Genomic DNA, 144,179 nt, shown 5'->3' with positions numbered 1-144,179 from the left:
AGTTCCCAGAGCCTGCTGCGGGCTCAGCTTCTCCCTCCGCAGCCCATCTGAGAGCAGCTGCACCCACCACCGTGCTCCTGCTGCTCGTCTCACTCCACTTCAGCAGGCTGGAGAGACGGTGCCATGGGGGAGGAGGCTTTTATTTACATTCATTTCAGTTTAAGAAGAGGAAGCAAAACGGGGATTTAGGCCAGCCTAGGGTTGTCCTCTGAGTGCCTGCTTAGCCACGGGATGGTACTTTCTCATCTGGGGTTGCCTTTTATGAAAGTCACTGTGAGTCTCCCCTGTGAAATGCCCTCTCCTTCCTCAGGAGCCAGGGAGCCTTAGACAGGCTATGGTAGGCCCACATGTGTCCATTTGGTGACCTTCTCCATCCTTCCACAATGATCGTCTGCAGCTGGAAAAACTGCATCTGGCTACATAAGCCAGCTTTAGGTGAACTTCAGCGTGCCAGAGCAGCTCTGATACCGCCAGTGGAGCTGGAATTTGCTGTGTAGCACTTGGCTGGCAATTGCAACAAACCTTTGAGTGGACAAAAAAAAAAAAAAAAAAAAAAAAATGTGGGTTGCAACCCATGTGAAGACTGTTTTCTTCTCTTTGCAGTTTCTCCCCTAGATTTGATGATTTCTCCTTGATGGCAGGACTCTGCTCTTTTCCTCTGTAACTGAAGAAGCTTATTGCTAGTTTGTGGGTTTCTGAAGAAGTGTCACCCTTTATTGCTCATGTGTAGCAATAATATTAAAAATAAACCAGCCAGTTGTCATAGATCAGAAACATGCATATGAATTAGAAACAGACAGTAAGCAATATCTGGGAAAATCCATATCATCAAAAGCTTAGAGGGATGTAGTTTAGTTCGGTTAGGTCACAGGTGAAGCTTTTTGAAAATAGGATCAATAAATAGGTTTGTATGAACTGTGAGTGTATTTTTAGTGAAACAAATTTTAACTTGGATTTAACAATTTTCCTGTAGAATCTGCAGCCCAAGCCCCGCCATGCTGAGTTACTGTGGGAAAGGCAGGAGAGGAAATTGAGCAGAAATGAGCTATACGCAGAAATGAAACTAACTCGATTATTCTAAATCCTGAGCCTGAGCATAAAATGAGTGCCATTAAAATATGGAAATTTTACACCATGGTCATTTATCTTTCTCTTGGCAAAGTCTGAGGAATTAAAAATATTCCCTCTCACAGAAAGTTCAAAAGTACTGATGCTGACAGTGAATATTCAGCATTGAATGCCATCTTCTATAGAGGCTGCGATACCTCCATGATGACAATACAGGATATTTATATATGTATAAAGCAACGTGGTAACTCTTCTGAGAGCTCAGCTCTGTGCAGAAGGATCCTGGTGCTGAAAGCTTTTCTTCAACTGGGAATGTGATTTGAGGGCTGTGGGAGAGGTTTGGAGGGGTCGGATCAGGATCTTATCTGATGACAATGCGTCTTAATGGCTTATCTGCTCAAATAAGTTGTGCACCCATGAAGTGAAGGTTTATTTTCCTCATTCATATGACAACCAAGGGAAGTTATCTACTGATATAATAAATGCCTAGAATAAGGGCCACTTGGAGACCAGACTGTGATTCTGTGAGTAAACTACGTGTTGCTCCATATTCTGGGTTAGTGGCAAAGTTAGTCTCTGCCATGGAAAAACTCAGCATATGAGACAGTGCTGCCAACACTGATTTTAACACAAGTCTCATCATATTTCTTTTTTCTTAGAGCTGCAGAGAAATGTAATTGAGTGAGAATCTTAGGCTTTATTTAAAAAAGGAAGGACAGTAGAGGAAAAACTCAGAACATCATGCACATGCGTCCTAATGCCTCAGAAGACAGAGAAGAAAAAAACAGTGAAGGGATTGATTGATCTGTTAAAAATCTCCTACTTAAAGTAATTTCATGATTTCTATTTTGTCGGCATATTTCCTGAGTGTTTGACAGCTTTGGGCAATTCAGAAGCTGCGGCAAGAAACCAAATGGAAAGCAACAGGGGAACCTGAGTTAGTGAACTACGTTGTCATGGGCATTCCTACCAACCCAGGTAAAAGAGCAGTTTGGCTGTGTTTGCACACTGTTTTTAAGATAGCATCTGTGTTTATGGACACTTGGGGAGCAGCTCCACGCCAGCTGGATGCAGGCCAGGGTGCGACCGCTTCAGCTGTGGCCCTGGCTGGAGCCAAACCCAGGCAAACCCAGCTCCTCCTTGCACTGGCCCTGGTGCACAACTGGTGTGCCGGGGGCTCACCTAAGACCTCAGGGCTTGAGAAGAGTGGGAAGGGGGACAGGCTGGGGTTACAGAGTCTCTTGGACCTCTCCTTGCGCGTAAAAGGCTGGAGACTCCTTGCAAGCTTGCCTGACTCTGTGGAGATGTTCCTGCAGGATCAGTTTGGGCAGAGGGCACCAGCCATCTGGTGGCGGGCCATCAGTGGCATGTCTAGCCTCTGAGAAACATGAGCTGCTTGACCCTAGTGGCTTTACGGGGTCTCCCGGTGAACACTGGTGGTGGTCCTGCCTGCCTCTCACGCACACTGCTATACTTCTAGTGCCCATCTCCGTGGCCCCTGGACTGCAGAGTCCTGCTTGGGCCAGAGAGGATGCTCACCTGTGACAAGGGGAAAGTGGGGCTGCTGGGTGAGTGTTCCCCTTTCCACAGGAGGCACGGAGACACTGGCTGTGGGATCCCTCTTCAGGCACGAAATGTGGTGAGGGAAAGGGATGGCTACAAACAGGCCTCAGCCAGTTAGGGTAAGGAAGTGAACTCATGGCCAGTAATAATATCAAAAGGACAGTAGAAAAATTACAGCTGCGTGCCTGGAATACAACACAAACACAAAATAAACCTTAAAAGCCCCCAGAGAGAACTGCAGAGGTGCCTCCACCCTTTTAGGTTGTCAGCAAACATCTCAATGGCAAAACGAGTGGAAGGCATTGAAATGCACTCAAAACTCTGCATCCCTCCAGGCTCATAATGTATGCACCTCGTAACTCAAGAAATGCAGGCATCAGCTCAACGGGCGGACAGCATTTTTTTAACCTCTTTCTATATCATCTTTTTTTTTTTTTTTAATAGGAGAAAAGAGGCTTAGATCGGACTAATGTATTACTAGGGTTCATTAATTTGTCTCCTCAAATGGCAAGATGAATCACAAATTCATACTCAGTTGTTTTCCAAGTCAAAGAATAGATTTAAAATTTTCCTTTCACAAACAGAATTCACAGGGCCAAAATTTGACGGCTGCTGCTGGCAAGTCTCTTCCAATGAAAATAGGTGTCCTTCACATGCCGAGACCCTGTGCAGAGCCAGAGCCTGAAAGCAGAGTGCCTTGCACTGCTAAGTTTTTCTGAGCAGGGGCTGCGATCACGAAATCTGTAACATAAGGACCGTGTTCTGAATTACAGCACAGTGAATAATTGGCAGTCACTGACTTGCCTAGTGAATGTTACTGGCCTTCCAAGTAGACTTGCCCCAACGTTCCTAAATGCGTTCAATGTGAGCTGCTCATGTACAGATGTCTGTGCATTGCTCTGGCTTTGCTAGTTCGGTTGGAAGCAATTAATGATGTTAGCGTTTGATGCTCAAAATTCAGGCTGCAGAAGTCTCAGGAGTTTCTGTCCTCCCTCAGAGTGAACGATTTGTGTTGTTTCGGAGCCCCAGTTAAAGGAAGCTTTCAAACATGTGCTGATCGATGGACGGGGCGGAGAGCAGGCTCCCAGGGTAGATATGTGAAAAGCTCTTTGTTTTTTCCTGTAATGTTTGCTGACGCTGCCCCATTCTGGCTCGCAAGCCTGCAAGTACACTCATCGGCCAAATTCAGTGCTCCAGGCAACTTCCTTACCAAATTTGCCAAAGATTCATGTTCCAAAAAAATCTCATCTTTCAGTTCTGAAAAAAGGATGTTTATAGTCCTCATTACTGTGGAATAATGTGAAAAATGTATAAAACATGTCAGTGCTGTCTTTAAGTCTTGTTTTTGACAAGTGGAGCTCATTTGAGACTCTAAATGCTCAGAAGGCCGTGGATAGATTCCTGACTCCCAGCTCAAACAAGCTTCGAATCAAGATCTGCGTGTCTTGGACTACATCTCTACGTCTTGTAACAGCAGTCTCAGGACCCCCATCAAGAGGGGCAGCACCAGCCCCTCTTACTCCTACCCTCTTTGGCGTGATTGGAGGTACAGCCCGCACACATGCTCCAGGGGATGTTGGCATGCATGTCCAAACAGAGCTGCGTGATGACTCGCCAACAGGCAGTCTTGCAGAAGCGACCGGCCTGTGGTCACTATGGCAGCCAACTGACCCAGAGATGCACAGGCTGCTGACTCCATCATCCTTCAGAGCTATGTAGACATAGGCTATGAGATTAAATGCCAAAATCACAGGGAAGACAGATGAGGCTTTGAGCCCACAGTCTACTGAAAATGTAGCAAAGCACTTAAGCAAAGCAGCAGTCCAGCAAAGCACTTAGCATGCACTTAACTTTAAGCCTGTAAGCAATTCATTTTTGAGTATTCATAACTATAAGGAATCAAAAGAAGAAAAGCTGTCCTATATTACACTGGTGAGCAGATTCATAAGCCTGCAGTATAAGGTTCTGAGGATGGCCATATATTTTCCTTCCTTATTGAGTGAAATAAGACCATCCAAAGCTTTAAAAATGTCCTGTTCATAATTATTGGATTGATTAGTAGTTATTGAGAAGGAAAGTAAAATGATTATTGGATCTTTATTCCTCAAACCACGCCCGGTAAACAGCGACTTTCCTTCCCCAGTGCTCTTACCAACAGTCCCTTGTAATACTGCATACCACGAGACTGTGAACATATAATACTGAAAGAAACTCCAGCACTGTGCAGTGTACGATCCATCCTTGTATATTTAAGCCGTATGAGTCACAGTGCATTTAGAGATCTCCTTCCATGTAAGTGTTATCTATTTACAAGCATGCGTAGGTTTTCAGAGTTTCACAATAGCTGGCAGAAGAGCATCATTTATCTGAAACCTCTCATCTTGTTCTGGCCTATTTGCTAGTCATGCGAGTATAGCTATTTTTTTGGAAAATACAGTCTCTGACTCAAAATTCAAAGTAAAATTTGAATCCTGCTCTATCTGAAGTGCTTCGTTTGCAAGAAACTTTCTCCTGACAGGCCTTTGACTTTCAACAATTGGTGTTTTAATAACAAATGTGAATTTCATCCTTGTGTTTCTTGTAGAATCAAGCATCTCTACATACTGTGCATATTTCAGAAGTCGAGGACATTCAGGCAAATAAAAGCCACTGGATTGTGCCTAACACAAAGCTGGTACGGAATATAACTTTTACGAGCCTCACAAGATTAATTCAGACTCAGAAATCTTTATTATCCTCATTCCTTTGTTGAAAGTAATAACTGAAACCACAAACTATCATCAGAAGAACCACCCAAGCAGCGAGTTGGTCACTGGCAGATCTTCTATATTAGACCACTGGGGCTAAATTCCATTTGTGTCTCTGTGCCTGATGTTCCTATTGACTAGCTCCAGGCAGCTGCCTGCTTACTGCCTTATTTAGGTCCTATGAATCACTCTCTAAGGCTCGCCCACTGCCATAAGGAGATAGGTGAAATTTAGGCTACAGGTTTTTCTACACCTACTCAAAGATAAGGCGGATTTCAGTGCAGCTGTGCACGATGTGGGGCTAGGTCCACACAGCTGCTGGCTCCCTCTTCACTGACCTGGTTGCACCTACCTGTTCTTGCAGGTTCTCCGTCTGTGTGTCATACCAGTGATGTTCTCTTGGATAACAGCAGCAGGCAAAGGCCTCCCTCTTCACCTGTTCCTCTTGAATTGTACCAGATTATGTAAAGCAATGAGGTAAATTAGGCATACGGAAATTCCAGGGGCATATGGAAATAAAAGGGATTTGTGTTGCTTTGTGAAACGTTTTGAGATGTATTGTTGGAGCATGCTATATACAAGCCAGGTGCTATTATCACCAATAACTGGCAGATGAGCCCAGAAAATAAATTCCACAAATGTAGCACTGTGCAGAAAAGTGGAGCTCTCACTTTTGACGGCTTTGCAGCTCACATTTACGTTCACAAGAGGTGCCCCTCGAATATAGGTGCTCCATAGATTGAGACTAACGTTAAGTAAAGAATAACAAAATAAGAACTGCAATGGAGCATCACTAGTCATCTCTATGTTCAGTAGCGGACAGGCTGAATGGTACGACTCAGGTACAGTCACTGATTAGTCACACCAGGTACCCAATTGGACACAGTGCGTTCTGCCTAGACCCCATTTCTGGATGTATTCCTGGGGTGTAGAAGCATACAGTAATCATTTGTAGGCAGCTCTTGCCTAAGTACAGAAGGGCAATGCAGCTTGGGTGTGTACCTGGACCAAGGTCCTTAAAGGCACTCACAAGTCCAGGAGTTCACACACAACCTGTGTAATTTTTTTATCAAAAGAAGCAATTTCTGCAATGGGGTGCTCACACCTCACCCTTTGGAGTTTGCTCCTGTGTATCTGACAGGAGAATTTAAAAGCAGCACAAATTTACCAAATGAAAAACCATGAAGAATTCCTCTCCTGGGGCAGCAATCTCAAAATCCCATGAAAGGGCTCTGTGAAAGCCTCCTGCAGCCAACTTTGTAGATAGTCCCTCTCTGGCTTCAGGCAAGTAAGAGCTGTGCAGTTCTCACCCTGTTGAAGTAAATAATAGCAAACACCTCAGTGACTAAGTGCAGCCAAGATTTCACGCAGGAGTTTAAGTGCTGCAGTGCTATAGCTTCCTTTCCTGACAATTGGGAGAGGTGGACAACAGCTTGTTTGGGCATATTTAAAAACAAACCATTGAAAGGAAATATAAGAGTGTTGCTAAGACCCTTCAGGCATGTTCCTTATTTGTGCTATAAAACCTGACACAGAAAAGCAGGAGGATTTGTTTCTGAAGGTTAATGCTCTTTCCTTCCTACCCACCAATAGCACCATGCTGTACTGCTTGGAATAGCCACTCCAGGGAGTACCTCAGTCATATGTTGCCAGGAATGGGAAGGCCGATTTCCCTGCTGTGGTTGGATTTGCTCCCTCCCTGCATGCTGTTGAATCATTTGTGCTGATGAGGACATATTTTGGGGGGTGCCTCCACTTGTACAGAGATCTTTTGCTTTTTGGGAAGGATGACCTGTGCCACATGACAGGTATTTACAACTGGAGGTAAAGTGACTCTGATCCTCAATTCAGGTTCTTCCTGCAACCCCCATTTCTAGCTGACCTGCTTGACTTTGTCAGGAATTAGGAAAGGATTTTCTGGGACTGCCTTGGTCAGCTGAGAGTCTTGTCACTGGGACCACTCCATGGCTCCAAGGCTAAGGTATTGGGGTGACTGCAGCAAGACCGTCACATTCAAATGATGCTGAACAGAGGGAATACAGCAGGGCTATGGAGTCCTGGCTCACATTTATGTACTGCCCTCAGTCTTGGGGATATGCAATCACACATCTGATTTCTCTAGAGAAATGTACCCAGGCCAAACCTCCTCAGGCCCCAGCTAGGTGAGTACACTGCAAAACTTGATAATTTACCTTAAAACTTTTCCTTTGCCACACCACCTTTAAAATAGATCTCACCAGGTAGATACGTGCAGACACATTTTTTGCTACTGAGGAGCATTAAACATTGGAGCAATTTATTTAGGAATGTGTTTCAGTTGGTCAAGTCTGTCTATGGACTTGTTCAACAATGTTTGAGATATGATGCAGAGATCAGCCCCTAAGATTTTCTGCATGACTCAAGATCCAGCTGCATGATTTTCAAGTGTCTTTGCATCCCTAGACTGCACATCTATGTCTTCCTTGCCCCAGAGAGAAAAAAGGCTTGAACATGTGAAAAAAATTGGCACGTACATACCATGGATCAAATGCATTGGGGCCTGACAGAGACAGAACCCTTTTTATTTCTGTGTCTGACTTGATTTTTTATGGATTTTCCTTGTATGTTATATAATTCTCTTTTTCCTCTCCTATGCTCTCATTACACACCAAAAAGTGTTTTTCCTTCATTTCCTTGATTTTGAGAATTTTTGTATGGACATGAAAATTTTGCAAAATTTTAGCGAGATTTGGGTCATTCTTGCAAAAATGTAGATCTAGTCCAAATCTATTAATTTCCATTCAGACAGCTGAGCACGTAATTCATGTGAGTAAGATTCAAATGCAGTTCATACTAAGACTGCATGTATGCCAGGGAAGGGGATGGTCTCCTTTAGGTGGCCTCTTTAGTTTGGACTAGATTCCTCATTTTAGTACTGCGAGTCATTTTAACATGTGAGTTTTGTTGTGTCACTAGAGTTGGTCCAAAACAAGAGAGTGTGATCTGAGAAAGATTTGTAAGATATTGGCTTGGGCCAAATTGGCCTGAAAACTTTTTTCCTGTCTTTCCTACTTACGTTCAGGAGCTGCAGCAGTCCCACCCTCCTATCTTGCCCTGCAGACAGAAATGCTGGGGCTTGTCTCAGTCCTCCCAGGACTTGGCTGTGCAGCTGGGAATCAAGCAGCTCCACCTGAGGCTCTATGGGATGCCAGCATCCCTGCCCTGACCCAGGGAGCCAAGACCCTGTCAGAGCCAGAGCTTACAAGCTTCTCACTTTTTGGAGTCATTGGGTCTCCAGACTCAGGGCGTGCTGCCTGGCATCGCTCTCCCAGCCCTGCAGACCGGGGCTGTTTGCCAGAGGCCCTCACGCCGGGGCTACCCTGCCTATGAGCAGAAGTCCCAACTGCCAAGAGCCTACAGCAGACCCGGCCAGCTGGGCTGGCCTGGTGTCGCGGACCCAGAGAGAGGGGCCCTGGTTTTGTGTATCCTGCCCAGAATCCAGGCAGGCTTGTGCTTATTTAAGTTGGAGAAAGCCTGAATGAACAAGAGATTTTTCAAACAAAAACATTGCAGGCGTAGAAACAAAAGATTTCCCCATGAAGTGTATTTGCGTCAGGAAAACTCCTTGCCGTGTTTCCTATGACTACAGGTAGCCTCTAGAACTAGCAAGATGCTTCTTTTCAAAGAATGCACATAGAGTCTAAGGTACGAAGCAATGAGCCCTCCTCACTGGTGTTTCCTATTAGCCACTACTACAGCAATCTGTATTACCTTTCTCACCTCCCGCAGATTTCTGAAAGATAAACTAATCCCATCACGATGGAGCCTGACCAGTCCAGACCAGATGCCCTTATGAGAAAGGAGTGCTCTAAGGATTCCTTCTGATTCTGAAAGGTTTGTAATGGAAACCTTTTGTAATTGTGCTAATCTTCAAAGAAGCGATGTGAAAATTCATGATGAGGACGACAATCCACAAGAGTCAATATTTTTAAAAAATATACCATTTGCCAGGACTGCCAGCTGCTGGCCAGACACTGAATTAGCTGCCTTCCTCAAACAGAGATGTCCCCCATCTGCTGAATAAACACTCCTTTTGTGCACATTTTCACAGCTGAGGTTTGAACCAAGAGCCTTGTGGTCTGCAGACAGCAGCTCCACAAAGACAGCCAAAAAGTTTCTTGCTCTGGACTAGACAGGCAGGAAGCTAAAGCCTTTCTCAGCTGGAAGCATTCTTTGTCTATCTCACAACATCCCTTCCAATCATATAAAAATCTTTGAAGGAGAACATCTCCCTGCAATCCTTCACAGAGCGAATCCACTCAGGCAAGGCATATTTTTGGGAAGGAGCCAGCTTTGCTTGGTGGTCCTGGCTTTTGGCATCTACCACGACTCAGTAGGGAAGAGAGAATAAATAAAATACTATTAAGAGGTACAACAATGTTACCAAATGGGATTGTGCCTTTCCCAATTAGAGTTGTTTTTCCTATCTCCATATGTTGCATATTACAGAGCCCTTTTGTTGGTAAACATATCCATGGCTCCCTGCAGGGGTGCCAGGGCCACTCACCAGCAACTTGGAGACTGAAATTGTGCATGAAGTCTGATATGCCATGTAAAGACGGTCTTGTTTCCATGTGTACTCTACTATAACACAGAGAAGCTCTGAGAAGCTGCTGGCAGTTGGCACAACGATTCCTCCACAGGTACCTCTTCCTAAGAAAAAGGAGGAAGGTTGGGAATAGTCTTAGGGATTTTCATTTCCTTGTACGGTGTATCCACAGTAATAATAAAGCAACTACAACAATTCCATTGCTCTTTTCCGCCCAAGAATCTCTGAGACCTTATCAAGGATGATGGTAACGGTACACTTGTCATTCAGGCAATGTTATCGCAGTTTGTAGTTGAGAGATGAAGAAACAAAGTGATTTTTCCCAGCACTTAGACACAGGAGCTGGTAACAGGGGCTTAACAACTCATTCTGCATCAGCCGAGATGTGTGTGTTTCTGCTCTCAGCCCATGGCAGATCCAACTTAACTGTCTTTCTCTGTGGACCAAGTTAAGTTGTTACCTAGCCTTTAGTGGCAGACTTAGAGGTTGTAAACACATGTACAGACAGTTACTGGGGCTTAGTCGTTGTGTGATTATCTGCATATGATGGTAGCTCGCTTTTGTGCCTAAGCTTTGAAATCACCTGGCATGTTGTTGGCAGAACAGGCAATAAAACTCCCAAATCCTGGCCCTTGGAGCTGTGCTTTAAGCACTGGCCTGTCAGTTCATTTAATGCTGCAGCAAACCAGGCACAACTTTGTAACAAAGCTTGAGCATGAACCACAGGAGACTGAATTTTCTAGTGTAGGTACAGTATGGGCTTTGAAATAGGATCTGTTTCTGACTGCAGCTGTTATTTCGTTAGCCTTTCCTGGCTAACAGAGTAAAAGCTGATGGGCACCGGAAAATTTCTTTGTCATTTATTTCTCCATTAATTGCTCCGAATGTGTGTGATTCAACAGCGATGTAAATCATCATTGCCACCTCACTCTATTTATCTGTTTCTTCAGCAGGCTCTCATGGTAACCAGCAACTACTGTATTTAAAGAATGCACTGTACCACACCTACTCGGTACAGCACTTTGCTATGGAAGAGTGCGAGAAAAGAGAAAGGCAGGAAAAGAGAAAGACAAAAACAGTGAGAAAGAGATGGAGGTGAAAAAAAAAAGAAGATGGAACCTCATGTTATTTATCAGAAGAAGGGAAAGATTAGATTTATTTCTGGAGTGACTATGAATACCAGATCAGCTAACTGCAGTTTAGGAGGTCTTTCTATACAGTCTACCCAGTCCCAGTTATTTTAATTCTGTGTTGCCAGCTGGCCTCTGCAGAAATCTATTCAGGGTTCAATTCTAAACAGTAATGTTTGGGAAAAGTACAATCTAAAACAGACAGATCTGTATGTGTTTAGGTTTTGCTTTCTTTCCACTTTTAAATATTAAAAATTGACTCCAGCTGTGGGGTAAAGTAACGCCCAACCTATAAAGACACTGACAAATAAATCACAATGCAATTTGCTGTGCATTTTCTGAGGTCTAAACACCAGCTCTTGAAAGGAATTTTCCATGATTACATCTTGGGAAGATATCTTCACTACCAACAACTCGTTTGACTTTTATACTTTTTAAAAGTCATCGCATTCCAGCAGGGCCAGACCCTGCCATTACTTCTCTGGCACATATCTCGGCCGTTAACTGAGCTATCTGATGCTACTCAGGATGTATGCAAAGCTTCACTATCCCTATCTAGCATGTTGTTAACCAGAGTAGCTACTTTGTGTTTTTATAATCCACCTTCTAGAATGGTAAATCGCTGATGGACTGTTCAGCCCCCTCAGCTGATCAATTCTGCTTGAGTCCACTTCTTTGCTGTGTCAAGTTTAGGCAGCCCTGCCTGAAGTTAAAGCTTGTATTACTGTTCATCTCAAAATCACAGAATAGCAGAAGGTTTCCCACTTCATCAGGGTGCAGCCCAGAGAAGTCGGGTTTAGCTCCTGAATTCTGATTGAGCTCACCCTGGCTCATTTTGTGGCCCACAGAAAACACTCCTGCCTGTCCTACATTTCCTCCTCAAAAAAGGATAAATATTTAGTGTTCAAGAAAGGAAGAAGACGACAGAAATTCCATCCTAAAGGCACCGCACTTCTTTTTTTCAAGGAGCAGCCATTAATCCACAGAGTCCCCTTTATCTGCACAGCCTGGGTAAAAATCTAGAAATAGCTCTGATGTTGATATCATATTTTTAAAATTATAAATTAACTTACAATTGAAAAAAGCTGGCTTTGAACCAAAACCCCTTGAACTATCCTATTTCAATTATTTACAAAACATTAAAAAAAGAAAGTTTCTGGCTATTGCCCTGTTTCTGCCAAAAGTTTCAATGTAAACTTTTTTGTGGGGAAAAATAATTAAAGCAAAAATTCCTGACCAGTTCTGCTCTGCATGGCATTTCACTGGCGCTTACTTCAGATCTGCAAGTTGGTCTCCCCTTGAGAGTCGGCCTGCGGAAAGCCTGTCCCCACCAGGGAGGGGATTTAAGAGGTTCCTGCTGTTCCCTGCCTCCAGCTATGCTACCGCTGCCTCTGTGGCACTGACTCAGTGTTTTGTGTACTTTTGTTCTGAACCAGATCAGTGAAAAATAAAAAGAAAAGGCTCTGCTAAAATATGCTTTTGTTTCTATCAGATCAGTTCCCTGATCCAGCCAAAGTTTTGCATTTTCCTAGTGAGCGGAATGGGGAAAAAAATGCTGGTGGAGACTCTTGGAGCCTCCTGCACATCTGCCTGGTCACTTGAGGAGCCCTAAAGTACAACTTCACTTTTAAAAGACTTCACAGACAAGTTGTTCTTGTTGCAACACCTTTGCCCTTCCTGTTTAAACACCCGCACGTAGGTTCACTTGTGGGCAGTGTCAGACCATTCTTCAGAGCATCACCCTCCCCAGGTTCAGCTGAATCTTTTTGTTGGGGTTGCTGGATGTTCTTACCCTCAGAAGTGCACTGAAGAGCTCCTCTTCATCTGGAAATCCGAAAAGGAGAAACAAGGCCATGTTCTTAAGATGAGTAGAAACTACAACATAAGAATGAGGTAACTATGAGGAAAACTTAAAGGCCCCAAAGCTGCTGCCAACAGCAAGAGTTGCGAAAAAATCCAAGCAAACCAAAAAGGTTTCAGTGAATGCATCTGATGTAGAAGGTGAAGAAATCCTGCCAAAAAGGCTGGAAAATACAAATTTTTAAACAGATGTACTATGTAATTAATAGTAACAAGGGGACAGTGTGTTAGGACAAAGCAGGGGAGATATATATGAAGTTTATTGTGGTGGGTTAGACGTTTCATGCAGGAGAGCCAAAGAATTATCAAAAGCAATCTCTAATCAGAAGCAATTGACTTGGAATTGTGGCAATATCACAGAGTTAAGAAAGAGAAAAATACCTGTCTTTAAAAGGGGTGAGGGTTGGAGAAAGGGTCTGGAAATTTATAAATTAGACAGCTTTGCAATGATCTAAAATTATTCAGATAAATGCATTTATTTAGGAGCACATAGGTGGAAAAAATATGATAAGAAACAGGAACATGGATTTGTCAAGAACAGATCATGTCAAAATGAACTACTTTCCCTCTTTGAAAAGAAGTGGGCATCATGGAAAAGGGGAAGTAGGTGTGACCTATCTCGACTTTAGTAAGATTTTTGACATTTTTCTGTATGATGTTCTCATGCAGAAACTCGGCAGCCTGGTCTAGCTAGCTGAAACTGCTATGGGGAGGATGCACAAATACTTGGAAAAAGTAATTTAAAAGGTACTTAAAAAGTAGTTCTCGAGAATTTGCTGACAAACAGGAATAGTTGCATGCATGAGGTTTCATAGAAATCTGTCCTGGGCTTGGTACCATTCCGTATTTTCATGAATGACTTGAATGACGGAAGAGAAAAACATGCTTGTGAAATTCACACAAGACACCACGCTGGCAGGCTCTTTGGAGGCCAGGAGAAGAATTTAAAATGATCTTGATAAATTTAAGAAACGGTCTGAAAGCTATTAGGTGAAATTCAATAAAGACAAGTACAAAGTCCTAGACTCGGGAAGGGAAAAATCTATCACACAAAGACAAAATAAATGCAGGAATGTCTCTTTCTAAAAATAAGGCAATTTTTGAAGCAGAAAGGACTCAAAATTGCAGTCCAATTTTTGTGAATCTTGAGGGCAATGAGAGTGTCAGGTAATGAATGGGTACTCCTCTAGGGCTTTAGCCTTAACTTTTCACCTATATGAAAGATCACAGGAGTTCTCACATTTCCATTTCCTAAAAGACGGGGAAGGGGCAATACGCTGGCTTCGTTGTCCCCTGATGCTGGGACTCTTCCTTACTGCGCTACAGCTATAAGTTAAGGTGTATTTGGAAACGCTAGAAGGAAAGAATGAGGAAAAATATATACCTTTTGTTTTCTTCATCAATATCAGTACATCAATATCAAGAGCCTCTCTATTTTCCTGGCTGATAATATCCTGCCTGGCCACATGGAGTTAAATCAAAGCAGGCTGTTAGTGAGAAGCTAGCAGGAAATGAAACAATGTAAAGCCATAAGTAAGTATAAATGTAAAAGGTCCCTCCCATCATGGAGAATACCAAGAGTCCCTGAGAAAGCGACGGCAATCGATCGATGAGAAAATCGCCCTTTCTGTGGCTCCGAGCGCACGCGAAGTTCGTTACCGGAGGGAGACTTTATTTCCTGGTGGGGAGGCACGACGGCCGCCGCAAGAAATCTTCGTCCGTCGACAGCTCTGTGGCGGGTTATTCTGCCTCGATCCCAGCATGGGGTCAAAGAAGAGCAACGGGCCAGGAGGACGCTGGTGTGGAAGGCGATGTGGGCAGGAGCATCTGGAAGGAGCTGCCGCAGGGCAGGCGCCCACCCGGGGAGGTACGGGGCTGCTGCCCGCCGCCTGCGCAGCCCCGAGGCAGGAGCTGGTGCTCCCGCTCGCCTTTGCTGCTCTGCAGCCCTGCCAGGACGAAGAGACGAAGCTTCGCTTTACTGCAGTTGACGGTCTCGACTTCCCCAGGCCTGTTTACAGCCACAGCGTTCTACACGTCCTCACTTACGCAGAGCAAGGCCAACTCGGCTTTGGAGCGGTTGTGGCTAACGGGGCTCCTCTGGTCAGCAGGGTGGGTTGGTTCTCCGGGAGGTGACACGGGGAGGCTTTCCCTGCAGACCAGGATGCGCTGCCCGCTCCTTCCTCCGCTCCCCAGGGAGTGGGTGACCTCTGCCTCCCCTACGTTGTGTGGTGGGGCTCTGCGTCTGCTGCAGTTTTTTAAAAAAGCATTCTAGTGGATATAAAGGGCGTAGGCATTTCAGAGACCTTGGGAGTTAAGTGGGTGTAGGAGAGAGCGTGTATGTCCTACACAAACCGGCTGAAGACTATGCAGAAAGCGAGAAAGGGAGAGTCGGCGCGGTGCTGGAAAAACTGAGCAAGTGACAAATGTTCTCCCTCTTAGTAAATGAGTAAGCAATAAAAGAAAATAAATACAAATTCACTGTTTTAACTCAGAGCCAGCTCTTGCTGTCTTCAGCATGCGGGCCGCTCCTGGGCACCGCAGCCTCTAGCATCATGCAGTTTTAATGATGCCTCTGCAGGCGCACAGACAAGGTTTGCGGAGATCAGTGGTTCTATACAGGAGGACACGTGGATTGCTACTGTCTCCTTTGTGACCTTTAAGAAATTGGTGGCAATTTTGCAAACAAGCTAAAGATCTCAGTATTAATACACCACTTAGAGCCACTCGGCATGTAACGCCTGCTTTTCCAAGGGTGGCAATTGATTAAAATAAAAGCTTCCATCAAAAGTCCAAACAATCTCACTATTAAATCCGACTGCTCTGCAACAAATGGCACTTTTTTCTCCTTGTCATTATGCTGTAATGGCAAAATAGAGACAATATTTTTACCTTTTATTAATTTCTCTGGGTTTGATTACATTATCAGTCCTGTAAAGGCTATCAACTGCCACCCAGAGAGAACCAGGTTCACGACAGCATGACGGGCTGACGTAAATGAATTGTGGCTGTGCGGTGAGAAGTGTTAAAGCAGTTTTTGCTGTCTGAAGAGAGATGCTATTTGCAGAGGAAACGTATTCCTGTGCAGAGGTGTTTAAATGTAATTCAAGCACTTAGGATTTTGCAGATGGGTGATTTTCACTCTGTGTGTATTTACCTTCTCCCCTGCCAATACCAGCTGAAGAAGGAGATGATTGCTGTCAGCTCTGAAGTATCAAAGTGCCTTTGGAGAGGGGAGCATCACCTGTGGCTCCCGTGCTGGCTGTCAGCCTCCCACAGCCCGGCACAGCAGCGTGGCAGGTAACAGGGATGCCTGCACCTACGGCTGGGCTTACCTCACTGCCAGCAGACATTGCAGGGGTGGAGCTGAGGGCGTCGAGCAAGGATCACAAGGTTGTAGCGGTGCTTGTAGCCTGGCAAAGAGACACTGTGGATTCATATGACGTATAAAGGGAATACATTTTACTCGCAGTTGTGGGTAGGACAGACAGCACTGCAAAGCAAACACTAGCCTTTCTTCTTATAGCATCCTTTTCTATGTCCAGGTTTTCTGGATTTCCACCATAAACACAAATATATTGCCCCTCCTAGCTGAAAAATGTGAGAAATCCAAGTGTAGGAGTCAGGTGGAGCCTATCAAATGCTATGGGATTTAGGTTTCCTAAATTCTCCAGCTGAGATCACGGTTGTATTCAGGACCATGCTGTCCCTGGAGACACAGCACTTCAGGCTGTTGTGCATTTGCTTGCCAACTCTAAAAGAAAAAGAAGGATAAATTAATCTCTTATGTGCTGAGCATGTGTTCAGCGATCCACCTAGCTTGGAAGGAGCTTACGAAAAGGCTCAGTTCTACAAATGTTTATTGCTACACTACTGTGACATTGTTCTGACAGAAAATTTTGGCTTCCCATTAATTAGCTAGGAAAGAGAAAAACATCCTAAACCAGGCTCTTAACTCTAGATTCTCCTCTGTCTTTTGAGAAGCAAGTAATTACAGAGCTTCTGCTTTTATTTACTCAGGTGTAAATCAGTTGCAGTCAATAGAATTTTATGTAAGGAAAAATGTCACGAGTGATACCAAACAGATCAGATAATCCCTTGGTCTCCCTGCTGACAGGGTGAGGTCAGTGCTTGCTTTAGCCCTTGCACCACACCAACTGCAAAGTATTATTATTATTCTTATTATTAATTATTGCCACAATCTTTTTTTCCTCCTGCAAAGTAAGTGCATCCACATGGCAAGATGGTGAATACATAGAAGTAATTTTCCGTGTTCCTTTCCTTCTGTGCTCTCTTGTCTCTGCTTGTCTGTTCCTCACCACACTGTCCTGAGAGGACTTTGTGTCAAGTGTAAATGTCAAATTGCATATGAAGCTGAGACTTTGTGATTTTGAAGTATCCGCTTTTGCCTGCAGGAAATCATGAAGTACCACTGGTTGGCTGGAAAGCCAGGGGGAATGTCAGTATTTGTTGGTGTATACCTCATAAATCATAAAGTAACTCAGAGCTGTGAGACTGTGTGCCTACGCTGCATAGGTGAATGTTGCTGCTGAGATCCCTGCTCTCCCTTGCTCTGCTCGCCCCTGGAGGTACCTCATGCAACTTTCCACTCCTCAGTGCGGACAGATGTCCTATTCAGGATCCAGCTGTGTTGATGGAAAAGATGCCCCTGGCAGGTGTCCATGTTCTTCATCCCCGCAGCTTGCTTGTGGGGACGCAGGTGGAAGTGCTTTGTAGCCTAACCTCAGCATTGGCTCAGGCCAGCAATTTTAACTGTTTTAAGTCACCCAGAATGATTTGGACATGTCTGCTTGGAGGGATGGGGATGCTCACATCCCCTTTGGTGCTAACAGAGGGGAGGACAGCAATCACAGCTGCACCCAGAAAGGCAGGCTGCAACCTTGAATCCGAACAAATGCACTGGCTTAATGGAATCCATTTAAAGCTGCCATAATTAAGCTGATGCATCTCTGTACATGCAGAATAGGTGTGAAGTCTCATCTGGGCTTGTTACGGTTGCATTCAGTTGGATTTCAAGCACGTGAGAAAAGAGCTTGCACCTTCCTCACACTGGCATCTTTGGACGCTTTTGCAATACTAGCAACTGAGCCCGACACGAATGTTGTTTGTTGGCCTTGCAACTGGAAAGAGACACCAGTGGGATGGTTTACACTGAGAAATTACATCATGTTCGAACATGTTGCTCGAGACTCCTGGTGGCTACCACAGTGTAATTTCCCGTCATAAACAAGGCCTGTGCGACAGCTGTTGGGAGGCTGAGCATCAGCGGACTGGGCTGGTCCTGCTCCCGTTTGAGCTCCTCAGGCGGCGGGTGACTCAGCCACATGCTGCAGGGGCTGCAGCCGGGGCAGGGCTGAGCCCCAGCCCTCAGCATCATTCCAATGGCATGGTGCAGGCATGCTATCTAGTTTTGCTTGCTGGCTATAAGTGCCAACAAACTTTTTTTTTTTTTTAACAGCCTTCAGAGAACTAGATCACACTTTTTTTTTTAGAGTCTCAAAACAAGCAAAATCTCCCTTCTTCTCCTAATAACTTTGGCAGGCTGTGACCAAGGTCAAAACAGGAAAGTGTCAATTAACAGGCTGTGTATATTCAGTTCTGTGACTGAATGGACGGTCAGTGCATTTAGGCAAGGATAAATACGGCCAAACATTGTGCAGGCTTTGAGGCTCCACTATTTAAAATTCAGTTGCTCCAAAAAGCAAGGGTTCATTGGCTCCCTGCTCTTAGGCAGCTATGAAGAAAGAAAAGACCTACAAGAACTGTTTATTTAAAATTCAAATGGGAGCCTATGGTTTAATTATATATAAGGAAAGGTTAAATACCAAAAGATAGTTGGTTGTATTTCAGATTAGGTTAATTATTCCCAGGTCATGCCAAAGTATTCAGTTATCTGCTCGTATCTCTTCAGTCACTCTGTGCACATGCTGCATTACTTTACACAGGCCCTTGGTGAGGGGTGGTGGTCGTGGAACTTCTCATACTGGATTCTTAAGCAAACTTGAAGTAACATGTTATTTTTGCATACTGTACTGTGTGCATATTTTATAGGGTGAAGTAGGAGATTTTTACATCAAGATAAGGGTAACTGTAAGCAGGAAAACTATAAAACTAACCCAGAAAAAAAAGGGGGTGGAAACAAAGTCTTCAGCCAGATCGGCTTGTGTCTCTGATTTTCCACAGGGGCTACAGGATTGCAAGAGCTGAAGTGAGAGGACGGGAGGAGTGTACAACCACGGCTGGGGAAAGAGGGATCTGGAGAAAAGGAAAATCTCTTCCAGTAGCAGTCCCCATTAGACTCCTGTAAGTCATCTGTGAAATCTCAGGACCAGTTACATCTTTTAGGATCAACTTTTTTCCCAGGATGAAGTTTGGAGAACTGAGAGATGAGCAGAGGAAGTCTGGATTACCTTTGGAATTGAGAAATTTCAAACATTGAAAGGTGGTAAATCGGGGACAGTCCTTAACATCTGAGGTGGCAGGAAGACCACTTCGGACAGAGGGCTCTCTGCTGGTGCAGCATAATCCTTCTGCTTGCTTCATACACATAGAATCATAGAATAGCTTGTGGTGGAAGGGACCTTTAAAGGTCATCTACTCCACCCCCCCACTGCAATGAGCAGGGACATCTTCAAGTAAATCAGGTTGCTCAGAGTCCCGTCAAACCTGACCTTGAATGTTTCCAGGGATGGGGAATCTACCACCTCTCTGGGAAATCTGACCCAGTGTTTCACCACCCTCATCGTAAAAGATTTATTCCTTATATCTAGTGTAAATCTACCCTCTTTTACTGTAAAACTACTACCCCTTGTCCTATCACAAGAGGCCCTACTAAAAAGTCTGTCTCCATCTTTCTTATAAGCCCCTTTAAGTACTGAAAGGCTGCAATAAGGTCTCCCTGCAGCCTTCTCTTCTCCAGGCTGAACAACCCCAGCTCTCTCATCCTTTCCTTGTAGGAGAGATGTTCCATCCCTCTGATCATTTCGTGGCCCTCCTCTGGATCCACTCCCACAGGTCCATGTCTCTCCTGTGCTGAGGACTCCAGAGCTGGATGCAGGACTCCAGGTGGGGTCTCACCAGAATGGAGCAGAGGGGAACAATCACCTGCCTTGACCCGCTGGCGACGCTTCTTTTGATGCAGCCCAGGTTATAATTGGCTTTCTGGGCTGTGAGCGAACATGGCCGGCTCGTGTCCAGCTTTTTATCCACCAGTACTCACAAGTCTGCTCTCAATCCCTTCATCCCCCAGCCTCTATTGATACCAGGGGTTGCCCTGACTCAGGTGCAGGACCTCCGTCTTGGCCTTGTTGAACCTCATGAGGTTTACATGGCCCCACTTCCCAAGCCTTTCCAGGTCCCTCTGGATGGCATCCTGTCTCTCAGGCGTGTCAACCACATCACTCAGCTTGGTGTCGTCTGCAAACTTGCTGAGGGTGCACTCGCTCCCACTATGTCATTGATGAAGATATTAAACAGTACTGGTCCCAATACGGACCCCCTGAGGGACACCACCTGTCATGGATGTCCATCTGGACATTGAGTTGTTGACCACTACCATCTGGATGTGACCATCCAACCAGTTCCTCATCCACTGAACAGTCCATCCATTAAATCCATATCTCTCAATTTAGAGAGAAGGACATTGTGGGAGACTGTGTCAAAGGCCTTACAGAAGTCCAGATAGATGACATCTGTAGCTCTTCCCTTGTCCACTGATGTAGTCACTCCATCGTAGAAGGCCACTACATTGGTCAGCCAAGACTTGTCCTCGGTGAAGCCATGCTGGCTGGGCTGTCTTGAATGACCTCCCTGTCCTCCATGTGCCTTAGTATAGCTTCTAGGAGGATCTGTTTCATGATCTTCCCAGGCACAGAGGTGAGGCTGACATGTTGGTAGTTCCCAGGTAGTCCTTCTTTTGGCCCTTTTTAAAAATGGGTGCAATGTTTCCCTTTTTCCAGTCACCAGGGACTTCACCTGACTGCCGTGACTTCTTGAATATCATGGAGAGTGGCTTGGTAACTACATCAGCCAATTCCCTCAATAACATCTCAGTTATTTAACTCTACATTACAGCCCTAAAGGTTCTGTGGGAAGCAGAAAGTGATTTCAGAGCCTTTGGTGTCTGTATGGAGTGCCTCAAAGCAGTAAGATTTTCAATATGAGATGTACAAAGCTCCTACAAAGCCAGGTCCCCATATAGCATTGCTATATGAACTACCCAAAATGAAAGCCTGTGAAACTTCTAGTTACTTGAAAAATCTTTGTCTATCATTATTTTCCACTGGATAAATAGGAAGCATAAACTGTGGGTAAGAGTTTAGGCCTTGTAGGGATTCAATTCTTGAGCCATCCCTAGAGGAGCTTTCTCTTAATTTAAAAACACTTCCCATTCAATTCCTGTGTATTTTTTCCCTTGTGGTTGGTATCACACACAATTTTACTGAGAAGCAGCTCACAATGAACCACTTCAAAGATAACACTACATTTGTAAAGGAAGGAATTTCTCTCTGACAGTTCAGCAGCACCAGCATGTGCTGGAAAACAAGCATGCACCACCAGACAGTGTGCTACACATGGGGAATCCTAAACAAACAAACTGCTTATAATGTGACTGCACACAGAGATCTAACATGGTTTCAAAGTAACTGCTTTCAGTACCTTGGAGCATTGAATCAAACTGCACAGAGCAAAGAGCAGTTGCTGTTGGTGTCCATGTGAAAATCATTATTAGGAGAAAGTATTATCATTTTGTCATGTTTGTACAGTGGAGCCTTGGTCTCTGCTGGGGAACTGGTGGGTGCTACCAGAATGCAAATTTTTAACAATAACAGACACCAAATACACCCTTCTTTGATGAAAATATGGGGATTAGAGGAATCTGTATTCACATCTTCAGACAATATAAAATTGGGCTGCTGGTACTGAACTACTTTATTACAAAACTTTGATACTTGCAACATGCTATTTAAACCCACTGATGTATCTACACAGGGAACACTTGCAAGGCATACCTGAGGCTGCTGGGTGACCTACAAAAGCTAAAATGCCTGGCAAAGATGTTTTCCACCGAAATTTTTCAAATGAAAAATTTGCTTTTCTTCATTCTTTTTTGTCTTTTCTGTGGCAAGACATTCTTTCCTGGACAATTTTCAAATGTTCATTTGGAAACCTGAGACTGACTTGTGCTTTTTGTTAGGTTTAGTTAAAAAAAAAAAAAGCAACATTGCAAGAAAATAAATATCCATTTTCCAAGCAGCTTTATCAGTGCTATGACTGCTAATGGTAGGAAATTCACACTCAGTGATATGTAAGGCAAAAATAGCTAAAGGTTATTTTAGACGGCTTTGACCTGAATGTCTGTGCGGTGCTACAAAACCCATTAGAGTCCCACCCAGCAGCCTGCCTCCTGGATCCCCATCCCCTGCACCACACAGCTCTGCAGCATGCCAGGCAGCCTCCCCAGCAGACTGTAGCAGAAGCTGCCGTGCAGCAATCGCAGCTGAAAGACAGCACGTCCCAGATCCCTTTTTCTCCTGCCACCAGGGATGGGCACGCATATCTGGACTGGGAAGGGCTGTGACATTGGCGTGGTGCCTGCCTGTCCATTGGGATTTCTCATCTCCCAAGCTAACCCTGCAATACTTTCAGCAAGCAATTAGAATATTTTGTTTCTTCTTCTTTTTAGTAGTCTTTGTCTACATTTGGATTTTTAAAAAGTAGCAAACTCAGGAACTGTACAGGTTAAATAAATGCAATCTCAGAAGTCCACCAGAGGCTTAATGGCATAATACCTACTTTGCCACCCTCACATCCCAGGACACAGGGGAAAGGGGAGGATGTACACATATGAAAGATTCATCCTGAAGGATAACACAAAAATAGAAAAGACTTTACAGAAATGGCAAACACAGCTTGTATCCAATGTGAAAATTTAAGGGAAACCTGTTATATCCTTCAAACTCCAAAGTACCATTTCTCACAGAAAATCTGTATCAGCTGCTAGGAAAAAGGGAAAAAATAAAACCTCCTCAAAATGTCAAAGACCTAAAATCCCCCCTGGCTTACAGTTTCTATCTGTATCTCAGCTATTTATAAAGCCAATCTCCACCACTTCCGTCATACATTTCAGTTACACATGTCCTGAGCTAGCAAACTAGTGGATACAAACCTGATCTATATAACCATGGCAATAAGTGAAGGTATCTGTACACACTCTAAACTGTGCTTATTTAAATAACAGGAATTGCTGCATTTGATTTATAAAGACATGAGTAGGTTTCTGCATGAAACTCTGCTAATAGTTGAAAAAACCTGTTCTGCTATGGACTGAAAATGGGCTCTCCCCACCCACACATGCATCTGGGATTTGATCACCGACCTTTAGGAGAAACCCACAAAACCTATTCCGCTTAGGAGAGTATATTACAGGGCAAAGGAAAACCTTGCAGGCTTGAGATTTGGGTGGAATCTATTTGTTCCACATGTGCAAAGACTGGATGAGGAATTGGAGGATCCGCAACAACCAAACTGAAAGCTCTCCATGTGTTACACACATAAGCCACTCTTGATTGAAATCCTGTAAATCTTTTCCTTATATAATACGTTTCCTTGTCTGGTATAGCTTGATTTCAATTTATACTGCTCTTTTTTTCTTTCCATCATGTTCAAAACTATCATAAACAGTCTGTAAACTCTGTATTGCAAATGGCTTTCTAATAATAAAAAAGGTATTTTCAGAAGAAAGATCAGTTCCTCATGTCTAACTTGAAAAAGAGACACTGTCACGCAGTCCAAGGTAGAAAAAAAAAGATCTATTAATCTTAAAATCATTATAATATGGTAAAAAATATAATAAATATGGGAAGGAATGTTCTACAGACTCTAAGTAAGGAACCAAATTTCTGGCAAGAAAAGAAATACTTTCTCCAAAGGAAGTTAAAACTCATGGAGCATCCCTGATGGAGGTATTTTCTATATGAATTGTTTTTAAGAACTTGAATAAATATTCTGAAAAAACTGTCTATGTCTAGAAAAAACCCAAATCACAGGCAAAATATGTATTTTCTCTGCTAATGAAGTTAGCTGCTTCTTCAGTGAAGTACTTGAAATCTATCATTTGTCTGAAGGAAATGTAATACCCCCCCAACAGATACCCCTGCAAAATCCTGTTTACTTTTACCACGATAATATTCCTCACCAAAGCAAACATCTGCACATCTACAGCAAATGCTTCAGGGATCTCTACTTGCCCTTTCAGGAAACATCTGTGTCAATACACCTCAGTGAAGATGTTCTCTGCAAAAGAAATCTATCACCATGTTCTTGATTTATTATTATTTACTGTTGTGCTGTCCAAAGGATCCCAAAATTTTATCCCCGTTTCTGTTGATCTGTATAGCTTTTGTTTGCTTGGATGGTTTTACAAGGATGAAAGCAGCATTTCCAAAACACTATAGTGAGTATCGCTGTAGTTAAAGCAAAAAATATTGGACTTTGATCTTTGGCATTTATAAAAGCTAGTTTATAATCAGGGTATCTTATCTGTTCTTAGAAGGCAAAATGGTACATTTATGAAAACAGAACTTCTAAGGAAATAAACCTATTGAATGTTAATTTAAAACACAAAAGCATAAAAAGATTTTGTCTTTGTAATGTGAAGAAAGCTTGTTTCCAATTCTCCAAATATTTTAACAAGCAATATTTTGTATATGCAAGCTTTGCGATATCAACTCTCTGGTTATTAAACATATTTGAGCTCTTCCCCTGCTCTCAGCACACTCACACACACACAGACATGTGTGATATTCATGTTAACAATTTATTTCTTGGAGGGAAGAAACCAGTGTGCTCTCAGTCCAGTTATCCTGAAGGTTGCCTCAGGTTATTTTAGTTTTTATGTTTAATATTGCAGGGATTTTATGGATTTACCAAAATACCATAATTTTTATTTTTAAATCACTTTTTTTTTTTTTTTCCCAAACAGATCCAATCCAGATCGGACCTTATCATACTCTGTTTCAGTTCACTGCCACCATATGTAAGTGCTGTCAAGGCTGTAATAGATAAAGTATCTGGCTCCAGGGCTGGTTTCACTGTGGTTTTGGAATACAGATTTCATAATATGCAGTTTCCTTCCTCTGAAGTCAATGGGCTATTCAGTAGAATAAGGTTTCTGAGGCACAGGTCAGATCTTCAAAGGCACATAGGCACCAAAACCCTGTTTAAGGATATTCTACTGATTTGAAGTGAGGTGCCTGCCTTATGCCCTTCAAAGGTGGGGTGGCAGGGAATTCCCCAAACCACAGCTAGAGCCAGGTTAAACAGGCAGTTCCCAGACAATCTCATGTCTCCTTGTCCCCTAGCCTCACTGCTAGGCCACTAACATAAGACATAGGCAGGACGTGCCCTTCTTTAGGTGAGACTCAATTGATGCAAACAGAGCCATCCTCAGATTGTTCCAATTCATGCCGTGGATGAGATTGAAAGACCTGATGGATTTTTTGCCCTTGGATTGCTTGAGTTTCTGGGTTGTTACTGCATATACACGTGCAGTGAGCTTGCTGCACAGATGGTCTGCATACATGTGCCTCTGGTATGGACATCTGATGCTTCTGGGCTGCACCAGACTGGCTGAGCAGGAGCAAAGAGGCTGAATAGCACATAAGCAATAGCGTTGATAGTGTCCAGAAGCACTGTGCTTTCTGTGTCTTCTGAAGCTGCTCCAAAGCTGCCCCAAAGCATCAGATTTGCTGTGTTGGTGTGTGGTGACAACAGCACATGCCTCCAGCAGAATTCATCTGCAGCAGCACAGTAGCCACGGCTGCAAAGTCTGGAGGGGTGCCAGTGCACTTGGAGCTATTGTACTGGACCTTCAACCAAAGCTGCTGTACACCCAGAAAGTCAGCCAAATGCAGCAAAATCCTCAAAACTAAATTAAATCACCAAGAGAGAAAAAGAGGACATGTGCTGGAAAATTCAGCTGCATGGCATTTTGACTCCCAGCTCCAAAGGAATGCTACCTGTTACCTTACTTGGCTGTCCCTTGGGCTCTGGCTATCTTATTTGAACTTGTGCTTTCTGATAGAGCAATGTTCTCTGACTTCTTGGGATGTGTGTGGACAATGGCAGATTTAGGTCAAAATTTTCAGTGGCAGAATAACAATTGCAGCTGTGTATATGTTCATTAAGAAAAAACAGTTTTGAAAGGGCCCTTCAGGCCAGAGCTGCACTACAAAGTCTTGTTGCTTTAGGTGTTTTAAAAGGTGCATATGACTGGAGGAAGACGCAAATGTACAATGTGCATACATGTGTACAAAATCTAAATTGTCAAGCCAACAGGATGTAGACTGGGCATGTTTGATTGTGTTACAGGTCCTGCCATAAAAGAGGTAGTAAGAGGCAGGGAAGAAGCCTGGCTGAAGGTTCCCAAAGGTTTGCCCTTACCCTGAAAAGCTGCGTCATTGATTTCAGAGGGAGAAAATATAACCCTCATGTATGTAGATTATAGTCTGAAACTTGTTTTGAGCAGGTATTAAACTGGTTGATCCAAAGGGGCATCTTTGGCTTTCTGGTGTTGGCCAAAGTGGGAAAGAGTACGTCGGGGAAAAAAACCTCACACCACGATTCTCCTGCTACTCAGATTTTTTTCCCCTAAGTCATCACCAGCCACTCTTTGTGCCCACCTCCTTGGTGAGTTCTCATGTTCCTACAGAGCCAGAGCAGTGTATACAACCATGCTGCAGTATTTGGCGTCAAAGTGTATCTTCCCTAACTACGTATATGAAAAGCAGGTCTCCGGATCCCCAGCAAGTTCCCCGCCCCTTACCCTGGATCTGAGGAAGATGCAGGTCTTTGGACCCATGCTGGGAAACCCCAGGGAGGTGTAGGGCAGATCCAGGCCTCTCATAGGCCTGTGGATGGGGAGAAGGGGTGAAGGGAAGGCAGATGGGCACCCCCCAAGGATGGAAGAATTGAGCAGATATTCGAGCAAAACCTTACAGGCAATTGCTTCCAGCTAATCCCTGCCATAATTTTTCCCACAGCAAAGCTGATCCGGTACATCATTTCCATGAGACAGAAGGCAGTTTTATCACTGCTCACTTCTCAGAGGTCTTAGACACTTGCTTTTAATCATATAGTGTATGCTGACATCTGGTGGCATTCAGTAACCAAATCGTCATTAAACAAATAAGTTTCATTTTTAAGGAGTCTGCATTCTTATTTTCCCTTAGTTAGGTCCAGGAACAGGAATCCTCCCAGACCACTTCAGACTGGGGATTAGTCTAATGCACACGTATGGGATTGGCATGGTCCTGGATCTCTTGCGAGACACTTACGTGGGCACTGGCCTCCAGGTAAGGAAGGGACCATCAGCCAAGGGACCTGACTGTGTTCAAACACAGTCGTTCCAGCACAAAGTGGAGCAAACGGAATCTTACCATTCCCCATTCTGAACGCAGAGAATCACTGCACTAAAAAGGGGTGATGCAAAACTACCATGAGCTTTAGCAGGAACAGAGCCACTGTAAAGTCTTAGGTGGTAACACTTCTCCTGTAATATATTTTATTTTTATTTCAAACTGGAGAAAAAGAAGCAAACCGGCCTGTATGAATAGCAAGTAAGATGTACCAAAACCTTGTTTCATGGCAAGCGAGAATAAGTAGCATGGAGTCAGCTGTCATGGTTTAAAAGATATCCGTGATGTAGTTGTTCCATTAAAATTTGGATTAAAATCATGTTTAAATTTCATTTCCTCCAGTCCTTACCCTGCTTTTGATTAGTTTTAAGAGCAGTTGATGGTCTTGTGATTTGAAGATTTTGCATTTTAAATTTTGTGTACATGGTCTGGAATTTTATGTGAAATTGTGGGTTTGATCTTTGACCTCTGTTTACTACAGTCCTGATTTGCCACTAATTTGATAGCAAGCCATAAGGGCCTACTGTAAACAAGCTGCTCACTTTACATAGCTATGTTTGGCTCCTAAATGAAGAAGTATGTATGGAATATACTTTGGGTACTGTAGCCTCCTAAAGAAATAATAAAAACCACATCACTGCTTAGCTCTCCAGGTAACGTTTACATTTGGAGAAAATAAGTTGCATGCCTAATAGAGAGAGAAAATGCAATTCTTATCCATCTTAGGTTTGTTTGTTTAAAATTGTTCTTTAAAGTATTTGAGAGCTCAGGCCGCCTCTTTTGAAGTCAGTGGGAACTTTGCCATTGATTTTAAAAGGATCAGGATTAAGCCTAAATTGGTAGGGTCTAAAAGGCAAAAATGAAAATGTCCCAAGTCTACAAATCTCTCACTGATCCACCATCCAGAAAGGAAGGACAAAAGCCTTCTCCAAGGTCTGTAATGTACATCTTGATTCCAGGACTCCTGTTTTTTGTACATTTGTAGACTTCAAGATGGAAAGCAACTTCCAGTCAGGACTGTAATTGATAGCATATGAAGTAGTACATACTTGCACCATGGACTTGTAAAGCTGCTGGGGGAAGGGAGGTGAAAGCTGCTTGTAAAAATCAACAGACTGTCTGTAGACATCTTCCACAAGTTATCCTGTGCTAACACTACACAGTATACCCTGCCTGCAACCCACTCCAGGCAGATTCCCCTGCTCATTGATTCAGGCCTTCAGGTTTGGCCTTACACACAGGAACTGACCCAGCAAAAGTCTGCTTGTAGACACTTAATTCAGAAACACGTCTGATCATCCTGCACAAGCTTAGGACTTTTTGCACTAATGTGTCACTAGCAGCCATGTCCTCTGAGCAGCAGGTAAAAACAAGGTCTTCAACTTTCTCCTGTATCACCCAGCTGGGACCATCCATCCCAGCAGTGAACTTCCCATCACCTGAGCTCTATCCTCACAGTGGAGAGAAGATGGTGGTAGGAACACCTGGGTACCCTGAAGGAAGGGCAGTTTTCCTATTTGGCAGAGGAGGAAACCATAACCTCTTTCATTTTCTGGCTTAGGGAGTCTTGATAACTGTGACTAGAGCCCAGTAGTCAAGGATGTGGACTCTTCTCAGTTAAGAATGCGGGTCATCTACACTGACGAAGTGTAAGCTCAGAGGAGTGATGGGACATGGGCAAGCAAACACAAAAGGCCCTCTTGTTTCCTCTTCAGACACCCAAGTGCATTGAGTATCTGAAATGAAGTGACCCTGGTGCCAGGTCAAGCTATCCATGGATGACTTCAGGAGGCTAAAGGAACCAGAGGTAGGAATCTGCATAATAACTCTGTTGGTTTATGTGGCGCCGATATCAGACAAGCCAGAGTTCGGGAAGATACATGGATCAAGCACGGTCCCAGATCATCTGAACCTGAGGCTGACAAAGCACCATTGCAGTCTCCAAAGCCTTGTGACCCAACAGAGGAACATCATCTTCTGTTAACAGAGACCCATGCTTGGCCAAAGAATATCAGATAGAAATATAGCATCAAAGTAAGGGAATCCATGCAATTACAACCCACAATACTCTCTTGTGTCTGCATTGCTCAGAAGTAACCCAAGCTGTTAAGAGCCTGATGGGAATGACTAGAGAAGGTGGATGCCATTTCTCAGGCTGGGTAGCCCCTTCTTTTCTACCCCAAAATGACTGGCAATAGAATAGGAGGAGTCAAAGATTGCCACCTTGCAGATTACTCAGTTTAATCAGCCTTGAGATTTTCTAGCAAACCAACTCAAGCAGCATCTCCTCCATCTTCACAGGTGCTACCTCCTGCTGTGTGGTACTCAGAGGGAGCAAGATGCTACTCACAGGGAGAATCACTCCTGTCCCAATTTGGATGTGAGTCAGGCACCACAGCCAGACACAAACTTGTATTTCTGTTGCCTTTGCCCAGATGTAAAGACAGACAGAGCCAGCAATAGCAAGTCAGGTCATCTTTCTGAAGATACTTTCCCTGAGGTATTTTTTGAGCTACCCCAGATTCCCCACAGTACAAGGACAACAACCAAAACTACACACACAGGGAATTATACATAGTGCATTCTGAACGTGTCCCGAGCGATGTGATCCTGACTCTGGTGCCAGATCTCTGCTGTGCTGTTTTGCTAATGTATTGTGGTGCCCACTGAAAACACCTTATACTTCCATGGTTTTGAAGTGGCTCTAGTCTATTCTAATGGCCTACCTGGCAGAGGTGCTTTGAAGGACCCTCAAACAGAACTTAACTTTGGGCAGAAGCTTGCAGCACAGCTGAGTGCCACTGAAAACTGGAAATAATGTTCTCAGTCAAAACATCCTGCAGATCCCATCTTCTGCTTCCGCTTCATGGGACACTTCCTCAGAATATTTTAAGCATCAGTCTCAAGGGCTTTAATACCTTTATGTCAATCACCTCAGCATCACTTTCAGCCTGAAAACAGCAATGTGCAAATATAGGGACATTTGCACATACTGAGTTGTTTTTTTCTAACGGAGGGTGGTGACTGAGCAGAAATAGTTTCTAAAATGCTGTTTACTTTCTTAATAGGGCTGGCTTACAACGTAAAGAAAGGTCAAATTCATCTGAATAACTTTGGGGTTTTATACATGCAAGACAATTAGAGATTTTTAATAAATAAAGGATGCCATAAGGGCCCCTGGCATGTTTAGACAGAGTGGGCATGTCTGGACCCAGTGTGGAAAAGCGATCCATCACTGCTAGATCGACTTCAAAAGCAATTCAACAAGGGCTCCACATACACAACATTACAGAAACCTGTTCCAATAGCTTTCTTATGCAAGAGAAAACCACAGTCACATTTGTATTTTAGGCAGTGAACCAACAAGAATGAAGCAAAACAACAGCAACTGTCCTCAAGAGATATTTTGGGCTGCTCCTCTCCTCCCACTCCCCTTACACTCCTTTTCAATCTCTTACCAGTTTGTGCATTTTTGGCAACAGAGAACCATACTGCAGAGGTCACTGGCAGGCTGGTGGGGACCAGTGCAGCTTTTGGCTACCAAAGACAACTTCCCCAGCCTGGGGAAGCATTGACCTCTTTGCTCCCCATTTTGAGCTGGGGCAGAGGTGACTGTGGGTGAAGGAGGCAGAGGAACAAGAGAATTTTCCTCAGCCCAGCAAACCTTGACTACCAGTTGCTGCTTTTCCTCCTCGCCCCAGGATCTGCTATCCAACAAGTGTAAATTGAAGATGACAAATAAGAACATTAGCCTGGTGTTTCTGCTAAAATGATCCGCCTTGAAGTAGCTGATGTTGACACTTAAATTGTCAGCAGACTTCCAGTTTAGCGCTCCAGTTAGAAGAATGGGTCCATTCACACTTCCCTCTGAGCTATTGTTTCAACTCTCTCTAGACCGGGCAAGTATCACTGCAGCAGTTTACACTCCAGTTCCACTTTAAAGGGTATTTTTGCAACCATAACCCAAATTGCCTAGAAACCTTTTTTTTTTTTTTTTTTAAAATGTAAGCTTAGACTCTAGAGACTAATTACGCAACGCTGTAAAAATAGTCTGCAGCAATTTACATAGCTGTGAAATATTGGAGCTGTTTTTTTTCCAGTGTACCTGTGTATACATGGCTGCAGCTATCTCTGGTATTTACAGAGGACTCACTGGAGCTGCGATCACAGAAACTGGTATTTCAAGTTAGGCCACACACATGAACAAAACATTTATTGTTATAAGGCAAGGTTTTGTATTTTGGGGTGTTACACCATCATCTAACTGAAGCACTACCTTGCCACTTCTGGCTGGATTCAAATAACATCCTTGTGGCTAATGCAGGCACTGGTTATGTGGTCAAGTAAGAGAGTATTAATTTAACTTCAGTTTCTTTCCTGTATTGTGTGTTCCTTCCATTTGGAACAAGTTAATCATACTGAGGGGCTGTATCCTCATTTCTCTCTCTGCAGTCAACTTTGCTGCTGCTCACTTCTATTAGGTATATATCCTTGCCTGCTGGAAGCTCAGTCCCCAGCCTGCTCTCCTGCATGCTGACTTGTTCTCTCTTGATGCATCTCGCTTATGGTAGGACCACCAGTCCCACTGGAACGAAGCAATCAATCCCACTTCTTCTAAGGGTAGGTGAAAACTCTGCTGTAGCAGGTGGTAGAATAACTGCCCACTGACCCTTTTCCACCCTTTTCTGCTATGCTGTTTGTCAGGACTTTGGACATTTTCAAGCCCCGCTGACCAACGGGATAAACTAATACAACCCAATCTTTCCAAAGTACAGTATGAGCTCTCTGGATTGCAAGCAATTATCTTGTGCAGACCCTGAAGATGCAGTGGCTTAATTCTTCCTTTCTGTGCTTCTCTAGAAGCCTATTTCTGTCTCCCATGTAATTCTACCAGGCTCCTACCCTGCTAGCTCCTACTCTCCGATTTAAGGACCTAAGTTGTTGTTTTCCCCAGGAGAGCTTAAGTGATCAAATCAAAACTAACAGAATGAATGGATAAAGCCACAGCCTTGGGAACAAACCTATTGCCTGAAATCTCGGCAAAGAACCTATTCAGTAAACACTTACAAACAAAGAATACATGACAGAAGTAAGAATTTATGCAAGTGACTATATGTATATGGGAACAAAAACTTCCAAGTCTTGCAGTCTAGCAGTGAAGAATTAATAACTGACCATTAGATTTAGGCATTGATTTGAAGGAGTTAAATTCCCAGGCTGCCTTTTCAGAGCAGGGTGGGGCATTGGGGAAGTCAGAAAGAGAAAAAAAAAAAAAAAAAAAAGGGCACCTGAATGCCCTGGGAAGGAGCGGCAAAACCTTCTGTCAAGCTCGCCTTCCTCTCCTATGCTACAGGTACTCCCCAGCTGAGGGTCTCCCAGTGCCCACCGGCAGTCGCAGCCCTCGGCTGCCCACACCTGCGTGTGGAGTGACCCACGGGAGCAGCCTTTCCCACACCAGGAAGCAAGTGACGGACAGTCCCGCTCGCCTCTCCTCGCAGCCACTGGTCCCCACTGGTGTGACAGCACATGGCATGGCCAGTGGCCGGGGCCTGAGGGCAGGGACATGGGCATCCTCCCCTTTTCGGAGTGGGCATCCTGGAACACATCGTTTGGGGGGCCGGGCACCGGGAGCGGGCCCCTCTCTGGCCCCTGGTACGGCACACACAAGGTAAGTCCCTGACGTGCAGCACCATGCTGGGGCCCAGGAGCAAGTGTGCTCAGGGAGAGCGGGATAATCATTTCAGCCTCTCCCCACCGTCCTCCGAAGAGCCCCCTTCCAGAGCCTGTTTGCTGCTGACACCTGCTCCCTCTTCACCCCGTTGTCCAGCCCGCACCGCCCTGGCTTCCCCCTCCAAGCAGTCCTTTCTGAGTAGGAACAGGCAGAGACCCGTGCTGTTCTGCGCTAGAGCATCGCTGGTTTTTGTCATTGGTGTTTCTGCCGCTGTCAGTGCTGACAATGCATTTGCGCAACTGCAAAAGAGAGACTGAAGTGGCCCCCGAGAACTAGCAAGTTGAAGCATCTGCTAACAATAAAAATGAATTGGAGGTTGATTAAACCCTTTACCTTTTCCCTGCTTTTTGCTTCACAAACTAGGAGGCATGGGAGGATAGTCAACATTCTTGTTTTTCGCTGCATAAGAGGCAAACCATTTTTTTTACGATGCAAAGTATTGGTATAAATTGTGCATAAAATGGCTTGCAACTAACTGCTCTCCTTTCTCTGCAAGCAGCACAGTAGCAGGTCGTAGCCTGGGGAAGGTCCCAAAGACTTTCCCCTCTGGATTCTGCATTTGCTACTGGGTGGATATCCAGATGGCAGGAGGCATTTCTCAGCCCCATGTTCTCAGAGGGAAGGAAACCTGTGAATTCCTGTGCTCGGGCCCCCAGAGCAGAAGGCCTCCTTGCTGATGGCTGGTGGCCGTGCTTCCCGGGACCAGAGCTGGAATCTCATATGGGAGACAAGAGTGTAAAGCCAAGGGTTACTGTGGGTTTGGGAGCTAGGGTCCCAGGGCTGTGGTGCTTGCAGAGTTGCTGGAGGAAGGCAGCAACAGAGAACGCCCTTGGCATGGGGACACCCACCCGCACGTCACGGTGGGGTTATTGGTTTGCTTGCAAAACGTGCCAGCCCTGCTTCTATACTCCTTGGGGTGGTTGTGTGAGGATTGCTGTGTTTTAAGCCTGAGAAGACCTCAATCATTTTTTAGTGTTGCTTGGGCATCGTGGGCGAGACCGATTTTCTGTGCTTCTACTGGAGTTGAGGCTTTGGACCAGGTAACGGGCAACTAAGGGTCATGTGTTACCACCAGCCTTCATTTTCCCAACAGTTAAATTCTTCTGTGCACCTCCATTTTCACATTTTACATTTCTGAAATATCAGAAACAATTTCCTCCCTCCATTCCTGGCCATGATTCAGTGGATCAGCCCAGTTTCAGGTCTTCACACAGGGGCTCTTTCCCTTCCCCTTTTCCTGAGCCATTTTATCCCCTTGGTTTGGTTTGAAGAGGAGCTCTTTGCTTTCTGCCTCTACGAGAGACCATAACCACACCAGCTCTCATCTGCCTTGAAACATCCCAGGAAAGCTGAGGCGAATTGCTTTTGGGGCAGTATTTTTCAGCCCATTCAGCCCCATGAACCATCAGGAGGTGAAAGAGTGATATTCCTTTTCGAGAGCCCCTAGACATGAGGGGTTCAGCATGGCTGCCGGTCACAGCTACCTAGTGCCATGTGGGCAGCAGAGACACCACATGGGATCACCAGATCTGACACGTGCATTAGGGAAATCCATGGCACTGGAGCAAGCCTTAAACAACATCTGAACACACACAGCTCCCTGGAAGAAGTTAAAGTGCCTGTGTCCACGTGGCTGTGTAGTGTAATGCCTCCTTGTGCTGGCATTACATTTCTTTGGTTTGATTTTTTTTTTTAATTTGGGTTATTCTCCTGCCAGGTCCCTGATCAGACTAATTGGTGCTAGCTGTCAGCATGAGGGTAGAAGGAGGAATGCGTGGCCATAGGGAAAAAAAGGGTGGAGGCAGGCCTTCTCCTTGGCATCAGCGTGGATGTAGCTTGGTTGATGCTGCTCAAGGAACTGCACCTCTGAAATCAGCAACACAGGATCCCGTGCTCCCACAGCCTTCCCTGTCTCAGCACTGCGTTACATGTCACGCGACATGGGCGTGTTTAATGATGCAGTAAAATCTGATGAAATATGTACTTAGTTACTTGAAGTATTTCCTGACAAAATAATATTATTGTAATATTTTTGAGTCTGCTGGAGTAATGAATGTAAGGAACCACCATACGTGGACTTTTTCTGCTTAATAGAAAGTGTATGTAATTGCCTCAGTTTAATCCTTTTATATTTCCCTCAGTGCTTCTTAAAGGTTGTTTATTTATTTCCAATGTTGTTTACGGACAAAAACATTTTGCAAGGTTAGTTGAGATTATTATCTACAAGATTGATCTTCATTTGACTTTGTATCAGAGAAGGAGAAAACAGCTGGGTGAGAATATTCAATGGAAGTTCGGATGTAATACTTCTTCCGTAACTCAGTATTTCACATGGCTGTTGTGTGTAGTCACTGTGTGTAGTTGTTCAAGTGCAGAAGCCGAGTTGAAGATGGAAATTCATTTCACTTCTGCTTCTCTTTCCTCCTTTGCCGGTCTCTTAATAAACTCAGAGTTATTACTGGCTGCCCAGACTCTCACCTCGAGAGAATGTTTTATTTCATGGGTTGTGGTAATAAATCATTTCGGCTCTATATTTGAGGTTTAAAATGTTGACAGCTCCTTCAGATGGATCTGTGGCCTCTTGTCCCGTGACAATATATCACAGCCTGTCACAGGCCATACGCGCAGGTGGCGATTACGTGCAGCCAGGAAACCTGATCCTTTGTGTGGTCTAATCAGCGGGCGGTGGTGGCTGCTATCAGGTGTGATGAGAAATCCCACAGATTAACCACATCGCTGTGAGGTCTTTCTAGGCTGCCTTCTATAGTACACATGAAATCTAGATCTCCTGTGAAGTACCACAGTTAAGGTTTTTAGCTTGTTCTGTTCAAGGAGAAAGTCTTCAAGTGCTTCAACACACCCCACCTTCCTAAGGGCTTGATGTCCAGTGCCACTGAGCCTCAGCAAGGTGAAGGCGTGGTCTGGTCCCAGTTTCTTCCAGTGGCAGCACAGTCTCTGCTGGTAATTCTGCTGCTGTGGGGGCTGCTGCCCCTGTCCTGTGAGGGACCCAGTGCAGGACGGCAGGGAGCTGCCACCATGGAGAGGAAGATTATTTCTCTATTTCCCTTGGCTGAGGAAGCACCCCAGAAACAGTGAGGGCCTCTTCAGCTGGCACTGCCACCAGAGAAAAGGGTTGTCATGGCACATTCTATGAATATTCACCAGGATATTTTAAGCACTTAAACAATGAAATTTCCAACTACAGTTTTCAATCAGGGAAAGCTCTAGAGCGAGCCAAGGTGTCCACAGAAGTGCGGGTGGGAGCCAAAAGGGCAGCATGGCCACAGCACACGTGGGTTTCAACCAGGGCAGCTTTCCTCCGCAAGAAGCAACCACCAGATATTATCAGGCTCGTAAAGGTGAAGGCAAACCCTCCTGTTTTTTTCCATGTCACGTGTTTTGTAGATTTATTTTAATGCCATTTTCTCAGTCTCTGTAGGGTACCTCATGCTGCAGTCTGCTCCCTGATGGACTGCAGATGTTAACTGTTACAGGTTAATCAGTAAACCAGTCCCTGAGCATGGGGAGACAAACATGTCCTCACCCATCTCTCTGCTGCTGTACTCATCTGTGAAGACTATGGTGAAAAGTTTTTCCTTTTCTCCCCCCAGCTCCTTATTCTAAAACTATTCACTGCAAGTAAACAAGGGTATCAAAACACTAACTCTATTTCATCGTGTTGTTCTTTACCTGTCAGACTTCAGAGTTCACACGGTTTCAGTTTCCTTTACCTTATGGGAGAATGTGTATGGGAAAAAATGCATACTATCTTCTTAGGTGGAAAATGTGTGTTATTTTCAGCCCTTATAAATCAAAAGTTAGGAAGAGAACTTTGTGCAGCCTTTCAGATACACCTTTTTTTAATTGGTCATAGGGAATCCAAAAGTCAAAGCTTATAATGAAGAAACATTGCAAACAGTTGCTACCAGTGCCGATGCACACTCCTCTGGTGTTGTTCCGCTGCTGGGAATCCAGCAGCATTTACATGGCTTAGTCCCCAATTAATTAGTGTCTGCTAGAAAAGGATGTGTGGCTTTGGGTCATAAATGCAGGACTGTCAGCTGGGCCAGCTTTGCACCCAAGCTTTCAGGCTCTGCCAGAGCTGTAGGTCTGATCTGCTGGGGGTTGTGCTCTGAACAGCTTTAGTGTGAGCGAGAAGCTGACATAAGAAAGAAAAATAGAGCACTGGTTAGAAAGGGTCACCTATAACTTTCTTACAACCTCATACATCCATTCTGCCTTGCCAAACATCAGCTGTCCCTGCAGATGTAAAGATCACAACATGTCTGGTGTGAAATAAGCACACAGCTCATAAGCTGCAGCCTCCAGGTTAAAGAAAGATCAGTTGCGGCATGGGAACTTACTCAAGGTAAGGGTTATAAGTACAGTAGAGCCTTACCCCTTGCTTGTCCCCTTGCACAGTACCATAGGCGTGTTTGTACCATTGCGACTCTCAAATTCCTTAGGGGAAAGTAGCTTGTTTCCTTCAATCACTGCAAGCAGAGAGGGAGTAAGCTGTGGAGCTGTTTATACCTCTGAATATAGAGGAGGCAGGGAATGGGACAGCAGGTCTGAAATAGATGTCCTAGGTGGGAAAGTAGCCCAAAGGCTGGGGGTAGTATGCAGCTTTTCCAGCCAGCCTGAGGAGTGACCTGCTTATCTGGTTTCCACCCGGCACTACTCTGGGTCCCAGAACAGCCTGATTTCCTAGTGCTGTGTTATTGGCAGGCCTCTATCACTCAGCTTGGTTATCTCCTATCAAGGCTGGAAGAAGTCAGGTGCCTGTGGCAGTTTCCCCCCAAAGCCCAGCAAGGTACTGGGCAGCAGATACAGCAAACCAACTCAGGTCTGTGTTTTGAGCTTGGGGCACAGACCCGAAGCAAATGCTATTGAGGGGACAGCTCATCCTCCATCTGTTCTGGACACTTTCATCTCTTCAGCATTGCTGGCAGAGCTACTTGAATGAGTGCTTCCTAGCCTGACAGCCAACAGAAGCTAGTGAGCAAAGCTCTTTTATTTAGGCTGACAACTTACAGTTCATTTTAACTAAAGCAGCCTTGGTGGCTCCGACTGGAAACCTCAGTCAGGACATTGGAAACAACTGCCCTTGCAGGGCTGAGGCTGTGCTGAGCACCAGCTATAGCTCTGCCGAGTGCCTGTTGCCTGATTCTCACTGGGCTATTTTTCCCAAACCTCAGACTGTTTTTAATGCTTCCCCTCCCAACGGCTGCCGTGGTAAAATGAGTTTTCAGTTTTTCTGAGGACATTAATGAGCATGCGCATTTGATTTTTTTTTTATTTTTAATCATGAAGGTGACAGTGAGTTAAACAGGATCTTCATAATTACGTTAATCTCTTTTAAGAGGTTTGAGAATATTAATTTGGAAATTTCTAGGCAATAAGGAACATTAAAATTCTTGCCATTTGTCAGAAAGTGGGGTGAAGAAGACAAATGCAAGGAAACTTGAGTAACAAGTTATACATATCCTACCTAGTGCAGAAATTAGTTTTGCTTTGGACTGCTTCAAAATGGTATTTGACAGAAAGACTTGGGGCATTATACCAGACTGTCTGGTATCCAGCTCAGCCACTGACTACAGGGCTTAAAACACTGCCACTGCTCTTCAGCACAGTGATCCGGAGCAGCAGAATCAGATTTAGTCTGGAGCCAGTAGAGCAGGGTGAGTGCTCCTCTTCCCTTAGTCAGCACTGAGTAGGAAAGACTTTATCCCTACACTGCTTTGGAGGTGTCTGGCTCAGTGCAGCTCTTTGCCCTCCCTGCTCCCAACTTCTAGACTACTCTGCAAATAAAATTGGCAGTGGCTACTGTGTTGATTTTGGTGTCTCACAGCCTTGCCTGGGAGTTGCAAGGTGTTGTAGGGTGAAGGTCTGGCTGCTTAGGCAAACACCTGTCTGCTCCTGAGATTTCATGAGGTTGCTGTGTGGATCTAGGACATGGCTGCCACCCAAAGACATGGTGTTTCTCCCATCTTGAATCTATGCTTCTGCTGCTTCATTTGCCCCAGCGCTCATTTGGGTCCTTCATGAGGCAGTTTGTCTGGCTAAATCAACAGGAAAATACTCATTGATACAATTTTTTAAATAAAAGTTGCCCTTCTCATAAAATCTAACCTGTGGCACTGTGGCCCCTTACAATTTTGTGACCCAAAGAAGACTGCATTGCTTCTTTGAAGCTGAAGTATGATCTTCCTCTTCCTACAGCCTTGAAGTCTGCTTTGGGCATCAAAAACAAGATATCTGAATCTTACCCTTTCATGTCTCCAACAGTCTGCTGGATCTGATTAACTTCTGTTTGAAGGAATCAAAAGGATCCAAATGACTTGAGTAGAAATTTGACCAAACTCAAACCCCAAGGTTTTAGAAAGATGAACAAACCGCAGACTGTGCACTTTGTGAGGACCTTTGGCTAACCTAGTAACTGGAGGTTGTGATTATTCCATTTGGTGTTTTGGTGACATGTATAAACTGTTATGCTCATGTTTATAATGTCACCACAGATTGTCCCAGAAGAATGACATTTGTTAATGTGAACAGTTGGGAGATCTGCTTTCCATTCTGTGACTAATCTGGACTTTGAAACGTACTGCCAGCAGCTTCAAAAGACAGCCAGTTGGTGTGCGAATCAACGGCAGGCCTGGAGCAGAGATCTTAAGAAATATGGCAGTGGTATTTGCAGAGTGTGCTGAAAGTAAATAGTCAATATCAAACTAAACAGATGTGTACTGCTTAAATTGAGGTTATACCGGTATAACTCCATTATCCTCCATGATGTCCATGATTGATTTACATCATCTAGGCTAGAAGCTTTGGCCTTGTTTGGTGATATGAACTGTTTTGCCCATAATGGGGGAATGAAGAGAGATTATGGAACTGTGGTAGAGACAAATCACGGGATCGTTGGAGTTTAACTCTTGGATGAGTCATGCAGTGACTCTCTGGCTATATTCCTCTTGGTATCCTGCTGTGTTCTGCAGAAAGAACCCTGTGATGCAGAGGCCTATGGTGAATGCAGGGTCTGGACCATGATGAGTGCAAGGTTTGGAGGAAACCCCTCCACATGTGGAAGCAATGACTTACAGCAAAGCAAATGCTGGCTCCTTGGACATGGCTTCTTCATGCTGGTTGAAGTGAAGTAGTAACATAGAAGTACATATCCTCTTGTGGACAAGCCTAGCTCTTGCTGAAATTTAATCCCCTAGAACCAAATCAGCTTCATGGGAGCTAAAAACTCCATCAGAGTCTTAGCTAACATGTCTGATGATTTAACTGTCATCCTGCTCAAAACAAAGTCATCTTGCCAGCTGATACGGATTGCACTTCAAGCCTTTTTCTTCAGCAGTCAAGGATATCTCCACTGGAGAGAAGTTCCCGTGAAAAACAAACAGAATGTGAGTTTAGTGTACATAACAGACTTGTACCCAGATAGTTAACTTCCAATTAAAATCTAATTTAATTTCTGGGGGCTTCAGCTTGGGAGTAAATAGATTGTGACTCCATTTACCTGGCTTTATGACTCTAACCCACTATTTATGTTTCTCTTCTGGTTTTGTGGTTTGGTTTTTTTTGTTTGTTTGTTTGTGGGTTTTTTCCTGCTTTGGAATTGTCACAAGGTTCTTGTATTTATCGACTTCTGATGACATTAATCTCTTTCCTTTGCTTCTCTTTCTTTCAGTGACAATCTTTTGCTCCCTGCAGTGACTAAAGCACCATGAACATTATCATTCAGTGTCTGTGTTATCATGCAGTAATGACTCAGTCATCATGTCAAGATGATGGAGAGCAAAGCTTGTAGTGTCTGCAGAAGCTTCAGTCAAACAAATAATAGCAGCTTTCATCTGATCAAGACTCTAGCTCCATCTCTTAACTATTGTACTGGTTTTGGCCAGAGTTAATTTTCTTCGTAGTAACTTGTATGGGGCTATGGTTTGGATTTGTGACAAAAAAAGTGTTGATAATGTGGGGATGTTTCAGTTATTGCTGAACAGTGCTTGCACAGCATCAAGGCAGTTGCTGTTTCTCACACTGCACCGCCACCGAGTAGGCTGGGGTGCACGAGAAACTGGGAGGGGACACAGCTGGGACAGCTGCCCCCAGCTGAACACAGGGATATGCCATAACATACGACATCTTGCTCAGTAATAAAAGCTGGGGGAAGAAGGAGGAAGGAGGGACTTTTGGCATTATGGCGTTTGTCTTCCCAAGTAACTGTTATGCGTGATGGAGCCCTGCTTTTCTAGAAATGGCTGAACACCTGCCTGCTGATGGGAAGTAGTGAATGAATTCCTGATTTTGCTTGCTTTGTGCATGCAGCTTTTGCTTTACCTGTTAAACTGTCTTTATCTCAACCCATAAGTGTTTGCACCTTTGCCCTTCTGATTCTCTTCCCCATCTTGCTGGGGGGGAGTGAGCAAGTGGCTCTGTGGGGCTGAGCTGCTGGCCTGAGTTAAACTGCAACATCTATAGATCAGAGGCTGCCAGGACAAATTAAAGAGCAGTGCATGGTTTACAAAACCATAGAGATGATGGCATCTGACTCATGAAAAGGGTGCTCAGTTTTCCTTCTTTTTTTTAATTCTGAAAGGGAGTAGACTGAATTTATCTTCATGGCCCCATCTCTATAGTAATCCCTGTCAAGAAGAAACTTTCTAACCATTCTATCCTATAGTAATGCTAAAATACCAGAAAAAAAGTTCTATATAGGAGAATCCACATAAAGTACAGTTGCTGAAGGATCAATAATACTCAAAACTGGGGAAAAAACTCACCACCTTGTTATGTCTTTAAGTGCAACAGAGAACATAAAAATGTGATAAAGGTACCTAGAAGGGATCATACAGCTAAACTGTATTCTGTTTTCTGCAGCAGAAGGAAACTATGTAGTAGATGTTTTGGATTCTTGTGTACTAGACACTCCTTACTTCAGCACCCACCATGAACTACAAAATGGTAACCAATGCTTTAAATCAGGTTACAGTTTCTAGTAAAAGGTACAACTATAATGTGTCACGGGGAGACAGCTGGGAAAACATGAGCCCATTGCCTATATCTCAGGCCCCTGCAAGAAATTCACATATGAGATCATTTCTTTAAAGAGTTTATTTGTTATCCCCAGATTTGCATCTTACAGTTTTGACCAGAAGTATCTGCAAATTAAAAGCATCCAGTTATATGTTTGTGTGTGTACGTACCCATATACATAAGTGTGAATATTTTAGAGAGTGCAAGACCTTTTGTTTTTAAATCATCACTGATAATCTAGCAGTTGTTTATATATAAATGAATAATGTTGCTAACCAGAAGGTTCTGCCTTCTGGAGTCCAGTCATTTCTTTTGCATTAGGAATTATCTGTAAATGATTAACACGCTTTGTGGAAATGAAACTAGTGCGTGAGGTGCAGGAAGGAAAGCAGGGAACTAATGTACAGCACCCCTCCTCTGCAGGAACAGCAGACTGGAAGGGGCTTTGGGCTGCCCATTCCCCTACCATAAAATCAAGTAATTCTTTTAACATATGGCTCAAACTTCATTCTAAATGCAGTCAGTTCTTTTCTTTTTCCCCTCCCCTGTTGTTACTCCTGTTAGAAGCCTAACACAATGAGTGTCCTCATTTCCAGCCTACGTTTACCCCTGGCCCACACATATGACATCAGGGTTCAACAACTGACTGTGTTCACTCAGGTTGTGATGTGGAAAAGCGCTTTCTGTGCACATCAAAGGAAGGGTTAGTTATAGCTAACAGAGGATTAATTGAGACAGGATGGGAGACAAACCTGCCTTTGTTGGAAAATGATGCTGGAGAGGTGCGTGCTCGAAGAGGCATGTCATTCCTCTTGTGAGCCCCTCTTAGCTGGTAAAGGGAGATTTTTATGTAAAAGTTCTTTTAGGTTTTGGTAAATAATGTATTAAGCTGGCTACATTTCTGTCAGGGTTTTGTGTATCTGATTTAAATGGACTCAGAAATAGCTCATTTGTACTCCAGCAAGACTTGCACTACAATAACAAGAGGGAACGAGCTAGCTATGCTTGGTTTGGAGGCATGTTTGTGTGCAAATGCGGAGCGAGCCATCTCTCCAACAGTACTCTCTGTGCCTTGTCCTGCGACCTGATGTCACTCGTAACAGCACTATTTACTCAGTTGTTCAGATAGCTCCCTTTTGAGCTTGCCTATCTTTCTGAGCACAGGCAGAGCTAGCTCCATCTCACAGGGCATGAACTGGTACACTCCAGCTCCCTGTGGGCCTTGGCTCTCGATTTAGGGGTCCAGGAAGCCACATGAAGCAGGGAGAAGAGCAGCACAGCCTCTCAATGTGAGCCAGGCTGTAGCTTCTGGGAATTAATTACCTAGGCTTTGAGTGGTCTGGCTTGAACCCTATCTTGTACACCAGGATTTAGATGGGGTCAAACAGGAATATCCAGATAGCCTGCTCCTGGGCACCAATAGAGGAGTATCCCTGAGCCAACTAGCCGTTTTGTGGGAGAAGCTGGTCAGGCAATCCTGGCTCGTCTCCTTGTTTCTCCTGAGGGACCTGCAAACTGGCAAAAGTTTATAACCCTATTCTTGCTTTTTCTGGTATGTAATTTCTGTAGTTGCCATGGAGATGTTATGTGATGGTCCTTAAGAAAATCTTTCTATTAAGATGTTATCAACTGTAATTGAAATTTTTAGACCCTCTGTTATACAGTCATTGGAGAGGTTTTTATCTGCAATCTAACAGGCGGTATTAAAACCATGAAATGGTCTTTGATTATGCAGCAAACTATCCCAGGCTATTCACCTAAGGAACAGTGTAAAAATCCATTCTGCCCCTTCCCCATTCTCCCATTTATTTCTAATTTTGAGATTTGTTTCCTGAGAATAAGTTGAAATTTAAGAGTTGGGAGGTTTGGCTGTAGCTCTCCAAAAAGGAAAAAAAAAATTACTACTCATAATGCTTGTTAACATTAAGTGAGCATATTGGAAGTTACTTTAGTGTATTTCACAATTCATGTTCTTCGTCTCAGTTTGTTATCTATTATGAACATTAATTGAAGTAATCAGACTGATGAATATAAATAAGATTGCATGAAAATGATTAAAGCATGGAGGTGAACAGAAGGGTCCCAGTTCTGTAGTTGCTTTATCTTTTCAAGTTCCCACACCTTTTCATAACTTACCAGGGTCTCCTTCCAGCCTTTATAGTATGTCTTTTTTCTGGAAGAAGATATATTTTAGATTTGTGAGGTAACAAAAGGTAAAACCTAGTAAAGGCAAAGATGCTGTAATATTAATGAGATAGGAACTTTATCTACTGTGGTCTGGAATCCAGCCTGGTGACCTGTGTAAAATCTACAAACTATCTTGTCTTCACTCACATTTATCCTGACTTATTTACCAAGCCTCCTCTCTCCTTCTGTTCCTAACAAAGATGGCGCCAAATGTTTTAATTCTCTCCTTGTATATTGAACAATGTCTTTTCTCTTTTATGTCACAATGAACAAATCAAAAGTATTTTCATTACATGTTCCAACACTGGTAATTGCCTTTTTACTCTTACTTCAGCTGTCCTTCAGTACTTCATATGGGCCTGAACCCGCATATGAGTATATGAATTGCACTGTGAAAACCATTGAAACAAGGACCTTGTTTTCTTTATACATCTGTAAAGCACTGACTACAGCCAGAGCTCTGTGAATAATAATAGCTGGATGATAAGCCTTTCCTAATTCCACATGGTGGCTCTTTGAAAAATATGGTTTTTGTTGAGGACTCTGAATTCCCCTTGCTTCAGAGTTAACTCAGAATTGGAACTTTAGAAGGCATTCCCCCCCCCCCCCCTTTTTTTTTTTTTAGAAGATCCATTGAGATCTGACAAAATCCTAATTACTGGAAACAATGTGTAGGTTTTGAAGCAGTATATGTCATTACATTTGTTGGGAACACCTTTCGATCACAAATAAATGCAGAAATAAAATTAGGAGGAACAGTTTAACTAGCCTCGATGAGTGAGCCGACAACACACTTTTGAAGTGTTTATTTTCTGCTCATCTGTTCAATTTATAGGCATAGCGAATTTCCATAAATAATGGTCATTTATCTTTTAGTCAGTGTCAATTAAGTTAAACTTTCTAAGTTTTTATTTCACAGGCCTGGCAACTACAGTTCCTAATGCCAGTGCACTAAGAAAACATACATTAATATGGATAAATTGCATCTCACTGTATAACTGAGTCTTCAGTGCAGATTTTAGTCTGCAAGGGATAAATTTATTAGAATTAGTGCCAAAGATTTAGATTTCAGCCTGGCTTTCATTTGCTGTAAACCGCTTACTTTACTTTGACAATAAAAAGAGAGCTTGCGAGTAAAATGCCCTTTTAAAACACTGCCAGAATGATGTGAAAAGGTGCTAGCATAAATAAGCATAAGGTCCTTCACGAATGCTTGAAGTGCTTGAAGCAGCAATATGCCATACTACTGCTCATCTATTTTGAATAGCAGTATGTTGCCACTTCACTTGACAAATGGATGCCAACTGACCGATCGTTCAAACCTCCCTTTCCCATGCTTGGGCTTGTGCAAAAGCCTCATGTGACTGGGATGGGGGATGCCAGGTGAGAGATGAGGGTGCCTTGCTCGAGACAAATTTGCCACTTCTTGAACTCATTCCCCCCAGCAGCCTCCTGTACAGGCAGGCCACTGTCACCCCTGGCAAATCATGCAGGGTCACCATTTTAAAACCCTTGCTGTGGCTTGTGAATTTTGATCAGCCTTTCGTGTTAAACGTTGGCAGGTGGCTTATAAAGAACATAATGCTAATGGGGTATATTTTAGGAGGGTTATTTCAAACCTGGAACAGTGCCTTGCCAGCCTCACAAATAGTTGTTTTAACGCAAATGAGGCAGTGAGGGAAAGGGGGGGCAGAGGAAGGCATTCCTCAAGCCGGCTTTGCCACCAAGGAAAATGTTGGCAGATCCACAGCATCAGTCCATGGTCTGTGTGCTTGGGGACTATCTAGAAAGGACTGCAAAGCCAGCAAGTGACTTTCATGGTTTGTTCCAAAGCATATTAAGGTGAAAGAAATCAAGTTTCTGTGGTGATTTTCTACTTTCTGGAAAATTTAAGGGCAGGATATTTCTGTGAGAAGCCTCATGCATTTGGAAGCAGTGGAAGAATGCGTCAACAGTTTGAAATCCGGGGTCCAGCAAAGTGGCCTGTATGTTCAAACAGATGTTTTGGTGATGAAGGGACTTGCATTTTATGCCAACAGTTTTGAATATTTAAGGCTTTTTCCTGTAGAAGTCCTTAGTTGACTGAAGTAGCACCATGGCTCTGAAGTTGTGTCTGCAACTGAATTCCCTCACGGAGGTTTGTCTCAAGACTTATGTGTGGGAAGCTCTGCAGTGCTGTGGATGATATCACAACTGGATATCACAACTGGAAACTCCGTGTTCAGATAATGTCATGTTTATTACTTATAAAACTGGCTGTTCCACCAGTCCTCTAGCCTCTAAAGGATGTTGAATGGCAGACGCAGCAAAAATAATGAAGCCTTTTACATGACAAGATGGGAGCAGAAGTGTTGCGGTGGCCTTCAGTGCAATACAGCAACTGTTTTGGTTTGGTAGGGTGATCTATCTTCTGTCACAGGTCATCTTTCATTCATGCATGGTTTTACTAGCCTGAGATACGGTATCCTATTTTTTTCTCTCCTGCTTTGAGCGCTGCTGTATGTGATAGCTCTTGTGCATTAGAAATTGCCTGCTGATTTAAGATGCAGTCTGATTTGTGAAGTTTGCAATCTAATTTTCCTCTTTACTTCATTTTTGTCCCCTGTTGTTTTCTTTAATATTGGCATGTCTGAGTATGAACCTGTACAAGACAGTTTTGAATGCTATAGCTGCATGGCGTTACTGTACTTTCATCTCATCTCCCTGAATGGATCCATGTGATATTTGACCTCTGTAGGGCATCGTACTCTGCTTTTAATCTTTACGGGTCTGTCCAGCCCTGGGTTTGGAAGTATGGTGCTATCACCATGTTAACCAGAGCTCATTAACACATGTCAGCCTGGAGCAGGCAGCGCAGTATATATGCCAACAGCAACGCTCAGGTGAAACATGTGGTCATTACAATAAACTGACCTGAGCAATGAGGGTAAGTTTTGAGCCCAGACTGCCACTACGAATTTGCCTTGATCGTACACATGCACTGTTTTTCCTTATGAGCAGACAGAGGAGGTTGCTTCAGTTAGGCACAAGCGAGTGTCACCTCGACAGCTTTCCATGTGTTTGTCAGGGCCCTAAAGGCACCCACAGCCCTACCCGTCCCTGCCCACCCTGGGGTCTCCCTCCCTGCCCAAGGCCCGGGACCCCTTTTCAGCCTCCTGGGGCCGTCAGCCTCTGCTCCAGCGATGCCACAGCAGGGCCCGTCTCCAGCTCCCCACAGCCCTGCCCTGGGTCCTGCTGAGCCCGGCCCACCCACAGGCCCATGTCCCAGCCCAGCCTTAGCTGAGGCAAATACCGATCTCGGTATTTCACAGGGAAGATTTGAGACAATGGTCACACATGTCTCAGTATTTCCCAGCAAATGAGGAGAAGACGACCAAAGTTTTTGACCTGTTTTCTGTTCCTGGCAGTTCCTGGAATCTGTAAGAAGAGGATTGACTTTAGGGTGATGGTTCCTGTTCAGACACCAGGTGGTCATCATGTTAGAGATATTGTGTGTCCCACAAGGATATCTGAGCCAAGCTCACAGGTGCCTGACAAAGCAACCACTGCGGTTCAAAAGCAGTCGCTATTCTGGAGGGGATGCCAGTGATGCAGGGCATAGGAAAACTTCCTTCTGGAGTCCCTGTCCATGCAGTGTGTAAAGCCATCAAAGGGTTATCCAGAGATGCAGCCGTAAGGGTAGGATCGGCCACTGAAATGAAAAGAGCCGCAGAGAGACTGGATTCTCTGCTGGGAGTAGTGTGGATGTATTACAATTACTGATGTGAAAGCAATAAAATGATGGGGTAAATGAGGTGGCAGTTTCTGTTTTCTATTCCTTACTGTCTCCTTTTTCTTAAATGCTTCATGATGAAGCCACTTCTCCACCCCCTCACAAGGGAGCATGTTGTCATTTGAAAAGAACAAATCTTTGGGACCAAGAAAACAATTCTGATTTAACTGCTGTTTTATTGAAGCTGCTGGGTGTGCAGGATGATGAGGGGCCTGAAATAACCCACCTGTGAAGTGGTCAAACTTTGCACAACATCAATGCTCAGAATTTAATGCTACAGCATCAAAGCCTCAGGAAGGAAAACCTATCCCCTCTACTTCTGTGGGATCCTGGGTGGAGACCATATGACAGCATTTCCCCAGCGTGGAAGGAGGCTGCAAAGGCTGCTTGCGTCCCTGTAACGGTTAGCACCTGATCTCAGCAGAGACGTCTGTGCTGAGGTGTGTTGAGACGTCTTGTCACACACACTCCCCACTGCTCCCAGAGAGGGGTGTTCCCAGAGCATGGAAAATGCACTGTGCGTGAGAGCCCAGGACACGCTGATAGAGCATCCACTGGAGGATACTAGGGTGCAAGGAGGGGATGCAAGATGGAAAGGACCTCCAGTGGCCAGACACTAGAGGGTATGGGCAAAACTCTTGAGTAATTCTTCTCATCGAACGACTCTTGTACACAGGCTGTGGCACTGGTGCTGCAATACTTAGCATAGAGGGTGTGTGAGCAAAGGGAGCTCTCTCACCTCCTGCATTCCCCTCTCTGCATCCCCTTGTACCTGTCAGTCATGTCTTGGTGACACCTGGCAGCCAGCCAAGCATTTCACCCAGAGCAATTCTGTTGTCTGCTTCTCCTTCTGAGTCTAAGCCACTACAGAAATGCATGGGCTGGAGGCAGTTGCATTCAGCTGTGGCGCTTAAATAAGAATATTATCATCCATTTGTAATAAGGCTGTTGTTTCTTCACACTTTTGGGGATGCTCTTTCCTAGTCTGGGAGTTACCTAACTACAACAATAACCCTCCCCTCCAAGAGCTTGCTGGAACACATATTGTCCTTTATAAATGTTGAAGGGCAACAGTCTCTGTGGCTGGTAGGCACTGCCTGTTCACAGGTGCTCAGGGACCTTCTTGGAGGAGTCATGAAAGCTGAGGAGGCTGTGAGCACTGAGGTGGATGCAGCTTTACAGCTTGCAAGCAATAGTTATGCTGGGTTATGTTACCAAGACCTTGTTTATAAAAGCCACTGATAGTATGTTTGTCTTCTCTACAAGCTAATGGGGCTCCTCACAGCACCACACCAGTGACCTTGAAAGGGTCTTGAATACACTTACAACAATATACAAAGTGTTACAACATTTTGAAAGTAGACAGGGAGCTCTACCATGTACCTGTTATTTGAGATTGCTGAAATTGCATCTTTAAATGGCTGCTTTCCAAAATAATGAATCCTGCTTGAATGTTTTTAATTTCTCAGCTTCATAGAAAGTTTGCAAATCTTACTGAAAATTAGACAGGCTGATTAGAAAAGAATTTGATGAAACAACACAATACATTAAAGAAACTGTCAGGAGACCTACGTTCCCTGCTGCCCTGTCAAACAGCAGATATGTTAACACGTAAGATAATTGTGTTCCAATATGAACAGTTTGATTGCTGTTGATTTTCCTTCTGGATTATGTAACAAAACAGGTCCTTTTTTTGGAAAAGAAGAATACCTATGTGTAGTGTTCAAGTAAGACCTCTCTAGTTTTTTCTTTCATGAGATTTAAGAAGGTGTTCTACTGAAGGACAGCAAAACCACCTCCTGCACTGGGATGCCCTCTCCATTCCCAGCTGTTTACTACTTAAGCCCTAGTCAACTGTGCAGAGCTATTTTTTATCAGTGCAGCCTGAACTCAGTGACTGAAAAGTGCAATAAGTTGTTTTTGATTGGGTTATAATGTGCTATCAGAAAACCACCATTGTATTGTTCTTCTTAAACTAAAAAGAAGTATTTTTGTATTTCTTTGTTTTGTGATCTTGCAGACTCAACTCTTGGGAGTTATACTTGCTGCTGCTTCAAATTTTCTGATTAGTGTCTCTTTGAATATACAGGTATGAAATTATTTCTCTTTATTCAGAGTTGTTTATGTTTAGCAAGTAATTTATGTTACAATTGGTTTTTATGGTGAAGTTCAAAATACAAATTTAGTTGCATTTAATAAACATTCCCTCTCTTAACTGTAGTTTAACAGTGCCCTGCTGTAGTTGTTTGCAGTATGATAGCTCTCAACCTGTTCTGTGCTGTGATTCTCATATGGGAACAGAATAAAAATTCATAACTCCTCCTCCTCCTTGTAATGTGCCATAAGGCAATACCAGCTGTGACCTGCTTGTGGTCCCACTGGACATCACATGAACCTGTCTCAGGTCAAAATCTAAAATAGACTTGACCACAAGGTCTTATGCACTGCTTAATGAAGTGATTAATGTAATCAAATGCATAGAAACATAAAGTTTTTTGTAATATTTGGCCCCAAAACAACTTTGACCAACTTACTTTTCCTTCTGCAATCAGGATGAAATAATCTGAGTAAATATTATTTTACATCATAAAAGCAATGGGATGTGCTGACCTTACAACTATGGCAAAGGGTTGTAAGATGAGATTTATAAAATCCTTTCTGTATTAATAATTAGAATACATACTCAGTAGAAAGTTAAATAATTGATTGTAATCCATATCTCATAGACTTCATGGTATTTTTAGGTCTTTTAACAAAAGTTTTTAAAGTGCAGAAGATGTTGTGTAAGTTGTCCAGAAAAAGTATTTTTGCTAGCTTGTATTTTGAGTTGTATATGTCTCATATAATGCTATTTCTTGTTTTTTTTTCTGTGAAGGATAAAACAAGAGAGCTATGGAATATGAAATCTTCTATTCATAATAACCCATTATATTAATGCTGGGAAGTTCTTTGATGATTCCCTTCTATTTTAAGTATCTCTAGTTGGAGAATCCCATAGAAAGAAATCTGTTTAGCCAGAGATGGCAGGCAGGTTGAGATGATTGATGCTTCTCCAATATGAGTTCCAGCTTGCTGGTGGTGACAGTACTAGGACAAGCTCTGTTTCAACAGAAAAATTCTTGTTGGTGAAGTGGAAATTCAGTCCAGCCCATAATAATGAGGTTGTTCAGACTTCATATCTTTTGTCTGCTGAGGGCACTGAGTGCCTAAGTGGATGCTTTGCTAGGGGATATACTGAAGCATGCAGACAGACTTCTATTGACTTGTAATCATTAACAGCATTTACTGGATTTGAACAATCTTCCAGCTTTTTAAATGCTGTTTGGGAAAACCCAATAGCTCTGCATTGCCACTTGACAGACAGTTTCAACCGAAATTTTTATTTATGCTTTAAAATAGGTTCTTCTCCATTTAGTAACAGTAACTTACAAATATGAATAATGATGTTCCCTACATCTCAACATTTATTTTCACACTCATATTAAATGGACAGGCCAAATTTTATTGTTCTCTCTCCCTCTCCCACCATGCAGTCAGTTATCCTGCCTCTCTTCCCTCTAGCTGGTTGTCAGCTAAAGAACAGCCCACCATTTACAATGTATTTCAGCTGGATTATAAACAGCCTCCACCAAAATACCATCCACACACATTACTATGCAAAAAAGGCAGACATCTGGGAGCAAGAAGGCTGCAGGGGAGCCGCTGAGCTCACCCTCCTGTGTTCCCTGCATGTTTTCCATCACACTGTGCCCCCAAGAGTTATTCCTACAAGAACCTAGGGAGAAACCAGAGTTCAGGTTTCAGTTAAGAACTCGTCCTATTTGGTTTTCAGCAGAGATTTGGATTCTTGATTTGAATATTAATTAATATTCATTTCAATTGGATCTTTATTGGGCTTTTTTTGGTTTTGTTTATAAAAATGGAACATGAAAAATCCTGGATGTTACTGTGAACTGCTGGTCTGTAGCTCAGGGAATTTTGATTTCCTTATGCTCCTTTTCTCCTTGGAGGGCTAAACTTCCTAGAATTTCATCCCCCGAACATGTTCCACACCATGAAGCTTCACTAATGTGCTGCATCCTCTCAAAAAGAGGAACGACTGAGACTATGGTGTATCACAGACCTTACTGTTTGGCCCATACTCTGTAGTGTAGCCTACAGAGTAGAATGGGAGTATGTTTACAACTTCCCTGGGGCTCTGCAGGGAGACTTCCAAAATCAAATATCAACTGATGGAGAGAAAAATGTAATTTACCACCATTGATACTACAATAACCGTATCATTTGGTTTCCAACTTTTTGACCCATGTGCAAAGAGGCTGGTGAGGTATCTGAGAAAGGACACTATTCTGCAGAACTAATGTGGTAGACATTGCATCCTTCCTAATCATGACACCTTCCTGATGGAGACTGCCTGGACTCTGTTTCAGAAGACCAGTGTGATCAAAGTCAAATTATCCTGTTATATACAGGTTCTTGCTGTACAGCCAGAGAGACAACAATTACATGTGTTAATGATACCTTCTCCAACAAGAAATGTTGATGAAGTATTACTTGAGTATATATTATACCTGTTGATACAGGTATAGCTGGTTTTCCTTCTGAAAATAATGCTTTACCTGAGATCTTCTTCCTAAGGTCAAACAGAAGATTGTAGCCAAATCCTAAATTCTACCTAATTAATGTAGAGTCCTCTCTACAGCAGATGTGATTAAGTAAGTGCTGCCTTTTTCCTTTTGAAATTGTGTTTCTGGCAAGGATATGTATCGTGGAGCAGAAGCACCAAGTTGCCTGGTCCCCTTCTCGTGGTTTGTTGCCACAGTCTGATTCTGCCCCATCTCCTGCCCTTGAGTGTTTCTGGATTCAGAGCACAGCTGCTGAGCTTTGCTTTGAGAGAAGAACAGAGTTGTGCAGTGATAGCTAGGAAGCACTAGCTAGTATTCAATTCATATTTTCAGGTTTATTTAGAGGTCTAATTTTTCAGTAATTTCCACCATGGTTAAGAAAGCACGCATCTGAAGCGGCACCGAGTTAACAACAAGCTGAAAGTCATGTTTAAAAAGAAAACCTTGACACACCTGGAATTTGAAGTTGACAGCCCCTTTAATTATTCCACTTTTGTCAGACGTAGGAACACAATGGAAGCCTTTCTTTTCATGCCTGTTCCTAATAATTAATTTTCTAGAAATGCACTCATCTCCGACTGGCTTGTGAAACAGAGCCGAAGCCCTACTACACAAGCAAACTCTGGTGGTGTGGGATTACCCTCCTGGGGCTTGGAGAGGTGGGCAATGTCACAGCCTACGGATTTGCCCCCGTTGCCCTTGTTGCTCCACTGGGATGCGTATCTGTCATAGGTGAGATGGTTTGCCATTTCTTGCTTGGGTACATACTTTAATCAAACGCTTGTTTGTGACTAGAGGAATAATACCACAGGAGCTGCAGCAGGAACACAAGGGGAAAATGTTAGTTTTGTGGTTTGAAAAGAAATTATTCATATAATTACATGAGCTGACAGTTGAACACAAACCCTTAACTTAAGAGACTCTTCTAATATCTTTCTTTTTCTATAGTTTTGTTGTTTGTGTCACTCTGTGCTCTGCTAGTTCCTGCCAGTTGGTCACCCAGTGCTGTACCAGTGTTACCGGCTCTGTAAGCCCTCAAAGTGGGAGGCTGGCATCCTGCTGACTGCATAGAGCTGTGGTCTGATCCTGAGTACCTACAACATGTTTCCTTTGTTATCGTCACACCAAGCAGTTTCTGCTCCCTGTCCCCTGTCCATCACCATGATTCATGCTGACATGGGCAAACTTGCTTGACTTTCTGCAGTGTGTGACAAAAAGGGCCTAGAGATTTCCTGAAATGTTTAGCTCATTTATGGACATTATCAAAGTTGTTCAGTTGTTCCTTCATGTGCAGCTTAATTGGACTTTAGCAGAATTCTTATCCTTAGGACCCATTTGATATGAACTTACTTTCTACTTCATGTGGTTTCTTTGTAATAAAGGCACTGACAGGTGTGAGATGTTACAGGTGTTTTAAAATATGTTATCATACTGTGTTAAAGCAAAGCAGAGTGGACAGGGCAATATTGTACAGAGGCTGTGAAAGCAGGAATACAGAGTGCAGCTGTATCCCTTAATCAAGTTGCTCCATATCCACAGCCGAAACATCTAGGGCTGAGGTATCACAACAGCTCTGCATACGCTGGAGCCCATTTGCTTGCTATTGACAAGTGATAACATTTCATGGTCTGTCTCTAGCTACTAGTTTCATGCTTGGAAGTGACATTGCAGTGAGTGATTCTCCATGGGAAGGTAGAAAAGATGAATTATCTTCCTGGTGGACTGCCTGGCTGAAGTGGAAGGAGGCAGCCAACAATATATGGGTGCAATTTAGCAAAGAGATATTGGGGGAAGGAAACTGCAGGCAATTTACTGTAACCTTTAATGTTAAACTATTGCAGAATTTTGGAGAATGAGATATAAAGCCACAGTAGTTCACCATTATAGGAAAGATTTCTCAAAGAAAGGAATGAGATATTACCTGAGATGAAAATGTAAATTAATGTGACAAATCCTGGTGTGATTTTCGTGGCAGTAGTTATATCTTTAACAATAGTAGACATTTCCAGATGTCTCTGAATATAAAGGAACATTGACCAATCGAATTTGTTGCCCAAACTGAATAAAATGCAAATATAGAAAACTAGAAAGAAGAAGTGAGAAGAAGTGGGAAAGGAAAAAACTCCATGGGTTATTAAACTGTTGCAAAGAAGAGGTCACATTTAGGGCTGATATTTATCTGGGCAAATTCCTTCTTTACCTTTGCAATATGCAAAGAAATGTTGCTTGTTTCCTCCGTTCTCCATTTCCCCTTACTTATAACAAATACCAAGAAACCATTCTCCTAACTGTTATATCTTATAAAAATTCTCATCCACTTTTTTTTTTTCTTTTTTTAACTGACCCAAATTGCTTATTCTGGAAGACCCCAGAAAGTACTTTAATATTTCATATTCCATTCCCATATATCAGCTGACAGTATCCATTTCGTAGCCCAAACAATAGAGATATCTTAAATTTTATTTAGTCTAGCAAACATTCCCTTAAGGAAGGGAAAGTAAAAATGATGTAGGCAGCCAATTACAACAATAACTTCCCAGTAACACTTCCTACCACTAGATACTTTCCTGTCTTCTGAAATTAAAGCCAGAGAGAGAGATCATCCTTTTAATTTTAGAAGAGCTCTTCATTTAGGGCAATGACAAACTGACCAAGACACATGTGCATCATCTGCTAACAATGGGGCAAAGGATAGTTTAGGCAGCAGGTCTTCCAATTTAAAAGATCAGGAAATATTTTTCTCATTAAGTTGTGGCCTGGTTTAGGTAGTGGAGGGTGGACTTTGTACAGTCTCGTTGGCAGTTGATTTGAGGTATTGTTGAATGTGTGTCTTTCATAAGTTAATTTTTTTAAATGAAGAAATCAAGCACTTGATAACAAACTCAAAATCTGTATCTGAACCCTAAGTCCACCCTTCTGATAAGCATTTTTTTCCAGATTTGGTGTCAGGACATCCCTGTCAGCTGACTCTCACTGACATTGGGTACCCAGTACCTATGGTGTACTGAGGGGAAGGCTGCTTTGCAGTATGCCCAGTCATCTAGGGGATTCTCTAAAGATCTCCATCACTCTGGGTCTGCATGGAAAGTTTCCTTTGCCTGGAAACCAGGGGTTTGGAGGAGGATAAGGCAGACTGGAGTCTCTGCCCAGAACAGATTTGGGCTGTACCCATCATATGTCTCCAGACCTCTGAGACGGGAAGCATCCTGCATCTTAAAATAGATGGAGCCAACATCTATTATGCTCTGCTACCACATTTAACAGCATCCAACTGAATTTTGCATTTAACCCGGTACCAATTAAATAGTGAAAAGTTTGTGCCTCATTCTATTGAGCTGGGTGCTTCTGATGGCTGATTTTAGAAAGAATCCAGCACCACAGACCATGAATTGGCATGACACCAGTAGATTTTAATTTTTTTTCTTAGAATTAAGCTACAAAGACTATATTTTTCTTCTTACACAGTGGAAGTATTTCTGTGTGTGGTTGCAATGATGCAAGCTCTACATCTGTTCAGGGTTTTAAATAGTTTGAGAAGACAGCAGTTGTTTTCTTCAAGAGGAGAAATTGGTAAATTTTTAATTTAAAAGTGGAGGAGTAATACATGTTTAATGTGATCATTAAAAAGCTTTTTATACTTAAAAATTAAAAATCATGTTTTACATGTAGCTCGGATAATTTTAGGCTGCTGTGGTTTTTAGCTCATTGTCTTGCTTTTGTCTGCAGAAATAACTTGGGGGTGGAGGTGGGGATGAGGAGAGGCCAGTGGTATCAGAGATCATTTCTTCTGCAGTTTTCATCATTCTGTAGGGAGTTGGTTTACACTTACACTCGCTTAGACTGACGTTGAGATCCCTTTGCATTTTTATATGCTCCTTCTAAATAGCTGTGGGGCAAGAAATTGCTTTAGGCTTTGAAAACTGATATCCCTGATGGTGCTTTAGGAAAAGGATTCTCAGATATTCTTGTAGAAATGGATTTCTCGCATTCACTGTAATGTAACATCTTTGTGGCCCAAGAGCTTGGGATTTTGAGAACTCTGTTACTAATGAGAACAAGGAAATATTCACCAGACTATTCTTTAAAATACTTCATTTGTACTTGTCTAGAAGATGCAACAAAAGGATTTTCAGGGTTCTTCCTTCTCCCTGCAGTGTGCATGACCTATAATCCATTTTCCAGAATTAAGCTCACCTTAATGGTGTCTCTTTTGAGCAATTCCTCTGATATTTGGCTTGCTTTTTTTTATTAGGATATTGGCATTAAGCATGGGGGAAAAATGTTTCATGTTTTGTCCACCACTTTTCCAGTACTAATATTTAATCATGTTAGAAATGTTACATGTTCAATGTGCAGGATAGCTATCAAGAGGTCAAGCACCAACTGACTAAATTCTGTAATATCTTTCTTTGTATTCAGTGCACCATTAATATCTACCATATAAACTAAGAATAGGTTTGAGTAGTCAATTAGCTGTGATGAATTTTTTCCCAGATGTCTTGGGCAGAGCTAGCTCTCTGTTCAACTCTGGCTATGCATACAGGTATTATTTAAGTTTCTCCAAATTTGTATTAATCCCCCCCTGACACAGAGCTCTGGCCCTGAAGGAGATCCAGGTCCCATCAGGTCTAAATGCACCCATCCTTCTCACACATGGACCCTCTCCCCTGTCTACCCCAAAATGACCCACTGTAGGTCAGCAGACTGGTTTTCCTTGAGCTCCTACCCTTCCCTTAAGCAAGACAGTGTATCTGAGATGTAGGCAGGAAAAGATGAAGGAGGTTTGAAGCCAACAGTCTCAGGGGACGTTGCTTCTCAGGCATGAATTGTCTATATGTAGACTTCACTGTGGAGATGGTGCTATGGACACTCAAAACCAGCTGTGATTTATCTGTCAGTGCCTGCAGAGTGCACGTGGACTTGCCTGTCCTCGAGCTTTGTGCATGGGCATTAGGGATCATCTGTGCTCCCTGTCCTTCTGTCCTCCCCAGTAGCCCTTCGCATGGGAGAGAGGTATTTCAGTCTGCTCCAAGGCTGTGAGCGCAGCTCCTTTCTCCAAACCAGTTCCTTTCCTTCTGAATATACTTAATAAAAATGCTTGGGCACTTCTTTAAATAATTTTTTCACACTACCCTTCAGCTAAACCACATTCCTCTCATGACCAGCAATCTCATCAGTTCAGCCTTTTTTCTTGTCCCCTTCTTAGTGTGCAGCCTCTGGATCCCCTGAGGAAAAACTGGTACTTGCCCAGCGAGGCCTGATCCCCATTCTCTGCTCCCTTAACCTCCTGCACATTTGAGCTGCAGTGATCAAATGAACTACCTGAACTACCACCTCTCCAGATCTTCCTGATTGTGTGGCAGACTAAAATAGCTTGAGTTTGAGGACGGATTAAAACATCTCCAAGTGCTTCTGTACTGTGATGGTGCTGAATCTTTTCAGCTTGGACAGTAGACTGAGGGTCTGTCTGTATAAAGGATACTTTAAGGTCACATCTTAAAATGTGACCAGCAGCAACTGCATCCTCACATCTTGAGCACTACTCAACAGATTTAATGCAAAATCAACAGGGTGAGCTTAAACTGCTCCATTAGATGGAGGCAGACCCTTAAGTTGCATAAAACAGCATAAACGCCGGGTCTCAAAGTGAAATGTTTTTCTTGTTGCACAAACTGGGAGAGGTGCAAACATTAAACAATAGTCTTCAAATCATCACTAGTACTCCTCCAGTATTTCTTCCAGACCACCAGTGAAATAGGTACAAAAGTATTCTGCAAAATGGGTGGGTTTAAATGCCTTTACCTGACTGAATCAGTTAAGCTTAACAGAACAGAAGAAACATTTGAGGCAAATATTAAATTTTGTGTTTTTATTGGAAACTATTGGACAAGACAGAAGCAATAAGAGCAGTCTATGCATTTGTGAGGAGAGTACTAATCTATTTAAAATAGTACATAAAGCTCATCTAAGAATTGAAAAGAGGAAAAGGAAGGATATACTAGTATTTGAAGTTATGAACAGTTATGAAAGGAATTATTTAGTGTAAAACCTGACAATAAAAATAGAGGTAAAAAGATGAGATTCATAAATAGACTCAATACCAGGAAAACAACTTAATGAAATATACTTATTTGTGAAATAGTTGTGGGTAGGAAAAATAAGTGATGGACACTCTTTCATTAGATTTTTTTTTTAAGGCTGGCTTGGACAAAATACAGAAATGCACTCTATGGATCAGTATGTATTTTCTATCTTTAACTTCTCTGACTGTGTATTATCCCTTTCTTAAAGAGACAAACAAGAAACAATCCTAACTGCAGCTTTCATGTCTAGGAGGCAGAGGAGTTGTTTTGTGAGCTGGGTTCTCACCATTCAGTGTCTGCTAGTGGCAGAACCCACATATCACACTACTCTTTATTTCTATTTGTGCTGGAGAAAACCTACATATGGAGATAATCGTAAATGATCACTCTCCTAAGAGAATGAGCAGATGACTAAGCTATGTGTAGGACCATTACAGCCCTCCCTTAAGGCACTTAATTGCATATCATGCAGAAAATGGACATTTTCTACCATTTTTTTCAATTTAAATTGAAATTCACATGCTGCAGTAAATATATATTCATTCAATAATGTGAATATATATTCATTCAATATATAGCGAATATATATTCATTCAATAATGAATACAAAACAGCCTGTTTTCTGCTGATGTATGAGAAGATGAAGTTGTTTCAACTTAACAATTAAGCTCCTGAACAAACTCTTTTTGTCCTATTTTCTTATGCAATAGCTTTTATTTATCATGATTTTGATGTAGTGCCAAGTCATAATATTTTTCATTTGAAATACTAACGCTGCATTTCCAGATTGAAGAGTTTCATGAGCCTTCAGAAAGGCTCTGTCATATAGATACGGATATTTTACAGGACCTATTTACTTCTCAATTTGTGGATATTAATATAAGCATGACGCAATCAAGGCATGAAATGAACTCGAGGATTTCATTAGGATGTGTTGGTTCTGTAAGGTTTAATCTTTAACAGATCATCTCCCAGATTTTCTGCCTTCCTCTTGATCTAGCAGGCTATCTGCCACCACTCTCACTGGGAGTAGGATCTGTACCTAGTTTTGAAAATTTTACCTTAATAATTAGTTAAAAAGCTAAAAATGTTCTGATTCACCCAAAAGTGTACAAGTCTTCTCAGACAACCAGGGATGCAGTCTTTGCTTCAATGACTTACAGGCTGACAATTCAAGCTTAGAGTTAGTTATGTGCTGTATTGCTAAAACCAGTGGTTCAAAACCAATGAGGCTTCTGAACAATGATAAATTGCTTGTTTTGTTGCCAGCTTACACTTTGACACAATTTTTTGTCTGTATTTCTGTATTGTTGTATTCTCTTGCTGACCAATTAAAAAAAAAAGACTACTAATACAGATCTTTATAACTGTCTATAGCTTTTTAAAAAAAAAAACAAACAAGCAAACAAATGAACAGTTGCAAAGACACTAATACTTTTCAGCACAGCAGTTGCCCAGGTTCCTCCATCTATTCATTCGTGGAGTTGAACGTAATGGTCAGTGATTTATTTCCCACATCAGTATAATGGTGTAGGAGGAAGAGGTACACAGCTTCTGTGACAGAGGGTGAGCAAGAGGACCCTGGCTTGGGAAAGAGAAAATTGGGGCTGGGTGGTAGGAAGTTAGACTCACGCTGCAGTGAGGGGGCAAAATCACGGTGATGGGAAAGTGGGCTAGGAGGAAAGTGCAAGGGTGTAACATCACTGGTAATGAGGAGGAGAAGTGGGGAGATGGGAGGCACCTTGCCTGTGGTCTGAGGGATAGTGGGAAAGGAGTGGAGAGTCTGGAGAGCTGAGCCCAAGGGTTTCAGCAGGGCCGCATTTAGGAGCTGAATTTGGGATGCAGTAAGGGCTTTAACTCCTATATCCGGTAGGCTCAGCTTGGCCTCTGGATGCCCACTTACTCTTCTGCCAAGGGTTCACAGGGTCCTAGGATAACTCAGGTTGGAAGGGACCTCAGGAAGTCCCTAACCCAACCTCCTGCTCGCTGCAGGGTCAGCTCAGACACCACCAGGCAGAGAGGAGCTGATGGGGGTAATGTGTTGGCCATCTAGCATATTGTCTTAAACTGCCTTTTCTGGAGGAGTTAATGTCTTAAGCAGCTAAATGCACCTGAGACTGTAAGCTGGAGCCCAGAGGAGTTAAAGAAGAGGGGCAGAGCAGCTGTGAGGGCTGTACATTTCTCACTGGGCTCCTGCAGTACAATTTGGTGCCTGCTGTTTGTCTTGCTGGCCAGGGAAATTTGCAAAGCCAGCAGAAGGCAAAACGAGCAAATGCCAGCCTGTGCTCCTGGGGCTGACAGGCTCCCTTCATACCCCTCTTTCTCTGGCCCATCATTTCTAGTGAGCCACTGTCTGTGTCAAGACGATCTGCCCTTAGTTTCTTTCATTTAACCCGGTTGAAACCCACCCTGCAAATTGAAGAACATAAAAGACTATTTAAAAGTCAAACTTATGGAGCTTAAATCCCAGAAAATTAACAAAATGAAAATAAAATACTGTGTTAGCTAGTGTGTAATAACAAGGTGCTCTCTTGGCTGCGCTACCATAAATTGCTTCAAATGCAGCCCTGAAGGTAATAACCAGAGTTTGCCAGGCTTCTGATCAGTCATGTATGTTCTCTAGCATGTCATCAGGTCTGTGTAACTGTTCTGTGCTTCTTCACTTAGATTTCACCCATTTGCTTCTCTTCTTCATTTGAATGCATATGAAGCGTTGGTGGCTTATCCACAGGGACAGTTGTCTTTTGTGTTCAGTCTCTCCTGGGTCTCACGCTTCTCACCTTGGTGTTGCAGCTCCCCTCCTACTTCAGTTTTTCCTCCAGTCCCAGATGGCCTAATATATGTTCTTAAAACCTCTCCTATTTTTAGATTCCTCTACATATTACACATCATGAAGAGCATTAATTATACAAACATTCTGTTAAGCTCATGATCTCTTGTGCATTACCAGCTATCTCTGGAGAAAGAGCTTGCTGCATTTGAATGCATTATTAAAGTGGATGACAGGTTGAGTGACAAGTTTCATTATCTGGCTGCGTTCCAGTGCCTCCCTGTGCCCACTGCCAGCCTCAGAGGTTGTAATCCCCCCAAGCTGCCATTTGTCATCTCCAGAGAAGTAGGCAGTGGAATTTTAGGCATAACTCATCTCACCCCAAATTGGATGCCAACACTGGAATTGAACCTGAGATTGCATTTACTAGAACTCTGCTGAATGCAGAGAGCCCAGACAACAGGGTACTCAAAGAAAACCCCAAACCATGACTGAGGCATCAGTTCATTAAGCAACAGGTCTTTGCTGTGACAGTGACTGCCTAGGTGGGCTGAGGTGGGGTTTGGGAGAGCTATGGCAGCAGGGAGACAGAGCAGTAATTAATTCCTGCACTACCTTGGGTTGATGCTGCTTCTTTCCTGGTTTATGTCCTCTTTCTTTTCTAAAGCTAGGTAGCTCTGCTATTACCAGTGTTGCCTGGATACCAGTGTCTTTTCTCCAGCAAAGTTGTCACTGAAACATTGATTCAAGACAATCATGTCAGGCAGCTTACTTTCAGTGAGGCATTTTCAGTTGAAGATTCTTTTATTGCACTTATTCGTTTGCATATATCTCCATCACTCTTGATACAGTTTAAATTTATGACTTCTGCTATAGCTGATTTTTTACTGACTGGATGACAAAGAGATGATGCTGAATTTCAGTTCTCTGTTTACCTCTTGGTATGAACCTCTCTAGATTTATCTAGAGTACATCTGCTAGCTAACCACAAATTAAATTTTCCATCAGAACAATAGAGATAATGAGGCAAAGATGGTTGTGAAAAGGTTGATCTGTTATTTCAAGAATACACCAAGAATTTCATGCTGTAGGCAGGAATAGAGCTCTTGCACTATTGAACAGCACCCCGTGATTTAGGTTCAATGTGTCACTTCACTGTCCCTCCCAGGCAGTGTCTTTCTTTGAGGTTTCTAAATGAATCTAACATTACCAATGCACCTCTCCCAAAGGCCTTTCCTCATCTCTTTTACATAGGAGCTATTCAGCCTCTTTTGCTTCCCCTTAGAGTTAGATGTTCTAATGTTATGTGCTGGAATAGAGCCATCTCTCCCAGGCAGCCAACAGTCTCATCCATCTTAAGGACAAACCCCTTCTTCCCTCTCTAGCGCATGTCCACACTGAGCCGCTTACCAGAAATGCTGGCCTGACCACTACTGCTGTTCACCCACCCACTGCTGCCCATCCCAAAGAGGCAGGGCTAGGAGCTGGCAGAGGGGGGAGATGCAAGAGCTGAACAAGGGGAAGACTTGCCCTGGGAACAGGAGGTCATTTCCAGGGCTTGCTTCCATTTTTCTCTTTCCTCATTCATTACAAGTCACTCTAGCAGATCATGGCCAGTGCTCCTGTATGGTACATATGTTGGTTCTTCCACGTGCTTGTTTGCAGACATCATGACCTCTCTTTTAGTTCATACTAAATACTATGCTTTTGCAGTGTATTGTGCTGCAGTGTATTGATTGTACTGCTGCTACTTATAAGCCTCTAATACATTGAAGTCTAAAGAAGCAGAATTTTATCCCTCTGTGAGGCAATTTGCCTTGAGCAAGTCCATATAATGAGTTGGCAGCAAAATGGGGAGTGAAACGTTAAGGCTGATTGGTGCCCAGCTTTCCTGACACTTCCACATATGACTGAATCAGAGCAGCTTAAGCAGTGTCTGTGTGGGAGACGGGAAGGGTATCGCGTCTCTAACCACGTAAGAGCCTGCTGCATACGTTTAAAATCTTGTAAAAACTGAGGCTTGGTTGGTTGCTGGAATGGACTCCTGGCTGGTTATGTCATGGTATGGTGCAACAGCAACAGCCATGAGATAAATTTAAACTTGGCCCAGGGCAGCTTTTTGCTATAGCACTTGATATTCTAACAAATATAAAAAATGTCTTTATATTTCTGTTCTAGGTAGTGCATTTATTTCTGTCTTATTCCTAAAGAAGACCATGAGGGCTGCTGATATATTGGGTAAGTAAGCGTTTGCTAATATGGACATGTGTGTCGCCATATGCTTAGCAAGCTGTAACTCTCACACAGCCCCCCACCTTCACACTCCCACTTTCCCAAGCAAGTATTTCGAGGCAGATACTTTCAAAATTGGGAAGAAGTGACAAAAAGAGAGCGAATCTTCAATGCATGTGGAAAAGACTCCATTCCCAAATCCTCTGCTCTTATAACCATAACTCATTCCTTATGTGTCCTTATTGCTCAAATTTATTTTCATTGTCTATTTTTGCCTCTGAGGTTGTATTTAGTATAATCTTTATGAGTACAACACAATTTTAATAAAAACAATGAAATTATTGAGTTATTCATTCAAATATAAGACTTTTTTTTTCTTACTGCATAGACATTGCACAAAAATTCCAGATCAATTTTAAGTGACAACTTCCCTTTTGGTATTAATTTTAACACTTCAAAGAACAAATAATCATGTTGTCAAGTGTTTTGTTGGGAAACGTGGTCTTCACTGTAGAAGCATGTCAACTTTTTGTCTGTGTCCAGGATTTTTTTGCATATCAAGACTGCCTAGCTTGAACACAGTAATAGTGAGAGGCAAGCATATTTCAGACTTTGGGCTTTACACCAAGCCACCTCAGCTGGGAGAGTGTGCCTGATGTTGCTGCAGGGCACCTGATATTTCTGTGGCATTCCTAGCATCTAGGCTTGATTGTCCATACTGCAAGGAGGACATCCCAGCTGTTCTCATGAATGTTCTGGAGAGACCTGTTCATTATTGTTCCAGAAATACTATATAATTTTTATTCAGGTTTGGGATCCACGTTTACCAGCTCAGCTGCTACATTCAGAATCCCCCCTCCATTGACTGATCATGTCTCCCTTATGGCCTTATACATTGTGTGTTGCTTTAACTAGTGTTCAGCACTGATTTATTTTATTTCTGTGAGTTCAACTTTGCAAGAAGGATTTAACAATGTTGCTACATTCCATAGGAATGAGCTGTATGATGGGAAATATGGTGATGTTTTTGCAAGCACATAAATATAGAACAGTTCTGCTTTTCCAAAGGAACTGTGTGTGATATCAGTGCCAGCAAAGCCCTCCGGATGTGCTTTGTTTTGTATTCCTGAGCCTTGTATTCCACACCAATTTATAGGTTTGCCAAGAATTTTAAAGATTACTTGAAAAAAATTGATTAGCTAATATCTTCCTTAATCCAATACAGTTTATGAGCTCAGGATCAGCTCACTTCTATCTTGATACCTCAATGAACATCTGTGTCTGTCAGCTGGCTGTCCACAAGGCAGAACTTCCAGATTTTTATTAAAAGCACAATAATGCAAGTTTGACCTTGAAAAGGGGCCCTGGCAATCTAATGGCTGAACAGTCTTTGCAAATCAACGTTTTCTAAAACAGTTCATAGGTCTGCACATACAACGGGGTGCGGCCAAAATGTTGGCTCCGTGACAGCTTCACGTAAGCGTTGGACTGGAACATATGTCTTGTGCCTAATGTTTCCAGGGCAGGTCCATAGCGGGTGCAGATCTCTGTGGCGACACTGACTTTGGGAGAGTTATGTTTATTTACACTGGTTGATGGTCTAGCTGTCTGCCTCAGTAAGCAGCTTGTCCTTTTAGTTTAGGATAAGGTTATATGATCTCCTTTGTGCCTGTGAGAAATACAAAGGATTGATTCTCCTTTGTCATGCACTTGGTCTTAGAATAGAGAATATTTGAAAATGCATTGCTGAGTTAGAAACCTAATTCATGAGGTTTTACTGACAGCTTTTTTCATATTTCTAAAATCCTTTGAGTCTTTAATAAGAATTGCACTAGATAAGACCACAAATGCAAGGCAACCCAATTACCTAAGCCCAGATCTGAATAAATGGACTTAAATTTTCTTCTAGAAACTATTTCCAAATCAGCTGGAGAGCAAGGATGACCATGATTACCAAATATTGTATTACCAAAATAATGTGCCCTTTTCTTTAAAGGAGGAACACTGACAGTAACTGGGACATACTTGTTGGTGACATTCGCTCCAAGTGTACCCCAAGAGCTCACAGCAAGACGAGTACAGAATTACTTAGTGAGCTGGCCTTTTTTGGTATATTTGGTGAGTATCTGGTTCATACTACTCCCTAAATCAGAAAAACTGGGGTTATTGGGCTTTTTGCAGCATTATGAATTAGTGGCAGAAAAACTGCTCCTGAAGGCAAATTATGTGATTTTCAAAGGAGAGAGAGCAAGTCTCTGGGTCATCACTCAGTCTCCAAGCTGAAAATATGGTGAACCAAAAGATGTCTTTCGAACTATATACCAGGGGAAAGTCACAGTTGTGCAGAATTAACAAGAATGGAAAGATTTGGGGTTTTGGTGGGCTTGAGGAAAAATCTAAGTGTTGGCACTGCTTATATGTCCTATATATGTGTTCATGCCACACTGTCTGCATACACATCTAAGTTACAATGCTTTTCTGGAATGTGATGGACTTGTGCTTTTCAAAATCAATCTATGTGTGCTCTTGGTCCTGCTTTTTTCCTTCATATCACTCTGGTTTATCCTCGTGTTGTTAAGCCTGGCCAAAAGGAGCTTTGTATGGAGTTGAGATGTAGAGAGGTGGCCTGCATTACTGCCACTCAGGTTAATCTGAACCTGAGTTTGAATTCAAACACAAAAATACCATTTTGATTAAAGTATCTGTATACAAACTTCAAATACCATACATCTTCTTTGATGTGTTTAACAGCATCAGGAACAAAACTAGAGTGAGTAGGAGGAATTTTTCTCTCTCTTTTCCTCTGGAATGCTGAAAATGTGTTCCTCCAGCTGAATGTAAAAGATGCAATATAGGAGCTTCACAAACAGTTACTTTTTTCCTAGTAAAATGATTCACTTGGGTTAGACTATTAGTGCCCAGGCTTTTTTCAGTAGGAAGCTCAGTTAGAAAGGCACTGAGTAGACATTTTAAGGACCTTAATCTTTTAGCCAACCTGAGGACTTTACATACATCTAACTATCCATGAAAATGCTGATTAAACAGAAAGTACACGCTACCACAAAAAATGTTGATCCTCTTGCTCAATTTTTTGTGCATTTTAAAAGCTCCTGAAAGATGTTAATACAGATCAATGGAAGAAATTAATGATCATGCTGCATAGATCACAACATGCACTTTCAGTGAGGGGGTAGAGAGGCTTTTGAAGGCAATGCCCAAGAGTTTTGGAATACTCAGTAAAGGTAGCTTCAGCCTCACCAAGAGCTTCAGCAAATCCGTCTATTCAGCAGAGGGAGAGGGACTTCTTCAGGAGGGGGTTCAGAACAGGGGGCTTGGTGTTCACTGGAGGACCCTCTCTCTTTCCTGCTGAATATCTCCCTCTACCATGCAGTTCCACCTATAGATACTAAATCAGCCTGGCATTTTAAGCACTGATTTTAAGTTGCTGAGTCACTCATTTGTGTAGAGGTGGTGGAGGGAGAAAACTCCCCATCCACTCCCAGTGACACCTGAAATTCCTGTGCCATATGCTGTTTGCATTTTCTTAAAATCAACAGGTTGTTGGAAAAGGGCTTTTGCCCACCTGAGGACTTCTTTTACTTTATTTCAGGAAAAGTTAATAAGAACACAGTTGAATGCCTAGGAACACTGTGCTGTATTCTTCTTAGGATACATTATAAGGAGGTGGCAGGTAACTTCTGGACATTCTTTCCCCTCTTTTCCCTGCCTCAGCCAGCATCCAATGCTGCATGTACAGCACGGGTTGCAGGGAAGGATGGAGCAAGTACACAGCAAATCTTGTTTACTCAAAAAAATATCAAGCTTTATTTGTTCCTTGTGCTCCCTGGATTCATTTGTTTTGAGCTTTCTCTGTCTAAAGAAGAGGGAGGAGTGAAAAGCTTCACAAAAGACTCTGAGGTACCAGCCTGATTATCCTGGTATGCTGCTGGAAGTTCAAGCAAACCCTGCTGTAAACATTCTCTTTGGGTAGGGAACTACCTCTTCATAATTGTTTCTAAAATGCCTAGTACAGGTTGGCTGCCGAGATACAGAAAAGCACAGCAGAAGTTGCAGAGTTTCCAGTATAAATATATAGAGAGGAGACAGTACAGCAGTATAATGCAGTCCGACAGTCTTTCTAAAAGTAGCCCCAAAGTGTGGTCTGCTGAGAAATACAAAGCCCCAATGGTACAAAATGTTCTGTGTGGGTGACAAACCATCCCCATGTGGCACTCCACTGGCAGCAGAGGAGTTCTGCAGAAATAGCCTCTAGTTCCCACATGAGACAACTTTGAGTCACCTTCTGAAACTTTGCAGTAGCATAATCGTGTCTGAGCAAGAATGACTATCCTAGCTTGTTTTTTTTCTCTTTTGCTTATGTGCACTTTAAGTCACTACAGAAGACATCAATTATAGATGAAGCTCTTAGGTTTCTCTAAACAGAAGCATAGTGAGTATTCAGTTATTAATATTTAATCTCTGTAAAATCAGGTTCAAAGCATTTCTGCTTTTCTGTCAAAGTGCCTAGAAGTCCCTCCTGGTTCATTGGTGCCTGTGTTGCTGTATATCCCAGAAAAACAGTTGAGGCAGACAATTTTGTTCTGGTGCCTTCTGGTAATGCTTAGAAACATGGAAAACATCATGATTATAAAAAAAATGTTGATGAGATGCGGGCTTGAGGAGACTTCAGGAGAGATTAGTTATAATAGCAAAAATGATTGTAAGCAGGTCAAGTTCTGTCAATTCCTCTAAACAGAATATTTGAAGCTGATATAATCTACACACTTCTCATTCCTGGACTTTGTATTTAACACTACCACAGTTATCAGCTATGAGATCAAGCACTATTTTGGGTAATTCTCAGGGGGCAATCGTAGGCAACAGCTGGGGCACCCCACGAGGGTCCCTGTCTGCGTGAGGTCCTGTTAGGTGCCACGCACTCTGCTTGTAGCATGAATCAATTTGATGGCCTATCCCTTGTCTTACAATTAAAGGTGACCTGTTGGTGGGTCGCCGAGTGGCAGAGAACCATGGAAGAATAGTTTGGCTGCTGGGCAGCACAAGGTGAGAACTAATCGCTTGAATTTCATGCTTAGTGTGTGACTTGACAGAGCTGAGTAAACTTAAATAACAGCCCTGAAAAGCAAATGCCAGCTTTCTCCCCAGGTCTGGCTACAGGACTGTCATCTCTGGCCCTACACCACTGCTGCTCTTGGGGCTTCCTCAGGAGGTGAAAGCAGCCAAGCACACAGACCTGTGCACCCCTTCCAGAGCTGCCATCGGGAAACCTTTTATGTCCTTTTGATGGTTTTGTTTGGCTGTTTCCTTTCAGAAGCAAGTCTTCTTGGTGGGTTTGTTTGCTTTTAAACAGGAGGAGATCACAGTGGAGCTTATGGCAGCTTTAGCAAGAGAAGAGCTGATGACAGGATGAGGGCTGATAGAGCCAGAGCGACAGAGCCAGCAACGATGACCTGGTTCAGTGGTGGTCAGTGGTTCTCGGCACTACCTGCCACTCTGGGGGTTGGAGTGAGGTGGAAGAGGGAGTGGAACGCCAGAGCTGCTGTGACAAAGCAGTTTGAGCCAGCAACTGTCCCTGGGCTTGGTTTTGAGTGATTGTTCTTGTGTAGTTTGAAATCTAAGTGACAGGGCAGATGATGGTGCTTCCCTCTATTGGCATTGTGATTGAAGTTGTCTAGGGGATATAAAATGAATCAATATCTGAGGTGTAGCTGGCTGCCTACAGTAGGGCTGTCCCACAGGTTTTTGCACACTCTGTGGCAACCAGTCCAAGGGTCTGGGAGAGGTGATGGGTGCTCAGGTTTGTAGTGAGGGGGGAAGCAGATCTCATAGTGTTGTGTCACCTGGTGCCACAATCCCATCCCAGTCACACCATCCTGTGTGCCAATCCTGAACTGGCGCGTCATGGAAGGGGATACCTGGGACATCCCTGGAACTTCTTTCTTAGCCTGGGTACATTTCCATGTGGGGAAACTTTATGTAGCACAGGTTTCTTATATTCTCTTAACAGTTGTTCACTGTCAAAATAGCAACTGAAACTATTTGGAGGCTGCTGTAGCTGCAGCCTGATAATGCAATATTCCCCTCTGGCCCTAAGATGTGTTTGCTAGTGGCATGAAGAGCAAAGCTGCTACCTTTACTTCTCCTCTCGAGCTCCCTCAAAAACTTGTCATAGTTTTACACAGGGAGGCCAGGATGAACTCACGTGCCTGCAGATCATAACATGACTTCTGCCTTGGTTCCTGATTTAGACATACCCAATGTTACACTGTTGAATGAAGCTGGGGAGGCTGGCCAAGTTACTTATTGTGAGGCTGAGGCAAAAGCCTCTTTTCTACCAGCTGGTGGCCCAGCTTTCACCTCTGGGTGCAAGCCTGGTGTGGAGGGATGTCACACTGGAGGGAGATGAGACCAGCACTTCACAAGAGATTGCAAAGATTATTAAAATGCTTTATTATATTCAACACATTTTACAAAAAAAACCCCACCCAACACCTTTGCTTTTTTTTTTTTTTTTAACCTTGTGATAAATATTTAACATTTTTTAAAGAAAGGTGGTATAAAATCCAAATTTGTGTTTTTAATGTTCTGAAATGCAATTGTGTCTTGGTTGTCTTTGGGAGCAAGGGATCAGTGTGAAGGTAAATAAAAAATGAATTAAAGCATAATTATGTTCTGTTCATATTTTTGAACACTACTAAACTGGGGGAGGTGTGAGTGTGGTAGAGAATTTTGGTAACTGAATGTAGCTGATGACTGCTTTCCTGCTGCAGTCACTCTCCAAAATGAGAAATTGGCTATGTTACATTATATAACTGCCACTAGTAACTGTTTAGTCACTTCTTTGGAAATTTCATCAGTGCAGCACCCAGGTATTTTTGAGTCTAGTGCTGCCTTATGGCTATTGTTGGTTGAAGAGTGGAGTGGCATTATAAAACGTAAAATAGTATGTTGGTGACAAAACCAAGGAGATAGACATGAGGTTTTTCTACGCCTTGTTTTGTTGACAAAAAATAACAATAACCAGATTCAGTAATGATGACAATCTCATTTTCTGTCTTATTCCCCCCACTTGATTACTTTCCAACCTGCACAAATGAACTCTCTTTCTTCAGGCTGTCTCTAAGGCTACCAGGCTTCTGAGCACCTCTCAGTGCAGAGGTCCATCATCCCTGTTTTTGTAAGTTTTCTGGGCTTCACAGAAGCCTTTTGGCTCTTGCACTTGCTGTTCTCTTTAGGCATAGAGGGGTATTTGGGCAACATGGGTAGGAGAGAGAATACCCATGCTTTTGAGATGGCAAAAGGTAAGAGTTACTAAGGGAATCTGCAAAAATTAACAGCAAGTCAGTAAATTTAGCTGTCTGTCATTCAGCTGTCAGATGTTATTGAAGGAGCAAGTTTGGACCATGAACAGTGTGGGTAAAGCTGCTTCAGCAGCTATGTCCTGCAGTGTGGCCTGTTAGTGTGTCGTTTAGCTTTTCAAGGTAAGCTCCTGACAGGTACCTGTGATTTGAGTACCACCACATGAAATAAAAGTTTTCCTCCTTATGATGTATGGCAGAAAGTTTGAACAAAAAGACAGTGTTTGGGGGGGAGTGGGTGTTAGTAGGACTAGGCAGAAGGGCAAAGAGTGTAGCAAAAATAAGCTTGCACATCACAAAGAGTAACACTAGGAATACCGTAGCTAGAAGGAGAGACTGTTGTTCCTCCAGGTAAGTGCTTTACTCCATAGGAATTACAGAGTTTCTGTAAGAATTATTACCAATAAATATGGGTATCTTTGCTGTTACATTAAAAAAGTCTTCTCAATGCAACCAGTGACAAAATATAGCTAGAAGTGCAAAAATAAAACCTAAAGAAATCAGAAATTCTCAGTTTAACTTTTGCTATAATAGAAAAGATAAATGGCAACAATTGTTTGATAGCTTAGTCAACTGGCAATAAGATTAGTTTTTAGCAGAAGGTGCTTAATAAAGTAATTCTCCTTTGAACTGTTAGAGCAGAGAAAATGAATATGACATCTCAAAGACTTTGAATGAAGCATTCATTATATACTTTCACAGCTCTAACTTTCTTCCCTTTTATTTTCAGATCTTAGAAATTATAATATTCTGCATTCTCCTCTATTTTTACAAAAGAAAGGCTGTGAAACACATCGTGGTTCTGTTAATGATGGTAGCACTGCTGGGTAAGAACATATTATTCACTTTAATGTTCCTGTCCATTACTTGATAATTCCTTGTCACTCAGTCTCCCCAGCTAGTTTAGATTAGAGCCATTTCAAAGCAGTGAGAGGAGAATTATTGAAACATTTCACATGATTCTTACTGTGGCCTCTTTTTGAAGAGAAAAACTGATTATGAAACATAGGTTCTATGCTTATTGCTGGGACTATTTCTTTTTACAGATTCCCTGAAATTAATATGTTCTGCGTAAAGGTATTCTGAAGCCTTTTTTGAATAACACTTTAGCTTTAGATCCTGGGAAAGCAGACTGTTTGAAACTTTGTTTTGGAGAGCAGGCTAGCTGTGAAAATCAGTTCTTTAGAACAGAGCAGCTTAAGACCTTGTAAGCACTCTGTAAACAAGTGTGGAGATATGCTGTGACTGTACGGGAACTTTTACTTTGAATTATCTATGCCTGTTTGCATATGCAACATTTCATACTTTACCACCTTTCCAGAAGCATAACAAAAACTCAGTGAGTCACTGAAGTTTACCTTCTGATTAATGCCCAGGGAAAGAAGGGAGATAATTTTATCAGGCAGCTTTCACGAAAGTTAAACTTGAATCCGTTTTGAAAAATGTCAGGAGGCTATCTCTAAAGCTTCACCACTTGCAGGCGTATGTTCAGAATTTGTCACCACCCTGTGTCTTCTCACCCTCCTTGTCTTGTCACTTCTCCATGAAACCCTGATGGGGCACCACATTTCTTTGGATAAAGTGAATGGTGCTTTTTGGGACAGTCTTCCCATTTAAGTTTCCCAGCGCTAGGAACATTAGGTTCTGTAGCTCTGCAGAAGCTTTGAAGGATTTCCATGCTCCCTGCATGAGGCAGAGATGGAAAAGCCCCAAAAGCCTTAGGTCTGACTGTTCACCTGCTCTTGGTTTGGAGGAGTGAAGCGCGAGTCCAGCCATCCCCCAGCTCCTAGCACAGAGCCTAGGAGCTTTGGCAGAGCTTGCCTGAGCCGCTCTGCAGCTTCCAGCCCTGCCACGAGGAGCGAGAAGCACTGCGCGCTCCTGAGCGATGAGCGGGTCCAGCCTCCTTCTTGCATAGCTGGAAGCCTGAAGATCCCCAGATGGGCTTCTGCAATTGACTGCTGCACTTCTGGGCAGACCCACCGTGACGGCTGCCCGAAGCAAGGTCAACACATGGTTCTGGGAGACCTGGGCCGTTGGGCTGCATAGCCCTGCGTGCTTACTTTGCTGTGGAGCCTGCCAGCCCTGATGCCACCAGTGCCAAAAGGACGCGTGGAGCTGCTGAACAGCAGCAGGGCTGCAAACTCGTGCCCCAGCAGGCACTAACTGCAGTTTGGTGGTCAGGCTGCAATCAACCAAAAATACAATTGCAGCTGGTGGCTGCTGAGGTTTTGGTGAGCATATGCAGCTTGAGGAAAAATGTGTCATTATTTCTGCTCTATTAAAAAAGACACAAACAAACAAATCCTGGTCCATGGGAACTTTTGAAATACTGACATTTCCCTGAAGCAGGAAACCCAGAACTGTGGCTGGCTCCAGTTCCTGCAGCTGTCCTGCTGCCTGGCAGTCCCCACAAAGCTACACTTTGAGCCTTCTGCTTGGTCTCTGACCTTTCTGCTGAGCAAAGAGATGGGGGGGCTGAGAGAGGGCCCAGCAGCTTTGCTCCCAGCTGTCTGACACGTGCACTGCCCTCAGAGGGCCCTGGCTGTGGGAGGGGTAGATGAGACTTGGGGTCTTGGTGGCAGCTTGTGGAAGGGGATTTCTGCCTTTTCTCGTATCTGCACAGATACCTTCCTGGTGGAGGGTTCATACAGATGTAAATTAAATGTAGAAAGGCTTCTTTAAAGAGAGGGCAGCCTTTGTGTTTCACTGGATATGAGAGGTGCTTCCATTGTGAAGAAAATACAGAGGTGATGGTAAAATCTGCAAACGTTTTGCTTAGTGCAACTCTGCAAATTCATTCGGTGAGAATTATCTTACCTCATGCATATACTGGGAGTTATCATAAGTTTGGGGGGAAATATTTCAGATTAAAGTGGGATTTCTGAGTTTCCTGCCCTAACAGCTGGAAAGTGACATCATTTGTCACACTAGCCTTGGGGGGTGTCATTCTATCAGAGCTAGCAAAACCATTTCCTAGGTTTTGAAACTTATTCCAGGGCTACTTTAACTAAAAAGATCATTCCACTTTTCAGAAAACCCAAACGAAACAACCAACCAAAAAAAACAACACCCAAACCCTGATGATTTCTTTTCTGGTTTGTTAAAATTAAAAGGGATGGAAACTGCCCTTTCATGGGAAAAAAATTCTTCAGCAATCTTTACCTTCAGTTGGACAATTCAAACTACTAATTTTACCTGTAAGTGTTCTTTTAAAAGAATAACTGCCCCATGTTAAGAATGCAAATCTCATTTTTTATGTAGGTTGCTTGTTGGGGCTTGAGTGTATTTTTTGGCTCTTTATGACACCATTAGCACCACTGCAGGCCAGCATTTGATCTCCTCTGCTCAGTTTTACTGCTGTGTTTGTTAAACCACTCCACCTATTTCCATTACAGAGCAAAAAGTGAAGTACTTGGTGAAAAGGTTGTCATGAAAACAGTGAATTTCATGATGGTGAACGGGGTCATCACAAGATGTATGCAACTCTTAAACTCCCCCTGAACTTTTGGACTAGTTATAAGAAAAATGCTTGCAATCAAAACCACAGACCTGAATTCATTCTTCTTCCCCCACATTTTCTCCCAACCCTTGGCCTGAACATTCTGCACAGTGCAGCTCTCCTTGCCAATCTGAATTTTGCAGTTATGGGAGGATGAATCAGGCCACCGAAATCCAACACTTCTCAGCTCTGGAAGAGGGTGGAACTGGATCCCAGCTGGGGGACGGTGCTCCTGACGATTAATTACCTTTCTTCAAAGGTCATCTCTGCACCCTGACTCTTATCATTTTTTTTAGTTTCTTTTGAATTTGTTACATTTTATTTGCAGTAATCACAGCCTACTTGGGTTAGCTTCAACAAACCAAGAGCACACTCCAAAAGGAAATCTAAAGTAACTCTTAGCTGAACTGTCAGCCCCTTTTCTAAAAGATGTGTATTGCAAGACTTCTCTGAATTGGCGACATGTATTAAAACCATTGCCTGCTGTCTTAGATTTGTTTGTGGTGATGCAATGACAGCGACTAAATGGATTGAAAACACACTACCGAAATATTCTATTCTGTGGGCTAAATCCAGTAAATGTTCTTAAGAGCCTGGCCCCTGAAGCAAAATGCAGACCTCTGTGTTGGTTGTCTGCTCCCTATACGTAACCCGTGGGGAGAGTTAGGTGCTTTGGAAGGTGATCCCAGAAGTCAGCTTTGGCCAGCTTTGGCCAGCTTTGGCCACCTCCTGTCTCAGCACAGAAATCCTGAGGGTGAGGAGTTATTTTAGGTTGCCAGTCTCACATGCAGGCTATTAGGAGGTGTCCCAGCTGCTTTGAACAGATAATGAGACCTCTCAGACCTCTCCTGAATAATGCAACATGGGGTCCAAATTAGCAGCTGGAGCTAAATACAGTCTGTCTGGAAGACGTGAAGGCTGTTGTACCACGTCTGACTGGTAGTCCAGTGTTTAGGGCATATGCCCAGCAGCGGGAAATGGATCCAGTTCTTTCCTCACCCTGAGCTCAGCCCCACCCCCACACGTCTACCTTGCAAGATTTCACCTGACTCTAACTTCAGCTACTCTATTGAAAATGGGGAAACTTTGGGTGGATGCAGGGTTGCAGACCTCAGTGCTACAAGAACTTAAAAGCAAAACACAAAGCACACATGGAGCTAAGGCCACTCTGAGTTTAGACAGTAGCTTAGCAAGCGTTTATAAAATCACACACTTCGGTTTAGATGCCCAAATCCTACCTGAGTGTCTTTAGGTGATCAGACCTGTGGCTTTGACCTGGCACCTTGTCCTCCCTCACTGATGCTCTGAGGTCACTGCTGTGAATCCTGCCCTGCTAATCTCTCCCTTTCCCTTTCAGCATCACTGACTGTCATTGCTGTAAAGGCTGTGGCCAGCATGATAACACTCTCTGTGAAGGGGAAAATGCAGCTAACTTATCCCATTTTCTATATCATGATTGTTTTAATGGCAACTTCTTGTGCTTTCCAAGTCAAGTAAGTGAGATTCTACTTATCACCTAACTTTTGTACACATTTTATCTGTCAGTTTTATTCGGTACTGATATCGACTCCAGATACAAGTTGCACTTAAAGGCAACAAATTCCTAGCAGAGCCTTGATAGATGCATGAATTGCCTACACCTGACTGTGTTGCTTATTTAGGCTTAATTTCTCAGTTTATAATTGACTATTATAGATGCTACCTCCTCTCATTATTACCTTATACAAGGTCTTCCCAAATTTTCCTCTAGTTTTGGCACAGGTCTTGAACTCATTAAAACCTTCATTGGTGAATAATCAAATGGCCACATTTACCCTCGTTATGCTTCTCTTTTCCCTAGCTTATGTCACCAGTCAGACTGAAGAAGAGAGTTTATCCCAACTTTCTCCCTGTCTCTGGTAAATCTGCATGTTGCGCTTTGCTACCCTGTATGTCTGTACCTTTTTAGGAAATAGTTAACTTTTGGCATGCGGGGGACACCCAAGCTTTTCCCGTTGCCCTCTGGCCTCTTAAGTGATTGTTTTATGCTGCCTTTGCAGATTGCTGGGGGTGGCAGCATGGTAAAATATGGCCTGCAGCTGAACAGAGTCCATTCCCTTTATGCTGGTCCCTCTGGTTCAGGTGCTGATAGCATCATTCAGTAATCTCATCTAGACTGCTCCAGTGTGAGTCTGAGTGTTTACTTGCATTATTATTTTCCTGTAGAAGAGCCAACCCAGCTTTCTCGTGGCAGAACATACCATTCCCATGTGGAATCAGAAAGTCCATGCATTATTATGCAGTGACTCTCCATGGCTGACTGAGGAACTCCCCTGTAACAGATTATAGAGTGATTTACATCCAGCTTGTCTTTGCTGGGAGAACAGCTCAGGGCATTTAAAATAGGAAATAAAAGCTTGGTAAATAGGAAGCTGCTGAATTAACCTCTCCTTCTTGCCAGTTTTTTCTTTCTTTCTTCTGCTGGGTCAAAATTAAAACAGCAGTGAAATGTGCCCATTTCATTCCCTGGGTTCAGTGTCGTTTTCTTCTCTCTTGGACACATTTTCTAATGGAGACAGTGCTGTCAGTCTAAATTTTTCATTTTATTTGTTTCCTCTCTGATTTTATTTGACTGTTGTGTGTTAGCTCAGAACAGCTTGTGCTGCAACATCCTCCTGGATTCACTGCTGGGCCTTGGTATCACTGTTTTAGTCCCTGTGACCAAGTTTGTTGCAAATGGGAGAAAATAATGAGGTGTTTTCAATGACTTCAAAATCCTGACTATCCTGTGGATATGTAGGATTTCTTTATTTTTAAAGCACCATGGAGACTGTTCAACAGTTGCTAAAATAACCATGCAATTACTTTAATGGCTAAAACAGATCCAAGCTTGGATTTTTACTGTGTACATATATTGTACCAGTGAAACATTTAAGTGTGGTTCTTTTTATAGGTTTTGAATACACTCTGCAGCCTCCTGATTTTTCTTTTTTGGTCTAAAATGCACCGTTCACATAACAGAGTATCTGCCGGTGCATTCAAGAGTTCACACTCATGATTCATCACCCTATGGGTAAATGTCGATAGCTGTGGTCTCCATACAAGCAGATTCATTGCTTTGCCTTTTTCATCCGCTGATGCAGACTGTGCAGGCTGCTCCATGGCCAATGTCTCAGTCCTGCAGGTTTGTGTGCAGTGTATGCTCTTGCACACTCTTGCTCATGATTCTGGTGATGGTTTGTGTTGCCTTTCTGAGGAGCACCGCAGAGAGTTTCCAACCCAAAGAGCACAGGCTTGGAGCCACCTTCCTGGACTTTCCCGGCAGGACAGAGTGTGTCTAGAGTATGATTGCATGGATAAACATACAAATATGTGTTTTAGCCAGGTTGGATTGAGCAGTAGCAGCAATGTGGACTTCAGTGAATTGAAACAGTTCCTACGAGAACTCGCGTGTTCATGTCCGTGCTGGGCATATACCCTTACACAAACTGTTTAAATTAGAGCAGCTTGTCCCTGGCTGCTCGCAGGCAGCACTGCTTCCAAGAACCAAATGCAGACCATAAGCAGTAATACCCTAGCATTCCTCCCTTATCTGTGGCAGTCAAAATTTTTCCAACAGTGCTTCAAAAGACGCTCCAATGACAGACTATGGCCAGAAGAATCCATGCCAACCTTCTTGCTTTTGCCTATTTGTTTGTACTCTGCATAGCCAAAAGCAGAAGGTAAATTCACCACACTTATGCATCTGTTCAGGGCTACTTGCTTATTGTGGTAAGAAATGGTCACACTTACTGTTAAATTGACATAAAGGGGTTTAACCTGACTTAAAGTGCAAAGAACCTCCTGTAGGCCTGAGGTGCAATAATGCTTGTCTTCCAGGTTCTTGAATCAAGCAACGCATCTGTATGAAGTGACAGCAGTTGTGCCCATTAATTTTGCGTTCTTTACCACCAGTGCCATCATTTCAGGTTTGTTTCTGGCCTTCTGGGTCTACGGAATGATTTTCTAAACAACAGGTTTTCAAGAATTACTGCCTGCGAACAGGAACACAAACCAGTCATGTTTGTCTTCACAAAAAGAAGTTTTTCCTAAGTGACAGGTGTTTAAGTCCTGAAAAATTAATAAGTTCACAACTTTTGAAGCAAAATAAAAATAATCAAATTCTAGCATTTCCAGAATTGACATGTACAGTTTACTGTGCCTTGCTGGCTTACTAGCAGTACCTGCATTTATCCTAGCCTCATCTTGACATCTAGTAAATGCATTTACCATGTGCACACCAGCCTCTCCATATCCGAACTGGTAGAGTAATTTTAACGGCCTGGCAAACTACTCAAATGACAACCAGCTGTGCTTCATAGTAGTTAGTGTATATTCTGTTTCAGAAGGTGGAATTCTATGTTAAGTGAAGGAAATAAAATGACTCCAAAGACTTTTTAAGCATTTAACATTTTATTCTGGGTGAGAACTTTGAACTCAGCCTTGTTAAAGAGGGACTGCAAATCTTGGAAATGGAGCACAGCATAAGAACATGAGCAGGGAGGACGACTAAGATGCTGCATCAGCAATGAGCCAAAATGATCATGTTGTTAGAACATTTATGACTCATTTTAACACACACTGGGGGCTTTCCTGTCATTGCTGTGCAGGAGTTTCTCATGCAGAGCTGCCATTAATGAGAAGGGGAGTTAGCTTCACTCACAGATTGCCTCAGCACCTGTGTTAGAAGAGACCTACACTTTGTGACTGAGAGGAGTCTTGTGCCAAAAAGGGGTTGTGTTCTTGTGACCATATGGGGAATTTGGCCTTGTGCCTTCTTAAAAGATCAAGTACCTATTCAGGAACGGCTTAATAGCTTTGAGACTGGATACACATGCATTTGCACCAGGTTAGTTAAACCAGCGTAGGGCTTAGAAGAACAACCTCTGCTGAATCTTGCTGGGGTGCTCCTAGAAGATACCTTATCTCATGATTCCCCCATCCCCAGTTACAGCCTTTGAAGATACAGTCACACTTCAGCTGCGCTGGTTCACACTCTGGCGTTTCTAAGCAAAACTATGCTCATCGGTGGTTTAAAGCTAATATACTTGGCTGTGAACTGGGGCAGCTGAGATCCAGATACACATCTGGTTCTGTCACCTCCACTGCAGAGGTGCTAATTCCTGGAAGAGGGGTGACCAGAAAGAGCTAGTGATCCCTTCAGCCAGAAAGATTTGGCAAACTTGGCTGCTGGAGCCCTTAACTTGGTGTAAACATCAGGGACACAGCTAGTTATCAGAAACCTGTTCCCAATTGGAGTTAAGATGTCCACATGGTCTGTTGGAGTGGCTTAACTAAATCCATGAAGAACCTGTTAGCTATATTGGCATGACTCTGCTTGTGAATAAGACCTTGACTTTGACCTGCATAAAACCTGCTGCTGACAATGCAAAAAACACCTGCATCTGTGCAGTTACTAACACAGCGCATGCTTCAACCTGATAGACTAAATCTTCTCCAGTCCCATGCAGTATCTTGAGAAAACCTAGATATTGGAATATGGGCACATAAAGTGAACCCATCACAATGTGTATTAATACCTTATTTGGATTTTTTTGCTCCATTTGAGCATGACACTGCTCCTGACCCTCCCAGCTGTAATTCATATCACTTGGAAGCCAGTCAAGTTCTGCAATTCTTGTTTCTGTCACATTCCAGGGGTCATATTTTATCGGGAATTCCAAAGTGCAGCTTTGCTGAACGTGTTCATGTTTCTGTTCGGGTAAGTGTATCGGCCTAAAATCTGCACTAACGTTTGTACTGAAACAGCATTGCCTTGTAGAATCCCTTCTTTTCTCAGTAAGAAGAAACCCGTCTTGTTATTAAAGTATTATGGAATAGCCATTATAGTAGGATAAAAAAAACATTAAAGGAAAGATTGATGTCTGTGTTTTGGGAGTTTGGAGGCCTGGTTTTGAATCCAAATATGTAAAAATGTAGGACACTTATGAACTACTAATCTCATGATGGAATGAAAAACCAGCAGCATGTGTTCCTCCAGCAGGAAAGAGAAACCACTGCTCTCCACCAAAGATCATGTTATAGGGGGTGCTTTTACAACTGCGAGAAATCTCCTCCCATGTTACCTTCCGGCTGGTCTTTGCTGCCACTAGGTGTGGGCAATTATATGAATTGCTTCCCTACGAGGCAGTACTATAAATCTCTCCCCCATCTTCCTGTGCCGAGAAAGACACACCATGCCTGCAAGAAAAGTTCAGAGCATGCTAAGAAGCTGTTAACAATAAATGCTTGAAGAAGGACCTAGGTGTTGTGAGAACAGAAACCTTCTACTGACTACCAGCACTGTAAGAACTCCGGAGACAGGTGACAGTTACTTGATAATGGGCGTGAGATGGTTAAAAGCATCTTCCAGAACTGCTGGAGGTGTCTTGCCACAGCGCTGTCAAATAAATGGGTCTGATAGCTACAGACATCTTCGTCCTCTGCAGTCGGACTGGAGTAGGTGCACACAACTGCTATCTTGTCTGACTGCAGGAAAAGTGACAAAAAACGGAGATGAGAAAATTCAACCCATGTATTTGGCAGGCAGGCATTAGTGGTTGTGTGTCCAACACAGAGCGGATAGAAGATTTATCCAAGCATAGCAGTTTCTCATTGCTCCTGGCTTACCGCTTGCCCCTGAGACACACAGTCAAACGAGAAAAACAACAGAGATGTTGATTGTCTGCAGTGAGACTGAGTTGTTAATGAAATTACAAATGCTAGAATGCTTGCTTAGGTGCTCTGTGAAGATTTGCTCAGGGAATCAAATGTTGTGGTCTCACAGTCACAGGCATTTGATTAGGTATATACTGCTGAAAGTGTAGTTTTGCATGTGGAGCCTTTGGAACTGATAATCAAGCTTCAGGAGGCAAAAACTAGACTGAAAGGGAGCCCAAGATGAATTTATAGAGCTGCCAGGAGGAAAAGTTTCTTTATAAACTGAGCAGCTTGGGTTTGGAAGTCCTTGAAAAAGAAACATGGAAAGAAATTCTCATCTCAGATGCAGTGAACTGTTTCTAATGATACTATGCCACTGTTATTTTGCAGGTGTCTCCTATCTTTCCTTGGTGTATTTGTAATTGCGAGAAATAAAAAAGAGGAGCATTTACAAATTCCTTTTATTGACTGTGGACATATTCCTGGTAAGTAGGGCTTTTTTTCTGTCTCTGTTTAAAAATGAGATATCAGATAATGGGATGACCTAGGAGAGTTGAGTCACAAGTGTGCTCTAGTCATATTTAATAAATATACTGTTCCCTTAATTTCTGTTCCTGTTCCCAACAGATTTTTCAAAGAATTTTTCAGAGTTTTTCCAAGCTATTGTTACAACCAGTCAAATGAAAACAATGATTACTAGAGCAAAGAATGTTTAAATGATGGATTGGTGGGGGATTTGTTTTATTAAAATTCTTCACAGAGTTCTTGTTTTTCCCTTCTCTCACCCTGTTTCCTTAGGACAAAAATTGACAGGCAAAATACAACCAGATTCTCACAGTTCGTGCTATGGCACTTTGAATAATGAAGACGACTCGGTGAAAAGCCAAAGCTGAAAAAAGCACCTTACATGCCAATTAACAGGAGGAACGCCAGTGGAACAAGGATCAGCAGCACCTTTTTGTTGGACTTATTCAAGTATACGTGGAACTCCTGTATGTTGATGAGTCATAGTATTGTTTAATCCTACTTAATTTATCCCATGGTTGTCCCAAATGTGTTCTGAAGATAAAGGAAGCCTTAAGAAAAACTGAATAACCATTAATGAAATGGAACATTCTCCTAGTATCAATGCCTCTTGGGATATTTTTAGAATCTTAATTGCCTTGAAATGCAAATAGGCACAGAAGAGGATTATAAAAATTACCCTTTGAAACCCCTCAGATCTGTGTAGATGCTTAAAGATGAAGGTGGGAAATGAAGAGAATTTTCATAACTGACTTCAAAGTATTCTGCTATATGTACAATACCTTTAAAAATCTGATCCTTCCTGATCAGAAGTCAAAACTGTGTGCATATATACAGTATACACAAACATGTACACACGAAGTATTTTATATTATGTGTAGAGGGAAAATCCTGGTTATCTTCTGCCATCAGGTTAATTCTCTTATCTTCCAAGGATATAAACACTTATGTGGGGAGGGGGAAGGAAGAGACCATTGCCATAAACATAGGCACATGTGCACAAGCACACATTTGAGGTGCCCAGCCAGGGCAGAGCTAGAGAGCCACGCTTGACATTTTACAACCTCCCAGCAGAGTCCTGTGCGCTGGGCTGGACTGGGCTGGGCTATACTATCTGTTAGTATAGGTTTATATAGGTTATATAGGCTTATATAGGTTTATACTATCAGTTAGTATAGGTTATAGGTTTAGCCTCTGTTTTCAGGAAAACAAGGTTTTAGTGAGAAAAGCGCAAAGTTCTCCAGAGGGAATGGGATAGCCAGGCTCCCTCCCTTGATGTGCCTTGGAAAAATACTCCCCCCCCCCCCCCAAAAAAAAAAAAAAAGTGGTGCAACTCCTGCCTCCTTCCTAAACCACTGGTAATCCTGCATGAGGAAAGGCTGTAAAAAACAGGATCACAAAGAGTCATAGTAACAGTACAACTTTTCCTTCATTAAATGGTAGTGTCTCTACATTGATTTCAAGAGCCAGCAGTGATGGGAACCATAGCAATACAGGCTCTGTGTTCAGGTCTGGGAGGTCTCGTTGTCCCTCTGTCTCAGCCTCCTGGCAAGAAAGCTTCTTCTGGACATTCATTGTGGGTCCACTTACCCCTGCCTGGTAGCACTGATCTGCTTCAGCCAGCACAGTGGGGGCCAGACACCTCCTCTGCAGAAACAAGTGAAAGTGCTCTTGAAAAGTGTTCATGTCTTGGACAAGATACTTGTTCTAGGTATGAATTAATCTGCAGTAAGGGGCCACAGGCTATTTGAATTTTCTTTCAGTGGAATATGAAGAAATGAGGTCTCTTTTTTTTCCCCCAAATAATTGTTTATTTCATTTTAAAATTGATACAGCTGAAGATTCATAAGACAGTTTCATTTCAAAACCTACAAAGCACACTCAGAGCTGCAGTTTTTCCTATGCAGCAATGTCACAGGAGCCAGGGTGTGGGGGGGCTTGTGAAGCTGTTTTCCATCATGGATATTTTCCAGCTGGCACAGGACAAGACTCTGTGTCTGCACCTTACTTGTACCAGCTGCTTGGCTGTGGCCTTCCTTTCCCCTCTTACAGCTTGAGTTCAAGTTTCTAAAGCTTAAAATAAAAAAAAAAGCACATTCTTTTCGTATGCCTTCTCCAGGGAATAAGGGCATGCCTCTATCTTTCTTTTGCAAGTCAAATTTGAGCCGCTTTCTAACTCTCAAGTGAGAGTGTGTGCTAAAGATGGAAACAGGAGGCCTACAGGTTTTCATTCTGTGACCTGGGAAACAAATGGGTGAAAGGATTTGGTTTTGTTTCTTTTTTAAATGATTGGCCTTGGGCATCTTTCCGAAATATGTTTCCATGACTCAGGAGGGCTGGGGGAGGTAATAAGGGTTACCAGGTATAGGATTTTCTCTTTAAAGCAAGAAATCAAATGTAAAGATTTGTGAAAAAAAGTTATTATTTATTTCAAACTACTGTATTTATACTTGAACTTTTCTTCCTATGGGTTTATACAAAAATTATAAGGGTTAAAATGTTTTCTTTAAACTTGAACGTAATTTAAATTAATTTATGAAGCAAAACATTGGTAGGAATTATGTGTAATTAAAAGTTGTGATTTGACATGGTTTTTGAGATGTGAGCATGTTCCAACTAATTAACGTATTACAAGATTGGAAAAACTCAGTGATGAGAATTCATTACTGCTCTGCCAAGAAAGGGACGTGATTTGTTTCAAGAATCAGTTTCTAATCAATGTCATTTTCAGATTCTGCTTGAGATATTTAGGTTGCAAACACCACAGACAAATGCCTGCTAAAAGAAAAGCCTTTTCACTGGAATACAAAAAAGTCTCTGGAGCCCTTCTCTTTAATGATGAGTTATTTTCTTGCGATGTTTTTCCTGACATCAAAAATGCAGGCCAGATATAAGCTGCAAAACTTGCACCTGCAGACTGAACTTTCTTGAACAGATCCTCCACAGGATCTGAGGAAATCAAACCATGTGAAGGCGTGGTGGGCAGGCAGCAGCTCACGTGGTCCCCCAGGCTCCAACTTGGGATTTTTGACAGACCAGAACCAGCAGGACTCGTTTAGCACTTGTTCCACTGCTGGTCACGCTGCGGTAAGAGATGAAGTATTAACTGGCCATGGGCCTGGAAATGGGAGCTCTGGAGTACAGCGAGGCTGTTTAATTTTTGCCATAAAATATCAGGATGCATTTACCAAATGGTTTCAGCTGGCAAAATATAAATGAACTTTGGACTGGATTTGTATTTCTGCCCATGGAAGGGGCCTTGTGTTCACCTGGCAGGCTTATTGCCTGCTCCTCGCTACAGCCCAGCTTTTGGTGGCCTCATGTTTTGCGTGTAAGGGCACTGGTCACTTAAAACCGAAGGAGAGAGGCTGGACGTTGTGGGGGCTGGAGCTTCTGTGCTTTGAAGCTGTGGTTTCATGCACCTGGTGAGCTGCTTGAACAGTTCAGTGTTGCTAAAAGTCTCATCCTCTTTTTCCCCGCCGTGAGGTCCTGCATGGCCTGTGGCTCTCTGTGAGCCAGCTCAGCTCACTCACCCTGCAGAAACCACCTGCTTTCTTCTCCTTGCTGGGTTGGCTCTCTGACCTGACTCCATCAGGCTGACTGGAGTGTTTGGTGGAAGGAGGAGAAAAGGACAAGAGGGAGTGAGACCTCTTCTTTAGGGGGAACTATTACATTCTTTCTCTCCTTCTGAGGAGCTTCACTATACAGCAAGCATCCGCTAAGCTCACTCCTCATGTATCACCGTGCCCCAAATGCAGTAGTTAGGAGCTTCCTGAAGCACTTTTAAGTGTCTGGCTCCTGAAGCAAAACCCTCAGCCAGACTCACTGGGTTGTGCATAGGGAGCGTTGAGTGGCTCCACGTGGGGCTGAGATAGGCAGCTCATGGCACCAGGAGTGTCCTAAGGTCAACTAGAAGCCTGGACACATGTCTGACTACAACTTGTTCTAAGGACTGATTTTTTTTCTTTCCAATGATTGTTTGCTATAAGGTGCATAACCAGTGCTGGAAGGTTCATCTGAAAAGTCTTCTGAACTCAAAATGGTCTCCCCTTGCAATCTCTCCTTCCAATCCACTTTATGCAGGATTGTTGGTTGCTTGCAGAGGAAAATGTTGCCTCTGGTAACACTGGGGAGCAGACGATTAGACTGAGCTGTCTTTCAGTTTGCCCTTTTGTTACTGTCCTCTGAGGCTTAGGTGGCCTTTCTCTTGTTTAAATTTGTTTGTTTATTCCTTCTGGAGAAATCAGCTGAACTGTGTTAGCAACTAGCCCAAAGGAGATAGGGGCTAATTACCATAATTATTATTAGAGGGCCAAGCTGGAAGATATACAACCTGAGGCCACTTCAGGAGCAAAAGAGAAATGTTTAGCTCTCTGGATTCTTAGGAGTTTGAGAAATCCTGTGTTTGCAATGTTTCTGGGTTCCGGGATAGAATTAGGGACATCAGTGAATAAATAGTGATTCCATATATTTTTGTATGTGGTTTTAGTTTGGCTATTATTTTTTTTTTAAAACAGATTTGGGAGTGAAAGATGACTGTTCTTTGCCTAGAGAAGTAGAGAAGAAATAAGATATTCCCTTGGCAGATGGGATATGTTTCAACCTTTTGAAGCTGGGAGATGTGTTGAGGCACCTCCAAGCGCCTTGGCTGAAGTAACCATTCAGTTATAACATACAATAAGGCAGCACTGGCAAATACATCACTACATATTAAGAAGTCATGACCATTTAGAAAGGATCCTTGTCCTCTTGTCATGTGTTAAATCTGTTCAGAGCACATACAGCTAATCTGGCCCCTTGGGCTGTACATAAACATATTTTTGAAACGTGCTAAAGAGGACGCCTTGAGCTTCGTATCAGTGCCTCTTTGGCATGCACTGTCTCCCATGCAGAGCTCTTGCCAGGTCCTCCCTGTGGGGAAATTAGACTGTGTGATGGGTACACACCACGGGCTTACTCTGATAAGAAGATACAGTACTGCCATGACATTCCCATGACCTGGGAAGTGTTTATAGAGCACTGCCCTGCAAGGAAGTTGTGCAAACCTAGAGTCTTAGGTTATGTTCCCTTTACTTCGTGATTCCCACCAGAGTAAGCAAGGGCAGGTTTGGGTGTCCACAGAAGAGGAATTATTGGCACCTCAGGGACTTCGAGGCACAACAGATCAGACCCTGAATAAAGAGTTAGCGGCTGCTGAGTAGGCTTCTTATTTAATCTAAATCCCAGTTTTGCAGTTAGGCCCCTAAAGTTTGTCCAAGCCTTTGAGGGAGAAAGTGCATTTAATAGTATAAACCTGCAGTAGCGTTTTGATTGCTAATGGAGTCAGGCATCGGTGCCAGGGGAATTTGTGTCAGTTCACAAAGTAACGAAGAGAAGGGGGGGTGTTCAGCAGCAGAATCAGAAATGTATCGTGGTGGCAGGAGAGTTTTGCATGAGCACAGAGGAATGAATGCAGCGCACCACTAATATACAGTGGTCTCCTGGACTCCTTGTTGACAGTGTCAACAAGGCATTTGTTGTCCGTTTTCAAAGCAGAGCTACTGTAAAGGAATGATTAAACAGGTGGTTCTAACACTGACTGTTTTACATGCAGTCAATGTATCACTGTAGCCCATGGCACTAATACCTTAAACATGAAAAGTGGCCTGTGGCCATTGATGAAGGAGCCAATTTCTGTACTTTGCTAGATCACATTGGGAAAAATAGAAATGATTGATTTAAGCCTCCAGCACAAACACATGCTTGCCAGCTCTCCAGTTGGAGATTTCCACTCTTGGAATAGGCATTGCCTTGCCTAGATGAAATCTTTGGAGTCTGCTGCCACGTCTTTTGCCAGAATCATTAAACTGGTTGAAAGAACAGCACTGTCATTTGTCTTCTGTTTGATAGCTGGTGGGCATAAATCCAGAGCAGCATGAACACAAGATCAGGACTTTTCTCTCCATTTAAAAAAATTTTAAATGTTCTTCTTGAGTTTCAGTAGCATGTGTACCAGGCCCACAGCTTTATGCTGTCTAATGCTCTCTAGTGCCCTCAGCCAAGAGTAAAAGAGAAAGCTTGCATGGCACAGAGGCTCCTAATTAGGCAGTTCTTACCTGTCACTGAAGGTTACTGCTGGTAACACATCGTACAGCAATAGAGCACAACAACAAAGCACTGGAGCATCTATTCAGGTTTCCAAGAACAGCTGTTCTGTGTTTTACAAGGGAAAGGAGCTGAGGAATATGATTTACTATTACTAAGCATCGCAGCTACCCACGTGTTTATTTTTTCCAGACAATATTTAACAGTTAACTTACAGACACGTCCTGACTATACTGACTGGATGCTGGGTGCGTGGATGTGCTGCAGGATTCCATGCAGCAGTGTGAATAACGGCAGGTTGCAGATATGAGAAGGCAGCTCAGTGTCATCTGGCCTGGCCTCCTGCACAGCTCCAGTGAGACAACCTCCTCCAAGCACTTCTGTGTGAACCCTTTGGCCCATCTACAGAAGAAGACACCCCGTCCTCTCCTACTAGTCAAAGTAGAGGATCCACCAATGCCATTAGTAATTTGTACTAGCAATGAGTCATTGTTTGCTTTTGAACTGTGCCTTATGTCTGTTTTAACTTGTCTGGATTTAGCTTGCAGCTATTTGTCTTTTGCCAGTGATTTAAAGCACACGGTAAGTCCCTCTAGTAAAATACAGTAAGATGACTTGGGCTTTTCGCTAAGCCAAACAGACGGACCTTTTAAGTCTCTCACCATCAGACATTTCTGTCAACCCTCAAATTGTTTTCTGTGGTTGTTTTCTGCTCTCTCTCCATTTTTCCAGTGTCTGCAACTGGCCAAATACAGAGTAAAAATTGGATCCTAGCAGCACTGAAGAAGTAGCACAGAACTGGAGCAGACCCAGCGCGCCGTGCTCAGGTGCCCTGCTTCCCCTCTGCCCACAGCCACAGCCCTGACACCTCTCCTGGGAGGTGCCTACCCTTTCTCTTTTGACATGGTAGTTCAACGGCGGCTGTTTTGCACGCCCAGAGATGCAGCAGCTGCAATTATTTTCAGCGATTTGACTTCTGACTCATTGCTGAGTTTGGTGATCGTCCAAGGAGTAGGTGCCCCTGCTCAGCGGTCCCCTGGAAGCCCAGCACAGCAGGAGACCCCGAAACCCTCTGGCCCAGATGTGCTGGCACCTGGCAGTGGTAGTAAGCAACCTCATAGAGCTGCCCTTTCTCCAGCGCCTGAGAGATTTGAGAGCTCAGCCCAGATTTGAGAGGAGGGTGACTCATTCAGTGACTGTTTAAGGTACAGTAAGTAAATAGGCTCTGGGAGGGGTGCCTGGGTGTGGGAAGACCATGCCCAGGTCAGTTGGTCTCTCCTCAAGGATGGTGATGGTGAACAAGAGAGAAAAGATGCTGATATTTGTCATATACAACAGAAAGGCTTCTGCTCCCTCTGCGCCTTGCTGCTCACAGCCTCACGGTGAGGCTGCGTTTTGAAAGCAGCAGTTTGGGCATCTCCCCTCTGAGAGGATGCAAGCACCTGCTAATGCTGAATGGGGCATCCAAACCCCAAAGAGCAGCGGGATACGTGTGCCAGCCCTGGCCTCTTCGGCTCGTTCAGGTTCAGCCATTTGCTCAGGCTATGGATGTCCCCACCCTGAGGTGCCCAAGGCTCCCCACGGGGTTCTGCTTCTGGGTGGACCCTGTGCTTCTGGTTCCGCTTCTTCTCCTTGCACAAGGGACGAGCCTCCCCCAGCCCTTCTGAGGATATAGCTTTTGAAATGCAGTTGTGTTGGAGAGAATGCTGTGGTGCATTTACAGCCCAAGGTCCCGTCTTACACCACAGAGCAGGCACAGATATTTGGCTGGTACCCTTGCCCTGTGAATAGTTTGAATTCAGTGCTTTGAGGTGTTTGGGGTGGTTTCTCTTAGTCATTTCAAAAGAACAGATCAGTAATATCACCTCAATTAGCCTGAGATAATTTGTGGTGGAATTCTTCATTTAAAAAAAAAAAAGCAAAAAAAAAGCTGCTTTTAATAGTGAAGTCCTTGCAAATAAAAGGCCATGCTGGAGCACTTTCAATGTGATTACAGTGACTCACATTTTTAATGGCTTTTTTTTATCTCAAAAATGGCTTTTTTCCAAACAAAGTCCTACAAGGCCTCATATACAAACAAGGGTTACTGCTCTTTTCCACACATAACATGAAAAATATCCTTGAGCGGAGCGAACTGCAGCCCATCTGCTGTAGCTTGGCCCGGTGCACGGCGCAGCTCCCTGACCATTACGTATGGCTCTTGGTAAAGCAAACCACCTGCTTCCTGCACGAGGTCCTGCCTCGAGCCTCCCCAACGCTTCTCCGAGGAGGAAACCCATCCAAACCGCTGATGAGGGATGACAACCTTGGCATTCCCTTTTGCTGCATTTGTTCTTATGCCATTTGTTGCTCGCTCAAGTGCTCCGTGGACTTTCGTCTTCTTTTCCATCCAGACTAGAAAAAGGCAGGCTGCGCCATAGACTCTTACTTTCCTGTTTATTGCACTCCCTTGCTCTCCAGCTGCAGTCAGCAAAGTTCATTTGGGAACCCAGAATGGTACCCTTGAAAGGGAAGGAAAAGGACAGAGAGAAGTCTTGGGGCAATTTTGCTAAGGAGTGATCTGAGCATCAGCCCCCTCCTCCCTGATTAAGGGTCTGATGCTGCAGATTCTTAACTGAACCAAGATTTTCATGAATCCCACTTATGTCAAACAAGTACTCACATGAATTCCAGAAGTATCCCGGACATGCACTTCCCAGACACTTTACCTAAACGCTTACAGCGCAAACAAACCACAATTTTGCAAAGACTGTGCTGAATAAAAAATGACATTTCCCCCAGCTGCTTGCCATCACGCTCCACAGCTCTGCCAGCTGAACGGACCAAAGCCAATGCCATTATACAGCGCGTGCTGAGCATCCTCGCATTGCCTTCACTGTTGATGAAGGGGGACCTCCGCTAATCTCATCGTCACTGCTCAAAGATTAGGGACCATTTGCACAACGCCCTCCACCAGCTACACTGGGAGGGTGCCCTGCAGCCTCGGGCCGAGGAGGTGGGCATGGCTTCAAAGGACGCATGGCTTCACGAAACAAATGGCTTTCTATGGCCTAAGCAAGTTCAGTGTACGCACTGCTCTGGGGTACCTCTTAGTGGTCAAAACTTTAATGTGAAGTTTAAAAGTCGGAGTTAAAATCCTTTCCTTGTCTGAACTGGAGACCACTAGCTATGTCTTCAGGAACTGGAAGAGCTGGGCTATTGGGGGCTGAGGACTTCTGCTCAGCCGTGACCCTGCTGCTGCAGTCCAGGTGGTGCTGTGGTGGCACTTCGTATGGTCGCCAGGACAAGATGCTTCCTTCCTCCTACATTAAAAAGAAAAGAAATTCAGTGCTCTTGTTTTGCTAACATATAAACAGTTTTCACTACCTTTCCTCTGAAGAAGTTAAACCGTATTGTTAAATCTACTGATTATAAATAGCCATCAGCAGCACTCTGAGTAAACACCTCATGAAATTTTTCATACGAAAAATTTCAGCTCAGATGGTAGAAATTTGGCAGAGTTTTATGTTCAGCTCAAAATGGGATCTTACAGCAGAGAACAAAGCAGTGCTGCCAGCTGTGCCCATCTTGAAATAGTGTTATTTGGAGGAAAAAGTGTTTGTGGATATGTCTGGTTAACTGTTGAGTGGCACAGGTTAGCATCTCACTGGTACCAGCCCTATCGCATGTTCATTATCATCCAATGTGCTGTGCCACTCCGTGCTCAGAGTCCACCTTTTTTTTTTATTTCTTTCTTAGAGACTGAAGTTGTACAACATGCAGTAGATATCATTAGAGCCAGAAAAAATACTTATTTGCTATGCATAAATAAGTCTTCTAATGCAAAATAAAATCACAACTTTAAACATGCCATCATTAGCCATTGGCCAAAACAAAATCATAGCTTAAAAATGTATCGTGTCTGGCTAGCCAAAACTCAAGCCTATGTTCATTTGTTTTGTTATGCTAAATGGTGGCTTTAAACGCACCAAGCCACGGGCAGAGCTAGGCTACAGTTGGGGCTGTATGAAACAGGGCAAAATGTGCAACACACACCGCAGCAAAGCACTGGTTAAGATGATCTCAACATCAACCTACAAGAATACAGTTGTGCTAAAAAATCATAGGAACGGTCCTAACTCTATTTCAGCAAATGTTGGTACTCATAGATTGCAGAAGCCACAGCAGATACCAGAGTCCCCGTGCTTCCTTCAGCTGTTTAGTAACTGACAACCAAACTGCTGGGGTGAGCTGGGGGGTTACTGGAAGGCATTCAGACCCTTGCCTTGAGCCTGTGCTTACAACAGATCTTGCCCCAGCACAGGTAAGAGACAATCCTGAATTCCTGTGTGCTCGTGGGTACAGCAATGTTTTGGTTCCTTTTTTCAAAGAATCAAAGTCAGGTGAGGTAGGTGTAGCCGTAAAACCTGGCCTCCTCCTCCCTGGAGCAGCCACGCCTGTTGACTCTTCCCCATTCCCTCCATTTGCCTCTCACGGCAGGACTTTGGGGTATTTCTATGTTCCCTGTGATGAAAGAGGCACCAGAGCTGTCAGCAGTCAGGAGACCAGTATAACTCCTCTGCACATATCTGTGTTTGGCATCTTCTGCTTAGAGTCTCGTCCTGAATCCTTTTGGGTCAGCTCCATGTGCCGAGTTTGTTGGGTGCTGAGCGGCGCCTGGGTAGGGCCCATGGGTGTCACTGCAGTACCAATAATTCACTAAGACAAAAGGCGGCATAAACAGAAGAATAAATAGGCTTACATGTACCATAAAAATGTGTCTAGAATTACAATGTTTCCAGCAAGCTCCAGTAGAAGCAATCTCTGGAACAAGGCTCCAACAAGCTTCACAGTAGAAACAGCAGGAGCAAGAAACCTAACTAGTCTTAAGATGGAGCCCGCAAAACCTGTGATCTGTTTGTCTGCAATAGCGCAGGAACCTCTGATGTGGAGGTCTCTTCCTGTCTTGTGCTCCACGATCTGATGTAGCTGTTGCATTAAGTCTTGGCTTCCAGCAGCTGTAAAGCTGCAGTGTGAACTTCTGTGCATAGCAGAAAGCACCTCCTTTCTCTATAGCGGAGCTGCGAGGAAGGGAGAAGAGTTGTATTTGGGCCGAGGCTATGCAGTAGCTGGGATATTCCAGGAGCAATATTTATACTGGAAAAGCCAACCCAGCCTACTGCAACAGTGGTAGTAAGGGCTTCGGCAGCATCTGAGGTGATGTGCGGGAGACAAAAGGAGAGAAAAAAAAAAAAATGAAACTGCTGGGTTTTATTACTAGCACTGTTGCATCTAATATGCTTCATTCATGAGTATTAAGCACCTGGTGGAAGATGGAAGCCTGGTGCAGCAATCTGTCATTGACTCTCAAGAGTACAGACAATGCATGAGACAGATATTTTGTGTCTTCCCAAATAAATAAAATAGTGGACACACTTCTCCAAAGCAGTGTTTCTCCATGCTTTTTAAACCAAAGATCCGTGAACTTTTTGGAGGACTAAGCTGCAGGCTGCTTCAGCAGTCTTAATGCAGTGGTCTTCATGAATAATCAGCTAAAAATTAGGCCGCCCTTTGAAAGTTGTGACAACATGTATGTGTGGGTTTGGGCAGTTTTGGGATGGGGAAGATGGTGGGGAGAGTTGCTTTGTTTCAGAGTGATGTCACAAACCATTCTCTGAAGTCTTTCAGACCACGAGTGGTCCCCAGAGCACAGGTTGAGACATACTCTCCCACGGACACAATAATATCTGAGAGCAGAACTGCATTGTTCCTCAAAGCCGCCGAGTTCGTGAGGGATTGCTCAGAGAGCAGGGGGTGGTTAGTCCTCTCCATTGTTATTCACGGTTCTGACTTACAGCGAAATAGAAAATAGCTCTCTAATTGTTGTCATAGTGAAGGAAATGTTTAAATCTCAATGCAAATGTAACCCATGCTGTTCTTCTGCAAGCACGTGTGGAAAGCCTGAGATGTAAGATCTCCTGGGTATTCCCATGAACTAGAGTATAAAATCAGAGCTGATCCATTCAACGCCTTGTACGCTCTAACTGATGTCAGTGATGATCAAAACATGCAAGAGCTGAGAAGGAGTACAGATTTTAAGGGAATTTGCATCAGCAGTCACCAGTGTCAGAGCATTCCAAGGAAGAAAGGTGGGTGGGCTCTAAAAGATACAGACAGTGAATGTACTGACGCCTGAAAAGAGCCAGTTTCCTAATGGGTTTCTTTCATTTTTAGGGTTGAAGAGTAGCCTTTTAAGAGTGTGGAACATTTTCTCAGTGAATGAGAGGTGCCTCAGAAATGAGATATAAAAGGATAGTCTGACTATTATCAGTACTCCCCCCCCCCCCAACCCCGCATCAAAATGCCTTTTGAATAGTAACAAAATGTAAATATTAAGGAGTCTCCTTTCAGTACTTACAATGGTCTTGTTTTTCTGTTCCTTCTGCAGAGCACTTAAGAAAGATACCTCTTTTCCCTTTGTCAGCAGGAAAGCAATAAAATTAGTCATCTGAAAAATACTGGCATTAGCTCTGAAAAGGGATAATGTAGAAGTATGTCAAAGAAAAAAAAAAGAAAATTAAATTTTTGTTATAGTCTAAGATAACTGAATTCCTCTGAGTAGCACATTTATCATCATGACTGTAAAAATTTCCAAAGGTAACCTTCATTAAGTCTCTTAAAAAGTCAACCATCAACACCCACATGGTTCAGAGTCTGCACAGCAAAACCAATAATGAAACCAGTAGGTGTAATAATCTCTCCTCTTCTCTCTCCTCATTGTTTTCTTTCTTTATATAAGACTACGTGTGTGTGTGTGTCTGTGTGTGTGTGTGAAACAGACATAAATCTAGCAGAGAGCAGGACTTGTCTCTGCACTTATCATGCACTGATGATTCAAAAATATATCATTCTGAAAAATAAAGAAGTCTTCCTTCTCCCATATCATCCCCCTACAGGAAGAATTTCCTTTTTCCTGCCCAAATCATCACTTAAAACATTTTAGAACTAAAACATGACTAAAGCTAAACATTTTCATTTGGAGCAAGCATTTTACAGCAGGTTTGGGTGGTCAGCTGTGGAGATCTTTTGGCTTCTATGAAGAAAAAAAAGGGTTGTTATAAGTGATTTCATTTTTTTTCAAAGATTACTTTCTTGATAATATTATACAATAAACCCCTAATAGCTGGTTTATAGGCCAGCTCCACAAGACAAACAGACCAACTAGGGAAACAGTGAACAAATTGGCCTGGCCAAGAAAAGCTTTCCTAAGATAATTAAAAACACCTCGTGCCTGCACTGTGTGAGAGAAGACAGCTTTCAAAATGTTTATCTTCGAGCTAAAATACAGGTCCCAAGCCTGAGTTTGAAAAGCAGCTGAAAAATAGTTGGCCCCCGTAAGGAGCCGATGTGCAGCCAGGGGTAGGTGGGCCGGGCTGGGAGCACCACGCAGGTGGGACCGGGGCCAGTGGGTCAGCCGGGACGGTCCCGGGAGGAGTTGGGCAGGGATGGGATCTCCTTCCTCTCGTTTCTGTTCAGCTTCACATCTCGGACAGACGCATTCCCCTGGTCTCAGAGGCGCATCCCCCACCAGCGATCTCACAGTCCCTCCTCACATGAGGCTTCCCATTCACCCGCCCCACCACCTTTGGCCTCTCACTTTGTTTCTCCCTTTCGGTCCCTCCATCCTTTGGCACCTGTGGTGACCATGTGGCAGGCACCACAGCACAGCTCCTTTGCCTCTCCCGCATCTTCTGCGGACCACCCCACTGTTGGGATATCCGAAAAGCCTCTTTTTTTGCCAACGTGTCCTTCTCCTGTTGCTTCTTTTCCTCTTGGCTTCATGTAAGTTATTTAGGCAATGGTTTATATGAAAACCTAGGGTGAGAACAGAGGTCGACAGAGTAAAAAGGCTTTGGTTGTAACCTCACTTTCAGTCCCTAACTTTAGGAAACTGCTGCCTCTGGGTTCCAGGTTTCCCGGCGTCGCGGCTGCTTGCAACTCGGTGGTTTTGCTTATTTTGGAACCTTTCCTTCCCAAGAAGAAAGGAAACAAAGTTCAGTCATTACCACATGAGCGGGAAGTGAAGAAACCCCCCCCTCTCCTCATTATAAAAATATACTCAGACCTTTTCCCTGCCTTCCCCCACCCTCCAAGCAAGACTTCAAAGCAAAAGGCAGTCTCAGGCAGTGACGTTTGCTATGGAAATACACTTGCGGAGTGGAGTGCAGCACAGGACTGGATCCCAGAGGAAACTTTTGATGTCGACTTGATAGTTACAAGGATTTGGAAATCACCTAACGAGCACGTGGGGTAGGGTGTTCCTGTCTCACTCACTCATTAAACCTGCACCTGGTGCATTTCTGTGCAGCAAACAGCCACTTGCAGGACTGCCGCCTCCAGAAATAAATGGCCTGAGGAAGCCAAGTGTCTGGAGAGAAGGACAAATCCCATGCCCAGGGTGAACTCTTGCACATCACAAAATTGTACAGTAGTACCCTATAAGCCTCAGCCCAGCACATTTGGCCCCTCTGTTGGCTGCAGATGAGAGCTTTGCCAAAGCTTGTGGACCAGCTCCTGCTCACCAGGTTAAGTTCTTCTGCTAGTGCTGCCAGCAGATGCTGTTGGGCTACAAAAATGCAGTGTGCTCCAAAAATGCAAACAAGTTGGACATCTAACTAGAGAATATGGTCACAGTGGAATTATAGTTCTGAAGACCCACTTCTCTAAGAACTAGGGAATAATAGAGCCCCCCAAAAACCCACAAGAATCCAATAAATACTGGCCATAGCTTCAGAGAAACCTGCACGGAAGAGTGATGTCTTTGGACAGGGATCATCTCTTATTTTTGTCTCTTACTTTCTTTTGGCTAAGAGTGGCATCTCTTACTCTTAATAAGTACCTGATTTGTCCTCACTGCATTTCGTGCTACTAAATAGCTTTGTTGAGCCAGGAGATGGCACAGAAGCCCTGATCTCTTGCAGGGCCTCTAAGACATCACATCAGCTGTATCAGGAATAGTATGTAGCATCCAAGGGGAAAAGATTAAACCGCCATACTTGAGAAAAAAATTAAGAAAAAGTTTCAGACCCAGCAGGAAGAGTTTCTGAGGCTGAGAACCATATGTTGGATATCCTTCAACACTGAAGGACTGTTAAACTTATGAGAGACATGCAACATCAGATAACACCAGTGACGCATCCAGATCATCATCCTGTCTGTGGCCGCAAACAGGTGGTGCCAGAGCAAAGGGCGAGAACACCTCTATCTGGTAATTGCATGTCGGGTGAAAGTGTTGAGGGTCTCCTTATCAAGAGCCAAGGTTTCTAGGACACATTCTTCTAGGACGAACACAGCATTGCCTCATTGAAACAAAAAAAAAGGGGGAAGGATGTGCCACTGTATTGTAAGGGTAAACACCAGGGCAATGTCTCCATGTGCATGTGTTTACTGCTGACAAGTTGATATTCCATTAAAGCCAGATTTAAGCCCTGAACACACCAGACACATGAGTAACCTTGCACAAATCTGGAGTTAAGAGGCTACCTTGTTTGTTGCATAATTAGCAGCTAACGCTTAGGCAGATTCATTACAGCTGCAGCAGTTCTGCAGCATTTACTCGCCCAGACAGAGCACAATATGAAGCTGATAATTTCAGCGGTATGTTAGAGGTCTCTAGCAATACAGGAAAGGGCCAAAATGGATGGTGGCAAATAGTGGGGGAAAGGTCATGAGAAAAAAAAATGAGGGAAGTAAATTGTATTAGCAGAAAAATAGGGCATGACCCTACCATTTGGCAAAGTTACAGAAATGTTAACCTTTGGAAATGCTATTAGTTCATTGCTTTTGGAAAGTTGGCTAGAAAGGCAACACTCAGGACTGACTCAGTTCTAGGGTTTCTGCTGCGCTAAGCACAGTAACACATGAACACACCTCCCCTCTCGGAGGCACGCTCGTAAGGAACAGTCACTAAATACTGTGTTATTCCTAATATTTTGCTACCCTAGGCAACCAACCACCAAGTCTGCTCGGCATGACACAGCCTGGAAGAACTAGATAGTCTAGAATCAATTTGCTACTCCAGTTGAGTTTGATTTTACGATCTTAACACTTGTCATTTTGGGAAGGAACAAAACATTCACTGTTCCCAGGGTATGTAATGCTACTGGGAAGCCATAAATTTTAATTCAGTGCTTTATTTCCCTCGTGAAGAGATGTTGTTCACATGTGCTGTCACAGTTGGGGGTTCCTCTTTTTTTTTTTTCCTTTTGGTTGCTTGTCCCTTCATTAAGTTGGAACACACTCAGAAGCACGACAGCTTTTGTTTCTATCAATGATGGATGTTAAGTGAGAGTTTTGGTCTGGTTTCCTTGGACCAGAAATTGTTTCGCATGACTTTTTCTGCTGGATGAGCTGGCACTCTTTACTCCTCCTGGCTTCTTCTCCAAGCTCTGCCAATCACTATTTTTCTTCCTTCGGCATCCAGCTTGAATTTGAAGTGGCAGGAAATAGAGATTGATGGTTTTATTCTTTAGAGGAAAGGAATCAATTCAGAGTGCATGCGGGTGCCCAAAAGAGACTTAGGGAAGAGAAGTGCCCTGAAAGTTTATCCAAGGGTATTTCAGGGCTTGACAGTGGAAACAGAAAACTTATTAAAAATATTTGTATCTTTTATTTAAATTAATATTTTAATTTATTGGAAAACCATACTCCTATAGAGTTTTCTGTAAGATATATTGCTTCATATTTGGGAAAAAAAATACCTGGATGTCTAAAGGCTCAGAGAAAATATCTGCTTTTCATTCCTTCCCCTTGTATTTTCCACTTGAAAAAATTTTACTGTGACAAAAACTGAAGGTACATACAGAAAAACGTCCAGTTAATTGAAGGGTGCCTACTGCAGTCTATGAAAGAAGACAGGTGATATCCTAAAGGAAAGAAACTTTAATGATAGCAATCAAAGTTCAAAGGGGAATCTTTTAAGGGTTTTCTACAATTTTATGTTATGGGATAAATGTATATCCTGTTTGTGAGGTCAGAATCCCTGCTTAGCTCCCGTTTGAGAAGGAGACTCAAACTTCAGTCAGGAGGTTGGCTGAAGCTTTTCATATTTTTCAATACTCAGTGGTCTTAACATTTTGAGGACTGAAAAGGAAGAAACAGATACTGCAACTTGTATGTTTTTCTCCAAGTTTAGGTCCCCATAGACTAATTTATATTCTTGAAAATATGCAAATTAATTTTACAAATGGATCTGGATAAGAATCAATTTTTAGTGGTCATCAATTTAATGACCTTGCAGATAGAAGAGGTCAGCTCTCTTGTTTCTTAATAAAATCTGAAATCTAGCTGACATGTGGAGTTCACTGTTTTCAATGGTGAAAGGGAAGTTGTTATTTTTGGTAGGTTTTTTTGTTCCCATCCCTGAAGACCACATGAAACCTGGCTACTGTCCTGGGACTTCTAGTTCAAGTTATTGTCTTTATAGTCCCTGGAGTTAACCTAATAGCCTGGGATCTTGTCTGTAGAAAACATTTGGGGGAAAATGAATTTATGTTGTATTTCCTGCATATTTTTGATAGCTGCTTGGCCAGACTAACAGCATCCCTCTTTGCACTATGGGACAATAATCTTTCAGCTTTTGATGGCCTTTTACAGAAGGAAATCGGAATAAAAAGTACACAATATTTCAAAATGAAGGGATTTACTTAGAGTAGCACCAAAGAGGAATTTAAAACTCAGCTACAGCATAAACGTGGCCCTTCCCTCTTCTGTGGTCTCTACTACAGTTCAACAGTAAAGTTGTCAAAAAATAAACTATTCCACACCAAACAATAGTAGGACAATAAGTAGGAACTCATGGGGGGAATTCAGCAGAGGACCTCACGGAAGGATTTGATGAGAACCAGAGTGGGGGCTACAGACCTAAACACCCCATGGGCTGAGGTCCCCTTTGGGGTGCTGCCCAGCCATACGCTGCTGGTTTGAAATACTTAGATCTTCAAACCCAAGCGTTTTAACTACTGAAAGAGATCTATTACTTGAGACACATGCTAATGCTGTGGACTTGTATCTGACTCTTCATTTGATGTGTTTTAATGTACACATTAAAGCGTATATGCTGTAGCGTGTATGCTATGGAAAATAATCTCAAAGCTACAGCATTACAATTAAAAAACTGAAGTGCTCTAAAATCATAAGAAATTAAATAGAAAAAAATCAAAACAGCAAATGAATGACTGCTACTGTTTACATAGGAGACTCCAAGAATCAGGCCTAGTGCCCATCCAGAGAAACAGCCAGAAGTTTGTATCACTGGTGGCATGTGCATCAGTTTCCTTGCTGTCCTGTACGAGTACGGGTCTTGGAAAAAAACTACAGGTAGGAACTGAATCCACCTTTCTAGCCCTAGCAGGGATGGATGCCTGAGGCACTGCAGGCAGGCCAAAAGACAGTACTTGAGGCATCTTTCTGCTTTGTTTAAAAAGGTGAATGACAGACCATCTTCCCCAAACATTATCTTGCTGCAGTATGCTTTTATGTTCTATATCACAGGGAGGCCTTTCCTAGGACTTCCATTTTTCTGATGTGATCTATTTTACTGCATCTGCAACATAATTTCAACAGGCTCCAAGGACACCTTCCACTAAGAAAAAGGAACTGAACTTGAGGCATTTTTACAAGTTAAAATATAGAATAATATTAAAATTACCTTTCTAAATAAAGAGAAAACTCAACTTTCAAACCATAGTTCTTTTACAAGGAGAGATTAAAAACACCTCCAGCGTTGAAGGTTTTGATTTTAAAGCTGCATCAAGCCTCTTCTGCTCCTCAGGCAATCAAAGAAAATTATTTGCTCCAAGGGAAGAAGCAATTTAAATGTGCGTTCACAAGGAAGCCTCTTACCATGCATGTCACGTGTGTTTGCCCATGTGCAAGCACTTGCACAGGAACATCATGTAACATCGGTGAGCTCTAGCTTTACACCAGCGCATTGTACAACAAAAAGGGGTTAATTGCATATGATGTGAGAAACAAGCCTTCAGGCAGGGAATTGCTATTTTCTGGATATTTCTGGGTTTGTCTGACAACTTAAAAAGGAGTAAAAGTAGCCTTCTGCATGTCTACTAACCTAAGAAAGGAAAGTTGTTTTTCTTTTTTCCTTTTTTTTGCAAATGAACCCAGAATGCCGGGATCAGGCTCTCTGAGCTATTTGTCAGACTTGCCCTTCCTTCTCCAACATCAAAGGACTCCAGACTTTCGCCATCAGCACGGGAAAGATGGGCTTCCATGGCTTTTGACAGAGGGTGCCGTCATGTTGCTCCAGGAGCAATTTCTACAGAGGGTATCTTCCCATGCTCCAGCACCTGTCTCAGCTGGTGGCTGCTAGGTGTGCGCACCTGGGTTGGGCACTGCCCTGGAAACCTCTGCACGCCCACCGTCAGCTTTGGGGATAGATACTTCAGGGGCTACAGAAGTCTGTAGTCTTGGACTTGCCACTTTAGAAGTTGTGCCACTGTGTGCTACCTATAGGCATAAAAGTAAGTTCTTAAAGACACTAATAGAAACTACAGCTAATATTTTAAAAAAGAATTTACTTCTAATGCTTACAGATCATTAATGTCTCAAAATACAGCAGCTCAGTGAAAGTCTTAAAAGGACTAATGGAAACTACAATTAATTCTCTTTTAAGACTTTCCCCGGACTACTGTTTTATTGATGTACTAATGTTTATTTTCATCTACTTCTCTTTGAAAAAAAATATGGTTACAGTTCTTAGCCAATTTCATACATTTTTGTGATTTCATTTGGAACCCCCTTGATATATTTGCCAACTAACTCACAAGAATTATTGCATTGTAAAAATATTCAGAAAACCTGGATGCAATTGATTCCTGTAAGACAAAGTGTCTTACAGGAAAATAAATTATCTATTGTTAACCCCTTAATCCCTGCTGGCCTGTATCACAAACACTTCCACAAAAATTAAAAATCATTGCATTAAGCAACTGCCAATCTGGAAAGTGTATTTTTAATTGCAGACTTACAATTTCTTCTTCTGTGCACATACTCTGGATTTTTTTGAGTGCCAAGGAGAAGTAACAGACTCTGACACCTGTGGCCCCACTTTCTGACCCAGCCCAACCCATTCTCAGCAATTGGCTTTGCCCATGGGTGAAGCTGCCTTGGGTGACACCTGCTACAACGCAGGTAAGATTTTTTCATAAGTACATGTGTGATATTTATAATTAATTACAACTGTAGACACATAGGATTCATCACTAGAGCCACAGTTAGAACAACTGGGGTATCTCAAGGCGGGAGGAGGAGGAGGCAGCTTATTTCTGGCATTTAAACTCTTTTTTGAGTGATAAAGCTCTAAACTCAGGTTTTTCTTGTCCAAATTTGCTTTCATTTCATCCTTTCGCTAAAAGACAAAAAAAAAAAAAAAAGGAAAGAGCCTTTTTTATATTACTCAATGTGAAAAAAAAAAAAAAAAAAAAAAAAAAAAAGAACAAAACCAGAAATTAAGAGAAGTGATGTGTGAGTGTGAGCCCTGACAGGCACACAGGTTTACAGATGCATGAGCTCTCCCATCCATCACAACCATCGTATTCTTTTTAAAAGCAAACATTTTCTGGGCTAAGAAACAGGATGCTGAGAGAAGGACTGAGCTGAAACAAAGAGCCTTTCTCATCCTGGCTATTTGTTTGATCTTCTTGAGATGAAATGAAATATTGAATTGCACCATCCTTTCTAGAAATTACAGCAAATCCTCACATATTTGGATCATGAAATTTGAGCTGCTCTCTTCCTTCAGACGGCTTTTTCATTCTCTGCTTTGCTCTTGCTGTGTCCTGGATGTCTTTTTGATTTCTGTTTCTTAAGAATGGGGCTTAGCTGTGCAAGGCTGTCAGATTAGCAGCACTGCTGTAAGCCCATGATGAAAAGACAGCTAAAATGTGTCAAGCAAGCTGATGCTGGTACATGTTATTCACATCTTGGAGTGTCTAAAAAAAAAAAAAAAAAAAAGAAAATAATTTTGTGTAGGCATTTTTCCTACTATAGAAGAAACTGTATTTCTTTAAGAAGAGACCCAATACAATAAGTGAAAGCTGTGTTTTGTTTATTCTGTTGTCACCCCACCTACTTTGCAAACTACCTTAACTCATTAATTTTATTTTGTCCAGGGTCAAGCAGTCTGTGACTTTCAAAGCTGCCACAAAACGGTTTCAGCCCATCTCCTCTGTCCTTTCCCAGAGTTCTCATTATTCAGTACAAGTTTACTTGCTCTTCCAGGTATTTCATGAGACCAGTGTTCACAGAGAAGAACTTTGGTACAGCTGAGTTGAATTTGCAAGAGGTAAACTGTGGGTGCTATTTAGATTATTGACTTCTGGGAGGAGCATTTAGAAGCATGGGACTTTGGGGGCTTTGGGTGGGGGGTTTCTGCATGTTGAATTTTTGGAAAATAAAACAATGCTACTGCTTTTCTGCTTTTCTCAGTCTTAGCACTTCAGAAACCTGCCTTTGGTAGTTTACTCCCCTGAGCTCTGTTCCTACTACCTACCTCACATGAATGGATCAGGTTTGACATATCTGGCTCTTCCAGATTTAGAGCAAAGAAAGAAAACTGTCATGCTGCATTTGACTACAGTCTGTCTGCATGTGCCATGATCCCCCAAGGCTTCCACCACTATTGAGTGGTCTGTCACCCTGCCAATTATTTTCCCAGACTTGTTTCAACAACCCCAGCTGCCTTTCTGCCAGGTAACTTCTTCCATTACTTACACACTGCTAAACAAACCAATTGCCCTGAACATCTTTAACAAACACACAACAATCTGGCCACAGTCCCACCTCACTTCATTCCACAGAGTAATCACCACCATCTTCTGCAACCTCATTTTCTGGATTTGCAACGATAAAGAATGCATATCTCAGAGCTCCGAGACCCTTAGCTTGCTAGGTCCATTAGTCACTGTGCCTGTTTTAACATAGTGGGCAACTACCATGTAAGTCATGGTTCATGCTGGGACTCTTCACCAGGTGAGTCTCAAGCACAGCATTTACTCAGCTGTTCTGAGGGAGCTGTAGGAAGAGCTACAGGAGCAGCACGTTAGCATTCAAGCTCTTCACAGTGCTACAGATAATGCCAGAAATGCCTTCTGTGCTTCATTTCAGCTTCCAGAAGCTCATGCCAAACAAGGAACAAGAGCTAAGGGTTTGTGCTGGCATCCATTTTGAGAAAGTTATCTGGAGAACAGCAAGGGAGCCAGAGAGCTTGTGAGACCTTCTTTCACTGGGTGAGAGCTTCCTAGGTTCCCAAAAAAGCTCATCTTTCAGAGCCCACAGGAGCTGATCCAGATGCTCTTGGGTAGTTAACCAACAGGTAGTAACTGCAGTAAGATACAGCCCCAAAACAGATCTGTGCTGCATTCACCCGATTCAACATGATGAACACAGACATACTGTCCAGCTGATGCACAGATAACACAGGTTTAATTATCCACAGTTTGATTATCCGGTGTTGACACGGTTTTATGACTAAGTCACTCATGAAATGCTCAGAATCTGGAAGTCCCAACCTCAGATAAAAATTTCCTTGCAGCTACATAAAGTCACAGTATTTTTCTGACAAACTTTGGCTGAGAGTTTTGAGCATTTTTAACTTATCGGGCTTGCAGTGCATTTTACAAGGAGAGTGAAGTCTTAAGGCATAAATCATTGACTTAAAGGAAAACAACTGTGTAACAATATTACAAGATACACAGAACAGGATGCACTTGGATTCCAGTTTCTGTTCATTAGCTCACCAGAGACAAGGATCATAAATCAGAAATAGAGAATGGAAATCAAAGAAAAGTAACAGGAAGTGTCAAAATGAAAACCTGGCAGAAATTACCAATAGGAGGAAAAGAAAAAAGACTCCAGATGTTTTTTAAAAAAATAAAAACCTGGGAAAGATTCAGCGAACAAAAGATCTGCAAGCAGAAAAGAAAAAATGATAGCTTGGGTGGGGGGGCTTCTCCTCTTTCTTTCTCACATACAAGCCAGGTCTAGGGAAGCAAGAAAATATGTATCTACTAAGAAGATGAGGGAGGCGAGGGGGGAAAAAGCCATATAAACATCACCTCCCTTCCTTTCTTCCCATGAAGCACAGCTCTGGAAACTCTGATCCTAGAAATATTTCAATCGGGCTTAGAATTCAAAAGGTTCATTAAATACAGGATTATTACCACGAGAGAACTTGATCACAGCGGCCAGGCTGTAATGTTTAAGGAGCTCCTTATTCACACATACCTACAGGCTGCAGCGCTCACAGTCACACAGTGAGGAGCGTGTGAATTCCAGCCCAGCGCAGCACCAAGCTTTTTCCTCTGGGGCCATCTGCCGGCTTTCGCACAGACGCATCTCAGGACATTTCTGGGGCGATGATTGCTTTATCAGGTACATCGAAGGTGAGCGATGCTGGAGCCATTCGGCATGATTTCTCATGCAGCTGCAGTCCAAGCTGCGCTGGAGGCTGCATCTTTCCATCCGACATGCTGCTGTAACTCCAACTAGCGCACAATTTTTAAATTGGTCTTCTGAAGACTTAAAAAAAAATAAAATAATCCTGCCCCACTTCCAATACTTCCCTTGCCATCAGAGATGTTCTCCCCCCGTCCCCACATGTGCCATATTTAATCCAACAATGGTCCTAAATTTTAATAATTGTGGGGGTAAGGTACTCTAAATCCTTCCTCCAACAAACAACTCCAGCCAACATTAATCTATTCACCTAAGACTTTGTCAAACAAAACCGTGAATGAGGGATTTAATTTGCAGACTGATACTTATAAAGACAAAGTCATTAACTGATCCATATTTAATTTCTTAAAGAATCAAGCTTAGTCAGTAGACTCCTGAATAAAGAATAGATTACATTTTTATTTATACGTGATCATTTCAGGGTAATTTTACCAACAGGCATATATTTGTATCATGCTACTACTAAACTACAGTGTATTACTGTAAACTTGTTTTCAAGCTGCTTAATTCAAGAATGGCTAGAAGGTTAAGGCTATTACTAAAAAAACCCCAACAAAACACCAAAACCAAACAACCCACACCACCCCAGTCAAATCAAACACCTTTCTCCCCTCACCGCTCCAGCATACTTTACAAGTTTTATGACTGTTTGAACAACATTCATAAACTGTATTGTAACATGAAGAAACCTTAAATCCTAGCACATTCCATACAAAAGTAATCTCATGTTTTAAGGAAGCAAAATATCCCCTAGTATTAACAGAAAATTTATGCTGACACACCAACAGCAATTTGCATCTGAAAGGCTTATTAACTTTCAAAAAAATAAGAGTTTTCTCTCCCAAACTAGAGAGACTGATACGCTTTCCAATTTTAAGAGCTCCAGTTGCTATAATTCAAGATTATATAGCCAGGCTATATTTTATTTGCATTTCATTTAAGCATAGAGCTTTTCCACCAGTACTCTTCTGATTCCTAGGCTAGGTTTCTCTATTTAGCTCTGTTCCACTGCAGCCACATGTATTCAGACACAAGAAATGAGGAAAAGCCACTTGCTATACACACCAGTCCAGATCACATGCAGTTTCATGTGAAAGTGCACTGGAAGGTTAAAATTCATCTGACCAAAAGATTTCTAAAAGGAAAATAATTATTTTCTGTGTATTGTTATAGCATCTGCTGCTCTGAGGTGAAAGATGAACAATATGCTTCTTTAGAGATAAAGAAGATCATGATAATGGATGCATTACTGTTAGAAATCCTTAGCAATGCAGACATCAAAAGTAATACTAGGTGTGTTTATGCATTAGTTATTTTCATGAATAATGCTACAAAGCTTTCTAATTATTTCATAATCGTCAAGATGTTGTTGGGGCTCAGAATCACCTCAAATTTCAGACATATCAGAAAGGCCACAGAAGACAAAACAGACATTCTTTGGTTTTGGTATTCTACTGCATTGCAATGATACTTAAACCTCAATATTAAGTCTTGCAAATCGGTACTGTAAAGATGCTGGAGTTCTTAACAAAACAAGCCCTTTTTTATCTGCTGGCTGTTTGTGTAACATATAAAGTAACCCTGTCAAGCTAACAAAACCCAGTGCTTCTCCACAGCCCGCAGCCAATGAAAAATCCCCTCGAGTAACATATCCCAAGAGAGTTCTGGAGCAGTGGGAAGTAACATCTGGGAGAGCGTCTGACCAAAGACCAAGAATGAGGTCTTCATGCTCCTCAGTTGCTTCTTTATCTGGAACGCATGGAGGGTCACCTTTTAGAGCCTTTGTGTTATCCTTTTTCTTCTTCTTCTTCTCCTCTTTTAGCTTCTGTACCTTGTGCTTGAATATATCACGATGTTTGGGTTCTTGAGGACCACAGAAGAGTTTGTCTTTGCTTAGATGCAGCAAGTCATCTTCTGTTGGGATGCAAATCATGGCATGCAATTCAGGGTTCCCTTTTCTCAAGAGGGACAAGTTGACCCATACAAGAGCCCTTGGATAGCTCATCAAGATTGGCAAAAAGATGTCTTCAGTCATATCCTTCTGTCCCAGTCGAGAAATAAGGCGGACTCGCCGGTCTCTTCCAGCAGTGGGATAGCACCAGGCTGATAACTGCATTAGTAGTTTCTCGCTCCTATTAGAAGTTTTTAAAATAAACATCAACAATAGTTGTTAACAAGTAGTACAACAGAAATCCAGCGCCCTGCATATTTGCAAAAGCATGATTAAAAAAAGCCCTGGGACTTTCTGTAACCTTCCAAGCTCGTATTTGTATTACTCTTAGCATAAAAAGAACGTGGGTGAATGGAATTCACGTGTGAGGCTATTTCTTCAGAAGGAGACATTACTTGTTAAAACCCCCAAAACTTGTTAAATCACAAATGCTCTAAAGCCTTCAGTGACATTATAATGCAGTCCAGAACTGCCAACATTTTCTTCCCCTGAAAACTACACAAAAATGAAAGACCTGCATTCAGGCACTTTCCAAACACTGTTGCTGCCCTCATGCGTTGCATTGGAATGCAGGGGATTCTCCATTTTCTTTATAGACCTTTACTAAGTAGTGCAAGAACCACCTGTGGTGATGTATTAGAAAAGAGAATGCAAGCTCATTTACATAGCAACAGCTTTAAAATCACAAACATGAGCCTCTAAAAGCTCCATCTGCCTGGAAGCAGACAGAATATGCCAACTCCAAGAACACACTAAACTCAAGAGTGTTGAAATTTAAAATAATTCAAGAAATTTACTTCATCCAGTCACCAAGTTTGCTGGGGAAAAGCAGAAGGACTTCCACTCAACAGCAAATTCTGATCCACAACAGAACTATTTAATCTCCTCACTGTATTTGGATCAAATAATTTTCTCATCTAAATAATCGCAGCTGAGGTCTTCCCCAATTCATTTTGACATACCTGAGAACAATAAAGTCATTTGTTGTCATAGTTTCACCTCTCTCACCAAAGTCTTGGGTGCCTGTAACATCCTCTGTCTTTAGGGCACCTTCGGAGCTTGTTATTTCCATGGTCTCCTCTGCCTCACCAGTCTTGGGGGAAGCTTCTTTGACCACTTCTTCCTTGGGGTAACAAAAGCTATGCCCTTCAGTTGCACAGCGCTCACGGTGTGGGGATGAAGGTGTAAATTCTCCTGAAGCTTTCATTCTTACTTCCCAGTTCTTTGTCAGCTGCCCCCAAGGACAGACGAAAGGGGACAGAGTGCCCAGCTTGACATAATTTGCCCTTTTTGCAGGTGGACGTCTAAATGATAAATCAAGTAGGTAAGAATATTTGTTTCCTGGGCCCTTATTCAAGTCCCTAGCACTTCAAAAGGCTGTCTACTTTGTCCTGCTGGTCTAATAATGTTTTCTGTTTTCAAAACCAAGTATTTAGAACTGTGCGTTCCCTTTGTAATCTCATTGAACAAGAATTTTATAGTTATACTACTAGACAATGCTGCTGTATTTCTGACCACCATATCCTTTCAGCCATGCTGGATATTTTTATCTCCTGTTACTGACATCGCCACCTTTTCCTCTAAACTTCTCCTACTTTCCCCTCCTAACAGGAAGGGGAACGGACACCAGTTGGTGCAGAGGACACTTCCGGTTACTCCATACTTATGGTTACAAATTCTGTGTTTATTGTAGTGAAAATGAAGGCAAACTTCAGAATACCTGGTATTTAAAAAGTGAGCACTGAAATATACCTCTTCATTCATTTTATTCTTTAACACTTAGTACATACTTTGATGTTCTGCCTTTGCCTTCTCCCACCTCCTCCCTCATTTGCTGCTAAGGGAGCTTTGAAACAGCTTTGTTTATTTTATTGTTATGCAGCCTTGTTATAGCCTTATAACTGAGCATATCTCTGGGAATAGAAGGTTTTAGTTGATTTATATGCCCTGTTAAGCAGAGCTTTTCTGTTAAATATATCTAGGATTCTTTTCTTTTTTATAACACTAGCGAAAGATCTAAATAAAGTCCAAGTCTAAATGAACACAACAGATAATTAAGGGAATATTTTAAGCAGTATTCATTTTTTTCATTCCTGCAATTAACTTTTAAGTTAATATTACCGTTTGAATTTTTCAAGAAGACTGCTTTCCAGTTCTTTGGCAAACTGCATTCCTGCCTGGCAGTCTGGGAAATCATTTGGAGTGTGAGGTGTTCTTTGATATTCAGAATGTTTTAAAGCCTCTTGCAAGCCACCGACTTGTACACCTCGATATATCTGTTATAAAAACCAAAACCCAAAAAAGCAATGTTTGTACTGATTCCAGGCTCCTAACCGAAACAAAATATTAATGTTCCAGTAGCTACTGCCTTAGAAAATGGGAAGTCTGTCACTTTAGCTTTCAAAAAAATAAACTTAAGTATGGTTTTCACAGTTCTAGATGCTCATTTAAACAAAAATCTTAGTCAGGCTCTTTAAATTTAATTCTGAAAAGCTATCAAAAAAACTGAAGAGAATTTCACAGGTTCTGATCTTGTAAGTTGCCAGCAATGTTGTATTACTTCAAAGTCACTGCCCAATTTATTTTAACTATACAATAGGTAAAACTACAATTAATCCCCCTGCACATTCAAAAGCATAAATTCAACTGTGGACATTAAAACTGCCATTTAAACATTCAAAGCAGAATGCTCCAAACAGCACCACAGGAGTATTCAAGCTTAATTCAAACTTTGTGTTTCAAGCTTTCTCTCAAATCAGAGGCAACCAATTTGTTGACAGAGTGGTGGAGATAGCCAAGCTGGAAATGGATTAGCAGCAGGCATGAAATTATTTCTCTTTAGAGGCATATGCCTGTCAAAACACAAAACCAAAGAGCTATAGGCATCAGCTTTCCCTCCTTACTCCCCACTCTGATTCCCTGCTTTAGACTGTCATGTGGGCACACTTATACCCAACAGAAGATATGGAAAGCTATTGTTTATTTCTAAGATTTTAAGACCAAGCTTCTGTCATCAACCAGTTCATACACCCTCATTTAAAGTGGGATTTTGATCCTATAATTGTGAATTGGTTACACAATGTGAAGTATACTCTCTGAAATTGATTATTTTGAACCAAATTATATAATTTTTCATATTACTTGCAATTTGCAATGAAAGTCACTTACAAAAGGAATCCAGAAAGCCATGCCCCAGCCCTTTGGGAGATAGATATCCCAGCCACTCCCCCATCCTGGTCGATCTTCTCCAGCCATTTTCCCTGGCTGCTGCACCAACAGTATGGGAATCTTAGATTCACAAGGACCCAAATCAAGGTGTGATCCAGGTACCAGTAACTGAGCTCTCATATGGTTTAAATCCTGAGAAGGAGGAGACATTTCTCATAAGTTAGTAACCATTTTTCCCTCTTCCAGATATCCACCCAAGATACAGAGAGGAGGTGAACTTATAACTAGGAAAAATACACTAGTAATATGCTACATATTTGAACTGACCTTCATTGAGGCATGAAAAATGTTTTTAGAAAAAAGTACTAAGCACCCTTTTTCTCCCCTTCTTACTTCCATGACCTTGATGGAGAGCAAGTACTGAAACTCAGAGCAAAAATGTACAGCACAGATGAAGGAGGAAAAACAAGTATTGCAACTCGATATTTATAGATTTGTGCACCAGACTAGACTGAACAGGTGCTTTCAGACAGTCTGTCAATACATGGAGCAAATCTGAACTACATCCAGGGAGATGGCAAGAACATTTGGTCATGAAACATTTTCACACAAAGCATGCTGGCACCAAGGCTTTGTCAATCACCAGTTGTTATATTTCATTGTACCACATTAAGAATACATTTATAAAAAAATAGACCATCAGACTGCCTCTTTACGTGTCCTTTCTGCATCAGCTGTTTTATACGGTAAACATTACGTTTTATGACAGCATGAAGAATGCTGTCATGTACAAAATGTGCTAATAACTGTTATGTGCTAGTGTAATATTTTGTAAGTACTCTGCTTTTTTTACACTATGTCAGCCAGTTTGAAAGAGCACAAAACTAATTTTCATAAGGAGAGTATTTTCATTAGAGAGATGTTCTGCCATACAAATATTTTCTCATTTTGATTACAATGATGCCAAAAGTTTATCACCTCTTGTGACTAAATCACCTTTTTACCCATACATTTTATGGTTTACTCCTCCATTGCCAATGGAAATGTCAAGACAGGAGATTTCAAACCTGTAATGGCACATTTAAAGCTCTCTAGATATTCACAGATTATTGCCCAGAATGCCCACAACACGGTGGGCTGCAGTTTAGAACCAGAGGGATTTATTTCCTTTCAACTTCTGCCAATCTTTTGTCAGGAGAATCGTCCTGGCTATGACTGAGAAGTGAATGGCCAGCACTCCTCTGTGCCACTTCATCCCTTTTATCTGCTGCACAAGTCAAGGTGATGTAGGAAAATCCAACTCCAAACCTTTCTGATAAATAAACCTACAACTATTTAGTCTGTAGACAATCCAATAAAGCTTCCTTTTAATTGAATCATGAACAATGGTTGTGCAAGAACATTACACAAAGGCTACAAAATAAACACTTCAACTCAGCAGCTAGATACTTGACATTAGGAAACTACTGCTCTTGGATTTATACAAGTTTCAAGAGTCTTGCTATATGGACTTTATAGACCATTAGCCATTTTCTCCATGGCAATCCACCTTCTTAGTTACCTGCTCCGAGATTTTATTTTCAGTGACGTTCTTGCAGATATCCTGGTCCCAGATAAAGCTGTGTGCACAGTCTACAGGTACACCCTTCAGGTACAGCTGCCTAACTTTATCATTATCTACAAAAGAAGAGAACCTTCAAACAAAATTGAAACAATTCTTGTGGCTTAAGCATCAAATTACCAAAATCACTCCACTATCGTAAGTACAATGAGCAGACAACTAAGGCAACAGACTATTAGAAGCTTAACAAACATCATTGCTTCTGGAATATCTTACTATCGCATGTTTTTCCAAGTACAAAATATGAAGTAAACTGTTAGTTTTAGAAACATTAACCCGGCATTCTCTTACAGGCATTTCTCATTACAAATGACATCACCTTTGTCAATGTAAGTTACATCTTCAGCATGCCACCTTTAACATTCTGGAATTTGACCTTTCAGGCAGAGTGTGAAGCTCAACAGATTTGGTGAAAATCAGAAAGAGCAACATTACAAAGCCTGAAATAAGTCCACCTAAGTAAACTTGTAAGAGAAGTGAGGCTGACCTTTAAGAAATGTACATGTAAGAAATATTTTTATGGATATGACTAGCATGCAACTACTTATTTAGCACCAGCTTCCCACTTTGGATCTTTTCAGGCTCTGCACTTCAAGGAAGGGACTATTCTTTGCTTATGCACAGACCAACAGTTGTATGCATTACTGAAGATAAATAACACTTCTATCTTTAAAACTGATTGTTGAAGTATTAAATAACCTAACTCTTCTTCAGCTTTGCAATCTAACCAAAGTAGAGAAAATGTATACCTACCTTTAGTGATCTATGGATTAAAAGCCTTCAGTGCACATTATGTAATGCATGCTGACCCACATTTTAAGTAAAATAATTCTTACCAATAAAATGAACTTATTAATAGTTCTGTGATTAAAATTTATAGGGACTGCTGCTCATTTTGTCATCTACAACGGATTACATATTAAAGGAACATAAGGTGTTGGGGTTTGCTTTGTTTTTTAAATCACTTAGTATTTCAAAAGAAATTCAGCTAATTTTTCCAGTTAATGTTGACAAAGACTTTGAGCACAGAAGATACTGATTATTCAGCGGTACTAACAATACGATAGGTACTGCCAAACGTAATTTATTTATTTATGATTTATTTATAATTTATTTAAAATCTATAATCTTTAAGATGTCCACGCTACCAAGAGTTTCAAAATCCTTCGAAAGAAATATTAAATACAGCAGCATTCCTGACAGTTTGATGGTGTTATTAAGCTGATACTTGCTATGCATTCTTGCTGATGAGTTACATTTACATGAGAAGAAGAAATACTAAAGAAATTATCAGATTATGGTGGCATTCCTTCAAATTAAGAACAATACAACTGAAAAGGAAATCCTTGCCAATTCCCTGCCAACTAAACCAGAAGAATTCCTTCTCAGACCGAAAATTAAGGACAGGAACCTGAGCATGAACCTAAAAGAAGCTCAACACTCCTAGAGGCAAGGCACAAACCCATGTGTAGGGGTGGTGAGGAATTCCTTCCTGACTCTTACAGATAACCAAGGGGGAAGGGCACATAATTACAAGCAAACCTAAGATAAGGAAAGTGACTTTTCCATCTTCTGTACAGAAAGCATTCGTGGACACCAGAATCTCTTCATGTTAAATTATTTAAACATGTTCTAGTTTCTTCAACTGTAAATTATTCACTGTAACTTTGAATTTTTTTTTACCACTTCTTTTTATTACTACAGTTCAGGCAGTCTATCCTTGCCATATTCTTGGAGTTCTTTACAATTCCTATATTCTATAATGGCATGAATATGGTTTTTTCCACTTTAGAAAGCCCTTTTAAGTCAGTCTCTTTCCATCACCACAGTCCATCCAATATCCTCCTCACCACCCTAAAATATCCTTCTCTGACTTAGTACATTCTTTCTCATTGATCCCCATTGAACTTGGAGAATTTAATCTCTCTACTAAGCATACTATAATTCAAATCATAATCCCAAATCCTCACACCAGTTCTCTTTATTTCTTACCTCTCTCCTGTTTTCTTCAGTCCACATTTTAAGATTGCTCGGGAAATAACCCTACTGATAAATAAGTTGCTGATGATAGTGGAAGTAAGAAGTTAGAGCTAGTAGGAAATAGGGCGTTGTATTACTAAGCACACAAAGCTCAGAGACAATCAGCACATTATCTCCTTCTGCTGGTGTCAGGGGTTAGTGCTTAGACAATAAAGGCAGATAGAGGAAGGTTTTGTCTCATTTCAAGCTGTTGTTCTGATTAGCATAGCTGGTTATCTTAACAGTCTTAGAAGACAGGCCTAAGAGCAAGAGTTCTAATTGAAATTTTTCCTTCCCTCTGTGAGGAAATAGCAGTAAAAGCAAAAATATAAGCACTGCTAGGGAGCAGTTTCAGAGCCATACGTATGCAGGGGTGCATGGCACCAGGACAACTGATGCCAGATACCTAAACCTCTGCAAGAGGTGCGTTTACAGGCAAGGACTCAGGCTCTGTGTCTGCATTCTCCCTGTATGCATCTCATTCACTGGTTGTTTAAAAGCTCCACCATACTCTACATTGAGCAGTTTTTAAGGCAGTGGAATTCACATTCTCCCATAGAAGACAGTAAAAGCGTATCAAAATGTCAGAAGTGTACTTTAAAATGGAGAAAAGAACAGCACTAATTCGCAGCCTTGTAAGCACTGACTGCTTACTGGGAGTCTTGACTTCCAGAAGGCATAAACCTGCTGAGAAGGCAGTGAAAAGTGATTTATTCACAAAATTTCTATCCCCCAGCCTGAAGAAATGAGGACAGCTCTTTAATTAAATCCCATCAGCACTTGTCTATAACACACAGCTTGCACACATGCATATGCATTCAGGAGTGAGAGTAACTGGGCAAGACTGAAATTACCTTTGATTTGTTAGCATGTCACTCACAAGGGGAAAACTACACAGGCATATCTTAGAACAGCATTTAAAAAAAAAAGAGATGGACAGATGTGTATCATTTCACAGATTGTATGGATGACAATCTACAAGCAAAGATGATGGCTGTAACTTACCTAAACTATTCACTCATTTGACAAACAATGCAACTTTTTAAATTAGTAGATTTCCTAAGAAAATCTGTTAGCTTTTATACAACATTAAAGAACAAGAGAAGCTAAAGCACATACAGAATCTGCTAACATATGCAGTGCCATTTCAATCTTACTAATACTAATCCTAATAGTATTTGAATATCCGGGAAGCAAAAAGGGGAAAAAAAAGTTTGGAATACAGCAAGGGTTCCTTTTTATTGCTCAATCAATATGACATGTCATTAAGGCAAATGAATGACTACTAACATTTCTTGAGTAAAGATCAGCTCACTATATTACCACATCTCAGTAAGGTTACAACAAAACCAAGGCTCAGAAAGTTTATGTAGTTCTAAGGCTCATAAAAAGATTTTTTCTTACAGAAGGGGAAAATACCACCCAAATGGAATTACAGATCTTAGAGAAGTCTATGTTTTTTGGGGTGGGTGTTACTGTGGAAATGTTGGTAATACTATTGCTGTAGTGATGTATACTAATGTGCCATGATTAAATTCCCTCCGGTTTTGGTTAAACAAATTGCCCTTCAAAAAAACTGAAGAGGAGTATAGTGCCATTTCTGGGTCACTCTTGACAAAAGAACCAGTAGAATGAGGGGACAGAACTGATTGGAAAAATGCTGGCAAAAATGCTAAATCAAAACTAGAATAATCTTTGGGAACATGTTGCTTTTGATGAAATTCTTGCTGGATATTTCAGTAATCTGACTCCAAGTGTGGCCAATAACAGGGTCCTGGGGAAGAGTACAACACTAGAATCAGTATGTAGTGTGGCATTTCCTCACTCTACCAGTTCCTAGCCACTTGGGGCTTACAGACTTTTTCAGTTAGAGGTGATTCTTTTGCACTGAGTGGCCTTCAGTAGGTTCTCCTTCATACGTTTAACTGATTTTTTAACTCCTGCAAACCTGCCAGGTAATCAGGGAGGCTTATAGGAAAAAGGAATAAATCTAATTGGCATATAGAGGCAGTGAAATATGCAACAAGACCCCACGCTCCAAGGGGATTACAAACTAAGCTGACAGAATTCAGGAAGACCTTACAATGGATTCTGAAACAGTGAACAGTGGCAAGAAAGCATAATGCTTGCACAGAGAGAACAGATTACACATAAAATGCATTCTGCACAATAACTGATTATGTCTAGGCTTCCTCTCATTAATACATATGCAATTTTACTTTTTCTTTCAAAGCCACCAAGAATTAAATGCACTTGAATGCTTTCCCCTGACTAGAAAATTATAAAAGCATCCAAGCTTAATAATCTAACATGGATTAATTTTCTAGAAGTATTTAAAAAAATTTAACTTCTCCACTTTTAACTATTTGAACAAGGAGGCCCATTAAGGCAGAGATATAGCACAGGTAGTAGCTGTCACATAGCCAGCTACAAATTAGGTTAGGAACAACAGTCTTTGGAGAGTAACAATAGCCTCTCCTTCCAACTAACACGTAGGAATACTCAATGTGGAAGACAGTAGAGCGGCAGTTAGACCTCAGTTCTGAGTTTCTCAGGTAGGACAGATGAACTATGATGCCACAGGATTCCCCCACTGCACACGTAATAGCTACACAAGAGATTGTGAATGATCATGTAACTCCTCCCATACGGCATTAGGAAGTCACTCAGGTGGGAAACGTAGAAAACAGCAGCCACTTTCCCTGCTGAACCATTAGTCCTTCCTATTCTCTCCTTAACTGCTTCTTGTAGGAGGGCTGCCCTCTCCTTTTCTACTCCCTTACCATGATGTCCTTTTAATTTTCTACTAGAAGACAGCTGTATTGTCCGTCATTTTCCATCCTTCTGCCTACTCAACTTATTTAGTAGTGTGTAACATCAAGCCCTTTAGCAGAACCTAAATTAGAAGGCATCATGCAGTTTACCTTTCCTTGTTAGCTGAACAAGGACCTTCCCCCTCTCCTGAATAAAAGTCAGAGAGGACAGATGCAGTTTTAGGTTCATGATGAAACAAAAAAAACCACTCAGAAGTGAACCAGAAAGCAACACTAGCTTTTCTGAATGTTTGTGGTTTAGAAGACTTTTCAAGTGAAGGATAACACCAAGTAGAAAAGATCTTGAAGATGGCCATTTCTAGCCAGCCAGATGAAAAAAGGCATAGGTATTTTCTTCCTCTTGACTCCCTATCTTACATCATTACCTCTTTACATTGGCTCTCCTTCCTGAGGGACAACCAGCTCTAGCAGTGGGAGAGAAACTACTATGAGACATTTGCAATGCCTAGATGCCTTCTGCTGATCTTTCCTTCTTGAACACACCTTCACAGACATGACAAGCAGAATGAAGGGAGCCAAATTACTTCTTGTAGTTGCTAACTCCTCTACCAGCTCAAACCAGTACCTGTAAACAAGTGCTATATAGCTCACCTTACTTCTCAGCAGGAAGGAACCAAAGTAGAGGTCATGTATGCTGCAGCATTTCCAACAGGAACATTAATGATGACAAAGTTAGCTGAGCAGAACTAATTAACAGGAGAAAGGCTGTTCTAGATACAGAGGGTAGAACAGGAGGAGGTAAGAAAACCCAAATAACAGAGAGCTGTGCAGAGAACTAAAAGGCAGTAACTGAAATAGGTGTTCAAACTGATTTAAGTAAAAAGGCAAGACTAGATTATTCTAGTGTCTTGTAAACACACCACCAAGGAAATGAAGTATGGTCAAGTCTTGGGAACCTTCAACTTGTCCTATTTGCTACTGCTTGCTAGCTGGCTATTATGTTTCTCATATTAGGTGAGGCAGTATGTGTCCAGTCAACCTAATTGGAAATGCCTACACAGCACTATACAGAAGTGCCATTGTATACTGTATATGCTCTTGCACATTTTTCAAGGATATTCACATTCAACTGAATTTGAATTTTGCACTGAAATATCATGTAAGTCAGCATTGAAACCAAAGTTTCAGAAGTCGTGCTTGCATGTTTCATTTTTTAGCATAACCACCATCTTGGCCATCTGAAATACTAATCTCGCAATGGTAATTTTTTTTTTTTTTAGCGGAATCGCAACTTTCATCATTGTAGGACTATCAACCAGAAACAGCGGATAACTTCTTGGAAAGATAAACAGCATCAGGAAGACTAAACACCAAACAGAAACTTACTAAGTATCTTTTAGCACCTGGTTGGCCTTGCCAGGATTCGAACCTGGATCATCTGTATGGTCAGACAGAGGCTTCCACTGAGCACAAGACCAGCTTTGGTGCATGTCCCTCCCTCACAACTGCTATTCTAAAACCTATGCAACTTTCAAGCTGTTTCTGTTCTGCCAGGGGCTGTGGAAAGGGGAAGGAAACATTCTGAAATCAAATGCTAGAGGAAAACAGCAAGAGCCAATCAGTAGAAGATGACAGTAAATGAAAACAGAAGTGTAGAGAGAAACTGAATCTCTTGCCTTTGGCAGTTCCACCAGATGCATAATATAAGCAAGGCATTTTACCTTGGTATTTTTCAAAGTCTGGCACGGCTTTTGTCTTCTTTTTTGGCAAATTGACTCGAGGATCTCCAACAGTGAGGCCCAGTATTGTACCTGGTGGCATTTCTGATGGTGAACTTATCCCTTTAAAAATACACAGATGAACATTGCCATGAAACCACCAATTAAGTTGTGATCTTTTTCTGCACTACTATTTTGTGCATTTTTGCCTGCAGGGATGTGACACCCCTGTAAGCCAGAGAAGCAATCCAGAGTACTCAATTTAACATGTTCTGAAAACTCATCAATGCTTGTTAAATGTCCAGTAAGAAAAGACAACAATAGCAGCAAGACTTAGTTTGCAATTACATTTATGCTTAACATAGAAGTAAGGTCACTCTCACAACTTACAGACTCAATTCATCCTTTGCATTTGGCACATCTCTTAAAAAACGAACAACCTTTGTTTTATACTTGTCTTCCAGAAAAAGGAAATGAAAAAGTCTTTTTTAAAAGTTTTACCTCATCTCTGCCTAACTGCCTCACATTGGATAGCTCGAGTATAGTGTGAGATCTACCAAACCCAGTTCCTTACCTGCTTCAGTGCTAGAAAGTGAGGAAATGGTGTTAACTTTACGATACTTTACAACTCAGCCAAATACACAACTGTTCATTAGAAACAAAAAAATATAAAGCAAGGTATAATACTTTCACCTTGGGTAGGAGCCTACCATTTTATCTGTGGAGGTATTGTACAACTTATTGCCTTAATTTGGTGTGTATTGGGGGAGAGAGTGAGAGTATATGTCAGACCGTATATACCATCAAAAACCTCAAATATAAATTCATGAAGATAAGAAACAAGATTCAGTTTATCTATTAAAGAGTTTGGACTACACAGAGGGTTAAAATTCCCAATGTAACATTTCTCATAGCTTTGACATGTCACCATAATTACCCAAGCACACGCTCAATGGCATCACTCTCTTGATCAAGCAAAAAATAAGCTTTTCCAAACGGAAGTCAACTTATTAGCATGCCAGTTTTGACCATTAGAGTTTAAGAGTTTCCCCTTCCTCCCATAGTACCCACATGCCCGAATACCTTCTAATAGTTCAAAGATAGCACTTTGACGTTGATGAAGAGATACTTTTTCAGAGTCCTTGCAGTTTTCTACCCACCAGTTATTCAGTTCTGTCTCTGAATCGGCCATCTCCTGGAAAACATCCACCATCTCTTAATTAAACTCAAGTGGTTATTCAGTATTTTCTATCAGTATGAACTCACTCTCAGTTTGCCTTGACCACTACAGTCACTTTCTTCCTCTTCAAGTTTCAAACCAAAATCATTTTTCCCTGATGCAGTCTATTCCTATACTCCACTTTACAGTAACGCCCAATAAGCTGTTCAGTTTAACCTGTGTTCCAAAAATAAACAAAGCAATCTACAATGCTTCCTAATTCTGTGGCTAATTATTTCTTAAAGAAAGACAGAGATTTCATGACCTCATCATGTTTGCTGCAAGAGACAAAAAAAAACCCCATTACCTCAGTGATGCTATGTGCCAAGAGGTGGACAAAATACTAAATCCTAGAGAAATTGCATGTTTGATTGAAAACACAAAAGTTTTCTATACCTTACATGTCTTTAGCTCTAGGTGCCCTAGCTCATTGCTCGAGAAACATGATCTATGGTTTGTCAAAGAGAATATGAATTATTCTGGACCTCTCAGCAGAATACACCACTACAGCAGAAACTACATAGCCTGCTCAACAGCACCATTGCTTCTATTTTCTTCCTACCCCCACTTAAAATCCAGATTGGAATTCTTCCCGAGATCAGTGTTAGTCAAGAGGCTCACTATAGAGAAGCTAACAGAGTAGAAATACATAGGTTAGCCTTTATAATAAGTACGGCTAGATAGTTTATGATTCTTTCTAGCAAAAACAAGTTTGCACATTCTAGAAACCTTATCAAAATTACAATAATATCCAAACTGCCAACTTCCTTACTGTTTGGAGAGAAGCAGCTTTCAAGGTCTCTGTAAGGACGGAGTGTGATAATGGGCCAATCAGCCGATATCTGAGAATCTCCATGGTTTTATCACTGAAACAGGAAAATTTCAGGTGAACATACAATTGTTAAACACACAATTTTTTTCCCCACTACTGTTAAGCCAGAATTCAGCTATGTTAAGTGGCTAAGGGTCGCAGTTTCTGACTCTACTATGAACAAACCTGATGACAATGCCAGTAGACTGCGAGATCCAAGAGTAGGACTGGAATGGATCTCTAGTGCCATCACCAATTATTTTTTTCACTGGCACAGCTTTTTCTCCTTCTTTATCCTCCTTCTTTCTTTTCTTGCCAAGGGTCAGAACAACATCCATTCGTTTTTCCTCTTGAATTGATGTTGCAACAGGCTCAGGAATATAGATTTCTTCAGGCTCTGAACACTGAAAAATTGCTTTTAACTCTCTCAGTATGTCCTTACGAAAAATGAAAAGTTTGGATTAGGATGATAAGCAGTGCCTTGCAAAACTTAAGTACAGTTTTAAGAATCACACCTACGATTTTATTTGCCTATATGGATTTAAGAGAATAAACTTCATTCTGCTGAAGTCCACGACTTGCTAGCAAGAGCTGAAAGTAATACTGAATATTGCTAAGAATTTATTCTCACTCAAATCAACATAAGAAAAATTGCCAGCGCACAAATTTTTACTTTTTTTTATTTTTTTAAAGTTCAGAGCTAAGTATCAGATTATGTTTATCTGTGATGAGACTAAACTTAGCCTGTTGGGGGTGCCAGTGGGAAGGATGTGAATCAAGCAACATCATATTGCAAATGTATCCTGAAGCAAGTGAGACTAGAAAACTTTTAAGCTCAAACACCAGAAAAAAAAAACCTCAGAGGCATGTGCAAGCTTTATAAAAATAAGCTGCAGAATATTAACATTGTTAGAGCAGAAACAGTCTTCCAACTTTTAATTCCTAAAGCCATGTATTATATCCAGTGCTTCTACACTTTTGAGAAGGTATCTTCAGCATTAAAAATGTACAATGCATAAAGAAATCAAGAGTTCAACTATATAGAAAAAAATACCTGTTTGAGAGCTGGATGCACCCAGATCCACAACTGTCTGTTTTCAGACCCATCCCTGGGTTTCCAAAGAAATGTAACAGGACCAAGCATATCCTCAGGATAGTGATCTGCTCGGTAAAGATTCAGGGAACCCTCGAATCTCCCAGACAGACAACAAGTCTCTTCAAATGTTAATCCTATAGAAGAAGATACTTATTGAAAAACAAAATATTCTCTTGTTTAAAAAAAAAATAAAATTGAAATTCAGTCTGGCTGCTGGGCTGCTAATGCTGTACCACAATTAGTTTATTAATAAGCAACTGAAAATAAGATCTAGTCCTAGTAGGAGACATTTTAATTATGTTTTTCAACCAAAATCACAACTCAGTATCAGCTGTGTTACTACTACTGAGATTGGTAGGATATTAGAAAAAGAAGAGGATGGGTCATCCTTTAGTCTATTCAGAATCTTTTTTGAAGTTGTCATGGTTTAACACTAGTCAGCAACTAAGCACTACACAGCTGCTTGCTCGTTGCCCTGTCACCCAGTGGGATAGGGGAGAGAATCAGAAAAAAAAAAAGAAAAGTAAAACTTGTGGGTTGAGATAAAGACAGTTTAATAGGACAGAAAGGAAAAAAATAATAATTATGATGATGATTATAATAATAAAAGAATTAGAACATACAAAACAACTGATGCACAATGCAGTTGCTCACCAATTGCCAACCAATGCCCAGTTAGTCCCTAAGCAGTGATCCACAACCCCCCCCCAGCCAACTCCCCCCAGTTTATATACTGGGCATGACATCACACGGTATGGAATACCCCTCTAGCCAATTTGGGTCAGCTGTTCTGGCTGTGTCCCCTCCCAGCTTCTTGGGCCCCTCCAGCCTTCTTGCTGGCTGGCCATGAGAAGCTGAAAAAAGAGTTGACTTGGTATAAACACTACTTAGCAACAACTGAAAACATCAGTGTGTTATCAACATTCTTCTCATACTAAATCCAAAACATAACCGTATACCAGCTACTAGAAAGAAAATTAACTCTATCCCAGACCCAGGACAGAACTATATAAATTTTACCTGTGTCAATGCTACATATTCGTGCAAGTTGCTTCAGTAGCTCATTCTCTTTACCAGTCAACTCCAGGCAACAATAATATGATAAGTCCTGAAAAAACAGGATAATGGTAAAGTGAGAATAACTCTTGAAAGTGAGCCTGGCAAGGAAGAACCAGACAGAACTTCACAATTTACACTGAAGTAGTAATTTTTCATTCACTAAAATTTGTGTCAAACAGAAAGAAGTTTTCTTTTTTTAGCTTAAAATTGTTAGTTATAGGAAAGCTGTCAGGCATTTCTCATTTGAGGGCCAACCTGCCTCTCAAACCAACCGACAAAAAGGGACATGGAACAAAGTGCCTGTCTTCAATAGCATCCTGCTCAAGAAGATAATGCAGGGATTAACTGAATCTCTTAGCTCGAGAAGACTTAAGATGTAGTATTTCAGTCATAGTTACCATAAGACTCTTCTAAAGGTTCATCTTGTTCTCTCTGATACTCACCAACCTTCATTACAATTTTGAAATCACTCATTTCATACTTAGCAGTTATTAACTTAGCTGACAGAACAGTACTTCAAAGAGACACAAATATTCATTATAACTGAACAGTTGATTACTTCACTCTGGCAAAATAACAAAGAAAACAGATGTAAACATGGTACCTGAAGAAGGCAGTGTTTTGTCATGGCTCGGTAACAAGCCCTGTAGCTCTTCTCCGTAGGGCTATTTCCTAAACAGTATCCCCACTTCTTTACCATATGAAATCTCTTTGCATGCCAAATATGTGTCTCCAGCCAAATATTCTTTCTTTGCCTGCGATTAAACTCTGCTACCAAATTTATGTGGCGTCTTCTAGCTTTGCGGCATTTAGTCTTTGACTGCTCTTTTTTTTGATGTACAGCTTTCTCTGCCTGTTTTTACAAGAGAAGATATTGAAGTAAATCTCAAAAGGACAAATTCTGTAGAAGAAAAAGGCTGACATACATAAGGATACAGAAAGCACTAGCATTAGGTTATACTTTATTCTTATGTTAGTTCTTCACAATTCTTGAGGCTAACTAACAGTTTGAAACTTTATACACAAGCCCTATCCACGCAAGTGGATCAGGGTTTGACTGAAACCCATAGATAAACCAAAATCCCCACACATTCAGAAACTTACCAGTGAACAGTAAGATCTGCTACTTCTGTGTGAAGTTTTTGCCCAACATCAGTATATCCACAAGAACAAAAGAACAGGACATTAGGAACACCTGGAGATTTGAGCTCATACGGAAGCAGTATGGACTCTCGGACTGCTAAGGTAGGACCTGAAGGATTCTACAAGGTGTAGAAGTGAACAAGAAAGGACTGTGGTGATGTCCTGACCAAATTCCTGATAAATACTCAGTCAAGGCCTAAATTATTATAGGTGAATGCATGGCTGGAGAGGAAGGCTTGACTCTCTCAATCAATGTTTGATTTGCCTTTTTGTGAAGAGAACTGGTAGAAAGAAATAAGGACTATAAGACACACAAAAAAATTCTTAGGATGTCCTTTGTAAGCTCACAAAAAAATAAAATATGTTCCCATCAGAGCCATCATTCCACCACAGAGAAGGCAATATAAGCCACTGGACCAATGGTATGTGACTGGTTCAGAAAGACAATTAGAGAAAAAGGAATGCGGTATTGTAGATGAAAAAATGTATGTCTTTAAGCTTATGAAGAGGTAAGAGATGGTCTAAGTAAATTTTTGGATGAAAATGGTCATGATAAAGGATCTAAGAAAAAGGAAGAAAATGTAGCAGAATCAGGACAGTTAACTTTGAAGAAGCAGACTTCAAACACTGAAAAGTAATAGGCAGAACCTCTACAAAAGTAAATAGCACAGAAAATATGACAAGCTGTGACAAAATATGAGACAAAACAGCCAGTACAAACACACAAACTACACCAAAAAACTGAGAAAACATAGCAAAAGAAATACAGCTGCACCTGGGCCAATTAAATAATCTCAGAAATCCAAGAATCATACAAGGAGTGGGAACAAGGATGGAAGAATAAGTGTGAGTATGTACAGAGAAGTTAGAAAGGCTATCACGTGAAAGGAGTTAAAAAAGCAGGACACAGAAGAACCAAGCATAAATATTAAAGAAATCCAGATTATTTAAGAAGGATAGAGCACATAACTAACTACACAAAACAGCCCATGCCTTCCTCCTTCAGTTCTCAGAAAACAGGCCAAATCGCATCTCTTGTCACAACTAACAAAGCAAAAAGAATGCCAACCAGAGCAGTAAAAGAATAAATACAGGTTATGAAGATCCAATAAAACATGCCCTAAGGAACACGTGAGAAGTACCCAAAGCAATTTCTGAATTATGAACAATTATCTTCAGGAACTCAGGGTGGAGTGGATAAGGTCTCAAAGAACTTAAAAAAGACAGTGCAAGGAAAATAGAATGCAAGAAATACGCTCATCAGTCAACCTTAATACATAGAAAACTTACCAAGCAAACTCACTTGATCACTTTAAGAAGTGTCTAGAGACAATAAAGTGATCAATGCTAAACATCAGACAGATATCCTGCTGAATCAATTTTTAATATTTTTTTTTTCAAAAACACACAGGAAGGCACAGTGGGTAAGGAGCCAGTAACTCCACAGGAGTGTTCTGACTAAACATTGAGATACTGCCACAAAATGAGAGAGTTTCATGAGCAACCAGGAACAGTCAATTACTAAGTCTTAAGCTGCACACAGCCTGCCAACAAGTCCAGCGTACCTCCCATGTTTGAGCTATAACACATGAACCATTGCACCAGTCATGAATGGGCTGTGCTGGCTTGAGGCTGGCAGGGTCACAGTCCACAGCTGTGGTGGGGTGCAAGGCAGACAAGTGTTACTGAGGAATCCTGGATCACCTGGGATCAATGCACTGCCTGAACCATCCCTCCTGCAGTGGACCCTTTCATCATTTTTACTCTAATAACTTCTCAAGATGTCAAATAATCACAAAGCCAAGTGGTTAGTGAGATCTACTTGAGCTGCCATCTAAAATGTAGGTATTCCTGCTTTTTGAATCCAAATGTCAGTCAAAGTTTGAGAACCTGTGTATGCAGGGAAGTTTTGCAGATAAGCTCAGGTCTGAATATTAATAAATGTACAGCTGAACAACGTGCAATAGCTATGCCCACTACATAATTTATCAAATACTATAAAACACACTTATACCTCTTTCCTGGCAACCTCTTGGAGCCGCCTGGGTAGGCGTTTAATATTGTGACTCATAGCTCGCCTTCGCATATGCCTAGGTAGAGTCTGGAAAACTAGAGAGTTTGAAGACTTCTGTGCAACTGCTTTCAACATGGCATTGATCTCAGCAGCACGAGCTTGAGCAAAGGTAGACACTGGAATGAAAAGAACTGCATCAGAGCATGACGAGAGGCAAAGATCAAAGAAGGGGACACTACGTAAATTACTGAATTCCAGCAGAGTATTCCTAGTACATCCATCTAATGACTCCCTGAGATAAAAATACTGTACACTATTACAGAAGAAATTTCAATTCTTTAGACATTCTGAAGCTTACAGATATGGTTAAGCAAATATTTATATGCAAATTATTCTGAAAGTCATGGTATAACCAACAAGTCCTATTTGCATTAAGTACTTTATTAAATTAGAGTAGCAATCTTTTCAGATGATATTCAGAGTTGAAAAAAACTTCAGCACGGAAAAAAAGGAAGCAGTAATCATATTAGAGACTGTTTTAAAATGATCAAATAAATTGGTCTTGTTTTATGCTTATGGAAGTGTATCTACTATCAGAGCACTGCTACATTTTGAAAAGCTAATCTGCTCTCCTAAGAAAACATTCTGTTAGATTAAAAGTTGTCTTTAACTCACATCATGGGCAAAACCAGTTTCACTGACTACATTAAAAGCAGATGACTCTCAGCACACATTTTGCTGGCAAACAAAAACCAAAATGCATATCCTTCATTACAAGTAAGTGCAACTTTTTAACTCAGAAGTCTGAAATGACTCATTGAACAAAACTGATCATTTATTCCAGCACACAACTACTTCTGTATTTTGGAGAAAATTAGGAAAAACAGAACATAGCATCAGTTTTAATTTTTGCTCTTGCACAAAAACAGACAGCAAACTCAATCACCAGCAAGTTACCCTGGACACATAAATTATGACCTTTTTCTTATATACAAACCTGTTATGTATTTTGGCATTTCCTCAGAAACGCTCTGGCATCCTCCTTGCCATCCTCCCCTTCCTCGGCCTCTCTCTCCTCTATTTTGCCCTTTTGGAAAATATTGGTCTTTCCTGTAAGAAGGCCCAGATGACTGATTCGAAAATTTCTGCTGACGATACTGCTGCTCAGAACGAACATCTCCTGGAGAGTTTAGAGATGAAAACAGGTAACAGAAATACAAAGCAGTTTGAGTAAGTGATAACTATACACAGTCTTTCCTCATAAGATTGCATAGCACATTCCTCCTTTTATATTTAATATATGCACCTGAAAAAGCCATCAGAAATCCGAAGAGTTAAATTCTTTTTTATCGGAAGAAATAAAATTTTTGCACTGTCCTGCAGCAAGCCTTCAGTAGATTAAGTAACTTTTGCACATTCTGAAAATGCTACCCAATCCAGACTTTTCTTCCAATACTCTATCAGACCCAATAGGAAAGACCTGACTAAAATTGGTCTATGCAACATCAGTAGTGATTTTTACTATTGTCTATTCACGGTTTTAGTACTAAACAGGCAAAGTTAATATTTTTCCCTCTCACCCCTTTATTTTTTTTCCCATAAGCAAATGTATTCTTGTCTCACTTACATGTATTTCTGTTACAGCAATAAATAAGGTAAGCATGATACATATATGTTGGTGCAATAAGTTATTTTTCTGGTACAGGCATTTAAATCAACATTGAAATTAAATAACTAAAGTCTACAGTAAGCTTCCTAAGGTACTGAAATACCTTTAAAGAGTGATAAGCACCTAACAGTACTTCAAGTCCATATTTAAAGATTAGTTTCTATTTAACCTATTCAGTTAAGTCTTGGTTAGATTTCTAGTACTACTTGAGATATGGTTCTCAGGCAACTCATGCTGGACAACTGGACTAAGAAGGGCCCAGCCAGCCATTCCCACCACCCCACCCACTGCATCAAGATGAGCGCTTGAGGGAACATGGGCCATACAGCTCAGGGTGCTTCTGCAGTGAAAATCAACCTGTCTGTCAGGAGAAATGGGGTAAGAGATTAAAAAAATCAGTTTTCAGGTTGATCAGCTTCTTAAACAAGCCTATCCTGTTGTCCCAAAAATGCTACCATTGGCATGAGGAACAGCAAGGAGCAGATTCACCTCCAGCATCATCAATTTATGTGAACTTAAAATGGCAAAGAACCTCCTTTTTCCATTTCAAATCAGCATGAAGCTGAAGTTTTATGTTCAGCAGCAATGCTGTTGCAGCCCCGATGCAACCACACATCATGCAGAACCTCAGTAATTCAGATGAAAGAATAATTTGAGGTGGAAACAGAACCTAGTTTTTCTGTGGAACAACTCCCTGAGCTGGGTTCTCCACATGACTGAGAGCAGCACTGTCCAGACAGTGAGGTGGGTGAAGGCGAGAAGGAAATAGCTGGGAGAGAGGGGTAGATGCTGCCTCAGTCAGAAAATCTGTGTAGACCTACAGCCCAAGTCAATCGTGGGAGGGTAACCTGACAGCAATTAACTCATATCACAAACACACCCTTTCACTACCACATTTGCCTTAGAATGGAAGAACTAAATGGAAGATGGAAGAGTGTTTCAAAAGACAGTGACTGACTTAATAGCTAAAGAAAAAATAAGTTATTTCAGGTACTATCTAGATCCATAGTTTTATAACTACTATTTAGATTGTTGTCTTTCCTGTTTCTACAAAATAGCCCTGTAAAACTGAGATACTCACACTACAGAAGAACATTATAGGGATGAAAACGCATGCTATTCAACAGGACAGAAGAACATAACCACGTAATCTTAGAAGGTCCCTGCTACACATAAAGTTAGAAAAATGTGTTTAATCTGGCAATGCTCCTGTAATGATATTCCAAAATCTTCAGACAGGGCTGACCATAATTTGCTATGTCATTCTGTCTGCTTAGGAACTCTTCAGTCACCTACACAGACAGTGACACTTAAGCGTTTTTTTGTTCAACCACAAAGATGCAATTTGTCAACTTCTGAAGGCCTCAGAGTAACAAGCCCTGCTCTTATGTGTGCTTTTTCTCCTGAAATAATATAGGTAACAAAATAAAAACATGAAATGGGGGGTGTGGGTGTGGAAATCAAAGTCCGTTGAAGCATACAGGACCGCAGGTCAAAACACGCAGACTAAAAAAGCATCTGGCATACAGGTTGACAGGATCCTTCAGTCTTCAGCTGCAAAGGTTACCTGTGCACAAAATGCTCCAGCAATGACCTAGCAACACTGCCATTTTAGGGAAACACCTTACTGCCTCCTGCCAATACTATTCCATAGATACAGGAACCACAAAGGCAAATAGGTTGGGCATGCTGATCTGACGGAAAAAACAGTGCATTTATCATAGGGACAGCAGGCTAAACCAGCTCCTCCCGCGGCTCCTAGGTCTGACAGAAAAGAGAAGGGAGGTCACTGGGTGGGGTGTAACATTCAAATGCAGTTTAAGACGAGAAATCGCAGCGCCCGGAGAGGGATTTGTCGTGTAACCGAAGGGATAATGCAGAGAAGCACGTACTGACGAGATTTATGGTAGAACCAGAGCTAAAGAAGTCAACAGCAGGGGACCAAGCCCTGGGGCGCTCCCACACCGGGCACGCCTCGCCGGCCGCCGGGGCTGAGGGGGACACCCAGCCCTGAGGCGGGGGGGGGCACTCCCTTCGCGGTCACCCACCCCGGCCCTGGGCAGGGGGTCCCCCAGCCGTACCTGAGGGCGGGCAGGCTCTGCTCCCGCCGCCAGGGAAGGGCCCCGGCTCTGCGGGAAGGGTCACGCTAGCCGGCTGGTTCCTCATCTTCTTGGCCCGCTTCTTCTCCCTCGCCCCAGACATCTCCGGCAGGGCCCGCGGCCTGCGGGGAGAGGCCTGAAGACGGCCGGCGGGGGCTGCCGAGCCTCTCCGTAGCGAGGGAGAGGCGCGGAAGGGCTAGTGAGCGGTGCAGCCGCGGGCGGAGCGAGCGCCGGCACCGGCCCGGTACTCACCCGCGGCGCGGCCTCCACTCACTACACGCGGCCGCCAGAACCCTCGCACCGCGCATGCGCGCGGCGCAGCCCCCCCACAGCCCCCCAAGACTACATTTCCCAGAAATCCCTGCGGGGTGCCGTGCCGTCAGACGGGAGGGGGTGGGGGAGGGGGGGGAAAGGCAGCAGTTGGCGGGACGCTGAGGAGAGGGCAAGAGGGGGCTGGCAGCAGCTATGGCCTCGCTCGTGAAGAAAATAATCAGCACTGCTAAGGCTCCTGCTGCATTGGGTCCCTACAGGTATGCCTTAGCGAGAGGGAGCAGGTCGCTGGAGGGGGGCGTCTGTCAGGCAGCCCTGGGGGCTGCGGTGAGGGTGCCCACCCCCACCCCCCCCCGCCCCGACCGGGGACCGGTGTCCTCCCCAGTAACCCCCCAGGGACACCTGAGGCCCTATAGCACGAAGGGGTCTGCAGTGCTAGCGGCAAACTGCAGCCTGACTGGGGCGGCGGGGAGTCCTAATCGCTTTAGGTGAGGTTTTTAACACGTCCCTCGAAAAGTCAGTTTGGGAAAATAATTCTGAAATTAGTGATGAGCACTGAATGAAAAAACCGCAGGAGAAAGAATGATTCCTCTCAGGGAAGAAATGCTTGCCTAGAAGAAAGCACGTTGCATAGGGAAGTGAGCAGCGAATGCCGACTGGAGGCGATGGAAAGTGGAGGCTGAGCCCGACCCAGGACGTGCCTTGGCAGTTGGAGAGTTCACTGCATGGGAATTGCAAATCTCATCTTATTTTGAACGTGACTGCCAGCAGGTTATAAATGCTTTTCAGTCTAAAAACTAACTGCTGTAAAAATATATAAGACCTTGTTCAACGTTTTCACAAGTTGTTCCAAATGTAACTAAAAAAAAGATCCCAATTTTAATTTCATAAAGGTTTCTCTTTGCTATTTGGGTATGAAAAAATGTTCAATAACTATAGTAGACTATCATAGCTAAGGTGCTGAGGGATTTTTACCAGGGCATTTTCTAAGAATTTTTACTTCTGCATTCAGGCTTTGTTTTCCCAATATAAACATAGACTCTCTTGGTTTAAACTTTTCTACTGGTAGCATCCGAGTGCCTTCCAGGTGTGTTCTTGTCTCCATCACTTTGAAACTGAACTTCCTGAACTTCAAACTGTGTATTCTTTATAGGAATTATAAAGGAAGAGAAATACAAAGTGTAGAAGTAGAGAGGCATGACATGAAGGTTAATTTCTGTAAACAATAAACTATTGGTGGATTGCAGCCAGGGGGGCTGGCATTGCTTGTAGTTAGGAGAACATCTAACACGTGGGAAGGAAGGCAACAATTCTTCGGTTGCAAACAAATGCCACTGGCCTAGCCTTCAACATAGCTCTCCACTTCTGTTGTGGATAAACTGCACTCCAACATTTTGTGCTTATTGGTAGTTCTTGATGAAATACTGCTTATTGTGCAGCCTGTTAATTGTATGATGGGTCTAACATCAGTAAGTTTATCACTAACTTAGTTTATCAGGTTTCAGGAAACTTGTCAAAGTCCAGTAAGCAAAAGTTGCACAAGAAATAACTGCTACATCTCTGCTGTGGAGTGTGAGCATGGTAACAGAGGAACGAGGGCTTAATATGGAATGAAGAATTGGGATGTATGGGCTGCATTCCCAGTTCTGCTACAGCCCTTCAGTGTGATTTTTGGTGACCTATTTTTACTGTGGTTTTGTATTTTCTTTACTGCATCCAATTTCCAGTACCTTGAGGTAGGTAGGTAGATAGATATATAAAAAGGCACATATGTGTGAGTATGTATGTGTGTATATGTCTCTAATGCTTTTAAACTTTTTAAAAGGCACAGCAGAGATGCTGTTCTTGTATTTATCAATAATCATTTGTGTAAAGAAAATCCAATTAACTTTGCAGTCCTTGTCTTTAAAAAAGGTGCTTCTTAACACCATCTCTCTGATAAATGATGTTCTTCTAACATCATAATGTCCATCTAGTTATGCACTTAGGTATACTGAAACCTGAAAGACTTTAGGCACACAACTCAGATCTCTGCTGAATCAGAGATTAATGAGTAACTATGATTGACCCTAGTTATAGGATACATCGGCAGTTAAAACATGATTGGGGTTTGTGTAGTTGAAGTTTCTCTGATCTTCGCTCATGCATTTGACTGCAGTAGAAGTATATGCTTTAGCTGGTAAATTGTTAATAGTCTCAGTGAATGGAGGATTCCACTAGTAAGCATACCAAGAGAAGGAAGTTGAGGAGCAGAGAAGGAGACCCAATAAGACTGCTGCAGATGTTGATCTGGCAGTGGTATCAGAAGACTTCAGCTTGTTTTTTCCCCAATTATTTGTGATTTAGGACTGTCAGAAGGTCTCTGTTGGGATAAATGTTTCATCATGTCATTTGCTTATAATAAGCAGTACAAGACAATGTCTTTTTTTAGAGAGCTCATACCTTCTCGTTGCATGGTTGTCTGCACTTCAAATGGAAACGGTATTTTGTGGCCTGAGGGCCTATGCCTCAAACAAAGCAGGACATGGTAGAAAAGAAAATAACCAAACGCACGTACTTCTTTAATTTTCATACACACATTTTCTATCAACAAGACTGCATCAGCTAGAAAACTACTTCATTCACTAGTTTCTGTTCTTTAAATGGTGTAGTTTTGTGATTTACTCCAGTTTTGTTAGTTGATGGTAAAGAAAATGATGACCATGCAAGATATTTTACCATATCAGATAAATTACTGGCTATTTTTCCCCTTATGAAATTACAGGATAATGTAAGTCGGGGATAAAAGGAAAGATGGCAGTGATGGCACTGTTTGGATTGCCTAACTGTAATCATTTTATGGAGTCCCTAAATTAGGTTGGTCCCCTGTGAAGTCAATGGATTGAGACAATCCAACTGAGTCAATCTCAATTAAGAGATGTAATAAAAATGTTCTCTTTCAGAGTCCCTTTCTTTTTCCATTGACATTAAAGGGAAGCTAACCTCCTAATTTAGGTAGTTCAGGAAGGTGCCTAACTCTAGTTTGTGTAACTTGAGAGGCTTGTTGAACTGTCAAAACAATTTTCTTGTGGAATGGGAAAAGATAAGAAAAACAGTGTTAATACACCGCAAACACTTTCAAAAGAATATTTCTCTAATTTCTTTGCAAAATATTTTTAATCACCAGCTGAAGAGAAGTAAATTATGTCTCTTGCATAATGTTTGCTAGGTAGTTCAAGTCTTTGTTTTAATCTTTTAATCTCTTTGTGGTAATTAGAGACATTAATAATTGCCAACTCTACTTCAGCAAAAACACACCTGACATTTATATAAAAATGTTTTGTGAATTCTGCATTCTTCAGAATTAACCCAGCCAGCAGGTCATTCAGGTTATTTGGTGAGAGGAGAGTGATTGTTCTGGGAATGGAGTGATCAAGGTGGTGTGCTGACTGGCCAATTTTGTGACTCTGGAGGAATGCTGCCAGAGACCTAGTAGTACTTCACCTTACAGCTGTAACTCATTATCATGGTGCCTGTTTGAGAAGAAAAATGTTAAATTTTCTAATCAGCCCTCTTTTTTTTTTTTTTTTCCCCCCTTCATTGCTCTGCAGCTGAGATGTAGATGAAAGGTATTGTCTACTTCTCAAACTAGGATGGAATGTTTATCTGGGCAGGTGCAAAAAATGTGTTTATTTACTTTGCTTCCCCTCTGTGATATCTGCAGTGTGGAAGCTGTGTAGCTCAGTTTCATGTTTTGTTGCTGCACTTTTACCTTGTGTCTTTGTGAGAAAAAAAGGTTTATTTCCAAAAAAATGACCTATGTGCTTCCCTAGGTGGTCTAATCCCACCTCTCCCAAAACCATAAGGAGATTGAATGTATGACTGTGTGTACAGACTTGTGTGTGCATAACCTCAGGCCTCTATCTGTCTGAGGTATTATAAACTACTGAAGAAAATGTGAAATGTGCTTTCAGATAGTTAAATGTTTTGATGGGGAAACATTAAACCTAAAATGTCCCTTGTGTTTTCAGTCAAGCAGTGCTGGTAGACCGAACGATGTACATTGCAGGACAGATAGGTATAGAACCTTCCACCGGGCAACTTGTCTCTGGAGGGGCAAAGGAAGAAGCTAAGCAGGTAAGATGTCTTCTAGCAGTAGACTTGTAATGGAGTTGGCATGTGCTTAGTTAGACATGGACTTATAAGAAATTGAAGAGGTCTAGAGAGCACATTTCACATCCTTCAAGATGAAGGAGAAGCAGGAGGAAGTCCTTCCATCCTAACCCTGTCATTTTCTACCTGAACAACTTGGAGGTCAGGTGAGGAATCTGTATTTCATGTAGGAAAGTAGGAAAGGATCAGTGTTTGTAACAAAGGTTCAGATCCCAGTAAAAACCCTGCCTTGACTCACGGGAAGATTGTTCCCCCAACAGCAAAGAGGTGGTGTGAGGTAATAGGACGAGGTGGAGCTGCATCTTGCATTTACATCTAATGAAAGGTTTAATATTTGTGGTTTATTAGAAGCTCCCTTTTAATTTTTGACTTTGCTTACCCACTGAGGACTGTTGAAGATTTGCTGGGTGAACTTATACCATAGCATGGATGTAGCCAAGATACAACTCGTATATACTTACTTACCTGAAGACAACCCTGCTGATAGTTAAAAGATTTTTGTCTCATTTTTCTTTAGGCTCTAAAAAACATGGGAGAAATCCTGAAAGCTGCAGGGTGTGACTATGGCAATGGTAAGTGCTGCTGTGATGATGGCAAACAAGTGGTTGTTTTTACCTGGATTAAAAAAAAATAAATGAAGTGACCTTTAAAAAATTAAAAAAAAAAAAGCTGTTTGCTAAACATTCAGTTGGTATCAATAGCTGGAAGAAACAAAAGGAATCATGAGTCTGGGTTAAAAAATAAAAGAAATAAATCAACGTGCAAGTCTTTGTGATGGGTAACAATGGAACACTGCCTTTCACCAAAAGTTTCTGCTCATGGTACTAATATTTTAACTCTAACTAGGGAAGCTCAGGTATAGACAGAGCTGCAACTGACTACAGATATTTCAAGCACCCTATGCTTTGCTCCAGGCAAAAGCAGGTTTCTATCTATGGTGTTAGTATTCTAGGCACTTTCAATACTTTTTTGGGGGATGATTCTAACAGTGGAGCCAAACCAGGATTAATGCTGGCTTGGGCAGCCATGGGTAAAAAATTCTAGCATGGACTATATTTTCAGGCCTTTTAGGGACTTTTTTGGTAGCAGATATTACATATGATATAATCTATTGCCAACAGTTGGCTAAGAACAGCTTTTTTAATAGACCTGCTTATCAGTTGTGTGCCTCCTGGAAGAATTTTGCTTAGAATGAAATTTAAACCAGATATTTTCAGATATGGTCAGGAATGTCTAATTCCTTAAAGTTTTATTACATACTAGGTATTTGGATTTTTTAGGTGGTTCTCTAGGTAGTAGCTCTAGTGATCAATATCCATTTGCAAAACTTTTCAAAATGCTTAGAATACTTGAGGGAAATTTATGAAATAAAAGGAAGAAATGCACTGAAGATTTTGAACTTTTGTGTACAAGTCAGAGGTCTAAAATAACTTCAGTTATGTAATTTCTAGTTGTGAAGACTACAGTTTTGATGGCAGACATGAAGGACTTCAATGATATTAATGATATTTACAAACAATGTAAGTAGATCTTTTGTTTCTGTTTTACCAGTATGGCTTGTGGAACAAATTATGTTCACAGTAAGCAAAGCATTTTAATGACTCAGATGATGTAGTTCCAGATTCTTTAAAATTCCAGTAGAAATAAAGCAATTTAAAAAAATAAAATTTAATTTGCAAGCACCAGATCAAGCATAGCCTAATTTCTTGTGAATTTGTGTCCTACCATCCCACTAACTCACTGTCATGTGAATATCAGCTCCTGCTATCCCTATAGGTTGATCTTCCATGCCTTTTTAACTTGATAGATGCTGTGTTGTCCCTAATATAATTCTACTGTAGGCAGCCTTCAAATGCTTAATTTCAGATTTTGTATTTCCATTTCTCTAATGTCTATTTGTATCTTTGAATGATTTGTGGGTTACTGTTATGGGACAGGGCTCATTTTTATACAATGGTGAGCCACATTGCTCCACTTAACAAAAAATACCAGAATAATGCTTGCTTAATAAAACTGAATGTAGACTGAAAAAGGTGATTCCAATGAACCATATTGTGTAGAACAATTTGGGCAAGTATGCACAGAATTCCTTATTTACATGGCTTTTAATTAGATAGCAACATCTGGTCTTGAATGAAGTCTTTTATTGATGAGCTATCAACACAATCTTCTGCATGTCAAAATGTAATTGTGTGTGTGTTTAAGCAGGGTAAAAACAGACCAGCTGGATACTTAGTTACTTGTTGCCTCCTACCTGTAGTTCAAGAAAGCAGCTGTTGCTGTTCTTTGGCTGGACCCTGAAATTACCTTTTCTTAGCTTAGTGTTAACTTTCACTAGTAAAACTTCAATTTAATTATGCAAATTCATTGGAAGTGTTCAAGGTCAGGTTGGATGGGGCTTTGAGCAACCTGATCTAGTGAAAGATGTTCTTGCCTGTGGCAGGGGGGTGGGTTGGACTAGATGTTCTTTAAAGGTCCCTTCCAACCTGAACTATTCTATGATTCTATAAATTCAGCTCATATATCCTTACCAATACCCCCCCCCTTCCCACCCACCCCCTGTTCTTTTAATATCCTTGAGTGCCAGGCCTAATTGGGAATGGAGGAATAGGTCAAGGGCCTATTTTTCCTCTGCCTTCCCTTGATATAAGTAAGGCTGGCCCCCTGTTGACTTTATGCAAACCTGGGATATTTGCTCATGACACTTTTGGCAAGGGCCTGTTTTCCCCTTTTGCTCTTTTTGTGAAAGAGCCCTCTCCCACTCCCTGGTGTTTGCAATTGGATGATCACCATTTTGATTTAATCTTTCTTTTTCAGCCAAGTTGGTGCTAAGGCCATGCAGTGTCAGCAGAATGCAAGTTATCACTGGCCGCTAGATCACAACTGTAGCTGGCTTCTTGGTGATGAATGGTAGCTTGCTGAGATGTTAGAGAAGTCAGTGACCAAAAAAAACCAGCAAGGGGGAAACGATAGCTGGCACAGAAGATTATTTGACTTGTAGCCTTGAACCTAAACCTGTTCCAGTTACTGCATTTTATACGATTACTTTGAACTGTGTTTTATCAAGCAAAGTTAAGTGATTGGTGGACGTTTCTGTTTAAATTACAGTTTTCAAGACAAACTTCCCAGCCAGAGCAGCCTATCAGGTTGCTGCTTTGCCCAAAGTAAGTGTCGCTTTTCTGCCTATAAAAAAATATAATTTCTGAAATTCCTTACTTCTGAAGCATTCTAACAGCTTTTCTTATTCCGGAATAGCTTCAGCTGCAATAATTTTAATGAAGACTCTTAAGTATTTAGTTTTTTTCTAAGTATACCAGTCTTATTCCCACATATAAGAGACCTGAATAGGAGAGATACATTTCTTTATGGTGGAAGAGGGCTACAACACTGGAAATAAGGGGTTATGATACTTAAATAAGAGTAAAGTGAATTTTCAATATTACTTAACATTGCTAGATTAGATTATACTTCTGACAGTTGTATTACTCCCTCAAATGTCACTCTGTTCTTAGAAGCTTGTGTTATACATCCATTCTCTTCATAAAATAGATATATGAAATTCCTAGTACATTTCTTCATTGTTTTCTCACAGGGTGCCAGAGTTGAGATTGAAGCTATCGCTATTCAGGGACCCCTCCAAGATGCTTCAGCCTGACTATAAATAGAGACTGAATATCCTATGACAGCAGTTTTAGATTTAATACTTCTCCCTTACATCCTACTCCTACAATTGACTATCAGCATTTACATACAGTTGAAATCTAAACTTACTGAGGATGGGTACTTTCTTCTGGATTGTGGCCTTGGATCCTCTAAAATAGGAACTTACAGTGAGTTCTCTGCTGGCAAACCCTGAAACCTCTGGGAGTCCTGCTAAAATCAGCTGAGCTTGATTGCAGGACAGGGCCCTTACTTTGCGACGCTGACTGGATATTCAGATATTAAAGTACATGTTTGGGTGGATGTATGACAGTTATACTATGGGTGATTGGGACATGGAAAACTGTAATGATTTGTAATAGGTCTTTAGTAACAATTTTAAATAAGAACAAATTACAGAAATGGGAAAACAGAACACTTCAATTGTTTAGGGTATGTCTTGTGTTTTGGGGAATTTTTCTGTCTTTGTTTCTGAACTGTCTTAAGCTCTTTCTTTACAGAATATATTACTGTTGGGACTCACATTTTTTTCATATGGAAGTAATTGCTTAAGAAAGTTAATATTAATTTCAGAAAGAAGAAAATTATGCTTTTCAGAAGTGCTAACTTTATAAATAAGCTATAAATTAATCTCTGCCTGTAACCTTTTTCATAATCTTTTTCACAGCAGTTTAACTTTGACTGTCTTTTGATTTAAAACAAAACAAAAAAAAAACCACCAAAAAAAAAAAGTCCTGTTTAATGAGAATAAATGATAATTGCATCTGTAAAACTGTGTTTGTCTGTTCTGGGAGCAAACTTTTCTTTTCCTGATTATGCTTTGGTACTCCATTACAAAAAAGTCCCTATATTGCTTATTCAATAACAAATAATTCAAACCAAAAGAATAGGTTTATTATCTATCTCCTAATAGCTAAGGATGAAAATAATCCTCTAAGACAGGAAGCTTTCAGCTACTGTGGCTTTACAGTTCTTGGCATTTTTCTCTCTGCCATTAAGGACAGAAGCATCTGATTGATGGGGTGATTAAGCAATACTGAAAAATCAGACTGGTCATGCTAGTAAGTTATGCCATCCTTCTGCATTTATCTTCTAACCAAGTAGAAATGGATGCCATGTTTTTAAGGAGCTAGTTTGAATGTTGGCTACCTCATTGCAGAGTTGATTCCCTGTCTTCCCACAGCCCTGTGACTAAGCACAGTATTGGTTTATTCAGGGGGAAATGAGCAGAAATTCTTTTCTGTTATAGTCATCTGCCTCAACCATCTTTGTTCTGCTCTCTCCTGTGAAGATGGCTGTCCAGTTACGTATGGGATGCTACTGTCCCTGTATCTTCACTTTCTTTGTGTAGCAAGTAAAAATAGCAATATACAGCAGCTTGGAGAATGTACCATTTCAGTGGTAGAAACAAGTACCTGCTTTATCAAATGTACTGTGAGAGGGAATCCCGTAGGCTGCTCCTTCCAGAGGCTACTGTTTGTATGTCAGTGTGCCATGACAGTGCTTCAGAAGCTACCTCTAGTCCCATCTTGTGTGACCAAACTCACGCAATTTTGGTAAGCTGCAAAAGCAGCTATAGTATAGCAGGAACAGGGCATAATGCTGGTTTGCCACAGGTTAAGTCACAATACTGTGCATTCAGCTGTCCAACCACTCAAATCCAAACTTCAGTTCTCCCGTGTATGTATCATTTGTCTTCTGTGTATAATGCCTACTGATGATCATCTCGCACTTTTAATCAGTTTATGATTTTCATATGGTAACCATACAAGAAAAATACAATCTGGCAGTACCATGTCGCTGTCTACCTTTGCATGGCACATGCAGATATGCCCTGTCTGAAAATCCCCCTGCATTCAATACCACAGCCACGTTGTGTGAATCATCTTTCCATCCTTGGATAAACTGAGTGTCCTACTTGTGGTTTCTTACCTTCCTGCTTGTCAGCTATGCTTTCCAGCTCTCGTTACTTCAGTTGTACTTTTGCAGTAACTATATTTTGTATTTTTCATGCGTTCCTGGTATCACTTTAGCATACACCAGAAGGGCAGTTGGAAAGTTGTGAGAACAGTCAGCCCTTTTTACCCCTTCCAGATGGGATGCAAAGTGGCCATTTCTCCTGCTCTTTACTGAGCTTCTAAATTGTATTTTTATAGAAGAAAAGATTAATAATGAGGTTGTCACAGCAAGTATGTACACATGTATGGATTTTTTACAGCATTATCTTGCTTTCCTTTGACAAAATGGAAGATATTAATTTTTCTTAGAGGCAAGATAAAGCTTTCAGTATTTCAAATGGTGAACTTCCAAGCAACCTTTGAAAAGTACCTGACTTTTCTGCATGTAAACTTCCTACACATAAACTTTATTAGTCTTGGCTTCTGCTCTTGTTCTCTCTCCTAGGCTATACTATTAATGTCTCTTACGCTCTACAGGTCAGACTCAGGAAGCAATCCCACCTAAGAAAAAACGTGATCAAGCCTGTTAGGAAGGAGCTAGTACTAACATGAATATGACCTTCTAGGAAACACAGAGCAAATGTTGGTTCACTTTGTCAGTTTAGAGTAATGTAACTGAATGGAGTTACATTAAACAGACTCCTAAGTTATATTTGTGTTTCTCTGTTCCAACTTTGCTCACATACAATTACTTTGCTGGCATGTATTTCACTTACTTGTAGCAGATCTAGTTAAAGTTCACCTTCCCAGACTTCAGTAGTGTTGAACAGGAGGTAAGTTCAACCTTGTATAATAGCTGCGATTATCCCTTCTTACCTCTCATTTTTCACTGCCTTACTTGTGCTGTGGTGCCTCTTTGTCAACCTTGAACCTAACACTAGATGGCAGTTTTGATACTTTTTTTGTGTGCTGACTTGTCCACTTGCTGATGCAAGTTCTTCACAGAACTCCTTTGGGTGACCTCACTGGTACAAAGGGGTGTGAATACGCCATTGCTTTCCCCAGTAAGGTACAGTCTGAGACTGAAATTAAGTGAAAAAAATGCACGCTGGATGCAGCTAACAAAACACAACACATTACTTCCATTAAAAATGTTTCTATCAATAAGTAGGTGCCGTTCTGCAAAAAGTCAACAACTAAAATCCACTTTTAGCTCTATGATTCTTTAGCTTTTAGCTGGGGACTAGCTGCACAGTTTCTTGAATGGCTCGGCTTTAAATAGGTATTCTTCAGGTACAGGGATTCTAGAATGACTGAAATAAACTCACTTTTTCAGCTATAACATAGCAGTTCTCAACATAAACGATCAGCCTTCCTTAGAGAGATTTAAAACTTTTATTTTTTAAGCAGAGTTATATTATTTGATTCTATTTTTAAAACAAAAAGGCTAAACCCCATAATTCTCCAATATGAAAAGCAAGTATTGTGGGTACCTCTTAGGTCTTAGTTCAGCAAAGTACACAAGCATTTAGTAAATCCTGTTTTAACTAGAGATAAGTTAAACTTAGGGGGTTTTTTTGTTTGCTAGACTGAGCCACTAGCATGCAAAATATGAAGTTGTAATTCAGCTTGTGGCATACTAATTTCACCATTTAAAATTTGTTTCAATTGCATATAACTTCAAAAAAAAAAAGTCCTTTATTTCTGTGAAAGTAAAGTAATACTTAAATTTGCATTTTCTACCAGGTGTTTCTTTTAGTAGGTTTTTTCCTTCTTCAAATGATTGTATTCCCTACAGGCTAAACAGTGCAAAAATAAAGTTCAGTACCTAGTTTTATTAAACATTTGTTCTCTCTTAAAGCACATAACCAAAGTTAAACTGCCCTAATCTTCTGCTACAAGCATCTTGCTCTTGCTGCATTTTTTACCTGAAAGCAGTTCTGCATTGAGTGAAAGAGTCAACCCTAGCCAGCCAGATTGCCAAGTGTCTTCTGGGATCCTAGCACAGTGTGCATATGTGTCTGCACAGAGCTGACAGGGTCCAAATTTAACCTCTTCTAGGGCTGTGTTTATTGGTAATTGAAACAAAATTCATACTAGAACTTTATTGTCAGCTTGGAAATTAAGTTTTTTCTTTCAAGTGTCCTGCCCAGCACTCCCTGCAGCATGGAATGATAACTTCTACCTTGGATGAAGTTAGGGGCTGAAGATTGTCTAGCTTTTGATTAACACTTTTGAACATTATTTTGTATTTTGATTATGTTTAAAAAAGCAGGGGCAGCAGGGGCGGGGGGGGGGGGGGGCAATATACCTTAGCTTATCTCTGGAGGTGTACAGATATTGGAGCATATCCTCTTCTCAGCCTTAACATGAGAAAACTCTTTGATCCACAGACCAGTTTCTGCCCTTGGCAACCTCTGTGATGTCCCAGGTTTGCAGAGGCAAATAGCTGCACGTATTTTGGCCCTTTATGCACGGTACATGCTTTGGTAGCTTACAGACCATGAATACTAAACCTCAGTATATTTCTCAAGGTAGGGATGTTCAACATACATATAGCAGCCACATTCTGATCTTGTGGTAATCTAGGTGATTTAACATTTCATGGTTAACACGGAGTCAAGCATATTTCATCTTTTAGAAAGGAAAAGGAAAAGGAAAAATAGCTTTCATATGTTGTAATTATAGAATATGTGAGGACTGAAGATGACTGAGAAGGGCTGATGCTGTTGAATCATTGACTGGCTTGTATTCCTCTGGTTTCCATTAGCATTGCTTAATGACCTGAAAAAGTTGAACGGTGAGGTAAGAACATATATTGTCATCTGTCTTCCTTGTAACAACAGTGGTAGAAAGAGTGACTCTGAGGTGAGCAGGTTATCTTGACCCCCTTGTATCTTCACATTTTCTTTCCAAGTGCAGCCTCCTCTGTTGTTATTAATATTGCTGATCTCTGTCACAGAACTCTTCTTCATTTATGCTTTAAAATTGTTTAATATAGCTGGTCAAACTGCAACTCGTGATCTAACACACAACTTGCAAGCAGTCAGTGTGGCTCCCCTGCTGATTTAATCTCCTGTGTTTGGGAGCAGGACTGTGTTGGCACAGGTGCTGGTGGCTGAACCAAATTCCCAGCTTACAGGAGGAAATCAGCCATGCGATGCAGCTCATGAAGGTGGAAATTCTTGGGGCATCCTGGGCCCTGGCTGTATGGCCAGCCCAGTCCTGTATCACCCCAGGGAGCCCTCATCCCACTCAGTACCTGTTCCCCCACTCCTCAGCTCTCCAAAGTGCATGGTATGTTTTTCCTGCCTTTTTGTCATGGAATGATGTGGGTATGTGGACAAAAACTTTGACTACCTCTGTTTGAATTTTTAATTCTCACTTTAATGTCTATAGATTTTTAATAGAACTAGCTGCTCATTTTAACTTCTCTATTATAGAAGGCTAGTAAAAATAAAAAAATAAATCTCTGCAACATCCACCTAGCAAAAAATCCCTAAAAAAACCCCAAACTATGCATTTTCGTTCTAAAAGTTGATGGTGTTGCCTATGGGAAGTCAACATTAAATGAAGCTGACAAGTTCGTAAGAGTGCTGATAAGCAGAAAACCTTAGATTTAGTGAGATAGCCAAGGAATATCAGCTTACACAAAAGGCTGATAGGCCAAGGATATTAGATTATTTAATACAAACCAAAGTCAGCTGGACTCAGATGTGCACATGCAGCACAAAATTTAGCTATTAGAGGGGATTTGTGTAATTTTTTGGTGACAGTAAAATTTTTTGTGAAGTCCTTTTGTACAGTAAAGCTAAGAAAACAGCAACATGTGCTTGCCCTTCTCAGATAACTGAACTTTTCCCCATATTCTACTTTCTTATGCCAGAGAATCCTGTAAACGCAGTCCCCAATAATATATCGTCACTTTGCAACATTCACCATCAGAACAAATTTCCAACTCTCTGTCTGATCCATTACACCAATTAGATTCAGGACCCATTTTCACAGGAAATTTATTTGAAAGCTTTGCCATTCAGCTTCAGCTCCAAAATGATTATTTAGCATTTTGGAATATATACCAAACAGTCCCTGATAGCATACTTCTCCTGGAGGACAGCACTACAGGGAAATGTAATAGATGACCTCTCCTTTGGGAACAGGCTTATATATGTCTCTGGTTCTCTGGTTAGAAATCTATTTTAGAAGCCACAAATGCGTATTAGGAACTACACAGCTAAAGACAGGCTATTAATCATCATGAATGTTAACAGCTGTGAAGTTATCTTTATATTTTAAGTGTGACAGAATTTATAAGACTAAAACATCCTACTC

General features: G+C 42.0%; 3 protein-coding genes and 1 long non-coding RNA gene across 4 annotated transcripts in view; 3 read left to right on the top strand and 1 right to left on the bottom strand.

The window, feature by feature from the left end:
* Positions 1–32,685: 32,685 nt before the first annotated feature.
* On the top strand, positions 32,686–83,638 carry NIPAL2 (NIPA like domain containing 2). Its single transcript, XM_049822674.1, has 11 exons — positions 32,686–33,059; positions 50,141–50,209; positions 53,306–53,477; positions 63,777–63,836; positions 65,827–65,948; positions 71,940–72,036; positions 76,066–76,201; positions 78,567–78,655; positions 80,385–80,448; positions 81,777–81,871; positions 82,185–83,638. The coding sequence occupies exons 1-11, from the start codon at positions 32,955–32,957 to the stop codon at positions 82,277–82,279; spliced, it is 1,104 nt and encodes a 367-aa protein (XP_049678631.1). The 5' UTR covers positions 32,686–32,954; the 3' UTR covers positions 82,280–83,638.
* Positions 83,639–102,686: 19,048 nt separating this feature from the next.
* Positions 102,687–130,147, bottom strand: POP1 (POP1 homolog, ribonuclease P/MRP subunit). Its single transcript, XM_049825503.1, has 16 exons — positions 129,850–130,147; positions 127,097–127,279; positions 126,100–126,275; positions 123,547–123,795; positions 122,904–122,991; positions 121,842–122,017; positions 120,974–121,224; positions 120,749–120,842; positions 119,841–119,952; positions 118,761–118,880; positions 112,187–112,302; positions 110,626–110,817; positions 109,579–109,733; positions 108,420–108,761; positions 105,276–107,638; positions 102,687–102,982 (listed from the first exon to the last, which is right to left on the bottom strand). The coding sequence occupies exons 1-15, from the start codon at positions 129,968–129,970 to the stop codon at positions 106,978–106,980; spliced, it is 3,036 nt and encodes a 1,011-aa protein (XP_049681460.1). The 5' UTR covers positions 129,971–130,147; the 3' UTR covers positions 102,687–102,982; positions 105,276–106,977.
* A 131-nt stretch (positions 130,148–130,278) lies between these two features.
* On the top strand, positions 130,279–138,721 carry RIDA (reactive intermediate imine deaminase A homolog). Its single transcript, XM_049825367.1, has 6 exons — positions 130,279–130,397; positions 134,148–134,253; positions 134,807–134,861; positions 135,741–135,809; positions 137,398–137,453; positions 137,882–138,721. The coding sequence occupies exons 1-6, from the start codon at positions 130,333–130,335 to the stop codon at positions 137,942–137,944; spliced, it is 414 nt and encodes a 137-aa protein (XP_049681324.1). The 5' UTR covers positions 130,279–130,332; the 3' UTR covers positions 137,945–138,721.
* Positions 138,722–142,639: 3,918 nt separating this feature from the next.
* LOC126050356 (uncharacterized) overlaps positions 142,640–144,179 on the top strand; it is a 7,505-nt gene continuing 5,965 nt past the window's right edge. Inside the window, exon 1 of the long non-coding RNA XR_007509523.1 lies at positions 142,640–143,144. This is a non-coding gene — a long non-coding RNA (uncharacterized LOC126050356). The remainder of the gene's footprint in view (positions 143,145–144,179) is intronic.

Source organism: Accipiter gentilis, chromosome 2 (genome assembly GCF_929443795.1).
Source record: "Accipiter gentilis chromosome 2, bAccGen1.1, whole genome shotgun sequence".
Taxonomy (NCBI): domain Eukaryota; kingdom Metazoa; phylum Chordata; class Aves; order Accipitriformes; family Accipitridae; genus Astur; species Astur gentilis.
This window is presented reverse-complemented; position numbering and strand designations above follow the sequence as displayed.

Bases quoted from the DNA above. Each gene is read 5' to 3' on its own strand.
- RIDA (XM_049825367.1), top strand. From the start codon at position 130,333: ATGGCCTCGCTCGTGAAGAAAATAATCAGCACTGCTAAGGCTCCTGCT. The intron at 134,862-135,740 runs GTAAGTGCTGCT...TGTAATTTCTAG, and splicing joins AGGGTGTGACTATGGCAATG to TTGTGAAGACTACAGTTTTG. The intron at 135,810-137,397 runs GTAAGTAGATCT...TTTAAATTACAG, and splicing joins TAATGATATTTACAAACAAT to TTTTCAAGACAAACTTCCCA.
- POP1 (XM_049825503.1), bottom strand. From the start codon at position 129,970: ATGTCTGGGGCGAGGGAGAAGAAGCGGGCCAAGAAGATGAGGAACCAG. The intron at 122,018-122,903 runs GTAAAATTTATA...CTTCTTCTATAG, and splicing joins AATATGTAGCATTGACACAG to GATTAACATTTGAAGAGACT. The intron at 112,303-118,760 runs GTAAAATGCCTT...CTTCTTTTGTAG, and splicing joins AGACTTTGAAAAATACCAAG to ATAATGATAAAGTTAGGCAG.
- NIPAL2 (XM_049822674.1), top strand. From the start codon at position 32,955: ATGGGCATCCTCCCCTTTTCGGAGTGGGCATCCTGGAACACATCGTTT. The intron at 50,210-53,305 runs GTATGAAATTAT...TTAATTTTCTAG, and splicing joins GTGTCTCTTTGAATATACAG to AAATGCACTCATCTCCGACT. The intron at 80,449-81,776 runs GTAAGTGTATCG...GTTATTTTGCAG, and splicing joins GTGTTCATGTTTCTGTTCGG to GTGTCTCCTATCTTTCCTTG.